The sequence below is a fragment of the Dryobates pubescens genome, chromosome 1 (genome assembly GCF_014839835.1).
Source record: "Dryobates pubescens isolate bDryPub1 chromosome 1, bDryPub1.pri, whole genome shotgun sequence".
NCBI lineage: Eukaryota > Metazoa > Chordata > Aves > Piciformes > Picidae > Dryobates > Dryobates pubescens.
In genome coordinates this window covers 47,092,283-47,236,461 of record NC_071612.1, presented here as the reverse complement: position 1 = coordinate 47,236,461, position 144,179 = coordinate 47,092,283, and the positions used below count along the sequence as shown (strand labels likewise).

At 40.3% G+C, this 144,179-nt stretch overlaps 2 protein-coding genes across 2 annotated transcripts; one reads left to right on the top strand and one right to left on the bottom strand.

Moving 5' to 3' along the window:
• Nucleotides 1–44,703: 44,703 nt before the first annotated feature.
• On the top strand, nucleotides 44,704–85,808 carry GATB (glutamyl-tRNA amidotransferase subunit B). The gene is made up of 13 exons (XM_054165198.1): nucleotides 44,704–44,861; nucleotides 46,874–47,024; nucleotides 57,396–57,509; nucleotides 60,364–60,562; nucleotides 61,507–61,629; nucleotides 64,748–64,861; nucleotides 65,889–65,973; nucleotides 66,346–66,390; nucleotides 68,028–68,217; nucleotides 75,848–75,981; nucleotides 76,464–76,542; nucleotides 82,683–82,817; nucleotides 85,339–85,808. The coding sequence occupies exons 1-13, from the start codon at nucleotides 44,716–44,718 to the stop codon at nucleotides 85,465–85,467; spliced, it is 1,644 nt and encodes a 547-aa protein (XP_054021173.1). The 5' UTR covers nucleotides 44,704–44,715; the 3' UTR covers nucleotides 85,468–85,808.
• An 11,046-nt stretch (nucleotides 85,809–96,854) lies between these two features.
• Nucleotides 96,855–134,610, bottom strand: FHIP1A (FHF complex subunit HOOK interacting protein 1A). The gene is made up of 11 exons (XM_009898226.2): nucleotides 134,400–134,610; nucleotides 132,377–133,003; nucleotides 129,390–129,548; nucleotides 126,725–126,811; nucleotides 112,524–112,691; nucleotides 109,092–109,171; nucleotides 107,485–107,672; nucleotides 105,954–106,994; nucleotides 102,159–102,337; nucleotides 101,744–101,882; nucleotides 96,855–97,442 (listed from the first exon to the last, which is right to left on the bottom strand). The coding sequence occupies exons 1-11, from the start codon at nucleotides 134,499–134,501 to the stop codon at nucleotides 97,192–97,194; spliced, it is 3,021 nt and encodes a 1,006-aa protein (XP_009896528.2). The 5' UTR covers nucleotides 134,502–134,610; the 3' UTR covers nucleotides 96,855–97,191.
• Nucleotides 134,611–144,179: the final 9,569 nt, after the last annotated feature.

Sequence of the window (144,179 nt, the reverse complement as noted above, 5' to 3'; positions counted from 1 at the left end):
ACACAAGCAGTGATGTAATCATTTAGTTTAAAAAACCCATATTCCTAAATCAGTTGAACTTTAAACTCCTTCCTCATTTCAGGTCTTTCAGCACCCTGTGTAGTAGGGGTAGAGAGATGAAAAGGTAAAAAAAAAAAAAAAATCCAACCAAAAAAAACCCCATCCCAACCAACCCAGGAAGAAAAGAATTTGTTCTAGAGATAACTGCACTGACAATCAAACTTAAATAGCTCTTTAATCTGCCAATTACTTCACAGAATAACAAAAAAAAAAAAAAAAAGCAGAATTAATTTAATTTTTTACAAGTTATGAAGAAAGTCACATTTGCTTTCAAATACATGTATTAGCTTAAAAGTGGTCTACACATTAAGGAATATAAAAAGTTGAGAATGAAGCCTTTAAACATAATAAGCTCCATTCAATTATTTGGAAAAAAAAATCTGCATTAAAAGTGTTGGAGTTTTTTTCAAATATTTTTATAATCCTGACAGGCAGGCATAACTCTGTTATGAGTGTATAGCATACACTATGCCCAGGTATCACTTTTCCCAGCTCCTTTTCAATAGTAGCAAACTTGCAAACTTTATCTCACCTATACAAACCAAGTCTGACACACCTTGACTTGCCATAAATGCACTCTTAGTTCTGCAGAATAAGTGAGAGATTCAAACCACATCTGGCAAAATCACTTAACAATGCTTCTCCCATTTAAGGTAGCTGGTGGTGATACCATAGATGAGAATACATTTGGAGGACAAAGAGTCATCTGTCCAGCTAGCGAAGCCGCACAATTAGTGGCTAGCAAAATTCAGTTTGTGTGAAATGAAGTCAAAACAAATAATGCTGGGGAACAGTTTACTGCTGGACTTAATATCTGATAGCTATTCTGCCTAAAATTCTCAATAGTATGAAATACTTCCTTCTTTTCGTCAGAATAAAGCTTTTTTCCCTTTTGCAGTTTATTTGATTTGTAAGTGACAGGCTTGGGTGTATATGCTTGTCCTTTTATTTCCATTGCAGCAGTTTATAAAAGCCCCACTTTACAAGACCAACTTTGTTCTATACCAGCACTATATTTGTATTAAGCTTCACTGTGCAATTATTTCTGTAATCTACTCTTAGTACTGTCATCATGCCTGGGGCAGCTATAATATATAAACTTTCATATAAAGAGATTCAAAGCACCATGAAATAAGCAGAAGAGTTTCCTTATTGGACAGTACAGCATGATCAAGCAAGAGTAATGGAAAACAGTCTGCAGTTCAAGAGTTATGCAGCATGTTACATACTGCCTTTGACTAAGTTATACTTAATTTCATGCAAAAATCATTACTTTCCTAAAAAAACAGTTGTCATTTTAAGCTAAAATTCAAACTTCACCTGTCTGCACTCTAACTCCTCTGTATTAAATAGGAAGCACGACTCCCAGTCAGATTATTTGAAGTTCTGAATACAAAGAGTGTGAAAGTTATAAGCACTGTCTTCAAACATATGTAAACCCAGTCATAAACCTCCTGAAATCAGCAGTGTTATTTACAGAGAAGCTTACCCCAAGAATCCCTCTCTTAACAGCACATATGCCTCTGCCTGTTGTCTCCCTCTCCCTGCAAATAATTCCCTTAGCTCTTCCAGAATCACTCTTTGCTCCAATAGTCTCTCTGCCCAATACTTTCTTTAGAAAGTGACAATGGAGTACTTACAAGAAGCATTCTTAAGCATAGCTCTCATTTAGTAACAGCATCAAAGCTCTCATTAAACAGAAATCTTTTTCATTATAAGGTGGACAGGATAAAACACAAGCCCATTCCTGAAATGCAAAGTAAAACCAAGAAATTATAAATCCCCAGACATTAATACACATCTGAAACTAGAAAAACTGGAAGCTGTCCAATCTAGAAGAGACTCCCACTGAATGGTTTTACTTTTTATAGACATTACATGACTAAACCACACTGGTAGCCTAGACTGCTGCTCTTCCTTGTCAAAATCTCTGCATACTTCACAAAGAAAGAAAGAATGTCAGAACCTTTTGCAATACTGTTATGATTATAGGACACGCCTCAACTATCCTACTTCTTTTTTTTTTGGTAGCATTTCTAAGACAAATTACGGAGTCAAAATTCTTATATTAAAATTAAGATAAATGTATGGAAATTTGCAGGTCCTCTCTGCTGTGATATGCAATTGATCCTCAGGAAGAGGATGAGACTCTCTTACTTACAAAAGCATACTTTGGCAGTGAATAAAACATTCCCTTCTTCCCACATATGCACATAGACAACTGGACATGAACTTTGAAAATCAGGAACATTCTCTGCAACAAGGATCAAAGGAAACAAGAAGAAAAATGCAGAAGATGGAATGGAAGGTATTCTTCTTGGATTTCAGAGAGAAATGAGTGTTCCATCACCCTTTTTTTGAAAGCACTTGGGCACTCAGAACAAACCACTCTCACCTCTCTAGGATGAAAGGAAATGGCCTCAAGCTGCACCAGGTGAAGTTTGGATATTAGAAGAAATTTCTTCACTGAAAAGATTATCAGGAGCTGGAATAGGCTCCCCAAGGCGATGGTTGAACCCGCATCACTGGAGGTGTTTAAAAGATGCAAAGATGTGGCACTAAGTGAAATGGTTTAGTACTAGCCTTATTAGTTATATAATAGTTGGACTTGATGACCTTAAAGGTCTTTTCCAATTAAATGATTCTATGGTTTGAACAGTAATTGTTTTTGAAAGACACCTGAACTAGCTTGAAGTCATCACTAGCTGTCTGACCTTCCTTAAACAGTAGTCACCACACACCCACTATTGATATCTACATCATCTGAAATGGAGACGAACAAGGGTACTGGCCCACAGATCCAGTCTCACAGCCAGAGCAGCTAGCATAATAGAGCATTCCCAAGAAGATGTACCAACATCACCTTCAAGAAGTATTTGGAAAGGCTATATCAAAGGCAGAAAATCCTTAACAAAATTTGAAAATCAGAAATGAAATCAAGTGGTGCTGAGAGTTCTAGTAACATATGCTTAACCTGATTAATCAGGTTTCCAACTTATACCTTTCTTCTGTTTTGTCTTGCATTGCAGAATCGCAAAGTACACAGCTGGTTTAAAACAGACAAATAATTAAACTACTAATCCATTGTTTATTTCTGCCTTCCAAAACCTGAAAAATGACTTAATTGTACAGCCTAACAAGCTCCATGACTTACTTGCTGGGCAGCTCATTATTTCATGCAGAAGTCTTTTCTGGTTTATTCAGAGTACATAAAAGCTGCATAAGCCCTTGGTACCTATATGCATTCATTAGATAACATAATACTAATCAGCTTTCTCATGAGCAACTAGAAACCTAGCTGCATTTCCAGGTTGAAAACCCAACACAGCTAAATGAGAAATCAATAGAGCTCAATAGCATATTTTGCAAGGTAAGTGCTGCTTCCACTCCAGCCCCATGCACCTAGCCTAACATAAAGACAGCCTGAGTGGAGAGTGTCTCACCTAGAGCTGCAGCAGAGAATATGCTGTACAAGCAAGCTAAAACGTCAGCCCAGTCAGACATTTGATTGCATGTACTTTATAGAAAGACAGAGTTCAATTTCCTATGCAGCAAACAAGATATTTTTGACCCTTAAAAGCATATCTGGGTTTCTCAATTAGCAAAGATATCATTGTTTATTAAAATAAATAACAGTTCTACAATTTAAAATAGGAATATGCATAATTGCAAAGCCAAAAGCAGTATTGTATGGTATAGTTCTTGAAGAAATACTTTTGGGAAATATCACATCTAGAAATAGAACTATATACATTATGTGTATAAGGATGACACTGACCTAAGTCTGTTTCTGCACAAAAGTGTTTAGTTAGTTTGCCTTTAGAGAAAGTACTTTTCTTTAGTCTATACTATTAATATGATGAGCTTTTCTTGAGATTCAGTGTGCAATGCACCTCCAGTCTGTGATGAAAGGCCTTTCTCACTGTTTCCAGAACTTCATCATAGGCAGTTCACTCTTGCTTCTCTATGCTGAGTCAGAGTGTCTCAGGCTAGAGCAATGAAGAAAACACTCATCTTTGTACGGAACACACAGCATGCAGATTAGGAAGTTTCCCTACCTTAACAGAGGACAGTGTGAAGGGAAGAGACTGGTTTTATTATGAGCCATATTTTCTCCAAACTTAGAAGACTGTTACAAAATAGAAGATGTTTTTAAGGCCTCTTTTATTTGTGGTTTTCCTAAAGTTATTTTTAATGCCCCCTCCTCATCCATAGCAAGTGTTACATTAGGGTACTGAAACTCTCACACCTATAAACTGAGCCGTGCAATTTTTGACCTCTGTTGAAGCTATCTTTATATTAATCCCCACAGAGATGATAGCACATGCATTTCTATGAAGTGTATATATCCATTCATAGTTTTTCCCCAAAAATCTTAACTGCAGCCTCTCTGTCATAATTTAATAATACAAGTGTTGGTCCCAGTTCAACAGTAACATATGCTTATGCTAAACCCATGTAAATGCTGCACTCATAAGGTTTTGTATCCTCAGATACCATCTCCACTTCAGACAGCCAGGCAACACCAACAGCACCACTTTCCCTGCTTTTCAGTGCTCCTGGTGTGAACTCATGCTTCCCCCTTGTGTTGTGCCCCATAAAGGCTTCTCATACAGTTTTCACACATTCACATTACTTTCCTAAGTTTGACAAAAGTCAATTTCAGAGGATTTCTCCTGGGGTTTTCATGAAGGGACCTGCATTAAGGTATTTTTCTTTTAGATACATGATAGTAACCTCTGAGAAGGAAAGTCTGGGAAAGAGTGAGGATCTGAGGGATAGGCCTGATTTTCACCCAGGAAGGACAGGGAGAGGAGAACTTAACTTTTCAGACTTGCTAAACTGTTTGCTGTAGTATGACAGAACTTTCAAAGAAGAATGTCAAAGAACAGTGCTGTCCTTCTTCCTCTTAAGAGGTGGCAGAGACATTTTTTGAAGAAATACTATGCTTGTTCCCCTAGCCAGTGGCTCCCATCTCAATTCACTGCTTTCCTCCTGTCCTTTCCAGGATCAAAACAACACTATTTCAGATCTGAGTTCTTATTACCAAAAGATATGTATATCCTTCTTTTGATCTCTTTGGATTTCAGCTTTCAGTTCCTGTCCTCCCACACATCCCATTTCTGCATGGTGAAACCATGCCAGTTCCACTGCAGAAGAACTTTTGCACTCCTACAGACCAGAAACTAGACATGCACTTCATAGAGGTTAAAATACTTGAGCTAAATTGATCTCACTAACACAAAAACAGTATTCCAAACCAGATTCACTAAAATTTTCGAGTTGAAGAAAACCCAGTTCCATCCCACTACTGAAAATGAGAATTAATGCTCTGGAAGAAAACCCAGAAAGGGCACCCTTCTAAATGAATGGTGTTACACTACAATATATTAGAAGAGTAGAACAAGAGAGCTAAATAGTCTAACACAACTGAAACATATGCAAAATATTCTGACTAAATTTGTTTCAGTGTTTAAAGATCAAAGATAATATTATTTCAGGCAGAATGTATCTTTTCCAAACAACATGCTTAAGACTGGGGGGAGGGGGGCAGGGGGTGTGGGGAAAGCCTATTTCAATTAAGATTTTGACACTGGCTTGTGAACATCACTAGTTTGTTAATTTTATGTAAAATAAAATAAAACTATATTCTCAATGGGCTTCAGTAAATTAAATGAAAATACTTCCAGCAGCTAACTTGAAAAGGGACATTATTAAAGTGCTGCATTCAATTTTATCTCTAGTTACCACTTAAACTTCTAGTCACGACACATTCATTCAAAACAAGATAGCAGATTGTAATGTGGGCTGATATCTGAAGGCATTTCATGAGCACACTCATGCTGAAGTCAAAGTCTTACATGATCACTAGAGAGATTACCTTTGAACTAGTTACAAAAATGTTTTAATTTCTTTCTTCTGTCTCTAAATGAGCATGCGTCATTGGAAAATCTAATATGTCTTTCCATTTACTTCCCTTGACTAGTCTGCTAAAATAAGAAGCAACACAAAACTGGAGATAATTTTACCTTCTAATAATAGGTGTGGGGGCAGAGGCAGAAAAAGAGGTCATTCAGCTATTCAGATTACATAGGTTTCAAATTTACTGTCCAAAAATCCCAGGTTATGGACATGACAATTACAGCCATTCTGGTTTTTTGTTGTTTTTGCATTAGGACTCTGCTTTTCCACTGTAACCAGGAGCATTGATGCTTCAATACGTTGTTAAATGCAAAAAAAAAAAAATGCTTTTACACTTGTCAGTACATCTTAAGCTAGAAAATGAGTGCAGTTCTTAATCAGAACAGACAATGGTACTGTACTGTTTGATGAAAATTACAATTTCCAACTGGCTCTATGTAAACCATTCTAACCTAATGCCAAGTCCTTGATGATAAGTGCTGCTAGGAAACATTACTGGGCAGCTCTGTGCATACAGACAGTTAATTATGACTTCAGTTCATGAGATTATGTACATTTACAATGCAACTAAGTCTTGTTTGTAATTTCATACATATCTGCAATGTTAGTGTATGCATGGACAATAGATGCTTTGCATATTATTTTAACTTTTCTGTTCAGAGGGGTCCAAATCTATAAGGACTTGTATGCCTTTTCTTTTTAATAGGAAAAAAAAAAAAGAGAGACAAAATCACAATCAGTTTACAACCAAGCTTTGTCTCTGTTGCTTGCTTCTAAGATGCCATACATAAAAATTTGCTGGATCTGTGTCTACTATAGCCACCTGCTGAAGTTTCAACACCAAAATAAGACCTATAATTGGATATACTAAAACAGCACAACAGGCTCAAAATTTGCAGCAGGGATAGGGGAACTCTGCAGTATTGTTTATATGTGGCTGTCAGCAGTTGTACACCCACAGAATCTACTATTAGCAGTAAAAAAAGGCCAAGAGGAAAAAAAAAAAAATCCCTTGTACACAACCTCCTACTTTTAGTGGCTCTAACTGCCTTTGCAGGAGCTTTTCTCTGTTTCCTCCCCTGCTCCAAAAGGAACGTATGGGCTCCGTGCTGTACAGAGGAAATGCGTAGGTCACTGCCATGGTTTCCCATAGCATATTTAGGGGTCCAGATAAAGAAAAAATAAGAACATTTAATTCTTTAAGGTTTCCTCAAAATAGGGCTGAAAAACACAGTCTTAGGGTAAAACCAGAATTTTTAGTTCATTTATTCTTCAAATGGAATACACTTACATTTATCAGCATCTCATACTTCTGGGATTATTACAATCAATGATCCCGAAGGTCTCTTCCAACCTGGTCTATTCTATTCTAAATCCATGCATAGGCAGAAAATATTCTAGTCTTTTATTCATGCTTAACCTTAATTTGCAGTTTATTTACAACTTAATACCTCAGTATTAGGGTTTTTTTAATTTATTTTAAAAATCTCCTACTTCTGTACTAACCCCACCAAAGCTCCTTATACAGAAATATTGGCAGAAGCGAAGGACAGCGTTACAGGACTTTAGCCACTGCACAGCCTAGATTCAACTAAATCTCTGCTGTGGGTTGCAATGTTAACAGTTACTTTGCTTAGCAGTGGCTGGTTGCTACAACACACACGAGTTTAAAACCCACTGGGAAATAATAAAATAAAATACTTCTATTATCAAGGCATCCCCTAGTATGGCACTGGTATGTCAGGGGAATACTGCATTTGATACTGGAGATACTTCCAGAGCTCAAGTATATTTTAGAAATTCCCTAGTGCTGTTCCAGATGGCCTCAAAAGTACAAAACCTAACTTCATTTTTTCATCTGATTTTGGACCTCACTAGACTCATTCCATGTGTCAGAGGAATAATCAGCATTACTTACTATGCACAGCTTATTGATGGTGGTAAATTTGCTACCACCACATTTTCCACTTCACACGTTTCCATCTCTGGCCCACCTCTTCTTATTCTCCTTCCATCCTCCAAACTCAAAACAGCCTTGTCTCATTCCCCACCAGCCTGCCCAATGTGACATTCATGCTTCCCGGACCCTCTTAGTAGTACTCCTTTCAGTGGCACAACTGTTCAATTTCCCCAGCTTGTTCCAGCTGCCTCATTTGCCTCTCCCCTGTTGAATCAGACCGTTTAGACCAGGATTCTGGCCCTGAGAGCAATGGGAAGGGATACAGCTTAGAAAACAAACAAACAAGTAAACTGATTCTGCCTTCCTCTAACATTTCCCTCATCATCAGAAAAGTTGCATTAGAGATGCTAGTGGACACATCCCTGCCTAGTCCTTTAGTATGCATTTATTGACCTGTTGTACGTGATTTAATCTAATCCCTTTCAAACCTACTGAAATTGTCTACTTCTACAAGCTCCTTACAGCACATTCCAGAAGCTCACTGCCTGCTGTATAAAATACCAGGGCTTCACACAGTGCCAAGATTCTGCATTCTGTCTTGTTATAATGTCCTCCATTTTGCTGGTTCTTTTGGCTGCTGCTACTGCACATTCAGCCAACAATTTCAGAAATCTCTCAACTGACTCTGAGATATCCCTTGTGTTGCAATGGCTTGCTCCGAGCTTGGCATTGTGCAGCTATGGTTTAGATGATTTTTATTTAGCTACATTACATCATTTTAATCTGTTCTTAAGCTTGATATGCCACCTTCCCCTCCTGCCCCCAGAAAGACCTTCATAAGATCCTGCTGGAATTCCTCACTATTAACACACTATACTTGACTTCTGAAACAGCTCTCAAGGTTTATCTTCTTCTTCGACTCATTGATGGTGATTCTTGAAGATCCCTCTTGACTCTTTCTCAACCCAAGAAGTGATGGACTGCTATTACATTTAGACTCCACCATTTGTTTAATCATAGAATCATAGAATGTTCTTACTCAAACGCACCTTATAAGTCATCTAGTCCAGCCTCCCTAGAGTAGGCAGGGGCATCTTCAACTAGATAAGGTTGCTCAAAGCCCTGTCCAATATGACCTTAAATGTTTGCAGGAATGGGGTTTCTTCTACCTCTCCAGGAAATCTGCTCCAGTGTTTCACTTCTTGTACTGTAGAAAAATTCTTCCTTATACTTACTCTAAATCTACTCTCTTTAAGTTTAATGCTTTGTTCTATCAGAATAGGCCCTACTAAAAATATTGGGCCCCTCCTTTCTAATAGGCCTCTTCTAAGTACAAACAGGTTGCAGTAAGGTCTCTCCTGAAGCCTTCTCTACTCTAGGCTGAACCACCACAGCATTTTTAGCCTTTATTCGTGGAAGCAGTGTTTCATCCCTCTGATCATTTTTGCAATACTCCTCTGAACCCACACTGTGACCATTTGAGGCTGTGCCTTTAAGAGAGACAGTGTCGGGGACACTCTGGCTGAATGTTTTCGGTACTAGAACAAAAACACTGATATTCTAAATGAATTTCATTGGTGGAGGGGCAGAATGCAACTTTTAAGTTGTAGAGCAGTTGGAATTTTTCTGAGTCTGGGTTTCAGCCTATCATTTGTGCCAGCCTGATCTGCTTCTCTCCCTGCCTGCTTCTCGGCAAACTAAGCAGAGCTGACCTTGAGATAAGCAAACTAATTCTGCATGTGCTTTTGAAGCTTAATAACATCTCCTTTCCTTACTAACTCCCTTTCTTTCTCTCTCTAAACCCCTTTTTGGGAAAAAAGGGAGGTAGGGGGGGAGAGAGGGGGTTACAGGAAGGGAAACCCTCCCTGAGGAGGGAATTTTGTTGTGTTATTTTCCTTTGCTGTATATTTCTGTATATATATATTGCAAATACCTGTATATATTGTGTTATATATAACCTGCTTTCCATATATGCTTATAAATATAGCTTGCTTCTCTGACTGAGTCTAGCTGTGGTTTTCTTTCTCTGTGGGGGAGGGAGAGCTAGGCCCTCTCTCAACCTACCACACACTCTAATAGGTCCATGTTTTTCTTGGGCTGAGGACTCCAGAGCTGGACACAATACTCCAGGTGGGGTCTCAACAGAGCAGAGCTGAGTAGCAGAATCCCTGCCCTCCGTGGGAGGACATGGTTGGCCTTCTGGGCTGTGAACATACATTGCCAATTCATGTCCAGTTTTTCATTCACCAGTACCCCTAAGTCTTCTGTGCAGGACTGCTCTTCATTCTTCCATCACCCAGCCTACATAGGAATGCACTTCACCAAGCCCTTGCACTTGGTCTTGCTGAACCTCATGAGGTTCTCAAGGGCCCACTTCTCAAGCTTGTCGAGGTCCCTCTGGATGGCATCCCTACTCAGCTTGGTATCATCGGAAAACTTGCTGAGGGTATACTCAATCCCTCTATGTCATTAAAGATATCAAACAACACTGGTCCCAGCATGGACCCCTGAAGGACAGCACTTGTCACTGATCTCCATCTGGACATCAAGCTATTGATCACTACTCTCTGGAATGCAATGATCCAACCTATTCCTCATCCACATATCAAATCCATCACTCTCCAATTTAGAGAGAAGGATGTTAGGGAAGACCATGACCAAGGTCTTACAGAAGTCTAAAGAGTTAACACACAGATCTTTCTCTTGCCTGCTGATGTAGGGGCTCATGAAGGCTGGTCAGGCATGACTTGCCTTAGGTGAAGCCATACTGCAGGCCACAAAACAGCCTTTTCCTCAACCCTCTAGCAATTTTTAATTTCTTTAATTGCTGTTGTGAAGCTTTCACATCAGTCTTTGCTGTTCCTTCCATCCTGGAAGGGTGGGCTGGGAAGGCAGTCTACTCTTCTAAACTGACTGTGGTACTCATGCTTCCTTTGCACATCTCTCACTCAAGTACAGAGTTGCAAAGCAACAATCTGTTGCTTCCAAACAGTGAGATTAACAAGGGCAGAAAGCCGAAACACTCAGATGCTTGCCCCTACCTGCACATGACAAAGCATTACTAGGTTGTTAGAAGGTGCACTCTTCTTTCCCCTATAGCAACTTTGACCATTGACTCCCTTTCAGACAGTACAAATGGGACAGGCACACAACCTGAAACATACATCCTCAGCATAACTGAAACCTTTTCTCTTATTAGGAAACTTGCATCATCCATCACACACAAAAAAAAGACTTGCAAGATCACACAGCACTATGTATGTGAAGAACAGCAACATGATCTTGTGAGGGTGGATATGACAGTCACACAAAGCTCAAGGAGTCCTGGCAAAAATTCCATTCAAGAAGAAATTTTTACATAGTCTAGCCATGCAGACGGAGCTCTGCACTGAATGCAATGGAACCAAATGCTGTAGCTCCTTGTAGGGGAAAGAAGATGCACAGAAACAGGACAGGAAAGCAGAAATTGGGTCAGAATGTATTTGGAACTACTAGGTAGAAATTCATTAATTTGGAGGAGCAGCAAACACTCTTGAGTTCTTTCCCCTCTACAGTCCTGTACCTATACAGTCAAATCCTAACTGACCCCTTGTCTGAAAGCAATGACCTGACTTTGTCAGGAGCAAGTGCATGTCATCAAGACAAATACATTTCTTTCTTACATGAATTCCTGTACAAGAGACTGAGACCTTTCCTTGAAGCTCAGAGAGCATTACACTGTGCCCATGTTTTTGTTTGCCTTTTAATGTGGTAAAGAAAAATGATAGGTACAATATCCATTGAAGGCATCTGAATAGTCTTGGGAGTGTAGTTAGTGAGATGATGAAATAGCAGAATTCTTTGTAAAAGCAATGCTTGAAGAAAGACAAAGGTACAAATGGATGAACAACAGTGTTGACTTCCCTAAAGAAATTGTGCCAGAGCCTTGAGAAGAGTGATTCTTTTCTTTAGTGATTGCCTCTTATGAGCTGCTTCATATGTTTGCTTTGTTTGCTAGCCTCGATTGTGATGTGCACTTGCTACTTGACTGGCTACATGACCTCAGCTACAATAGCTATGGGCAGTAAAAATAAAAGTTGGGACTTTATAATGCCTTGTCTTTTTTCCAAAATGTCAGCTTCAATTTGCCTAGAGCCAGTGGTTCAAATACATACAGCACATAATTACTCTTTAAATTAGTTAAAGTATTACAGTTGATAGGAAAGGAAAAGAATGCATTTTAAAAGGAATGGGAACCATTCCAGTGAAACCATCACTGCTTTCAGTTCCCACTGGTAACTGGCATTATTCAAAAGATACCAACATTGAGCATCTTGTACACTAAGTCATTCTTTCCTTAGGCCACAAGATATTCAAACATGTGCAGTACCCAGCTCACTTCATTACATTCAGACACTACAGTCCCTGAAACTGACTGTTCCAACACCCCACCACTCTGCTCTACCACATCTCATTTCCCTTTTTTCTTTCTTTTTTTTTTTTTTAAGTGTAATAAGGCTCATTTGGATGAGCAGTTGTTTGTACTCAAGTACTTTAATGATATTTAAGATTGTAACAAAACCCAACAATGAATCAGAGGTGGCATTCATAACAAACACTGTTTAACAGGAACATTATTATTTATGGGATAAATGGTTCTGAAAATAAACTCCTACACATTTAATGTCTTCTTTCCTTTATTTGTATTCGATGCAGCAGGAAGGATTTAGAAAAGCAATACATCCCAAACCAATGAAAGATGACTTGATGCCCTGTAATGACTAACTACATGCAAAATTGCTTAAAAAAAAAAAAAAAAAAAAACCAAACAAAAACAAACAAACAAACAAAAAACACTTACAGAGTTCTTCAATCTATTGTATACCAACAGATAAAGCATGACAAAAATGTTCATTCAAAAGAATATTAAATTAAATTTCAGTCTAATAAAGACCATTTGTCTTCTCAATTGCTCACATTCAGGAATGAAGAAAACAATGTAAATTCTCTGTAGAATGGAATAGACCAGACCAGGTTGGAAGAGACCTTTGAGATCATCATGTCCAACCTATCATCCAACACCACCTAATCAACTAAACCATGGCACCAAGCACCCCATCAAGTCTCCTCCTAAACACCTCCAGTGGCAACTCCCCCACCTCCCTGGGCAGCCCATTCCAATGGCAAATCACTCTTTCTGTGAAGAACTTCTTCCTAACATCCAGTCTAAACCTCCCCTGGTGCAGCTTGAGACTGTGTCCTCTTGTTCTGGTGCTGGTTGCCTGGGAGAAGAGACCAGCCCCCACCTGGCTACAACCTCCCTTCAGGTAGTTGTAGACAGCAATAAGGTCTTCCCTGAGCCTCCTCTTCTCCAGGCTAAGCAATCCCAGCTCCCTCAGCCTCTCCTCATAGGGCTTGTGCTCCAAACCTCTCACCAGCTTTGTTGCCCTCCTCTGGACACATTCCAGCAACTCAACATCCTTCCTAAACTCTCTCACATGCCCTTTTTCATTTCTTATTTGCTGACGTATGTCACATTATTGAATGCAAGAAAATTATGAGTAGATTTGTTGAGTGCTACACACTGCAAACTTTCATTATTTTTTCTAAATTATCACACTTGAATATGCTGATTTCAAATAAAATTGACGTATTTCATTAATTAAGATATTTTAGCTCTCAAAGTTAACTGAAACACACCTGTGCAGTCTGATCTAGCCTATGTGGGGTTTTTTTTGCCCCAAAAATATTGCAATGATGTGCCTACAGGTCACCCCAGAAACTACAAATTGTATTTTACAGAGCAAAGCAGATGCAGAGGGCTGTGGAGTACTACATGGCTTTCAAAAGGAGATGCACAGCCAGATCTTGAGCCTGGATCCCTGTTTTTCTCATACACAAATGTTCCCCTATATTTTGGTGCACAGTGGAACTGTGGAGTGTGAGGTCCCTAGATTGGAGAACAGAAATACTTTCTTTGGCTGTAAAGCAACACACAAGCCAGAATCAGCTTCAGGCACACTTTGTTATTCACAAGTCACCCACTATGGCTGAGATGCTACAACATCAGAAACTTGATGTATTAATAGGAATGCCAGGCACTTCTATTGCACATTACTGCTTTCTGTTTTCATGAGAAGCTAGGGACTCCTTTGGACAGTCTGTTTACAGTCTGCAAAACCCCACAGCCTTCCTTTTGCAACTAACATCTGGTAAGTACAGCTAACTTTTGACTTGATAGTGCTGTTACATGAGAAACTGCAATATACTGAGTAGAGATATTTAAATGATGTTTTTCATGGTAAGTAAAAGGAAAAACCCAACAACTAACATGACAGCACAAAATGCCAGGCATCATTCAATGTCCTCAAACCCATCTAGACAAGGTTTAAGGAAAAAAAAAAAAATCAATCATCTCTGCTCAGATCTATGTGACAACACTTGCCCTGTAAATCCATAATGTATTACTGCAGAGGATGGTGTGCATTTAGCCAAGGGAATTCCTCCAGTCATTAATTACCTTCCCAAAACAGGGCAGTATCAGTCAAAAGAGAACATGGGGGGGTGCATAATTTTTAGAATAGAATAGAATAGACCAGACCAGGTTGGAAGAGACCTTCAAGATCATCATGTCCAACTCATCATCCAACACCACCTAATCAACTAAACCAAGCACCCCATCAAGTCTCCTCCTAAACACCTCCAATGATGGTGACTCCACCACCTCCCCAGGCAGCACATTCCAATGGTCTCTCTCTCTCTCTCTGTAGAATTTCTTCCTAACATCCAGTCTGAACCTCTGCTGGCACAGCATCAATTCATTTTCAGTTGAATCTCACCTGTAATTTACAGCTGCTACTCTTTCTCAAAAATCTTCAAATAGTAAGTGCGACAAATGTGCTTTCCCTTCTCCATTATATAATCCGATTAAAACAAAACAGCAAAAGAAACCAAACAAAAACCAGCCCAACATTTTTTGCACAAGCGGCAAGCATTAGTAACATCTCAAAGACCCTGTCACAAAAGAAAAGCAACATATTTGTTAGAGATGTTATCATGAAGTTTGAAAATTCTTTTGTGCTACTCTTGACTTGAGTTCATTTCCACATGCCAGCATACTACACATACACCTAGCATGCCAGGTTTGAGCAGTGCACGTGGATGTTGACACACGCTCATGTGCTCGCACACACTGTACACAAGAACACCATGAGGAACTGATTGGGGAAACTTGATAGAGTCATTTGCCACATGGAAGACATATCAATGAGTCTCAGTGTGATTTCCACTCCCCACCACCACCCAAAACATTTTAACACAAAACTTCCAAAGTTATTCAGGTTTACCAGAAAAAAAAAAGTTGTGGCAGAACAGCTTAGGATCCATGAGGAATCTGGATAAGCCACAGCTCTAGGAAGTTATGTCAGTACTGCTGCGTTTCAGCAGTGATGCTAAGACAAGTAGGGAGGCAACTATTTTATGAACCGAAGTGCCAGGGTGTAAAGCATATTCAGAAAGGCTGCTGACAAGAACAATATTCAAATTCCCCATTAAATACTGTAAAAATCAAACTGAAAAAATGATAAAAGTTGAAGATTTAAAAAGTCAAAGCCCATCACATAGAAGAGTCTCAATTCAGTCTTCAGGCTATAGGGTTGGATTTTTGGTTTGTTTGGGGTTAGGAGGGGTTGAGTTTGCTGTTGTTTTGTTTGTTTGTGTGTGTGTGCAAACACAGATTTTGATTGGAAGCAAATAGTTTGGGCATATTAGGATATGAATTACTTACATTGTGATGTATCTTAATGCTATATAAGTTGCCTTCAATTAATTTAACTTGCAAAACTGACAAATCTAGTTAGGCCTATCACAAAATTAATTTTCAAAGTCAAATCAATAATGAACTATGGATAAAATTAAACATTCATCAATATGGAAGTCAACCTACTTGACATTTATTTGCCTTGAACAGATACTTGGCATGTGCCTTTGCTGTAAATATTGACAAGTCATTTAAAAAGTTACAAAATTTTATGGTTAATATTATGACAGATCAACTTCTAGATATAAGATCTACCTGGTTTGCTCCCTGCTTTCTACCCCAGACTGCATGATGTCATACCTTTCTGCCTAATGTCACCAGAAGGGAAATATTCAATCACCTCATAAAGCACTATGAAACTGAAACAGTTTATAAGCTTCATGTGATCTAGACAGAACCAATGTTAAGTGGAAGACACTCAGCACCTTGCCTTGTCTGGTAGTACCTTGCAGGATCAAACCTAACTGTACAGGTCTTCGAAGATCAAATGCATGGTGACAAAATGTCATCTATTTGAGGTCAAAATAGGGAAGTGTTAAATGTACTTACTGATATTAGTCAAATCATCACCTATGCCACTGGTTTACAGAATAGCAATCACAGTAAAATTTCCCGATTTTCAAATGACACTAAAATTAGAATCAGAACAAATAATGAAGAGTAATACAATCCGATTCTAAAGGATCATTTAGGTAATTAAGCCAGCAGATGGCAAATGCAGTGCAGTGTAGAAGAACATAAAATAATTGGTCTGGAATTATGTAGTAAATGGAACAATCATATAGCATAGTGATTAAGAAAAAACATTTTTTGTGAGGAAAAATTAACCCATTCAGAGAGGTCCAGAGGCAGGCCACAACACTATATTATCAAAACTAAAAAGAATGTAAAGGAAACTGTAAAAGGAATTCATGCTCTACTTCATAGGTTTGAATATGTGGACTAGTGATCCAGCCAGAAAGTGATTTAATCAGTTAACAGGACCAACTATCATGAAAGCGTAAGTATAAGCAGAAGCATTCAAGACCTTACAGGATATGTTTGGTATCACATAGTATCAAATGCCAATTCAGTGAAGTTCTTTGAAGATAAAGTACACTAGGATATAACTAATGCCTTTTGAAGTTTAAAGCCACAAACAAAAACAAGCCCAGATACAGCCTGCCTGATTAATAGTCAATATCTCAATGAAAAAGCAATTTAGGAAGACTTCTCAGTCTCCCCACTGGAGCAGCTTGGTTTTGTGCATGACACCAAACATGCTAGTTTCTCACCTAAACTAGGCAGATCAGGGACTAAAATCATAATTCTAATGTCTACCTTAACAGCTGTTCCAGATCAAGTCTCCCCAGTTCTGTCCTAGAGCAAAGGCCCCTTACCTAACAGAAATGTCTCTTCAAAGGTTGCAAATGTAAGTTCTGTTAAAACTTGGAAAATACACAACCCGCTGCACCAGTTATGTACATCATGAATCACCACGGAACAAAAATAGTTCACATAGAAATAAAACCTTACTTTTAAGCATTACGCTATCCAAAAAAGATAATACAACAAACAATGACAGCAACAAAGAGTAGAGTACTCAGATCTGGGATGCAGCTTTGCAGGGTTGTCAGTTCTGGTACAAAGTGGTCCTTTTTAATATAATACAAACATGAAGATGAAAGGCTAAGCTAAAAGGAAAGATTTGTGGTACAGTGACAAATAGGCACTGCTACACTTAAAGGACATTATTACATATGACCACTGACATTTTAGTACGATGAAAGCTATAAGGAAGAGTTCAGGAAAGTCATGGCCCATTTTCACTAGAAAAGATGACATGCAAATATGACAACATAGACTTTCTGTTTTGGTGTTTGGTTTCAGTTTTGCAACTATTGTCTGTTGTTACTTTTCACACTAGTAAAAGGCAAAATCTGCAATAAAAAAAACAAAAAACCACAAAACAAAACAAGTGTCAATACTGTGTGTACCATCGGAGCTATTCAAAGGTCCACCCAATTGGAGCAAGAGTCAAGTCTAAAACTTAAAAGCTACAGAATAGGAATTGTTAAAGGAAAACAGCAGAAAGGCTGTGAAAAGGAAACAGGGGGAATTAAGAAATAAATAAATATTTAAATCCACACATTCATAATTCTAAAATATCATTAGCTCTTGCAATAAAACAGCAGAGTTTCTCCCTTACACCATTAATTTCCTTTTTCATCTTAAGCTGCTAACTTTATTTTGTTCTGGAGCTATCATATGAAAGTGCTTTGAGTGCTTTTCTCTGATTGCACTGGCAGAGTTACACGAACCATTACCTATCATTACCTTTATTTCAAGCCTGTCAGTTCTTCCTCTTTGTAGCCAACAAGCTGTAAGAAGGGGGGCGAGGGGGGAAATGCGTTCTCTATCAGAGACTAAAACCATCCACAAAAAAAATGAGCTGAAAGGAGCATGTGAACAAAAGAGAAAGGAGGCTGAAGAAAGGGAGAGATAAGAAACTTGATAAATCCACTTGCTCACCCTCTGTAAAGGACATTCTGCTCTCCTGCTATTAAATAAATAAATAACCCCACAATACTAACACAGAATGTATTCTGGAGCCAGCTTTTGCCTGTGACTTTCTTCTCCCATGCCTTGTACTTAAAATACCTCAAACATTCCACAAATATTATGCAAATAAAAATAATATTGACACCACTGCCTTGTGCATGGAGAAATGTACGTAAATGGAGCTTGAATGCATGAGAGAAGACACACTTCCCTCAAAGCTGTGTGTATGTTGTGAGGTGCCTTCCAGTAAATCCTTCATGAGCCACACAATGAGCTGTGAGCAATTAATGTTAATTAAATGTCCCCCTCTAACTACAGTAGTGCCAATGACACGTTAATGACCTCAAAATGCACTTGGATTTGGAACTTCTTTCCCCCGGGTGCATGCCAAGCTGTCTTACCTCTGTAAAGCTGTGGCATGCTCCAGCTGCTACTGCACATGTATGGAATGTCACTCCCATTTGCAGTAACATGCACCATTCACTGAACACTGAAGTAACCATTATACAAGAGCATGCAGACACAGCTCAGAAACTACAGCATGCCAGTAAGCTTTGATTTGCTTACTTGATACACCCAGAGAAGCTACGTGCAATTGTAAAGTGATGGCATACTGACAGGCAGACTGTCATGAAGGCAGCCAAGTTAATGCACCAGAAATATGCCCCAGAAGTTTATTTATCACATTCAATGCCCCCAGTCAGGGCAAATCTGCCTCTCAGAAATAAATAAGAAATGGAAAAAACAACTAGGAATCCTAAGTGAAGAGTTAAATCCTCCCAAACTCCAGTATAACACCATGGAGCTAATGCTAGGAACTATGGTATCTTACGGTCTCTAATTAAGTAATCCATTAGAAGGTAAAGAGATACAAAAAAGTTGGTTATCCTTGTAATACATAGTATAATGGAAGCCGCTAGAAATGTGACTGCCATGAAGTCACAGACAGACAGCTGAATTTATAGTAATTTCTAATTTGGCCATTGTCTACAGACTCAACTGGAAACATTCATCTCTCATGAACACAAGATAAAGAAAGCAAGTAGAGGGATAGAATGACATGCAAGTATCTTCTGAAAGTCAGTTTCTCTGGAAAATAAATAAATATCCAATCAAACTGAATTAACTGACAACAAATGCTGAAGTTTAGTAGATTGTCTGACAACTTCTATCTCCAAAGCTATCCAAAAGAAGATGGAATTATTTGGGATGCCGCACCTCGAGTACTGTGTCCAGTTCCGGGCCCCTCAGTTTAGGAAGGATGTTGACTTGCTGGAATGAGTCCAGAGAAGGGCAATGAAGTTGGTGAGGGGTTTGGAACACAAGCCCTATGAGGAGAGGCTGAAGCAGCTGGGGTTGCTTAGCCTGGAGAAGAGGAGACTCAGGGGTGACCCTACAGCTACCTGAAGGGAGGTTGTAGACAGACGGATGTTGGTCTCTTCTCCCAGGCAGCCAGTACCAGAACAAGAGGACACAGTCTCAGGCTGTGCCAGGGGAGGTTTAGGCTGGATGTCAGGAAGAAGTTCTATACAGAGAGAGTGATTGCCCAATGGAATGGGTTGCCCGGGGAGGTGGTGGAGTCGCCATCATTGGAGGTGTTCAGGAGGAGACTTGATGGGGTGCTTGGTGCCATGGTTTAGTTGTTTAGGTGGGTTGGATTGGTTGATGAGTTGGACTCAATGATCCTGAAGGTCTTTTCCAACCTGGTTTATTCTATTCTATTCTGTTAAAAGAACTAAGCCAGGGCATGTGCTATGGCAAGCATATTGTTGGGCAGCTGGAAGAAACTAAATGGGCTGTCTAAAGGAAGGCATCAAAGAAATTAACAGACATAGATGGGACTTAACAACAAAGGGTGTGCAAACAAGGGTCAGAACACACACAGGGATTAGAGTCCAGATGATACTACAAAGAGCTATTTGATGGTAGAGAAAGAATTCAGATTGAGAACCAAATTTCCCATCTTGGTTTGAAAATACATATATTCCCTATAGCCCACTTATATGCTCCCTCTGGGTTTGTTGTTTTGGGTTTGTTGTTTTGGTTTTAGGGGTTTGTTTTGTTTGTTTCTTGGATTTGTGTGGGGGGGGGGGGGGGTGTGTGCGTGTTTGTTTTTCATGTAGGATCTCTTCTCTCTTTACATCTCTCTTGGATGATCTAGTGCAGTTAAAACCCACAAAACTCAAATCAGTGTGGACTTGTGATTTTCCTGGAGTTAGGGACAAGAAAAGATAGTTCCACTAATTTTCCAAGATCTATCATTTCTAAGAATGCTAAGATATGGGGAGCTTTCTGCCACTGTGAGAGAGAGAAGCTCAAAGAAAAAACCTCTTCTAAGAGCATATGTGGTGCAAGAAAACCTCTGAAGAATAAAGCAGCATCTTAAAGCAGAGAAAAGTTATGATGATGGCAGAACACATTTCTTGCAGCTAATGTGCAGCTTGTCACAGCTCCTAAAAATCACAGGTTAGTAAGTACAAGAAATGGAATACAAATAATTACATCATGCACTCCAGCTAAAACAGAATTCAAATTTTACTTGTATTTTCATTTCAATACATGACTACATTCACTGAGGGTTATAGACTGAGAACAGAAGACCCAGGTAAGTTCAGGTATTTAAAAAGATATTTTTAAAAGGGGGGTGGGGGGGTGGGCGCAAAATAACAAAAGAAAACACAAAAACATTTTGGTGCCTGGATCCTAAAGCAATCAGTGACAGATGAGAAAGACATATCCACTCAGATGCACAAAGTAAAAGGCCTTGGATAATAAAAGAGACTGAAGAAAGAGGGGAGGGAGGAAAATAAGCTATCTCAGAAGCAGGAAGAAATCTGCAAATTGTGCATCAGTGACAACATTGCAATTTGTTCATATGAAGCTCTGATACATGTGAAATTCTGAAGACAGCTACACAAAATGCAGCCTGCTACCAAAAAAATTAAAGAGAAACTTAAACTTTTCAATTTCCATATAGAAAGGTCCAGACAAAGCCAACATTTCAATATATTGTCTGCAGTATTACATACAATCAGAACAATCCAAATCCTCTTCTCATTACCATTATTTCACTTGACTTAAAACTACATCCATAGTCTAGGGGATAATTTACAGGGATCCCATCAGTGCTTCAGAGGATTCTGAATCTAGAAGTGCAAGTGGTATAAACAGGAAAAATAGGAGATAACGAAAGCATGCTCTTTCAAATAGAAATGTCAACTTCTTCCACCAGCAACCTATATAGCAACAAAATAAGACCCATCTAGTACAAGACATAACATCCCAGGCTTGGTAAAATTCTATCATCTATTAATAAATGCCCTGCTTTGAAGAACTGCATATGGGGGAAAATGAGAACTCCAATTCTAATACAGCTCTTCCTGAACAGGTTTGCACTCTCCTCATGCACGGTCACGAATTTGAGGCATCTTATAGACACATACCTAATGTTCTGAACTTAAAGGACAGCGTAAGACTAGTCAGCAACTGAAGAATATGCTTTCCTGAAGTGCTTCATTTCACAAGGTACTATTAAGTGACACCTCTGCAGCTGCAACACACACTTGCACTTTCTCTTGTAGTCTGCAAAATGGGATAACACTGACTGACAGACAGCAATCAAATTGACAAGCTGTTTCTGGCATGGGCTCATGCAGAAGCAGAGATGCCTCATAATTATAATAGAAAGCCCAAAATGTGATGGTTGAAAGTGCTTACTTCAGTGCACATCATAGGAAAAGCAGACATTAAGTTTTTCCAACAATGTGACCTGTTTGAAGAAAATGTTGTAGCAAAATTCCTAAGGAGACCACAGATCACATGTTGTGTACATGATCATCTCTGCTATATCTGTGAATTTACAGCTGAAACCCCAAGCAAACGAACACATCTGTCAGATGGTCTTAACTTCTCTTATGCAGACTCTGTGCACTGGGAGGTTTAGAAATGCAGGATACAAAGTGGCAGCTTATAGATTGGGAAAAAAACAATTGGGAAAAACACTCCACAAACAGACAAGACCAGTCATAAATACTGTCCCTTACAGTTAGTGTTACCATGGTGCTTTTGCAACTCAGGCCATTCTCTTAAGCACTGTATAAACAAAGATGAAGAAGAAAAAAGCAGTCCACCACCACAACTTTAATAAGAGACAGCATACGGCTAAAGAGGCAAATATAAAGAAGCAATGAGATAACATTGGTCAGCATGAGTAATAGTGGTCTCAGCATAACACAGATGTTTACCTGGTGGTAATCTTTTGTAGGCATCACAAACAACATTTTTAGAAGGGCTTTGAAGCAGGATAGTTTGCAGCTCTGCACTTGTTTATGAAATAAATCATAGCATAAAAAAAGAGTGTTAAAAATTTAAGTGGATTATGGTAATTGGCAGTTGAAGGTAGAAATAAATGTTAGAATGATGCAGAAGTTATGATAGGTGGGAGAGAATAAAGAGACTTGAAAACAAAAGATAAACATCTTACATTTCATTTGACAGGTTTGATGTAGCTAGTTGATGAAGTCAAGGAAAAAAGTGACAGAGGTCAAACAGAGCTAAGGAAATTATCTTTAGAGCAGCAATTACCATTGACACAAGTGGGTCAATAACACATTTCCAAGGCTAGGAGAAAGGTTGCTTGAATAATCAAAAGATACAAGAAAAAGTCATGAGGATGACTGGCAGGGAAGACTAAGGCTTCTGTTTCAGTGACATGGAGCTTCTGCAGATGAACAGAGAAGTCCAAGCAGATAAGCCAAGATTTCAGTTTCCTCAGGGAAACTGTAGAACACTTTTGTATCTTCTCAGTATCCAGAAGGTGCATGCATTTCTATTCAGAAATCAGATCTTCAAAAGATGAAATTCTGAAAGACAGATGACTAAAAGAGTAAAGCTTTTGCAGATTATGGATATGAATTAGGAAGGTTTGGGAAGAAGGACAGGATCAAGATTTTAAAAACAACAAAAATTCAGCACATTGTATGTACTACATAAAAGCGATGACAAGACACTTTGCAAGTGGAATGTCAGTTGTTGATCCCTATTGTTTCTTTGTCTGTGTAAGCCTCAACATTATCAGCATTATTATTATGTGCAGAGAGAAAGTAGAACCTCAGACCACTAACTCTTGATTGACAAGGGAATCTAGCCACCACTGCAGGGAAAGTTCAAGAGCCTCAAACTAAACCAAAGACTAGAGATAATGCACTCTGTCAATATTAAAATGGTTTCCTAAATATATTAAGAAACAACAAACAAAAAACCCACACAAAAGAACACAATATAACCAAAACCCACCAAACCAACAAAGGAACAACAACAAAAAAAAAACAGGGAAAAACTCTCAAGTATTATTTGCCAGTTTCCTACATCCTAAAACTCTTATATGGGCTTTATAGAATCAGTAAGTGGTTTCACTTGGAAGGGACCCTTAAAGGTCAACTAGTCCAACCCCCTAGAAATAAACAGTTACATGTTCAACTAGAGCAGATTTCTCTAAGCCCCATACAGCCTAAAATTGAATGTTTCCAGGGATGGGGCATCTACAGCATCTCTCGGCTAAGACAGTTTCTGGTGGATTGATTCCTCTAATCAAAAGAAATAAATCTATGCTTACCTTAAAGGACCTCACTATTATAGTTGCCGTCACCCATCATTACTTCTCACAAATCTTGAAAATTGAGGGGTTGAATGGAAATGTCAGAAGTATGCTGAGATCTTTTGATCCATACCAATCCTGACAAGCACTTCTCTCCTTCTATCTTGCTCACCTGGAGACTATCAAAGTCCACTCTTTCTTCACACCTTGTTCAAAAAACACTTTAAACCCTTCTTAAAAAAAAAAAAAAAAAAAAAAGTTTTTCATGCTAAGGACTAACAACATAATAAATCTTAAAGGTTTTGCCAACCCACAGAGAGGTTCAGTCTTTTTGACTAATTGTTTTCAGTTTTTCTAAATGTGCAGTGAAATTCATCACACAGATGATGAAAAGGGGAGAAACACAAAATACAGAAAAATGTAAAATGTTTTCTCTTTAGAAGCTCCTAAACTACCAAAGTGCATCAGCTGTCAGATAATCAAGAGCTCTCAATTTTGTGAGCTTTGCATATCAAACTCTACAGAAACTAGCAATGAACAACACAGAAAGACCCTGACAGTTTCAAGAGGTGGGACTGTGCAAACCTCATGAGGTTCCATAAGACCCAAGGTCAAGGTCCTGCACCTGGGTCAAGGCTATCCAAAATACAAACACCGATTTGGTGGAGAATGGATTGAGAGTAGCCCTGAGGAGAAGGACATAGGGGATGCTGATTGATGAGAAGCTCAACATGACCCAGCAATGTACACTTGAGCCCAGAAAGCAAACTGTATCCTGGATTGCATCAAAAGAAGCTTGACCAGCAAGTCCAGGGAGGTGATTCTCCTCCTTTGCTCTGCTCTTGTGAGATCCTACCTGGAATACGAGTGTCCAGCTCTGGTGCCCCCAAGATAAAAAAAACCAAAGAGGCTGAGGGAGTTGGGATTGTTCTGCCTGGAGAAGGAGAAACCTTTGAGGACATTTTACAGCAGAGTTCCAGTACCTAAAAGGAGCCTACAGAAAAGGTGGGGGGGGATTTTTTACAAGAGCATGTAGTGATAGGACAAAGGGTATTAGCTTCAAATCAAAAGAGGGTAGATTTTGATTGGATGTTAGAAAGAAGTTCTTCACACTGAGGGTACTTGAGTAACATGGTCTAAAAGAAGGTCTCCCTTTCTATAGCAGGATGGTTGGAACTAAATGATCTTCAAGGTCCTTTCCAACACAAACCATTCTGTGATAATACAGAATCTTCTTTAAGACATGGTATTTCCTTCATCCTTCATCTTCACAGGCTGACTTTGCTTCCAGATCTTTGCATGTATCAGAAAAGCCTTGGAAGAAGTGTAGCAAATGGTGAGAGTGACAGGTTATCACGACTTACAAGAGCATAAGACTTTTTTAAGTCCAAAGGACTCAAGCCCCTGAAGGGGCTGAAAGTTTCAGCCAATCTGATAGTGACATCATTATTAAAAATTTATGAACATTCATGGTGATCAGGTCACTGAAAAAAATAAGCATGATATGTTGGTCCTTAAGAAGAGTAAGGAGGACAAACCAAAGAACAATTTCATCTGAAGCCCAGGAAATCATGAAACACATCATCATTGAATAAACTTTGAAATACATGCAAAACAAGAATTAATCAGGAAAAGTCAGTACTGAATTAAGAGTAAGCCATACTAAGCCAGTCCTAGAGTTGCTTAATGTATTCCAGAGAATCAACAGATTCCCTGGTACATCCACCTTACACCTAAAGTGCAGACAGCTAATGCCACCAACCTTTCTCTCAATGCTGAATTTTGGCTTGTTGGATTTAAGTCAGGTAAACCATTTCCAACTGAAATACCACAACATTTAAAGAAAAAAAAAAAATCACTAACAATTGAAGTAAAAGTTCCATTTGCATAAGGCCTCCAAAATCCTGTACTGACTGTACTCTGAAAACTTAGTGTAAGAGATGACAAGAAAAAGGAGTAGAGATTGAAGTAGAGATCGTGTCTTCCTTTCTAGCTATCTAGTATCTTGTGAAGTTGTCACAAAAAGGGATTTGCAGGCTTGAGCTGTCACTGGACAATGTTTCAAAGCCACACTCTTTGTTCTGTGATTCCCTTCTAGCCTAGATCTGCAAATTTCCCTGCTACAGAAGGAAAAATCCAAGGCCCTCTATTTGTACCTACTCTGTATGCCTGTGGTAAAACTGTCAACATCTAAACACTCATGTAAACAGGTGCATATTTTAGTTCTTTCTCCCATTGGCATAATAAGTATTATTAAGAGTAGGGCAGGCAGAAGATTTTTTTAAAGGCTTTAGTTATATCAATAGTAAGTTTGAATGGATTTTTAGTCTGCTGTACTAAGGCAGTAAAATATAATAGCCTCTTAACTGACACATTGTTATCAGTCTTATTATGGCTTTCTTCATGCCTGTCAGTGGATTATGGTAATTTTTTTTAGTCACAGGTCTAATCAAAGTAGAAGACTGAACTACTGACAGCTCAGGATAGATGTAACTGCTCACATACTGTCATGAAATTCTAACACAGACAGAAACCTAAGCATCTTTCTTGCCCAACTCGCCTCCTAGTAAAATAAAGCAACTTTCGGAACAACAGGTTCCTTTGCTATGTCAAACAAAGGAACACAGAAATGCAGGTCAATGTTTGGCCCAAAATTAATACAGCATTCAGAACAAGAAGTTTTGTTCCTCTAGGCAGTTGGTGTGGTAGTTTAGAAATGGCTTTGTGATCAATTCTGTAAATTCCTCTCAGTATCTACTTAGCCAAAACACCACCTCTGCTTATATCTGAGTATCTGGTCATATTAAATCATTACACTGCATAGCAAAAAGTCCCAAGTAAGGTTCAAATACTGCTTTCTCATTCAAGCTGCATTTACTTTATTCTTCAAAGCATCAAGGAATAATAGCTTTGTGCAAGTATTATACAGTGGCTTAGAAGGGGAACAGCCGGGACTGTAAATACATGCAGGGTGTGCAGTAGGTGTATGAGCTTGCATACATTACACACAACGGATGGAGTCACACTGCAGTTGTTGGATTTTATCAAATGTGGGGGGATTTCTGTTTTCCTCAAGCTTTGTGGGTTTCTACTACACTAGATATGAATACACAGAGGATCTCAGCATTAAAAACCTTACAAAGTATAAACATTTTGCAGGGCACAGGATCAGGGTGTCCAGAGAGGCTGCATAGTTGCCATCTCTAGAGGAGTCTGGGCATGTTGCCAGCTGATTTACTCTAGGTGATCCTGATCTAACAGGGGTTTTGGACTAGATGACCTTCACAGGTCCCTTCCAAACTCCTACCATTCTGTGATTCCAGAAACAGTAGTTCCAGTATAATTTGTACTGAACTTGAACAGAATAAAGAAACATAAATGCTGAATTTATGCATAGAGTTAGGGCACAGAAAAAAAGACTGCATGAAGGCAGTTCATGTGAGTTCGACAATAAAAGTCAAAAGAAGCAGAGGAGCTGCTGTGTTCCATTTTCTACAGGCCCATCTCATGTATCTGCTGCAGTGATGGTCAGTGACTCAATATATCCATAATAAACATTACTGCAGTCAGTAATATATTTCACATTGGCTACTGAAGAATGAGATGATAGTAATGATTCACCACAGCTAATGTGAGCTTGAAACACTAAAAGGATGGACTTAAGAATATAAGCCTGAGATCCCATTTATTAGACTAGCTACTGAACACTAGTAAGTGCAAACAAAAGACAAACAAAAATCTGCAGAGAGGAGACTGGTGGCTCATTTTCTTAGACCAGCATCAGTGGTAACACTGATACTACAAGAGAAAGCATGAAAAAAACTACCCAAGGAAATAACAAGTCTTGCTGTGGAAGACAAGAGCAACAAATTCTTGCTGAAGTTAGTAGGAATGTTGCCGTAGCCTGGATTTCACTCATATGCCCTTTGCATATAAAACTAGGTTATTAGTGTCCTGAAGTTTGATCTAGCAGTGAGTGACATTCCTCCAATAAAATTATTTATTTATTTCTCATGAATGTGTGGGATTTCAGTACACTGAGGCCCAGGAACCAAGCACTACAAAAGTGTCTAAGAATCTATTCACAAAATGTAGCCTTTCCACAATATGGCAGTATCAGTCTGAAGAAAGGCCTTTCACATTTATTTGCAAATTTTCTACTTCTCCTTCTCCCACTCTTTTATTTTACTCAAGGTCTAAACTACTAAAAAGGCTACAATCAAAAAACAAGAATGGACAAGTGAGCAAAGGATTTAATCCACATTAAATAGGTAATGAAGTTTTACGTGTTGCTTGATACTACATTTGCATTATCTGCAATGGTAACCAAAGAACATCTTTATTAAGAAGGGAAAAAATGTTTTTAAAAGCCCTTTTTTTCCCTATTGTATGCAAACTGAGAGGACTTTAATTATTCAGAATCTGTTTAAATTCCTGGTGACTTGAACAACCATTGCATTATCAGTCAAGTGCAGTAATAAGAACTCTACAGAGCTTCATGAGTCATAGTATTGGATCCAAAGCTGATTAATGTAAAGGTGAAATATCTTCTCATTGACTTTAAAGGACTGTGTCTCAAGCCTATAGCAAATGACATGAAGTGAAGCATTGCAAAAACACTTGAAATAAGTTAAAACAGCTCTTAAGACTAAAATATTATACAGAATCTTCAGCACTTACTGCTTATCTTGCAGGATTTAATGCTATTTTTCATAGTTTCTATTCTGTAACGAACTAAGGTTATCTGCAATAAAGATTTCTGTAAGACATTTCACCCTGCTTTTACAAATCCTTAATCTTTCCCATCAGTTTTTGTTATAGATTTCAATCTCATCCATCCTTTTTAACAGCATACTAATGTCAGAAGTGACATTAGTATTTTGAATCAAGTTTTAGCAGAAACTAGTGAAAACAAATAAATAATATCAAACCACACCTCACCCCACCCCCCCCAAAAAAAGACAAACAAACAAAAAACCCACACCAACAATGAACAACAACCTGAGGGCAGGAAGCAGTGGAATGTGAAATATTTTTCAAAAAGAGTGATGTGTAGTTACCTTTAGTGGCCAAAGAAAGGCACTGCAAATACTACAATGGGATTCAAATCACACAAATGAAAAAGTACCTTCTGTTGCAATCCTCCTTTTTATAGGTCTCAGAATTTACTGCCCTATCTGGAGTAGTCATATGTTTATCTCATTCACCATTGTAAGGGGAAAGAATGAACTTCATTCAGTAACCAAATTCTAACTGACTTGTAGTATACAACATTCATTCTAAATGGTATTAATAAATCATCTTAAAAGTACAGTTTTCAACAGGTCAGTAATAGGCTCTGGGCAAATACTATGTGAAAGTTTGTTGTTCCTTTTAAAGGAAAAAACCTAGACAAACTGGGAGAAACCATGTAAAGCTCATTTATGTTTAATGCCATAAAATGCCATCTCACTAACATGCAATAGAAATACATTTATGTTACTGATACTACAGACTTACAAGTGAAGGGTGAGTATTGCTCTTCTAAATAAAAGCTATGGCAAATGCCAAAACTGCAAAATACCGAGATCTGGGATTACTAAGAATAAGATAGTCACGTGCCAAACTGTAAAACACACTGCTTGCAAACTCTACTTGTGCCACTCCAAGTCCCTATCATTTAATTATACTGTTCAGCCCAGGATTTCAATGCATTATTTTACATGGACTTGAAGTACAATGGAACACCAGCCTGACTGACAAGTAAGTACTGCCACTACCCAACAATGCAGTAAAGTTAACACTTTTTAACTTTGCTTTCCCTGTGAGGTATTTTGTATCTTCATAGTCATAGGCTTCCTATGAGGACACCTGCTAATATAAGTTGTTGGAGAGTTTATCCAATGGCATATTTCTTGGTGACATTTCTCTCTACCACAGCAAGGACAAATACTGATTTGCAAAGCTCATTCTAAACTGTCCCCTTTAAAGGTAACTGGTCAAATGCTAACCTGCTTTTCAAAGTTCCTGAAATAGGAACTTATTTCAGCCTCTATTCTGCTACAAAACTGCAAGGTCCTGCTTGTAACACTGGCACAGAATAGACAATATGATTTATGCCAGTTTTCACCCAATAAAGGAATAAAGGTTAACAGAAGGAACTGAGAGGTGAAAGGTATACAAATTAAATACAGATTCCTCGATATCAGCTTTGACTAATGTCTTCAGGGGATCCAGGACTTACTCTTAGGAGATTTAATATTGCATGGTTTGGTTTGTAGAATGTTGTTTTTACTCATCTGTTCTACTGCTTTTTGCATTACAATTCAGTAACACACATTGATCAGCTTTGAAGGTCACTAGATATGGACATGATGCTAGAAAGTTTTTCTTACCACTCTTTTCCCTGTACAGTGCACCTAAAAAACCATAATCATATGTTACTTAGTGGAATTGAATCAATTACATCAGATTGCTGTGTTGTGTTCAAATACATGAAGCCCAATAATGAACATTTGGTTTATTGTTTGCCCTTTACAGGAAACTCAGTCTTGTGGGAAACTGACAAACAAAATAAAACACTGTGTTACAGCCTGTGGAGGGTGCTTCTGCTCCAAAACCAATGCTAAGTACCATTGCCTTCCACTGTGGAGATATCCCCCACCTACATGTGCAACTGCTGATTAGCAGGACGACACAGAATGAGCCACCTATATGCCACACAACACATTTCTGGAAAATATGACTTCTAAAGGCCCAGAAGCATTACGCCACAGATGGTGCTATAAAAACCACCACTAAAGCAATTTATTGCAACAATATATGGAAATCAATCACAGAATTTCACAACAACTATAGTTCCTTTTCACAATATTCATGAGATCACAGCAATAATATCAATAATCTGCATCATAGCCTCATGAACCTCCATCGTAGTCACTGATCTGGGAATCAGCTGAACAGTGCAAGTTAAGATGTCACAGGTCTTGGTCCCTGTGGAGGTCTCAAAATAACAGCTTTTTAGTGACCAAGGATGCTGACAGAAATACTCAAGTTGCTGAGAAAGACAAAGGCATTTTAAATTGTGGACAGTTCCCAAGTCCTGTGACAACTGGTACCACTTCAGTCTTTCCTGTTTAGGTTATGTGGTGTTTGGTTGGGGCTTTTAAAAAGAATTCCCTGGATAAGGGATTTAAGGCATGCTACTCTTCTTTCTCTTTCTAGAGTTGATCATCTGAACAAGCCTGTGTATGCTATGATCTGGAAGAAGGTCATATTCTTACTAGGTTGCACTGTGATGCACTCAAGGACTTTGGGCAGAAGTGGCCTTACAATCTATTCATCATATGCAGTTCAAGTGTCCCAGCCAGGTGAGCCGAGCTTGCTTTCCTGCACAAACTTCTGTCATTATAAAAACAAAACGTCAGAAACATTAGCTAAAAAGACTGTCAGATCCCTAAAGTTCTACAGACTTCTGAAACTCTAACAGACAATTTTGGATCTCACATGACACATCACGTTGCAGTTGCTCTGTATTGTGGAAATTTTGCGATCACCACCTCTAACTGCAAGACCATTGTAAGTTTGTAAGTCTACTTTTCCAACTATTTCAAAGTAGGCAAAAGAAGGAAAAAATAAAATAAATTTAAAAAACAACCACCAAATAACACACTCCTCAAAAAAAGAAATATTAATGTGCTACTGGGAAGTCAAATGGATTACAAATTTTTTTCAATTGCTATCATTTCTCTTACAAGGAAAGAGAATCTGCCTTCTCTCAAGCACAGCAATTAGTCTGTTAAGAAAAACTACATAACTTCTAACAGTAATTGAAGAGTGTTCACATCATAAGTTCATGCACTTAGGCAAGAATAATTAACTGCTCAAAGTGCAGTGGAGAACAGCTTCCTGGGTTTCAGTTCTGTTGGAAGAATTAAATACTTTTGTTTGTTCATTTTAGTGTCATACAATAAGAAAAATATGTGTGCCAGTCGCAGGCATAAATGCAAGCTGAAATGTAAGTGAATTAACTATTCAGCACAAGCAATGCATCAGCTAAGCAATGGATTCACATCTGAGTATAGCATTTCAGGAAAAACACAGACCAGAGAGAGAGAGTTCAGAGAAGAGAGATCAGGGTTCTGAAAGGCAGTTCAGAGATCTAAAAATGGGATCTAAAGAGATCTAAAGAGATCTAAAAATATAAGGAAAGACAGGAAGATATCCAATACAAGGAAGGACTATTTAGCTTTAAGAGATCAAACAGAAACATACTAGTAAGAGTCTTACTGGATTATAAAGGACTGCTGCAAAGAGGAAGGGATTCATTTGTTTTGCCCATCCACTGTGGACAAGGTACAAAATAGGAGTCTTATCACAGCCAAAAAAAAAAATGTGGTAAATATTAGGCAAAGTTTCACACTAATAAAGATAGTGAAGAACTGTAATAACAGTTGCTCATAAGGTAAGAAATATCTACTGAGAAAAACACTGACCAGGAACACCACCAAGTACAGCACAAACACAGCTGACAAAATGAGTGGGGAGGTTGATGTTTCAGGAAGGAGAGCTATCCACCAGGAAGACCAGGACAGGCTGAGTGAGTGGGCTAGTAAGGACATTATGAAGTTCAACAGGGACAAATGTGGGGTCTTTCACCTGGGAATACATAACACAGGAGTGCAGTTCAGACTGGGATCCACCTGGCTGGAGAGCAGCCTATGGAAAGCCACACCTGGAGTACTTTGTGCAGTTTTGGTCCCTGCTATACAAGAGATACAGTCAGGCTGCAAAGCATCCAGAGAAGGGCCACAAGACCACCTGTCATATGAGGAAAGGCTGAGAGAAGGGTTTGTTCAGTCTTGAGAAGAGAAGGCATAGGGAAGACATTATTACAATGTGCCAATACATAAATGGCGGCTACCAGGAGGATGAAGACCCCCTTTTTACAAGGAGTCACATGAAAAAGATAAGGGGTAATGGGTACAAACGTGTGGCAAGACACAATTGCTGTATTACCTCTGTAATATTTGTAGTGGCCAGTCAGTAGATGAAACCATAAGAATCAGCCACTGCATTCACCAGTTTACTACTAAGCCCATTTGAAAAATCGTCTATCCAATGAACAGACTTTCTGTACTGGATGTCAGCCTAGATTGCATTCATTTTATATGCTTGTAATGACACTGTCCTCATTACACCACAGTTTGACTTAAATTACCATTGATGAAAACCAAGCTTCGACTGCACAATTCTGTTTACTGCCAATGATTACAGGAAAAAAAAACATTCAAACACATCTGCACTTTGCTAACATACAGGGCTGCTGACAAGCTGTTTGACTTCCACTATCACTTAGAAGAGCATCAAGTTGGTTTAAACTACATTTTAATGCAATGGTACTTAACTAGTTTCCCTGAAGTTCTGCATCACTAACCTGAAGGAACACTTAACACCATGTCTTCATCTAAAACCTTACCACCTCTTCAGCTTTCTCACATCAGTTTTGGGACAATATGCTTCATGTCACTATATGAATATGCTTTTCCACATGAAAAATCCTCATAGGTTTAGTGTTTTGTTTTTTTTTTTTCCCCAAAGGCCCTCCCCTTATATTTCTTTTGTATCATTAAAATGATCATCACTGAAATTCAGGGCACGGGAGTCCTGTTTGTTTGCTGCTTTGCTGTCCTTGGAATGGAGATTAGGGAAACCATCTTGTCTCTCCTAAGGGTAATTATAGTTAAACTGGTGTGCTGTATTATTGGTCTGCAGTTACCACACTATCTGCACAAAAACAGGTGTGCCATGGAACACTGTGTGTTTTGTAGTTATTTCTCACATGCAAGCAATGATACAAGAGGGAACAATGTGAACCTGAAACCAGACTTACTGTAACTGTGTTGGAAAAAAAAAAGAAAGAGAGAAGTGAAAGCACTGTAAAATCTGGAGGGAAGATTTATATTACTATTATGGTCTAGATAATTCTACAGTTAGATATTAAAGCAAATATATAAAGTGATTTTCAGCTCTTATAAAATTATTCTCAGAGAAATAGCCCAGCACACAAATAGTGAAGGTCAGATTTTTTGTGTTTAATAAGTAGGTAGATAAATAGCATTTGACAAGCCATGTTTAGGAAGCCTAAGTCAATGGTGCTTAAACAGCAGTGTATGGGATGGACATACACTCAGGGAAGACAGGGTTCCTTGGCATCCTCAGTCCCTTGGTAAGTTATAATGGAGGGTCTTCTCCAGAGTGCAGAGCTTCTGAAAATGTCAAACTACGCAGAGTATGAAAAGAAGAATCACTGCTGCTTACAGACTGCATTGCTGGGTGGCAAGTGATAAATCTGCTGGTTTTACATGTCAACCATGGAAATCCAGATGCCATACAAAACTTCTCTTTCCAACATGAACTCTTCCAGCCTGGCCTGCCTCTCCTCTCATATTAGTGTCTCCCAGCCATGCAATGAAAAGCTAGGCTTTTGTTGTGTTCAAACAAGTGTCAATGCAATAGTTGTACAATAGATATGAAATTAATCCAAATATGTGGGGAGGGGAGGTGTGTGTATGTGACATGGCCAAATATATAAATCCCTGTGTAAAACCTGCTGTCAGAATCCATTTATAGCTTGAGTCTTGACTGGAAGGAGTCATGTAGGAACCCAAGTCTGTGTCTGAGCACCTATGAGAATTTAAGCTGAAAGAAGAGGGAAAAGAGTGTGTAGCTAAATCAATGTCTCTCTCAAGCTGGGGTAGTATGCTCACAAGAAGGGAAAAAAAAGAAAAGTCCAAAAGCACTAGTCTAGGTTTCTGTCCTATCTGTGATGAATATGCTTCCTCTCTCCCTCCCTCTCCTCAGAGAGGTTTTTGAACAGCAACCTACTAACTTGTGTGTTAGCAGCAAAGAACCGTAGAGGTTTAGCTTTGACCTGGTCTCATTACATTATTTCTTGTGCAACTCAGAAACAGGACAGATGAAAAAGGAAACACTAGCTGCCATCACTATCATATATCTTGTTGGATTTGCTTCACTAATACCAAGGCTGGTCATGTAGATTACCTGCCCAATGCCTAGGAAGTTTGGTCCCTTGAGTTTTCAGTTTGGTATAATTGCTAAATTGATTCATTGTGTGGCAGTTCCTTAATCCTGCTCTGCTCACTCAGAGGATAAACACTGGATACTAATTTCTTTGAGTTCTCTTTCAAAAGCTCCTAGAGGCCAGTCCGTTGGTAATGCATGTTCTTAGCTTATTCCTAAAAGCTAAACCTTGACTGATTAAATGGGCTACAGATGCCCTTGAACCTTTCGTATACTCACAGCATGCTCCTGACTTGGCTTATTTTGACATCCATCAACAGCTGTGAATAAGTAGCTCCAGTTATCAACTGGAAATATGTAGTTCCATGCTGGGATCTCCAAGATTTGATACTCCACACTCTCTTCATATTTTTTCCATAACATTTATACAGGGTTAGTAGTTCTGCATCTATAGGGTTAATTCTGGTATTTGACGTTCCATTTAAAGTCACTGCTTTTGAGAGTCTCAGGGCTTGTCATGACCTGCTATCCCAAGCCAACCCAGACAGTGGGCAAGACACGAGCGAGGGCAAGACACGAGCGAGGGCAAGACGCTTCTACACTGTTTTGGTTGAAAGTGTTGAGGGGATGGGGGTGAGATTGGGAGGTCTCTCTAAATCACAGAGAGGTGTGCGCTAGGCTCCTGCAGTACAGTATCTGTTAAATGGTGCTGTTGCACATTGCCTGTCCCTGGCACCATTGCAGTGATTTTAAAATAAGGAAAGAGGGAATTCCTACCTTCACAGGAAAAATATTTGCCAGGCCAGCAGCTCTCCATGTGCATTATTAAAGGCCATCAAACCCCAGCATCCTGTGTATCTAGACCAGGTATGTCACACCTTGCTTGAGTCAATAGAGTCATTCTTGATTTAAACTGCTCTTGTGACCAGGGCGGGGGGAGGGAGAGGATTGCTCCAATTCTCAACACTAAGAACTGACCCTTCGGTGAAATCACATCAGATGGATTTGGATGCATATTTAGATGTTCAGGCTTGAATTTCTATAATTCATTTAAGTGAATACAGCCACACAGTGAAAAGATAAGCTACAAACCCATGGCTTAATTGGACACTTGCAAAATTAACTTGTCAAAAGTAATTACTCTATACGTGATCCAAGTGGAAATGTTTTATATCAACCATGATTTAAAACAGCATTTAAGCTATTTCTTGGCCTTTGAAAGATATATGCACAGTGTGCTGCTTGTTTACTATGCTACTACCATGCATTTGCAAATCTTTCAAGCACTCTTTGGTACAAAGGGACAACAAATTCATTTTGTGTTCAGCTCTGAAAAGGTTAGCAGATACACTAAGTACATTTTTCATGGAAATTTTCCTCTTTCTTTCATCTCCTTAAATTAGAGTAAAATCATCCTGACTAAATGTAGTCATTACTTCAGGTGTATAACAATAAGAATGGATTTTAAAATTAAATACCTGAAGACTGGGAGACATTTGGTGATTGGGAAAGACCAAGTAAACATGACCACAAGCAAGATTCTGTAGTCGCAAGACATCAGAATTCATACAGAAACTGCCATGGAAGGTAGTGTACCCCTTATCCAATCATAGTATAAGCTACTTTGCATTACCAAACACCACAGACACATATTTACAACCTTGTATATCTGGACCTGCATATTTCAGAACACAGCTTGTTGCACTGCTCTTGTCCTTTGTGTATTCCAACCACTGAAAGAGTGCCAGTAATAATATTTGGTTTAATTTCTGCTCATTTGTTTTGTGTGGTGTTTTTTTCCAGTTAATGCTTAATTCCACATTTCAGAACATTATGAGAAAACAAAAGACATGATTTGGGGAAGATGTCTCCAAGAGGAATTTAAATCTCTCTCTTAGGACCTAAAAGAAATAGGAAGTTCTGCATGACTCAAATAGCAGTAATAAAACTCCCCCTGAACTAGACAGTTCCTATCTAGTACCATAAGAAAGCAGATCATAATTGGAAAAATAAAAGTCTTGATACACACACATATTTCTTTTATCCCTTGCATAAAGCAGCTGTGTATCTATTCAAAACATTGTCTCACTGAATATCCATCTCAGTAATATGGGAAGCAGTAATCCAAAGTGTGCAGTTGCAGTAGGGTACCTCACATACCCTTCGAATACTCAGTCACCACTGCATGCCTGGCCTAGCAGAAAGGTTTTTCTGTGCATTCATTAAAAACATATGATCTGTCCAGTGACTTGGTAGAGTATCAATTCTCATACCTTGATTAGAAAAAGGCTTCCTACACCATCACTTACATATTGCCTTAATCTGCACATTAAGAAAAAAAGACAAGAGAGAGATTAAAAGCACTGTTAGAAAAAAAGCCAGCAATGCATTCATGTGCTATTACCACTACTTACACCACTATGGTGAACATCAGGAGAGACAAAATACCACTGGAGTAGATAGGAAGCTGTGTTACTGTACTATACATGCTAATACTACAGTATCAAAGTATACTGTATTGCTGCTGCCTTATACTGAATTCCTTGCACATAGTGCTGTAGTGGACAAGTGAAGAAGGAAATAAAAACTTAAAATATCATCCAATTTATTAAAACTTAATGAGCCATTGCTCCAATATGTGCATAGCACATAGCACTTCTTACATTCTGACTTCAGAGTGCAATTTACTAATCAGTTCCTGAAGCACCTCAGTCCCAAAGCAGTTACTGATTGATCGGTTAATGAAAGTTTCCACAGAGAGAATTTCACTTCTGTAATTGGACGTTTAAGGGGAAAATCCGAGACAATGTTAAGAAAATTAAAAGCACAAACAAAAAACCCTCTACAAAACAAATCAGACAAACACCACCACCTCCCTAAAAAACAGCACTTCACTCTTGTCTTCAAAATAAGAGAGATAGAATACTATTGTATTTTATACACTGACATACAGCTTTAACACAGCTGTTGTCCACAAGACTGCACAATTATTTGTACATTTTGAAAGAATAAATTGGAAAACAGACACCATTCCAAGACTCTTCAGTGGAGCCCAGTTATACCACAAGAAACCAGGCCACAAAGTTCAAAATAAATGATTCTGGTTAGTCAGCCGTGTATGTGAAATAGGCTGCTGGTGGGCAGCAGTTCACACCTCTTTCTCTAGGTTGTCACAATATGGCTCCGTTTACAAGCTCTCAGTTAATACCTGTGACTGTCATGCTACCTTATCCACGTTCATGGAGAAATCAAAAGCAATGAGCCTGAGTCTGCAGGAGAAAAACCCCAAACCAATCCACAAACCCACAGACAACAAACAAAAATGCCAACATCATCTTTTCATCTAACCTACTAAGCAGTGGTACTTCTTTCTGTATTTCACTCTTCACATTGGTGAGTATTTCATACAGAAAAAAAGGGATGTTTAAATTGTGAAATGCATGAATCATTTTCAAGGGCAGCACCATTCCCTTGTCATTCTGAGGAGGAAGAAACGTTTACTTTCCCTGCCCCCCCTACACCCCCAGTAAGCAAAATTACAAAACATATGGGTATGGCATAAATACAGTATGAGGGGGGAAAAACCAAACCCCAAACTGAAACAAACAAGCAAGCAAGCAAAACCAAAACCAAACCCCCCCCTCAACATCACAAATATTCTTGTCACTTATTTAAAAAAGAGAAGAACATGAATCAGATTTTGCTTCAAATGACACAGGTACTAGGGGAGGATGAGAACTGCAGTATAACTATATAAATAAATATAAATGATGTCCCAGAGTAAAGACATTATATCCATAAGGGCTTCAACCTCTGCCCAAGTGCACTTGACTGATGTATAATGCAACGTATAGGTGTACATATCTGAAGGCAAGGAATGAACAGTCTTGAAAATAAACAAACCCTTATAAATCAGTCCTAAACAAGCAAAAAGTTTGTGTTGCTGCACAGGAAAAAAAGGGAGACAAATTTGTGTCACTTCAGGATCTGGAACCTTATTCAATGCTTTTGAGCATTTATCTGCAGTATTTTTCTCATTTTCCTTCATTTGCATTTCTGCTGTGCTTTTAGTGCAGCAGTTAATCACAAAGTTCCATCTGGTCTACAGTTTTACTTCGCATCCTTATTGTCTCAAACTATCCAAAACAATCCAGTCCTTAGTGCTAAGAACAATAATCGCAGGCTCTAGAAGCACTGTGGTAAAGCTCTGGAATATAATTTTCTTTTAAAATACAGCCTCTTCAAACTGGCTTTGACCTACAGGCAATCTCATGTTTTAAAGAAATCTCTCTCAGAAAAGCAGCACCTTGACAGGATTTAACACTTGAGACTATCTTTAGATTGGTTTTGATTAAAAAATTAAATTCCAACTAAATTAATGTCATTATTATTACTGGATCACTCCAAGCATTACACTGCTTGACATGTCTTTCAAACAATTTCTTCACTATATTTGTGATAGAGAAGTCAATAATAATTGAAGGTTTTGTTGATTATGAATGCCATTGCTTAATCAGAGAAAACACTTTGCTGCATACTCCTGGATTGACTGTTCAACTGACATTTTTCTTCTTTAACAAATTTAGCATAGAACTTTGCGTCTACTTTTTTCCTGGGGTGTGGCTCTCAGTTGCAATCTTACAAACAAGTAAATGAAACCGAAGACTACACAATTTAAGAAGATACCAGAATGGACAACCTATACCTGAAGTGCAGTTTGGAAGGTACAGCTTGTCTAAAATTAACTACTTTGATTAGCAACAAGGCAATCTCAGGCTACTTTAGAAACAAAAGATCAGGATTTAGTGTACTTCGTACAACAACACTTAGTTCCTTCCCTTATCCTGGGGACAAGGGAGAGAGCTCTTGTTCAAGTACTGGTTACATGAAACCATATGCTGCTGAAATCTTATATCCCTGACTTTATTATATAAAGTCATAGATAGCTTGCAATGAGAGTTGTAACAAGAGTTCTGGCTTTTAATTTAGAAAGTATCAGCCTCAGACCTAACATAGCTCTGAAATTTCAGTTGAAAACTATAAAGAAAAGAAACAGAATACACAAAAATACAATGCAAAAAGGAACAAAACAGAAATGAATCAGTCTTGCTTCTGTGTACTTTTTCTATATATATAACCCTGACATGATTACTGAATTACAACTCAAGCATTCAGAAAACATCTTATATTATAACAGGGCCAAATCAAAGGACTGATTACCCTGGAAGTAAGTCCTACTGATTTCCAGCTAAAAGAAATTAATCCCAAAGCAGATAGAAATCATAAGAAGGGTACCATAGGCTTGTAATGTGAATTTTCTAATAACTTAGTCAGGATACAACACCTATATGGCTGTGATATACTAGGAAAACTCTTCTGTCTGTAACAGCTGAACTTCACCCCCCAAAAAATAAGAATTTAATTTATTAAATAATAGGATTAGCAGTATTACTCACCATAAGACAAGGTTAGTGACCTTAAACTCCCTCAAGCAAATCCTGCCTTTGTCTTTAAGGAACAGGTTGTAAAACTCCTCAGCTACAGTAAGACCAGTAACCACTTTGTTTACAGCTAACTTGGCGCTCTGAGACACAAGGACAGGACTCTCTACCCAGGTGCTTGTTTTCAAAATTATGAACACCTGATTCAAATCACAAGTGCAATCACTGGCTCACTGCAGCTCTCCTGGGCAAGATATGCCAGGTGAAAACCATTACAGAAGAGGCATAATATAACGGTTTCTCACAGCTAAACAAAGTTCTCTCCCTGTCTTGTATACAACACAGCCTCTAAAGAATAGTGAATTCACCTTTTGCAGCAATATTGGTTTCTACATGTTACTTTTCTCTTTCCATTACTGTTTTTAGAAATTGCTTGTGCATATGAGTTTATTGTGGTAGTCCTCTCTGGATGAGGCTGGCTCTTGTTTTTGACTCATAACACTTCTATGAAACACAATAAAACGGCACTACTTGTCTGTCAATATAAAGTGATGCCATTTTGTACATTAACACATTTTAATACAAGACTACTCAAACCAGGAGACCCTTCATATCACCCAATCTATCACTGCAGGCATGCATGCACACATGATCAGCAGATCGTACAAGGCAGCTATGTTAGCTCCCCAAATGCTGTCTCCTGTGGTCAAGAGAAATAACTTCTCACAACCTGCAAGGTAAGGTACACTTTTTTGAAGGTGCCATCTCCCATTATTGTCAGACAAACTGAATCAATAGTCCAGCCTGAAAATCATTGTGCTTATTAGTTGAAAGTCACTGAATATGTCTGTCTTTATATCTATAGAGGAAAAAAAAAATTAAAAATACTTTCAAGGTATGCTGGTGATCTTAGGCACCTAAAAGTTTGAAAAGATCCCTTACCACAGCCTGCTTCCAAATTTAACAATCCTTTTTATTACTCTTCCCTGCAGGCTCTGATTATTTGAGAGACTACAGATGTAATCTCCAAAAGCCACACCCTCAGCTTCAAAACAGACGTTGCTGTGTTTCACGTGCTGAAATAACACCCTTGCAGGCAGTCTGTGAAGTATCCAACACTCTAGTCTCAATAGCCCATTCCTTGCTATACCAAAAGGAAACAGTCCACAAAACGACTAAGTATGTCTGCTAGGCATGACTTGCAAGAAAGCAGAATTTAGAGTTCAGACCCTATCAAACTGAAATTCAGAGGGATCTTTTGAATAAGTGGGAGAGACTGCATGTTATGGATTAATCCATAACATGTTTATATTATGGTTTAATTGATATGCCATTGGGGTTTTGTCCTCTACAAAATTCCAAATTCTTCTCAGGCATTGGTTAAATTCCTACAGTAATAAGAAAGTCAGATTCAGAGCAAACTGTCCCCTGGGTCTCCCCTCTCTAATACAGAAGTCTACCTAGTTAGTATGAACTATTATTGTACAAATCTGTATGCAGTCCTGGAGATATTTTCCTATTCCAAGCCACAGCATGATCTATGAACACACTGCCAAGTAGATGCTGCTGCCCAGAGTATGTAAGAAACAAATATGTAGCCTCCTACCTCAGTGTAAGCTGCTGAGAAAAGAAATTATTCCCTGCTTGTGTGTAATTGATCAGCTTCCTGGATATGGATGTGTGAGCTTTCATTTATTACCTACTTGGTCACTAGCACAGGGCTGCAAAGAAAACGGTCTTTCTAATAGGATTTTTTCTGGGAAGGGTAGGTGCAGTAGCACTAAGACAATTTAAATCACAAACAATGGCACTTTCCAATCCTCCTCTCTATGTAAGACAACAGCTACAAGTTCATGGGGTCCGCAGAAAGTGAATTTCAACACTTATGTGCTGTCTGGTCCCTTTTAAATAATATGCACAAAGGGTAGATGTCTGTGCAATCAAGGGAGAGGAAGGCTTTAAGTAACATGATTTTAATATTCATAAGGTTTTAACTTCTTTATGATGACTTATGAAATCTTCTATTACATCAGGATAACAGGCTTGGCAGAAAGGAAAATAATCCAAAACTTGCTATTTTTACACCAGTAAAAACATTTTAGAGCTATATTCAGAAACTATCCTCATAGCTAGGTTGAAATGATCTGTCAATTCCTACAAAGTGTCAAATAATATTTAAATCCAGAGTTCATGAAGGAAGATTGTTAGAAGGATACATTTGGTGCAGAAATAACCAACATATACTAAAGCTTTAGCCTGAAACACATTGTTTATCAAAATACATTGCCTAGGAGAAAAGACAATGAGGTTTTCCTGAGATAAGAAACATCAAAATCTCTTACCATTCCATTGGCTTAAAGACCGCTGTCCAGACTTTCTATTAGGTTATCACATACACGAAGAGGGTAACAGGAGAGTAGGAAAACAATCACTCCAATGTTCTTTCATTCTCCACAACAAGTAGGACATGACCTACGGTCAGTTCTTCTTTACTGGAAAGGAATTTTGTCTTAGTCACACTTTGATGTATAAGAAAAGGAATGTGACAAACTAACTAAACTAAGATGTATTGTAGAAGTAACTGTATATCAGCATCTCTTGAAGGTATCTCTCAACTTATAAAGGTTCTTACAAAGAACCTCCTGTTAAATTAACTCATTTAAAATACAAAAATATTAGAAAAATAGTGCTATGGCACAACCATTATCAAGCATTTTCTTAGTTGGGTAAGTTATCTTCCATGTGATTCTGAACCACTCAGCATCTCATAGTTGAGTTTGGGGAAGACAAGAGGATGTAAAGCTTTGAAGATACTGTCAAGTGCTTATGTGCACCACTGTCCTCTGCTGGAATAAATCAGTCTTACATACATGTTTGTGACTGATTAGCTTCTGTCAGCAGTAGCTGACATAGAGCAAAAATGACATAAGTAACAGCTAATGTGCATTCCCATTTAAGCTCCACAGGCCTGTGGCTTAGGACAGAAGGTTGTTAATTCTACTGTCTGTGCAATGTAGCTGCGTAAACAGCATTAAAGATGTTTGCATATGCCCTGGACGGTGTTCTTTATTATCGTGTATTTGTGCAGCAATAATACCCCCAGGCTCCACAGATACTGCACCCTGCTGACCTACATATCTGGAGTTAAGATCCAAGATTTCAACGGCATAGCACTGTCTCATCTGCTGCCCAGGATTTGCAAAATGTTATCGATAAAATAGCAACTGGTTTTGTATCAGTGTGAACTCAAAGGAAAACCATATACAGCCCCTTGAGTACCCGAGCCTTAAGACATTTTAAACACAAAACAACTGAAAGAAAGACACAAATGAAATCACTGTCTCTTGCTCCAGCATTTCTAGGACAAGTGCTGCTTTTCTCAGGATAGGCAAAGAACCTGTACACCAAATTACCACTGTTAGAAAATATTCACAGATTTTTAACTAGCTTGGGGCAGCTTTTGCCATCTCAGCAATTTAATCAGATCCTTATTGCCTGTAACTAACAAAGAGTGTTTGCATCCTTATTACTAAAGCCTTGACATATATTTTTCCTTAACTAAGAGTGTCCTTCAAAACCAGCAAAACCCAAGTAATATGGTGTAGGTGATGACCTATCTTGTGACTATATAAGGAAAAGGAATTAAAACGTTCAAACCAAGTTAAAGTTTGAAAGACCATCAGAGACCTTGGAGGCTGCACCTCCTACCTGTAAGACCCCTGACCAAAATAAACCCCTTACCTTCTGAGCATGTGTAGTGAATTTAAGAGAAGCTTGACCTTTCATGCGACGCGATTAAGACACTGAGCAATGGATAGTTAGAAAGTGTTGATGCGAGGTGTAACTTTTCATTGTATAAATGTCCACTGCAAATTTCAGCTGTTGTGCTGGATTTGTGGTGCCCCAAGCACCCAAACTTGCCAAACTTTGTAATAAAGAAATGTCTCCTTGTTAAATGGTTTGATTTCCAATTTCGGTGACACCAAGACCTCTTGAAAGCTCTTAAGACTGCAGTGCAGCCAGATCCCACACCAGTATTACCACACTTTTTGGGTGTCGGGGGAAACGCCTCTTCAGCAGGAAAGTAAGAATATGTGAGGAGAAGCTACACTGCCACGAAGCCAGGAGAAGGCTTTCTACAGGAAAGGAGGACAGAAGCCCTCCCACCGACCACAGACTACCCTCAGCCTCAGCCCCCACCTCACCAGCACGCGCCCAAGGCTATCGCCGGCCCGCCCTCAGGCGGTGCACGAGGGCACGGCCCACCCCTGAGCCGAGGAGCTGGGCGGTGCGGAGAAGGCGGTGCCAAGGCGAAGGGGCTGGTGGGAGCTGCAGACTGTCCCCCGTAGTCCGCTGCTCCGCACAGCTATCCCGCGCGTCAGACTACATTTCCCAGCGGGCGCTGCGAGAGTCCCTCGGCGGCGAGCAAGGCAAAATGGCGGCGGCGGCCTCGCGGGGGTGCGGTGGGGTTTGGCGCTTTGCGTGGCAGCGCGGCGCCAGGGGTCCTGTCCCCGCCCCCCGCGGGCAGCGAGCCGTCGCCTTTAACGCGAGAGGCGGGGTAGTGCAGCCAGAGAAATGCGGGTACGGTGCTGGGACGGCATGGGGAGAGGTTTGGTAGCGGTGGTTCTCCGCCAGGACGTCCCGCCTTGAGCGTCTAGCCGCGGAGTAGGAGCCAGGCCCGCATTAGGGCCGCAAGGTTTGGGCAACGACAGCAACGACCTGCGGGAGCTGAGCGGCGATGACCCTGTGACAGCAGCAGGGCCCGCTTTAAATGTCTTCTTCTGAGCACTGTAAAGCATCTGCAGGTTGCTGGTGGTTGGCAGCACCTTCTCAGCGTGTATTTATCTCGCAGTCCTCGCCGAAACCCCCAAACCAGTATTTGGCCTAACAGTAGTACTGTCATTTTGGCATGTTTAGCTGTGAGGAGAGCCAAACGTAATGCGAGCAAATTGAAAACCTTTTGCATGTTTGAAGTATAATAAGCAAGGCCTGCGCCAATTTTCAGAACTATTTTTTTGAAGGGTTATTCCCTTCCAAAGGAAGCTTTCTCTTCTAGTGGAACATTGTGAAACCTGCCTGGAACAGACCATTTTATTTCTGCTGTAACTGAACATAAGGGCCTGTACAAGCTTGCTTGTTCACAGGTGAAATTCTGCTTTCACTGCACAGCCTGTAACCCAAGTGAAGTTGTGCAGGCACTGGCAGAATTGTTGCTGTTTCTTTGGAGGCACAAATGGAAATCTTGAAAATACATGTCAAGAAACTCTAGGTTTCTTGTCTCTATTAATAGGTCTGGAGGAGTGACTGACTGATAATGCACTTTTAAATCTTGAGTGTAGGCCAATGCACTGCTTAAGCAAAGCCTGATGTAAATTTTAGCACTATGATGCAATAGGATTGCACTTCTAAAGAGTGAATAAATTCGCCTCTCAGCTTTTTTTTTTTTTTTTTTTTTTTTAACTGCCTGGTCTTTTGTAAACCTTGATGTTTTTATGAGCAGCTGAAAATAGCAAAGAAAATACTAAGTTTCAGTGAAAGAAAGTCTGTCAGCTCCTTTCAAGGTCTGAAGCATAATTCTTTATGATGATATTCCTAAAGCAGTGATATAAGTGGCATTTGCATCACTAGTTTGGTGTTCGTAGGGATGTCCTCAGCTCTTGGACAGGCAGCAGAGAACTAAAATCAGCAATGTATTATGTTCACCTTTGGAAGGAACACTATGCTTGATACATTTGTTTGATGTTTTTCAATAGCTCACTTATCTCCTATAGTTATCTCAGTACTTGTATTGCTGAAGTACCCTGCTGTAGAAATGCGATTTCATCACTGAAATATTATTTGTGTCACTTCATTTGTACAAGGCCAGATAATTGCTTACAGAAACTGTCAAGCAATTCATATGGTAAAGGTGACCTTTTTCTCTTGTCCATATAAAGGTTATGGATGTGAGAATTGCAATTACCTTTTAGATGATATGGAGGAGCTTTATTCTGTGGAGTATGTTCAGAGAGCGGTAGCTCTCTCGTTTAAATGACGATTTCTCTATTACCACATTACGAATGTTTATGCTAATATGCTACTAACACTGCTCTGGAGAGCCACCTTTCCCAGCATGCAAGTGCCTAGCTGACAGAGAAAAAATAATTTATTCTACCACCTCCATTGAAGATTTATCAAAGTACCTGAGAAGTAATTGATATTTATGATGATTTTGTGATTTTCATGAAGTACCAAATTAGTGTTCATCCAGCATGCAAGTTTGCCTCATTAATTCCTCAAAGATTTCTCTTGTAAGGAAAAGTTAAAAGTTTCAGACCATTACATTTCTTTTTTATGGCATTCTTCCCTATACATAATGAAGATGCTTTGCTATACCATAGCCTCCATAGATACTGTCAGTCACAATTCTCCAGTACTGCAGCACAACTTTTGCCATTACATTATAGATCTATTTATAACATAGTTTATACTTCTTTTTTTTTCCAACTGCAAGTCAATTTTTGTCAAAAGACCTTAAATTTTACATTTTTAGGTGTTTGTGGTGCTTAATGAAATCTATGTTTAAATTTATTTCCCTTCTCATTGCTTTGCAGTCTTGCTCCATGGGTACCAGTTGTGGGTTTGGAAATTCATGCACAGATCAGTTCCAACTCAAAACTTTTCTCTGGTTCTCAAGTCCAGTTTGTGGCACCTCCTAACTCTTTGGTGTCTTTCTTTGATGCTTCTTTACCAGGAACTTTACCAGTAAGTTATGCTTTGATTTAATTTATATCAGGATTAATGTCAGACAACTCTTGAGTATGCTTTTGATATTTTGTTGTTCCCAAGATTTAACTGTAGAATGACATATTTTTCTGTTTTCTGCCTGTTTGATAAAATACCTACTACTGTTTCTTTTCAGTTTACTCACTCCCTAGTTATCACCACATATATTTGATATCCTCTGCAAAGGTTAAAAAATCATTTTGAATGAGTCGTATTTCTCTGAGGGTGCGTTTGGTCGTGTGCCACACAGGGAATTCCTTGGATATGAAAGACACTTAAAATCCTATCAGAGAAGAACATTTCTGTGTGGCCATTTGATGTTACTTTAACATATATTTGCTTATGTAGTTGTCATTTGCTGTTTGGAATGTCTCACTATGGAAGTACTTTGTTTCCTAAGTAGAAAGTGTCTAATTTAGGAAAGTGTCAGCCATTCCTATTTCCAGAGCAAACCAGTGGTCTGTGTGAGTCATTGTGGACTAAGTCAAAACAGCTAGCTAGCACTTAGCAATAACATTTACTAGTGGCAACATAATACATTTTTGAAGTTGCATCTTACTTGTGACTTTGCAGTTGTACAATTCTCTGGGAATGGTAACAAGTTTAACATAAAAATAATAATTTAGAAAATGTAACACAAGTTGTTACTATAGAGTGGAAATGAATAGACTTACCATTGCCTCACACAAAAAGCATGCAGAGACTGTGATGGGGTCAAATTATTTAATGCAGAAGTGTTAACTGAGTCTACTTGAGTGGAGGTTTGAATGTCAATTGCAGATTTTTTTAATTTTTAAATGGCAGCTTTTTATCATCGTATTACAGGCTTAAATAATATCCTGAAACTGAGAATTGACTTATGTCTGGATTTCTTGGGTCTCAATATATGCCATGTGTTCCTTAAAATGATAAACGAGTCGATACACTTATTCCTTATTTGCAGAGGTGTTGAAACCTAATGGAGTGGAGGTCACATTCTGATAAAATTTGGTCTTGACACTGGTCTCAGTGGTAATTCAGGGCTCAGTTTCGGATCTAATTTCATGGAATTTTGAAAACTTTTCAGAGAAAATGGGAATCCTACGCAGTCATTTGGTTTTAGAAGAATCTAGTTAGACTTAAACGTGGAAAATGAGTTCCTTTCATTTGGGAGCAGGGCTAGGCTGGGGAATTAACAGTCACTGAATTTAAAAGGGTTCAAGATTATGGATTGAGACCTACTTAATGTTCTGTTAGTGCACAGAAATCCTCATGAATTGTGTAATGTTTCTGTTCAGTCAAGTAAAAAAAAAAACTGTTCTTGAATAAACAAAAATGAGTATTAAGAGTTTAATTTTTATGTATGTTACTATTTATCTGGAAGAGCTCTTGTGCTTTTTGCTCTATTAAAATGCTTTACAATATATGTGGGCTTTGGCAGAGAACATAATTGCACCTGAGAAGCAAAAAGCACAAAGGTTTGGTCAGTTTTAAAGTAGTGATGCCATGTTAACTGCTACCAGCTGCTTTTATCTGTCCAAGGAGAAGAAAGATTTATCTGACTGTCATACTGGTGAAAAGAGAGTTGGAAAGTGAACATTACAAAGCACATGTTCTTGCATGTCAGAATGTGATACAAAATCAGTTACTAGCCATAACTTTGTTTTCCCCTTGTTCTTGTTGCACAGGACTTAATGTTGGAGACCAGTGTTTGCTCTGCATTCAAACAGTTGGGCTTGGTTTCTTGAAATAACTGTACGTGTTTGTATATGGCAGTAGAGTTGGATTTCAGTGGATTGTGAAAGACAGAAGTTAGATTTTTAAGATTTCTGAGTATTTGCAAAGCAACCCCACACAACAACATTTTGACAAATGTTACAGTTACTGCCTAATAAGTCTCTTTAGAAGGTAAATAATTGGCCTTTTCTTTTGACTCTATTCCGTTGAGGAAAACAAAGGAGCAACATTTTAATACAGTAGTTGTGCTGTCTGTAGTAAAGAATAACTGCTGTTATAAACTGAGAACTATAGAGGCAGTTTTCAGCATTTTCAGCATTACAAGGATTTAAATTTACTGTAGAATTACAAGATGGTTGTGATAGACAATGATGCTGGTATTTGCTGCTTCAGAATGAGAGCAGAGAGAATGGTGCTAAAGGGAGCTGTTCTGGTTGCTCTACATTTCTGGATCACTAATGAGTGTGGGCGTGAGCCTTTGCTGTGTCCTGCATAGGAGAGGGGAAACTACAAGAATGTGTTTAAGCCCTCCTCTGTCTTTCCTCTTTATATTTCCTTCCTGTACTGTAACACAGCTTATTTTATGCTTACTGCTGCAAGTACACTTTAGGGTGACCATCACCATGTTAGTGTCAGGGCCATTTCACTATGCTGCTTTCATAATGTGCCTTTGAGTGACAGCTACAGGCAAGAACAGCTATGCAGGTACACTCTTGTTTGGTATCAGGTAGAAAAAATGATGTGGCCAAACTTTGATTAAAAAGGCAAGTTTAGAGTTTAGACGTAGTGAGACTGGATAGCATATCCTGTTGGACTCTACACACATTTTGTGCTCTGATGGAGCCCCTCACCAGTAGTACCAGATAGCATCTTACTCAAATTACGGTGAGGATCTCTGTATGTTTTTCCTGAAATGTAATGCACATAATCACTTGAAATTACATTTCATGTGGCAATGCCCTGTTTTTTCACCTGGTGAGTGAACTTGGCAATGGTCTTAGCTTGGTGTCTTCAAAAGACCTGTTACAAAAGAATATTTATGCCATATGTGGTCGTGTATGGTGCATCATACTCACAGATTGATTTTAAATTCTTGAGAGGTTCTATAAAGGTGGCTGCACTCCCAGTCTGATTTATCTGGTTTGAAAATTATGAGAATCTTTATAGAGGTTTGTAAAGATAAGGCTGAGCTCACAGAAAGAGAATCCATGATTATCTATTCTCATGACTGAGGTGGCTGACTAAAGGTTAATTATAGCTCAGCCATGGAAATAAGATGGTAGGTCTAGTACTAAAGGCTGAAACCTTTTTGTCTATACTTACAGTCTTTGTTGCTAATCTCATGATAAGATGCACATTTTACATTAGTCTCCTGCATGACTCGATGAAAGCCTGTTCCTATTTCTTTCTAGGTAAGTGTACTAAGAACAAATCTAGGATTTTACAGTAACCAAGGTTTAAATTAGTAAGATTTGAATGACTGTTAGCCCTAGAGTCTTAAGTATTTTTAAAATCTGATGCATTTGCATTTCATTCTCTTCACAGTGTGAACAGCATCTATTTTATCTTGAGAGAATTTTCAGAAACCCATAGTAATGGTCAAACCCTCTTTCTGATAAAGAAAAGGCAAATGCTTCCTGACCTAAAGAAGGAGAGTAAGATCTCCTGTAGAATGTCATGGGAGGTGCATTTTTTTTCATCTGAATATAGATTTTTTTCCTGTTCCATTGCACATCCTTGAGGGCTTGACAACTCACTAATTACTGCTATCCTGTACTGAGGCTTTCATATCCTCTTGGCTTAAATTCCTTTCATTTTCCCTATGTAAATGGTGTTAGAAGGAAGAATTTCAGTCATACTGTTATCTTCTTTCACCTGTATAATGACAATTGGGTGACCAGATAAGCCTTTTCATGGAAGAAAAGAGGGCTAGAACAGCTGTTCTTGTTCTTTCTGCTACTGTACCACTGGCAACTTGAACTTGGGCTTCTCCAAAGCAGAGGAATGTCACTGGAACACTCCAGAAAGCGTGTATCATGCTGTTACCTTCCCCGCTCTGCAGCACTGCACTTTTGAGATGGCTGCCCAGGCCAGTGATAGGGTTCATACCCAGCTTGGGGACTTAAAGGGTGCTGTAGTTCTCCTACCTGTATTGGCACTGTCATCTTTGAGTGATAAATTCCTGAACTTTCTGATTAATTTTGGGTGTTACTAATATACAGAATTTACCTGATGCATTTGCTTTTAAAGGCACTGAGTTGTGTAAAAATTTGTTCAGGTCTTGGAAAGATGAGGAAGGCCTGCTCTGTTAGCTTGCAGGGCTGGGCTGTGGTGGGTGTTGTTCCTCATCTTTTATGGGCTCATTCAAAGCCCTGGGGTTGTCTGTGGAACTAATTTCTTTCACTGATGTCCAAGAAGTGTTACACTTCCTCAGTTACTGTGGTTGCTTAGCTAATTTTATTTTGTACTTAACTGTAAATGCCATTTTTCTGGAGACACTTCTTTTGTGCTTTGAGGATTTGGTGACATTTGTTGGTTTTCTCTCAAACTCTGAAGAAGTTCCCTGTAATGCTTATTCTCTCACTTTTGGCAATGTCTAGTTTATTTGTCAAAAGTTCTGATATTCTGTGAATTTTAATCTTTTTGTCAACAGTTCTTGTAGGGCACTGTGTCCTTAGCACCTCAGTAAGCATGTTACCCATTGAGCTCTCTTTGTTTTTGTAAATGTTCCTGCTCATCTTCAACAGGTCCCTCTGCCTGATGTAAATTTGCCAGTTAGAAGGACATTGAGTTCACAAAATGTCTTTCTATCACCTACTTCAGTAGATCTTTCGATGCATTTGCAGTGTTGTTTATGTATTTTATTTCCTTTTGTATTGGTTTTTAAATTATTTTACCTTTTCCTTTATACAGATATTTTTCTGCTTCTTGTTGAGGAGCAGGAGTTTGTACTATCTTGATTCCCTTCTTTCACAAAATTCCATTATTGTAATTATTGTGCCATCTTTGATACTTTCAGACAGTGTGACCATTACATGACAACTTGACACATTGGTGTCCCCTCTTCTCTGGATTCAGTGTAAAATTGTTGCTTTAAGACATTAGCTTTTCCAGTAGTTTTTCTTAGTGAGCTGGCAATTTAAGTTTGAACTGAGTGGATTTTTGCAGGTAAATTACTATTACTTCTGTTATCAATCACTATATACGCTCTGACACCCTTAATTGATTTAATTTTCTTTCAGTGTGTAGACAAACAGTCTGGTTCCAAGTGACTCCCTTTGAAGAAGTTCAGATTAGTGCTTAGTATATAATTGCTTAACTTTGTTAAGCAAAAGTTTCTGTAACAATCATGGTTCTTATAATTTGCTAGCATTTGAACTTTGTTAGCTGGCATCTTGCTTCTTCATTCTTCTTAATGATTTTTTTTTCCTTTTTTTTTTTTTTTTTCATTGGAAGGTTATCTAGAAAACATTATCTAACAATATCAACAGGTAATTGTAGGATGGGGCTTTGTTCTTTTCATGGTTAGCTGTTCTCTTGTGTAGTGTTGTGTAACTACCAGGTTATTTTGTTTGAAAGTTACCTATCTTGATGCAGTTAGGTTGTAATTGGTTCCTTTCTTTGTGTTCTTTCTGATTATTGGACACCTTGCCACCTTAAATAGGGCTATGTGTTTGATTTCAAGAGGATTATGTGAACTTTTGCAAATGGTGTTTATTAGTTACACGTTCAGATTTTGCCACTGCAACAACTGGATCTGGATCAGATAACATGAGCGACAGTTTACATTTCAGCTGGTGTGAGAGAGAGAGAGTGTGCATCCTTATGACATGTCAAAAAAACCATATGGCAGATGCAGAAGGCTGTGCTGTCAACAAGGAGGGTATGAATATTAGAGAGATACTGGACTTCTTTATATTTTCCCCTGAAGTTACAGACCTTCATTTTTGGAACATGGGAGGTCTTTGCAGACCAAACAAATGCCAAGACTTAGGTTAGGTTTTTTTGGTGTTTCTTTGTTTGCTTTTTAAAAAGAAATCCTGTATGCTCAAAGAGATGGAGTCTGATAGGTCTGGAGACCTATTGAAGTAAGTGGGTCTCTTGGGAAGTGGTTGTCTCTTCATTTACTGTAATGTGCGTTCTGTAGGTGCATAGCTACAGGTTGTTTACACTCTTCTGTATGTGTGTGAGGATGCCAGTGAAGAATGTTGAAATTGTCACCTGCGTTGTCAGGCTAACAATCACAATTGCATTTAGATACGAGTCGTCCATTTTGAAGTTTAACTTAGGATTGCTCTTCAAAGAACTGTATATTGCAGCTGGTTGGTACTTTTAACAAAGAATACTAAGACTGTATATACCCATTAGTGGAAGCAAATAAAATCAGAGACATATAAAATGGGAGTACTGGGAAATTAGGTATGTCTGTTGAGGTTTTTAAAGATTACTGCCTTGTCTGCAGAGAGCCGGCTAGGTATGTTGTACTACTTCCTTCTTCTAGCTGTTATTTTTAAATGGAAAGGAGATAAGATTAAATATTTCTTAGATAAACAATCCTGTAGTTAACCTGTCAAATGCCAATTTCTTCATAAGCAGGGATGAAGACATTAACATAGCCATTTAGGGTGAAATCTCCTTTATTAAAATCTGTAATCTGGAATAAAAAACTTCATAAATTTCTGGGGAATTATTTTTATTTTACTGTGTTTAATACAAGGAATTCTTTGGTCAGTAGCTTAGGGGTCCTGAGTGACACTGTTTTGGCAAAGATTACCCAAAAAAAAAAAAAAATAGCAAAGATATATAAATATTTTTTTTCTGGGAGAGGGATTTAGCTGTTCCTTCTATTCTTCCCCTCAGTTATCCTGTGTAGTACTTACTAGCAAAACAAGAAGCTGCATACCTGCTCTCTTTAAAATGTAAACATTATTATTTACTAAATATAGAAATGTATATGCTCATCAAAGAGGGAGTCAACTTTCTTTAATATGTTAACATATTAAACAACATTCCTGCTGTTAAAGGAAACAAACATTTAAAAAACAGCTTTTGGTGGGAATTTATGCTGTTGAAACTATTGTGTATGGGTTTGGATAGCTGTTGAATGGTCTTGTATTTAAAACCAAGGCCTTGACTAAACTGACCTTGCAAATAAAGATGATTTTTAAAAGAAGGCTTTCCACTTGTGAACTAGGTAGAAAGAGTAGGTGAGTATCAGAAAAAGAAAGGTCTTGCTTGGATTGTTCTTTCATTCCTTCAGCACTCAGTTACCATGGTGCTCTAGCAGGATAGCATAGCTACAAAGAAATGATGTTGTAATGCTATTGTTAATGCCTTTCATGAGTTTCCAATACAAACAATCTACATTTTCTTTTGTGATAGCTCCTTATGATTTTCTTTAAATACCTAGGAAAGATGGTCCCGTTTTGGAAGTCCAGAAATATTTAGGAAGGCTTCATAGGCTCTGGTATTTTGTGCATAACTGTTGCAGGAGCTGCATCGCCTTCTTTCAAGGCCAGCACTTTGCTAACATGCCAGACTGGCAGTTTGTCAGATCAAGCCAGTAATTTAAATCTTTGGTGCTAGTCAAAGCTGTCAACTTAATAACAGCTTACTGCATAAACAAGCTTGGGGGACTTATTCTCGGCCATTATGTGGTAATTTTAGGCTATGCCTTTAAAAATTTTTCACAGATCTTGAACAGAAAGTGGTAAAATGTAAATAAATCACTATTGGGTGTAAGAAGAAAAATAATGATAGTTCTAAACAATCCCATTGGAGAAATAAGGGACTTAAACTAGTTGTACCAAAACAGTTTCGCTTCTCTTCTCTCTTCTTCGCTCTGGGAGAGATACTATCTCGTTTCTGCTTGACGTTGGCTGCATTGTTTTGGCTAAGTCTAATGTCTCTCTGCACCTTTCTCTTGTCTCTTTTGCAGGGAGGGAGAAGCTATTAGCTTTCCCTGGTCCTTGTGTTGTTTATTAATTGTAAATACCTGTAAATGTTGTAAATACTGTATATTTTGTATGTATCTGTTGCATTCCATTGTAGATTGTAGTTTTGCTTGTAAATACAGCTTTCATTTGCTTTCAACTGAGCTGGTCTGGTAAATTTAATGTTGGAGGGGAATTTTCAACCCACCACACATAAGTATGAGAAATTTCACATACTGAATTAATGTTTATCACTGCAGATTACTTGAAAAGCTAAGCTTGTTTGAAGGAGAAGTAATAGTTTGCTTAAACACCTCCACATGCAGCCTTGATCACTGGAGTAGGTAGCAGTAGTAACTTAAGAAATGGAGTAATATTAAACATCAGCATTTTTTTTTTTTTTTTTTTAGAAAGTAGAGGGTCACCTGGTCAATTTTCTTTTAGATTCAAATAAAACAGAGAAAGCATATGGATGTAGTAGACATATCAGTATCCCATAGTGGAAAGATCTGCTTTGCGATGCCTTTTATCACCACAGAGGTTGATAAAGTAGCATGGGAGGTGGTGCTAGTGAATGAGCAATGATGCATATATAATGGTTTGGCTAGTATGACCTAGTACATGGGGGACACATACACATGATGGTCATCTAAATACTTAGTAATACTACATTTAAAATAATTGGTGCTTCTCATATTTATGGCAGATTTTCCCCAGACACACAAAAATGATTCATCAGCAGTAGTGCAAAATTTCTCATTGGTGTAAGTAGTACAAGTGTGGGAATTCCTTCCTTCACCTCAAAACAGTGTTACTCCTCAGGGCAATGAGGAAGATGTGGTCAAAGGTTACACTGCACTTCTGAAGAATGTGTGACAGGCTGTGACTTGGGAGTTAGCTTTTGTCTTACTTTTCAGTTACAATTGGTCGCAGCCCTGGCACCATCAGGAAATGCAGAAAGACACTGACATAGCAGTACCTAGACCTGACAGAGCCCTGATGGATTCTGGTGACCAGTTGTTGCAAGGCTAACTGGCACAGTCCTCCTTAATTTGTGAAGCTAAACAGGACCACACCATACAGCTTTAGAACGGGGGAAAGTTGCCTGTGTATTTAGAAATATAATGATATTTTAAACATTGAACAATTTGACTAGTACTGTTACAAGCTTCCTTAAACACTAAAAAATATGCCTGTACTGTTTGGAAGCATTTAGTTGTCAAAACCAGGAGTTTCTACCATATAATGAACTGCAGCTATTGTACTAAAATAAATTAATATTTTGTAGTTCCAAGTTTGCTTTAGATTACTGTCAGGACTAATTGTGTTCATTTTGCTGCAGATCAGTATTTCAAAGGGAAACTGGTTTTCCTTCTTTCTTGTTTAAATTTTGCTTTATGTGTCTTTTAAATTTTTTAATAAATAAAATATGCCTGAACAGATGATGTGTTCTAGTTAGCCATATATAGCTCTGCTGAAGATCTGAAAGTTCCCTTGTTAAATGTCTGTTACATAAAGAGTTTCTTATACTTATTGTTTTTTACTTGTTAAGTATTAGATGAGTAAAGCAAAGAGATTCCTTTTCCAGCTGAAGACATGGGATGATGGAAAATGTGCAGGTGCTTAATCTGTTTTCAGAAATCTGGCTGCAGAATATAAAAAATAAGTACTGTCAGAAGCATTGAAGAAAGAATTCTTTAAACCTTTTATGTTCTGGTCATGTAGATTCTTTTACATAGTGTGCCCCTTTAATGGTCCTGCTGGAAACTGACTTCTTGGCAGCTGCACAGTGCAAAGTAGCATGTATGAATTTCTATTCTATTTCAAAGTATTTTAAGTTTAAGCATGGCAGAGTTGTGCTAAGACAAATTCAGTCTTCCCTTCTTTTCATTTTAATCCAGTTGATGTTAGTTAAACCAACTGTTAAATTAATGAGAGCACATTTGAAAAGAAAAAAGGGGGGAAAAAACCATGACTTTGAAACATCGCTTGCTAATATTTCTTGAAGTAGAATTTCCTTCTGCTCTGGATTGTGACCCTAGTGAGGAGAAAGAAGGGTGTGACACTGAGAGTGATGGGTCCATGGTGAGAAACCACATTTAACTTCATGAAGACTTTTCTGGGTCTTCAGATCACATGGCATTATGCAAGAGCCTTAATCCCCTGCTTTACCTGGGTACTGGAAATGCATGTATACATGTAGTCATGAGATCAGTTGACCTCTCTTCTGTTTTAGCAAAGCATGTAAATGTGCTGGTTAAGCAAAGTATTGAAAACTATGTGTAGACACTCATTAATTCACTGTGGTTCTGTAGTTACAGGTGTTTTACTGACATGGTGCTGCAGCCCCCAGTGCACATCCCCTGTGTTTTCAGTCCCCAGTCAGAGTTTACAGCTGGTTATAAGTCAATTATTATTTCTTGATTTGTCTCTTGTACACTTCAAGATTCAGCAGTAGTAGAATGTTTGCAGAAGTGACAAGATGGAACAAGGAATCACTTGGTTTTTTGTCTTAAAGCTTTGCAAATTTGTAGCTACCGTGACTTCAATGATGAATAGGAGCTACCCACACAAGGCAAGAGAGCTAATGGTGGGTGAAGACAAGCAGGATTGAGTATATGCTCCATATATGGCAATGTGTGGGAGACACATTTGTTAGATACTGAGTATCTGAACAAAACCATGTGTCATGTTTCCTTAGGTTCTCAACAGGAGGTGTGTAGAAGCAGCAGTGATGACAGGCCTGGCACTCAACTGCAGTGTAAACAAGAAGTCCTTGTTTGACAGAAAACATTATTTCTATGCAGATCTGCCTGTAAGTATGTAAGTATAACTGGTCCTTTTACAACAGTAGGAGAGGACAAGTCACGGATGGCAATAGGGGATGAGTGAAGAGATACTTTCTCTGTTTTCAATCAGTGTTCTGCTCACTGCAACAGGATGCTGTGCTACGGCCTGATGAATAGACAGCTGTACCCTGGTGCTCACTGATTGAATATGATTGCTCTGATTGCTGACTCCTTGCTTAGCTGCATGATTCCAGTAGCTTAATGTAATTGAATTGGGAGCTGGAGCTGCTTTGCCCCTCAAGTTCTCCATTCCTGGTGTTTAGTACTAATTGTCTGTTAGGGTAAAGGCAGTCTGATAACAGTCCTTCATTTAAAGTGAATGTATAACAAGCACAGGTTCCAGTGGCATAAACATAATAGTGTCATTTTTGTGTATGCTTAGAGACCTAGAAATACTTAATTTCCCTCAAAATTTTCTCAGTCAGTAGATAAATTAATTAAAAAAATGAGAACTGAGTCTTTGCAGTATGGTTTGTTAATAGCTTTCAGATTTGGTAGAAGTTGTCAGTGGAAATCAAATGCATTTTGCTTCACTTGATATGGGTGTTTAAATCATTTAAGAACTTGGCTTCTGTCATTGAACAGGATGCAGCAGTGTTTGAGCCTTTTTTTTTTTATATTTTAACAAAATTTAATCTCCCTAATTTTGAAATTCTTTTTTCTTCTTTTTTTTTTTTTCCCCTCCTGTCAGCTTACTTGTACTGAATATTCAACTTAACACTAACCTGTCACAGGGAGGATGCTATTTTTCTTTTCACTGTTTTTGGGGTGATGATCTGATAACTGCATTAAAAGGAAAAAAAAAAAAAAAACCAAAAAAACCCCACCAAACACAACAAACAAATAAGGTGTTTCTGTTTTATCTGAAAAAGACGTGGTATGTTAGTTTACCCTCTCTTTAGGTGAGGAGTCCCAGACATAGAGAGGAGAGTGGTGATATTTCTTGGGTCCCAAATTAATGTAATGTGTATACATGGTGTATTATTAACCAAGCTACTTTCTCTTCCACTCTTTTGTTCAGGCATTAGAAATATTTTAAAGTTGCACAAAGCATCTTGGTGTGCAGCACCAAGTGGGCCTTGTCTGTGGACTGAAATTACAGGATCTTCTGGTCAGATAAGCATAGAAATTTGGTCAAGGAGATGCCGACATATTTATTAGCCCGAATTCTATTTTTTTTCTGTCTGACTCCTGCACTTCAAGCACTGACAATAAACTGCCCAACCTGCATTTCACAGTGAAACAATTTAGTCAGGAGCCCTGTAATAAGATGCAGAGTAAGATGCAGAGTTTAGGCTAATGAGCTGTATAGAACAGATAAAATAAATCCCGCTCTTAGGGTTGTTTGACAGTGGGATTATTGTTGCTCTTGGAAATGGGGCTTTGGATGGGAAATAAGATTCTTGTTATTTATTGTAACTATTTCAGACTTTTAAAAACCATTTTAATGAGAAGTTTTAGGAGATGGGAAGAGCTGTGTGATTAGCATAGGCTAATGGAGTCAGGTTGGTTTTTTTTTCTTATGGTGATTATGGTCATGCACTTTCTTGCGTATATAAATCGAGCTGTTCACAGGGCTGGACCATTGTTCTCCATTCCAATGCACTGTCTTCATCTCTGTATTTTAGAGTAAGCTCATTCTCCTTGCAAAATATGGAAATACCTTCTCCTAGTTCATTAAAATCTGGCAGGACTCTTTTTGTTCTCACCACTGGGGGCATGAGCAGGCTAGGAAGGAGGAAGAGATGAGGACTCTTCCTCAACAGGGTAGTGGATTCTCTTCTGTATGTTTATATCATTGCTGTTATTCCAGTACCTTGTCACTGGCAGCCCCTTCTCTGGCTAGCAGTTTACCCTTTGAGTGGTGTTAGGCATGAGGTGGTATGCCACGGTTTAGTTGATTAGACGGTGTTGGGTGATAAGTTGGACTTGGTGATCTCAAAGGTCTTTTCCATTCTGGTCTGGTTCTATTCTATTCTGTTTTGTTCTATTCTATTGTGTTCTATTCTAATTCTTCAACTGTGTGCCTTATATGGGTTTATAGTGTTTATCTTTTAAATTGCTATATTAATGAAATTGAGCTTTGTATTTCCTTGATTTCCACCCCTGCCTTCCCTCTCCCTCTCCTCCCCTTAAAGAAGTTCTGAACAGGCAGACAGGGATATATTCAGTCTAATGGGAGTATGAATCATAGTTCCAGCTTGGGGATAGACTAAGGGCAATGGTTTCAAACTAGAGAAGAGTAGATTTTGATTGGATGTTAGAAACAAGCTCTTTACCATGAGGGTAGTGGAACACTGGAACTGGTTGCCCAGGGAGGTGGTTGGGGCCCCATCCCTGGAAATATTCAAGGCCAGGCTCAACAGGGCTCTGGGCAGCCTGATCTAGTTGAGGATGCCCCTGCTTGCTGTAGAAGGGGGTTGGACAGTAACTGACTTCAGACAAGATTTAACATGATCACAGAACCACAGATGTGGAAGAGCTTCTAGGCCGTTTCCTGCCCCAAGGCAACTGGTTGTGCATTTGATAATTGACTTTTGCATTAGTGTAGCATCTTATACTTTTCTGTATTACAGAGTATTCTTATTTTCTTCAGACCTCCAGCTTTTCACAGTTACGGTAATTCTAGACCAGTCTTCTAGCTGATAGCAAAATAACTTTTGAACTTGCATGTCCATGTGTTTCATCCTTTTATATAGGTCACTATGGAAAATGCATCTTCAGTTTTGTTCTTAGTCTATAATATTTTTCACTTGGCCATGCTATTGCTTCCTGAAAAAGTAATGTTTTATTTGAGTACAAAACTCTTTTTGTGGACAGGCTGGCTATCAAATCACTCAGCAAAGAGTTCCTATTGCGGTGAATGGAAGTCTGTCATACAGTGTCTGCATAGACAACAAAATGAGCCAGATGGTGACCAAAACCGTGAGGATTAAACAAATCCAGTTGGAGCAAGACAGTGGAAAGAGTCTCCATGATGACACAAGGAGCCAGACTCTCATTGACTTGAATAGGGCTGGTAGGCATGGATCATTTCTCTATTTTTCTTCTTTCTGTGTCTTTCAAAGTGACAGGGAACAGGTGAAAGACAGCCCAGTGTGTCTGTCCTTGAAAATAAAAATTGGTTATCAGGGGAATACTTGATTTTTATTTAGTTTTTTTGAATGGCCAGTGGGCCATTCCCATTGCTGTCAGTTGATGACAATTGGCAATAGCAAGTTAGAAATCTGCTGGCTTTAGTTTGCACAAAACTGTATTTCTCAGTCACAGCTGCTCAGCTATTTAAGCTCCTGCCACTGTATGCATTGTTGTTTAAAGATAAAAAAATCTCAGACCTAGTGAATCAGGTTTGTGTGTATAGAAGAAGCAGGTGCTGGAATTTGTCAGTGCATGAGCCTAACATTTCCTTAATTATTAGCTTTGAAAAAGTTAGATTTTTCTCATTATACTTTGAAATTGTAAAGGGAATGAAACAAATTAGTACACAACATAGGCAGCAACCTGGATGGCCTAGCTTAACTGGTATACAAAGCTCTGGTGTCCATTAAAGTCATGGACTGTGCCTGCTCATAATCATTGAATGCTGGATCCTGAAGCTGAAAACTAGACTATATCTGTTTACAGTTCTGTCTGTTCCAAAATTAGTTAAATAAATTTTAATCTGGAAATGGATTGGCTGTAAATGGGAGTTCTCTTGGAGAAAGGATGAGGAGGAATGTGTCCTTCAAAGGCTAAAGGACTGTCTGTGGTTTGTCTGTTCCTTCACATAACCAGGAGGAAAAGTTTTTATAGCTGTCTGCAGCTAGGCCCATAGTGACAGTTACTAAATAATACATAGGAGGTTATTTATTTTATTTCATTTTCAAAAAAATCCCAAGTGCTTTCATGTGTTTAGCCAGTTGCATTCTAATATGCCAAGATCAAAAGCTATTGTTGAAAATCTCCTGTCTCTTTCTCTGATAGGAGTTGGCCTTATGGAGGTTGTCATGGAGCCTGATATGTGCTGTGGGGAAGAAGCAGCTGCTGCAGTCAGAGAGCTTCAGCTCATTCTTCAAACACTTGGGAGCAGCCAGGCAGTCATGGCAGGTATAGAAGGGGGGAAGGGCATATTCCTTTGTCATCAGTAATTCTCTGCATTTGCAGGAGTTTTGCAGCTTCTGATTGTTTTGCTCTGTAGCTGCTTATAGCACATAGCTTTTTTTAGCTGTTGTTTTTGCAGTCCTCAGAGCCTGTCCAAATGTCCACCATGCTTCAGGTGTCCTAATGGGCCTGCCTTCATCTGCAGAGCTTTGCAGTGCTAGATTTTATATTGCCTCACACAATCATTTTACAGGATAAACCTAGGCAAGAAGCAAGGGTTCTTGTAGTGTTTCTCCCTATCTGTCTTTGTCTTTCTTGCCTCTGTAGTACAGAGATCTGCAGTAAGGATTAGTTGTTGATTATGAAAGTTACAGCACGAAGTAGTGGGAGCATGGATCACTTTGTAACTTGTGTGTCAGCTAGTCATAAAATGGGTGCAGGCAGTAAACTTTTACTAGTGTCACGGGTGAATTGTCTGATGCTGCATAGCAGGCATGGATGCTGGGGTTAACTCAGGAATTAGTGAGGCTGCAGCTTTTACCCTATTTGATAATTTCACACCCTCACTATATCTTTCCCTCCATTCCAGCATTATATTCCCTTGGTCGTAATTTCTCTTCCCACTGGGAAGGCCACTGCTGGTCAGAGGAGGTGAGACAGAAAATTGTGCTGGCTTCTGCTGTAAAACACACTTGCAGATGCTGGTCTCAGGTGTTAGAAGCCAAAGTCCCTAAGAATTCCCTGACATTTCTCTTCTTTCATCTGCCTGATCTTCAGGATTCTGCCTCACCTGCAGGATCTCTCTAGCAAAGATCACTGCTATCTCTCTGAGACCACTTCATCCTTTGGGAGCCCCTGCTTTTGGTACCAGCTTTTCTTGCTGGAATCCTAAGGTTCCAATTTTCACACTAGGTGGTGTGCAGAAGCACAGTGTACAATCAGCCTCTTAACTGGTGATTCTGTCTCAAGTCTCATTAATAGGAGGATTCAGGTCATACCACTTCTGCTCAGTTTCAGTGTTATCAAAATTTTCGGCCAGACCATGGTTACAGCTAGTAAATAGGCTTCTGCTTGAGAGTTTAAAAGTAGTTTGGGTCATCCATCCTTCCCTCCACACAGACACCAAATTATCAGCTGCCTACGAGAGTTCACAACTTAACAGTTGGCCTCACTATTTTGGCAACAACTTCAGTCCATAGTATAAGTGGATGCATCTCCTAGAGAACTGAGCCAAGAGTGGTCTGTCCTGTCACCCAGTGAATGGGATCCAAAATAAATGGATAGTGATACAAATCTAATTTAATATAGGGGGGAATAATAATTGCTGGACATTATATGTATCTTTGCATTGTCTCACATTAATGTTATGTGTGTCAAATGGGACTCAGCTGTTAATATTGAGCAGCCAGTTTGAATGCTTCTTTAGACACCCATGTAAACATGTATAAGCCATTGTTTATCACTACTGAATTTGGCTCTAAGATTGCCACTGGAATTTCATTGTGGTGTCTTTTATTGCAGTGAGATTTCTTACTCTAAAGGAGATTCCAGTGTTGGCAATGTTTTTCCTCCAGTATGGTTAGCTTTAAAAGTACTTGGATTTTTTTTTTTCCAAAGTGGTGTTTTTAGATGCTTTCTGCTATGGTTTTACCTCATCATAAATACTTTATTTCAAATAAGGGCTTTACATTCTCATATTTACCTTTTATTCTACTTGTGTGTTCAGTATAAAGACAAGTGCCCACTTTTACCAGGTGTTATTTCATTGACAACAAATGCATGAAAAGATGATCTCATTGCAATGTAGAAGCAGGTCATGTCTCAAAATGAAGCAAGGGCAGGACAAGACTATTCCTCTTCTGGAAGAAGTACTCATTTCACCCGAAAAAGGGAGCACAGGCAAACCACTTCTCTTCAAAGAGATGTTGGATCATTCCAGCACCTTTGTCCTTAATTTTCACGTCTGGCAAGACTTTATGAAGACAGAGGAAATTAGTGCACTGTCACTTTTACAAAGTGTAGCAAGGCCTCTTTAGTCAATTTACATGCATTGACCAGAATAGATTCTGAAGCTGTAGACATCGTCACAGGTTTGGCTGTGAGCTATTTTATACTCTCTTTAGTAATGCTATTGTATCTAAACACTAAGTGTTTGTTTCTTGTTACTGGTATTTGAAATGTAAAAACAAACAAACAAAAATCCAACACCAAACCAACCAAATGGGAAAAAAACAAACCACCAAAACAAAGAGTAGGGCTACAGATGATCACTGTGCAATATGAGAAAAATAATGTTTCCTTTTAGTATAATCTCTCCTGATTGTTTATTGCTGCCTGTTGAATAACTGTGGTAAGCTTTTTCTTCTCAGAAGGGATGTTTTAAGAGGGACAAAACACAGAAAGATACAATTACAAGTTACTTGTGGTTGAATCTTTCAGGATCTCTAAGGATATTATTTTGGACTAAAAGTACAGGATACTTGTATATACAACTTTATATTCAGTTTCAGGTTTTGGCAGACAGGGAAATTTGGGGCAGGGGGGAGATTGCAGTTTCTTGAAGGAGAAAAAGAAAATTACACAAAAATCCAATACTTCTCACATTTTGTCCTTGAGCTGTAAATTTCCAAGAACACCTTAGTAAATCTGTTCGACATAACTGTAAGTTCTTGTGTTCTATGCTAGAGTAATATACATCCATCAAATCGTAATTTCCAAAGGTATTTTTAGGCTGTTTTCAGAGGAATGGAAGCTCACAATCCACCATTTTAAATTGCTTGTCTAATTCTGCCCTTTATTTAAGAGCTGTGCATCAGAAGCTTTTTTCACTATATGGCTTAGAGGATCTGTGCTGCACTGCACCATGTGGTTTTCTCTGAGAGGAATTATGAGCAGTAATTTTTTTTTAAAGTAGTAGTCTCAGGTAATTTTGAATGATTGGAAGAAGGGTCTTAAGATGGAATCACAAACAGAAAGCTATGATGAGGTGGTTGTTACACCTTACTGAATATATTTGAGTCTACTATTTATGCGCTGCACATAACATGGAGTTTTTCATGCATGACAAGATTTTTACTCTAGTTTACAGGGCAGACCAATCTGTTGATGAAGTTTCTTTTTACAGAGGGTCAGCTGAGAGTGGATGCCAATGTTTCTGTGCATCACCCTGGAGAGCCGTATGGAGTGAGGACTGAAGTGAAGAATATCAATAGCTTACGATTCCTAGCAAAAGCAGTAGGTAAATGATGGTTCCTTCATTACAGGAGCATTGTAGGTATTTTATGTGGTCTGACATAAAATATGTCAGTCTCCTGCATGCAGTAACTGGCCTTAATGCCCCAAGTAGCTTCAGCTGGGTGTCCCATCTCTGCACCTTACCCATGGATCCACAAGTCCCATATAAGCTCAGACTGGGTCATTCAGACTTTGCCTGAGTCCTGTTCTGTAGCACTGTTCTGAGTCCTGTCTCGGGAGTTCCCTCCTCCTGCATCTGACTGAACTCCCTGCATGGACTCTGCACTCAACTCTCCCTCTCACTTTGACCAAGACTGTCCATGGACCCTATTAACAGTGCATGCCTCTGCCCAGCTGTTCAGACCACTGAGACTGCACTGGGCGGTGAGGGTACTGCCTGAGTTGTGGTCACCCTCACCTCCTGGTCTGTCTCCCCAAGAGGATCAACCCAGCTCCTGCTGCTCCCTGACAATACAAATCTTAGTATGGTGTACTGTGGGGATAGCAGCTGTGTTAGGCTGCAGTTTTCTTGCAGAGGTAACCCTCTGCCTGCAAGAACAACAACACAGATGATTTAATGCCTGGTGTGTTTATACTGAAATAGTTAGCAGTAGCTGTGTCATCCAGTATAAATGCTTGCTTTCCACTGAGTTACAGTAGTGGTATGTATGAAGTTCAGAGGCTGTTCAAGTATGAACAAGAAAAGATGATTAGTGCATCTCCCAAAGAAAACTTAACTGTGTGATAGGAAGGTCACTAGGAATGTATGGCTTGGCTGCAGTGCCTGGGAGAAAATGTTTCTGTCTAGAGGGAATGAAAGAAGATGAGGACAACACACAGAACAGTGCTGGAGAGTGAGACAGCGACTGAAATTCTGCCTGTAACTACTGCTGTTTATTTCATTAAGGTTAAATCAACAAACTCTTCCACTATTGCATAACAGTGAAAAATGAAATAGTGGTATGTACAAAGGCTAATAGTATGTAATAATAGTATAACAAACTTACTTGTTTTTCTTTTATTTCTGTCAGACTATGAAATACAGAGACAAATTGAAGAACTTGAAAACGGAGGAACAATTCTGAATGAAACACGAGCCTTTGATTCGAAACTTGGGTGAGTTTTTATTTTGGAGGAACATTAGGAATCCCAGACCTTAGAATGCCAGGGATTCCTGGTGATGTGATCAAGAGAGGTAATGTGGAATCACTCAGCTTCTGTCTTCTAAAGCTAATGTTCACAGGTATAGTCTCATCACACGTAGCGATTTCTTCTTAAAGTTGAGGCTTTTCCGCAGCAGATTGTGTGCTACGTCAGGCAGTGTCTGTGTGAAAATGACTACCCTCTTACATACTGCTTCAGAGAATGCATGTCTAAAGAAGCTCTCCTGATCTTCACAAGGCAAAGCTTTTGGTTTGTGTTTTTGCCATAAAACTAATTTTGTGCTGTACCACTTACCTCATCTTACTTGTTTTGTTGTTATTGTAGGTGCACTGTACCAATGAGAGACAAAGAAGCAAAACAGGATTATCGGTATGTATTTATTTTAAATAAAGTTAACATTTCAAGAACTGAGAATTTATTGAATTTCTTAAGTGCAGACAGTGTAATACAAGCTCAGTACTCATAGGCAGGTTTCTGCATTAGGAAGTTTTTAGACCTAATGAAGACTTTACCTTGCTAAGTTCTTCTTGCTTTCCGCCAGTGTGAGATGACAGCCATTGAACCATAAATAGCCACCCAAGAAGGATTTAGCCAGCGGGCAAGGAATAAGTCTTGTTGGGAAGCAGTGCTGCTGGGAACAAGTACTGGGGTAATGCAAAGCAGCAGCACAGCTACTTATCACCCTAGCACATGATGTAGTGATATGGTGTCTGGATGGGATGAGGAAGAGGGATGCCATTCAGTAATTGCTGATTGCTCTGGGCACCCCTTTTCTGCTCTGTGTGTGCCTGCTTCCTCTGTTTAGGACAATCTTAGCACTGATTCTCCTAGTAGATCCTTAGCATTGCATCCCAGAGACGGTCTTCGTGTTACTCCCGGAGTTCAGTTCCCAGCTGGAGAACTGTTGTTCTGCAGGAGAACTTCCAGAACCTCTTAGCTTTGCCCAATCTGTGTTCCTGTTAGATTGACATATATTCTAGGACTGGTGTTACTGGAGCATAGAAAGGATTTCAAAAACATCCCACAAACTTTAAATCTGCTTTTTAAAATTGTTTGGTTTTACAATTGCAGCAGAAAAGGTCATGGCCACTTTGTGAATTCTTTATTGTGGTAGGGGCTGGCATGAGGTTTATTTAACAAGTCATTTCAAACAAATGCAAAAGAAAATTCATGAAAAACTAAGCAAAACCAGTGAATCTAAGATATTTCAAACAAAGGCCAGAGAGGTTATTGCTATTACTGAGATTAGCATCAGTATTAAACTGTGTTTTTCAGATTTGTTCATAATTCACTGCTGCACATTAATATATTAAACTTAAAAAAATATGTTTAGGCAGATATGAAATAGAAGTTATTATAGTAAATGTTAAGGGTGCCAGATGTCCTTTTTTTCTGAAATTTTGGAACCCCTCATTTGATCATGTAAGAGTGAGCTTTCTGCTTCAATTGCAGCTATTCCGGTGGTTTAAATTGGCCTTCTCTGTAAGGGACCCTTTTGTTCTGTGATGGCCCCCTGCTGAGCAGAATAACTTTGCTTTTAGCACAGCATGAGATTTCATCAAGATTTTTGAAGTTAGTCTGGAAAAGTTATAAGGTGCCCAGAACACTCCTGGAAGTTGGCTGTCAATCTGGGTTTTTCCCTGGCAGTCCATTCCTGGTTTTGTCCAGATCTACAATTCACGCTTGATGCCAAAAGGAGTGGATTTGTTTTTATTAGGGGGGAGGGGTGTTGTTATTGTTTTGAGCGCAGAAGTGTTCATTACTCTTTTCCTATTATCAGCTCTTTGAAAATCAGTGGCAAATGCTCAGAGAAAGGAAACAGAGGCTATGCAGCAGTCCAGCTTATCTCTTCCTACTTAACAGTAATATTCCAAGTCGTGAATTTTATTTTGTTGAATAGTAATGCAACTCCAGTTAAGTATAAACTTGTGATATAAAGTATTTCCTTGTTTAGCTTCTGACTAAAAGTAATCATAATAAAGGATTTTCTCTTTAATTTTTACTAGGTTTATGCCAGAGCCAAACCTTCCTCCGTTGATTCTGTACGATACTAAATCTTTGCCAGCTAATATGAACCATCAGCAGGTGGTAAATATTGATTGGATTCATGAAAGACTTCCTGACCTTCCCAGTGTGAAGAGAGCAAAGCTTGTTGAACAGTATGGTATTCTTCCTGAACACAGTTTCACCTTATTGGTAGGTCTATTGATAAGTGAGAAGCCCAAAAACTTCAAAGTCATGTGGTTTTTGAAAAGATTTATAGATGTCCTATTAACCAGCTGTCAGTTCTCATGGATGTTTTTTGATTTGGAACTATATCCAGTGCATACCCAGTGTGTATCTTGGAGCCATATACATGGAGTAGTGGGGAAAAGAAGCCATAGTGAGTATGCCTTAAAGGTTTTCTCATGCAAGACACAGTCAAATAATTATTTCATATTGATCTTGTTTGTCTACACATGGATGCACCCATGACTGACTGCAACAAATGTACAACTTCTTGCTGACAAACCTTTGTCTGCAAGTGCCTGATCTTCTTGTTCTTCGGCCTGGTGCAAGGCTGGGCACATTGTCAATATTTAGCAAATTAGTAGATGTATTTTTCTGACTGCAGAAGGAAAACCCAAAGTTTAAATCTTTCAGCTTCATGTGCCTGTTCATCTTGGCCTCCATATTATTTTGGAAAAAAACCCCAGACTTATTCTTAGCTAAGTACTCCAAGTGGCTGTACAGTATTAACTTTTGACCTCACAATGCAGTTTAACAAGAAAAGGTTCGGAAGGGGGAATGAAGAATCTGAGGAATCACAGAATGTTAGGGGTTGGGAGGGACCTCCGGAGATCATTGAGTTCAAGTACCCTGCCAAAGGAGGATTGTTTAGGGCAGGCCACACAGGAACACATCCAGAAGGGTTTTGAAAGTCTCTAGAGAAGGAAACTCCACAACTTCTCTGGGCAGCCTGTTCTAGTGCACTGTCATCCTCACCATAAAGTGTCTCCTCATGTTGAGGTGGAACTTCCTGTGTTCCAGCTGACACATGTTCTTCCATGTCCTGTGTCTGGACACCACTGAAGAGAGCCTGGCACCTTCATCCTGACACCCACCCCTCAGATACTTGTAGATGTTAATAATATCCCCTTTCAGCTTCTGTTCTCAAGACTAAAAGAAAAGGTAAGAGGGAAGAAAAGGATGTGTCAAAAATGGATATAAATAAGGAAGTGACAGCAAAATCTCCTGGCTTTCAAAATACAAACTGTGTCATCTCTTTGCCAGATTTAAGTGTGTGCACTTCAGTATACCTACCCAAGATTAGGCATTTCACATAGCCAGCTAAGCTAGGACAGTTACCTGCTTTATTATTTATTATTTCTGTGATTGAGACAGAAGGAAAAGAACTTCCTTAGAGTAAGATTCAGAAGGAATTGTAAAACTTTCTCATTGTCCTTTGGAGGCGTTCCAGTCCTTTACGCATGGCAGGAGAGCAGCACACAAAATTTAACTGCTTAATGTCCCTCCTTTGTAATTTAGTACAGAACCTGATTCTACAGGATAAAAAAATCCAACAACATAGTCTTTCTTCTGAAAGAAGCTATTAGGATTTGTGATGGTGTGCCATTGTAGATCCTTTACCATTTGGTGAGCAGGTGAGCCATAAGTCTCATCCAAGTCACAAGGACCCAGTGATAGCATCAAGAGGTGTCAGTAGTTCTCACCTTTCTATTTCATTGTGTAAGCTCCAAAATGTGATTTTGCCGAGCATTCCTGACCTTGCATGCATTTTTTCCACATCAGCATATTTCTCACATTAAAATAAACAGACCTCAGAAAGGTAGATAAGTTTTGAACTCTTTTTTTCTCACTTTCCTCCTCCTTCCCCTGTGTTGTGCCTTGAACTTGGCTTGCTGCTAATCACTACAACTGCTTCCTCCTTTACCCTGTTAGTGGGAAAGGAACAAAAAGAGCAAAAGCAAGAAGACTCATAATTTGAGATAAAGACACTTAAGTAAAAGAAAGAAGAAGGAAAAAACCCAAAAGTGATGCAGATGCAGTCACTCACCACCTCCTGTGAGTAGGCTAATGCACAGCCAGTGTCTGACCAATTACAATGACTGCCTCCGCCCAAATCTCCTTCCATTAGTTTTCCCTATTGAGCAGGAAGTTATATGGCATCTAATAACCCCTTGGTGAATTTGGATTAGCTGTCCAGTTTGTGTCTGCACTCAGCTTCATGCCCACCTTTGTCCTACTTTCTGTGGTGGGGCAGAGCAGGGGGGAAAAAAAGAGTACTACTCAGCAGTAGCCAAAACACCAGTGTGTTGTCAGAACTCCTTTAGTCACCAATCCAAAATACAGCACCCTATGGATTCTGTTGCAGCCAGACCCAGCACACCCACTCCTTTAACCTGGCATCAGCCCACTTTTTGCATGCTACAATTTTGCTGGTATTGATGGGTTCTGTTGTGTGGTTTCTGTCATCTATCAACTAGCCTATATATTCATCTTTCTTTCCACCTGTTCTATTGCCTTTGCTTTCCTCTCTTTAACTTTTCTCCTTCTTGCAACATACAAGACCATTAATAAGCTCCAAGCTGAAATTTGGGATTCAGCTTGTAATAAGATAATGCATCCATTTGAATGCATGAAGTGAACATGTTCTTCATCGTGGGTCGTCTTTTATTGTGCATTAGAATGTCAGCATGTATACTCTCCATAAAAGTTGCTTGCCTGTTCACTGGGAGACTAGTTAACCTTAATTCATCTGAAAATGGTCTGTCCGTTGCTGTGTTAAGCTTGCATCAGACATCGCAGAAGACTGCTGATAGGGCCAGATGCACAGATCTAATGAGCATTCTTTCAAGTTAGAGCACCCAGGAGTACTCATTAAATAAATGGCAGTGGCAGAGGGATGACTCTAAAATGCAGAATCTCTGTTGTGCACCAACTTGTTAGAGAAAACATTATGCACCAAAGTTACAATAAAACAATGCTAGACTTCAGCCTGCAAGTGAGCTTCTGAGCTTGCTTCATAAGCTTTATTCTCATGTACAATAACTGCCTGTGTGTACTCAGCAGTGAGAATCTGAGACTCCTGCTCTGCCTGATTACAAGATGTACTGAAATGGAGGGAGAACATTACCTATTAATATCATCATAGCTCAAGTATAAATGGCTACATTTGTGACAGTTTTGTCTAAATAGTGAAAATAAGTAAGGGTTCTGCTTTTCTCTGTTGCTGTGGTTTATCTCAGCCAGCAACTACACACACACAGCCATGGTGTAAGCCAGCACCATGGAAGTGGCTTAATCCTTCTCTCTCCCAGTGGGAGGGGGAGGAGAATAATAATAATGGGTAAAAAAAAGAGAAAGAGGGAAAAAAAGTTACAACTCATGGGCTGAAATGAAAGCAGTTTAATAACTAAAAAAATAGAATAGCAATAATATAATAACAATTGTAATGAAAAGGAATATAACAGAGTGTGAAATAAAATGCAAGAAAAGGACAGGTGATGCACAATGCAATTGCTCACCACCCACTGCCTGATGCCTGAGGGGTGATCTACCCTCTGGGCTGACTCCCCAGTTTATATCCTGAGCATGATGTTCTTTGGCAGGGCTCATCCCTTTGACTACATCAGGTCAGCTGTCCTGGTTTTGCTTCTTCCCAGCTCCTTGTACATCTGCTCGCTGACAGAGCAGGGGAAGTTGAGAAGTCCTTAAACTTAGTGTTACTTAAAAATAACTAAAACATCAGTGTCTTATCAACATTTTCTCACTAAATCCAAAACACAGCACTGTACCAGCTACTGGGAAGAAAATTGCCTCTGTCCCAGCTGAAACCAGGACATTACAGCACAACTATTTATATTTGTAGAAATGGAATTCTTTGACCCACACAGACTCCATAGAGTTAGGAGTCTGTATGCAGTTTCTGCTTTGCTGTGTAGGCTGGTAGGCTGGCACATATCTCAGTCAAGAAGGCTCTGGCAGCTTTGCCAGTTACGGTATTGAAGTTCCTTTGTCTTTCTTCCTATTGAGTCAAAAAATAAGATGTATTGATACAGATATTAATGTGCTGTTTTGTTTTCAAAAAGCATGCTGATGTCTGGAGAGGTCCAACTCAAAAATAGATTAGTTGTCACAGTACAGCATTAGAAAACCCTATCTGGTTGCTTCCTTTCTTAGCTGAATTCAAAGTCATCTTGTGCACTTACTGTTGTGCACTCTGTTCCTCAGATAAAAGTGGCTGTTTCTCTTGGGCTTTGGCTTATTGCTTTAGTGGAACATTTGCACAGGTGAGTCCTTTGAACAGACAAAAGTAGGATGCTGTAAAAATTGGTTTTAACCATTTTGTTCATTACACACTGTCCTCATTGTACAGGTGAATTTAGGCGTATTTTTATGACTTAAGTAATTTTGTAGTAAGCCATAGGAAAAAGCTTGAACTTTGCCTGCTCTGCTGCTCTGCTCTAATAGTGTAGATTTTCTGCTCATTGTTTTATTTGTTTGTTGTTTTTTTTTTTTCCCCTGATAGTCTTGCACATTTTTGCAGCAGTTGTTACCTCACAGCTGGTTATTGTGGGAACTGTGATGGTGAAAATGGGAATAAGAAAGCAGAAAATGACATTTTATTTCTGAACATTGATGTAGTTTTCTTAAGTTCTTTGAGAAACACTACTTTTTTTAAAAGCATAAAGTTTGCAGTGTAGACCAAATGGCTTTAAAGATTGTACCCATGGTATTCTGTAAAATAGTGTGTTGTTTTAAACTTTATAAGTATCTGAAATTCAAGCACCTAAAGCCTCTAAGCACCACTAGGGTTTTTTTGACATCACAGTACTATTACATGTTAATTTTAAATTAGAAATTTGCATCTCTTTGAAATACTGGTGTATCAGATATCCTGCCAGTGAGACTCCAGTGAGTTTGTTACAGCATATTGGGTATGTAGTGTGGGCACTGAGTGGGCCTGAATCACAAACATGGTGCTGCAATTCCAGATTTCTGGGTTTCTTTCTATGAAAGTGCCTTAAGGGGGGCCACAAGAAGGCTGGAGAGGGACTGTTTACAAAAGGGCTGTAGCCATAGGAGAAAGGGCAATGGTTTGAAGTTAGAGTTCCTAACATCCAACCTAAATCTACAACTGTTTACCATGAGAGTGGTGGAATGCTGGAACAGGCTGTCCAGGGAGGTAGTTGAGATCCCATCTCTGGGGATATTCAAGGTCAGGCTTGACAAGGCTCTGGGAAACCTGATCTATGTGGAAGATGTCCCTGCTCACCGCAGGTGGAGTGGATTAGATGCCCTTTGGAGTTCCTTTCAACCCTAACCATTCTATGATTGTAAGAGTAAAATAGGGTATTCAGAATTAAGGGAGAACAGTCACTTAGCTTGTCTGTAAACCAGCATGTTTAAGTGTGTAGTGGTTTTCAGATCTGTCACGAGGGAGAGGTGCATGGGTTGCTATTTGGGAGTAAATTTAGCATGAAGATAGTTTACCAAAATGCAAACAAATTAAAGCTCAAATAGTACAGTGTCTAGAAATTTAAGCTAATCAAGTTATGCCTGCATTTTTCTAATATGGCAAGAGAATAAGGAATATGTTTCATTTATGTCAATCATGTTGATGTTTTGACATTCTGCCTTATTTCAGTCTAGCACGGCTGTTTTTTCCATCTCTTTGGCTGCAGCGAATGACAAGATGCAAAGGAATTTGGGGGAATGTATCTGGTTTTATGTGCACAAGTAGTGAGTTATGGGGCTTAGTACCTGGCACCCTATGTAGGTTTGTCTGTATGAGTATTCCTGGGCTTTTCTCTTGCTGCTTGGAAAGCATCTGATTAAAATGTAATGGCTGGGTACAGCTGCCCTTGATTTTCAAAGATCTGGCAGCAGGGTCACAGCTGTAGCTCCAGCTAGGTTAGTGGTAACCAAAAATCTGAATGCAGCCACTGCTAGAGATGCTTTCAAGTCTATACATGATGAAAGTGTTGTGCATGCTGTGCCTGAGTTGTGTAGTTTGCATTCAGATGTGTGGCATCTGCAAACATTGTTTTCATGTGCATAATGTTGTAGGTAGACCTATTCTGCCTGAAATGTTTGTAAAACCTTCTGCAGCATGTTTAAAGAAACCAGCTTTTATACAGGCTCACTTCTTCCTACCTAAATTGGACAGGTGTTTTTGTGGAAGGGAGCCTACTGTTTAAATAATCAGTGTTTGTTTGTGCTATTGAATCCGGAGGTGAATTAGAGTACAGTATTTAGTAATGCATTTTAGTAATTCCACTTAACACTCAGTTTTTAATCAAGTTTGCTATATTTCAGTATTCAGGTTATTCTTTTACTGTATTTTATTTTAAACCAGATTTGTTCCTCTGGTCTATTTAGCATTAGATTTTACAAAATGTGATTACCAAGTAACTGCTAGTTACATTTATAAGAACACTGAAAGAGAAGGGAATTACATCTGGGTGTATTAGATAGATAGCTATAAGGAGGTCCAAGGTCTGCCTTGGTTCACAAAAGACTTCAGTGGATTAAGAACTTGGTTCCTTTGCTCACAGCCACAAGTTAGTTTCACAGCAGCTTTACAGCACATCAACCATTATCGTAAGTACATTTTGTTCTGTTTCACAGAACATAGAGCAGTAGTTTGCAGTCTTCTCAAAAGCCATACATCATTACCACTGAAAAATGTGGTATCTAGAGCTGTTGGAAGTTTGTGTTGTGAATGTTTTGAGGAGGAAAGTCTAAAATTCTGTATTGCTCTGATGATAAATTGCCTTTAAAAAACAAGGATAAATGCCACTGTTTTGATGGGATGTGTTGGAGTGGGAAAGGCACACCATGGCTTAGTGTGTACCTGCACTGAACTCTGAAGAGATCTGACTGCAGTCAGAATGTGCTTGGGAAGTGTTTTTGCTGTGATGACAGTATACTTAGAATAGCTCCTTGGCTGTCTCTAAACTGCTACCTCTTAACTTCTGAGAGCTGGCTTGGCTTCCTGTGCATTTGTGCCACACACTTCAGTAAGTCCAGTGGCACACCGGATGTCTCCTTGAAAAGGTAGGAGCTGCCACTTACTATCTGTTCAGACTTCAGTAGACCTAATGAGTTCTGTGTTGCAGTTAAAGATCCATCAATGCCTTGATGACAAACAGCACAGCATTCAACAGACTGTGCAGTGTCTGTTCCTCTACAAACAGTCTCAGGTTTTGCTTAGGCTATAAATTGAATTCCCTACTGTCATATTTTCTGAGCATTTAGGGTGCTCTGGGAAAGCTTACATAGCTTCTCTGAAAAAACTAGAAAAATAAACTCCTGCTTCTTACAGTATGACCTTTCTGTATCATTGAAGGGTGAGTGCAAACTAAACTTATTCCTTCACTCCAAAATAAAGACAGGGATTGCAAGATGGAGAGTGAAATACCTGCAGAGTTTCAGGAAAAATCTCTTCTTGGTTAAAGGTAGCATGACAGCCTGTTAGATGGCAGCCTTATATTTTCTAGTATCATATGCACTTAAAACACAGGAGAAGATGAGAGATCTTCTCATCAAATGCTCATTTTGGGGAGGAGTAAAGAGAAAACAGATCACTGATTTATTGGAAGTTCCATTGAAACAGGTGGGCAGATCAGCTGTATGTACCTCTTCTAGCCTTAACATTGTTTTACTCTCATGTTAATAAAATTTCTTCTAAGGTTTGTGAGTTTGCAGTGAATTCACAGAAACAAGTTTACTTTAGGATTGAGTATTTAGTACTCCAAATGTAATTGTATCATGTTTTCACTCCGGTATCTTTCTGATGCATTCAACTTTTCTTAAACAGAATGAAGATGGATTAACAGAATTCTTTGAAAATGTGGTGACTCAGACACAAATGAAGCCCAAGAAAGTGATCGGCTGGATTCTAAAAGACCTGCTCAGTTATTTGAAGCAACATTCCCTTACAGTAAAGGAAAGGTCAGGCTTCTTAATTACTACAGTGGTGAATCAAAAGCATAGAATCACAGAATGCTAGGGGTTGGAAGAGTCCTCCAGAGATCATTGAGTTCAACCCCCTGCCTAAGCAGGATCACCTAGGGTAGGTCACACAGGAATATAGCAGGATTGTTCTCATTGCTCACTTCTGTGCTAGTTATTATCTGTGAATTTTAGGCAGTACTACACAGGCCTTGATGCTGTCATGCTGAATGAAATTAAGCAAACACCTTGCAGAGAGAGAGGACCATGTAGTTAAGAGCAGTAATCAATCTTCCTTATTTGGAGTATGACGTTTGTGAGGCATAGTCAGGCTATCAATACCACACTTCAGTACTGTGCATGATGAGGGAAGATGCTGTCTTGTCATACAAAACTCTGTGATCTTTGGGCAAGCGACAGCAGTCTAGATACGTTACTTCACCTTATCCCCTGAGATAACTTCTGCCCCATTTTTCCCCTAGCCCAGTCAGTTCTTTTCTCCTGGCTGACCTTCTGAACCTCATAGAAAAAAAAGAAATTTCTTCTACAGCAGCAAAGCAGGTAAGTACCTTTCTGCTTTTGCTGTATTTGAATCTGTGGCTGCTTACTCCATTTGTGTAGCAATTTTACAACCAGTGCGTACCAGTACATCCGCTGCTTTAAAAGGAAATGACTATGTAGAGTGGTGAAGGATACATTTTGTATCTATATTATATACATATAACTAGATTAAAATGCCTCAGGTGTATATAATCTTACAGATAGGCCTGCATATTCAGTGTTAGAAGGGGGCACAAAGCAACAGTAGTTTCAAGCAACGCAAACTGAAATAATTTGATTAAATCCTGCTTTTGAACAAAACCACAGTTCGAGTCAGGTCTGAGTGAAAGGTCAGTGGGAGCTAATTCACAACTTGCAGTTAAGATGAGAATATCAGTTACTAGCTACTAAGGGACAGTAAGGTCTAGGTTCCCAAGCATTAGCATATAGAAAAGGATGTAATTCACCTGAGTGTAGTCTTCTGCTTTTGTGTACCACTGAGTCAAAGTGCAGAGATCTGGCCTTTCTTTTATCCTTGCTTCTTTGAGCAAATGCTATCCTGGATCTCTCAAGCAAGGACTGATAGTAAATCTAGTTTCTCCCTCTTTTTAAATGTTGTCTCACTTAAAACATTCTGAAAAATCAGCTCTTGATAATTTATATCAAAAATTGTGAGCTGCTTAGGATGGGTGCAGTGACTGTTATGTCTAAAGACAAAAATCGGGATTATTTTGGTGAGAGGGAATACTCTGTCATTCACCTTAAGTTGCTGCTGGCTCATTAATGTAGAATGCACTATCTTGTCAGATTAATTATTATCCTCTAGATAAGTACATTAGGTCACCGCTTCTTCTCAGGTGTTCCATCAGTGCAACTGTTAATGAAGATGTTTAACTTGCAGTGAAGATACTTAACTTGCCTTGCCTGCTTCCCGGCTTTTAACACTCTGAAATACACAGGGCAGGTTTCCAGCTCCCTAGCACATGTCAGTTGAATCCAAATACAATTCTGGAATAGTACTGAAGTCAGTTCACTATTTTCTGCATGACAATAAGCCAAGCATAACTGTGGCACATGTGGGTCTTTACCTTACTAGGAGACATTCAAACTTCCTGACCTGTTGTTTTGTCTTTTGGAGATGTTCTTAATTACATTCGTCTTGTTGGTGGTGTGCTCTCTGAATAGCCAGCTGCATATGACAGGGGTCATGAATAAGGACTTGAGTGCCTGGCTTCAGGCGTGTGCAATTGGAAATGTTGGATCGGAAAATCAGAAGCTTCAAAACGGAGATGAAGTATTAATAGGGAAAGCATCGGAATGCAGAGTGGCTCTGTGCCTGCGGGCATGTGGCACACCCATCAGTTCGGTGTCTGCATTTGAAAGAGGAGTTTAATTCCTCGCTCTCAGCTTCCTTGTGGAAGTAGAGACAGGGTACCCTTCCAAGGGAGTTTTCTTGCGTTGCGATATGTTTGTGTGCCAACGCTCCTGACAGGTTATGAAATGTCAAGAATTTCAGAGCTGCTTTTCTAGTTTAATTACCAACTCCTTGTAACATGCATGTCGTCCTCACTGTTCTCAAATTGGACACAGAGAAACAACAGTACTGCTTGCCATCGCTGAGTGATGCTATCAAACTGGAAAAACCTTGCCACATTTAGAAAAGTATTTTGGTTGCCTGGATGTCAGAAAAATAACAAATGTTTATAACAATTCTCAGCAGTAGGCAGAGATACTGGATGGCTTGAGGGCATGAAGGCTATATATATACACACCAGCAGATAAATTGCAGCACTTGAGGTGAGGGAGAATGAAGTGCACTGATAGAGACAGATCCAACGAGAAAGGATGGAAGGGTTTGATGGGGTGAGCAGGCAGACATGCACACACACACATGCTCGCTGCAGGAAGCTGTTAACAGTTTAAATTTTTTAAGAGATTTTGTGTTTGGTCTCTGCTGTATAAGGCACTAGAACACAGGCAGATAAAAGCTGTGTGTGCTCGTTATAGACACACAACACTGTGGTAGGATGCATATGCCAAGGAAGGGGCACTGTGTGCTTACATAATTACCACTTAGGTAATTACAGAGCTCATGCCCAACTTGCCATCAAATACAGCATGCTGCTCCAGAGGTCTCTAAAGCAGTTTCAGCCTGGCACACTTGTGCAAAGGGGAGCAGCTCCCAGCTCTGCCATTGTGCAGGGCTGTGGGGTAAGCATGTCCTGGATAAGGGCACCCGTACAGGTACATCTTATCGCCCACCTCAAAGGCACCATTTTGAAGCTTACAGTGGGAGCTGCCAGTGCTGCTCACCCAGGGCTGAGAACAGTCTGGTAGGGGATGTATGCCAAAGATGGGGATTCAATCCTCATCCACATGGCTGTCAGTGAGTACATCTCTGGCATAAGAGGACTGCCTTTGAGTATGGCATTGTGGGGGGTGGCTAGTTCCTAGGTCAGGCTGGAGAGTGGCCAGGCAGGAAGGGACCTGGGGGTACTGGTTGACAGTAGGCTGAACATGAGACAGCAGTGTGCCCAGGTGGCCAAGAAGGCAAATGGTATCCTGGCCTGTATCAGGAACAGGGTGGCCAGCAGGAACATGGAAGTCATTGTGCCCCTGTACTCAGCACTGGGTAGGCCACACCTTGAGTACTGTTTCCAGTTCTGGGCCCCTCAGTTTAGGAAAGATGCTGAGATGCTAGAACCTGTCCAGAGAAGGGCAACAAACTGGTGAGGGGTTTGGAGCACAAGCCCTGTGAGGAGAGGATGAGGGAGGTGGGGTTGTTTAGCCTGGAGAAGAGGAGGCTCAGGGGAGACCTTCTTGCTCTCTCCAGCTCCCTGAAGGGAGGTTGTAGCCAGGCGGGGGTTGGTCTCTTCTCCCAGGCAACCAGCAACAGAACAAGAGGACACAGTCTCAAGCTGCACCAAGGTAGGTTTAGGCTGGATGTTAGGAAGAAGTTCTTCACAGAAGGAGGGATTGGTCATTGGAATGGGCTGCCCAGGGAGGTGGTGGAGTCACCATCACTGGAAGTGTTTAAAAAGAGACTGGATGAGGCACTTAGTGATTTAGTGGTTTAGTTGATTAGATGGTGTTGGGTGATAGGTTGGACTCGATGATCTCAAAGGTCTTTTCCAACCTGGTTAAGTCTGTATTCTGTGGCAGAAACTTGCCCCTGCTGCTGAGAGCCATGCCGGAGCAGCTCTCTGGACACCCTTAAACTGCATTCACTGGGGATCTGTAGCAGGGTATGGAGCAGAGCAGCCCCCAGGTCTGGTTTGCTGCTGCAGTTGCATAGGTGACCTGCAGAGGAATAACTTCAGCAGACCCACTTGTCACCCCTATGGTACCCCTGCTTTAAAGTAGATAGCAGGGGAATAAGTGCAGTACACAAACCTAAACAGAACCATCTGCTTTGACAATTATGGCTATACCATCTGGAAGACTGGACCCAGCCTGTCCCTCACTTTTGTTGGAGGCTGAGGGATAACTGCCAGACATGAAGGCTTCCATCACTGGAAAAGAGAGATGCCCAGAGGACTGACTGGAGTGGTACAGCCTGCTGCTTCCCTCCCACCCCTGGCAGCAAATCATTGCAGATAGGGTTTCCAGTTGGTCTATTCTCAGGCACAGCAGTCAGCTGGCACATTCACCAGTTGTAAAATGTTTGATATGATGCCTGTGGCAGCCAGACATGTAAGTCCTGATTAATTCATCTTGACCAGTAGTTTTCTGCTATGTCTGTAGGCAGAGACCGCAGAACATCATTAAAATCTAATCACACTCAGGCAAGAATCAATAGTAGAAACTACTGAGATTTCAGTAATGGAAATGAGGCCTGAGATTCTCCTTTGGCTCTGGAGACTTCATAATTTGATCCTCCTGTTCCGGTGAAGGCAGTTTGTGTAAATTAGTTGAAATCATTTTTTAAACTGCTTTCTCTAGGTTTGTACTCCTTGCCAAGTGGAGAAGCACATTGTAAAAATGCATCTTGGACAGATCTTGGCCACATTTTTTCTGCTTTCTTTACACACCTCTAAACAAGCCAGGGCCTTGATGACAATATTGCCTTACTAGCTAAGTAGAGATGCTTGTTACCAGTTGAAGGGTGCACACGACGCAGATGTCACAGGGAAAATCTGGTGCCTTTGAGGTTTCTAATAGGTAAGATTTTCTCAGTGCCAGGAGACACTTGGTATAGTAATAGCAGTGAATCAGAGCTGGATCTCTGAGTGTCAAGCTCTCCTGCCCCTGATCAAAGTCAGCCTGATGTACGAGATGCTCCTGGGTAACTCTGCCATGGTCAGCTGCATAAGTGTTGTTTGTTGCAGATTTCCCCCTCCTGCAGCCCATGGTGTCCTGCTTGAACACATACCAGTCCTAAGTATCACATCTGCCTTTTTCCAGGAGAGTGATACGGCTTACTCGTTGTATAGCCCCTGATTTGTGCAGCACTTCACTCTCCAGGCTGTTCTGCTATGGGCTGTGCTGTGTGAAGAGGACAGGACTCCCCTCCAAGGGTGCTGTACCTTCCCAGTCCTCAGGAGGCCTCAAGGACAGAAAGCTTCCTGCCTGGTTCCTCAGGGGACGGGACTGCCTGAGGTAGCAATGGAGTGCAACCACAAAAAGAGAAGTTGGTGCAGACAAGTGAAATCTCTGTTGGGTGTATTTCTTTCTAGGGGTATTCCAGGTAGATGTTTTTAAAATACTGCACTGGAAGGAAGATTGTGTAGAAGACATCATACACTGCACTGATACATTTTAGGTATAAGCATCTGAAGGCTTTACTTACAGCAGTTGTCACTCTGGCTGCTTATCAGTAACTTTAATATTGTGATGTGCCTTTAAGCTTCTTACAGGGAAAAACCAAGATGTAGCTGCCACAATACAGCCATGTGTCATTACCCTCTCTCAAGGTCTCCAGCAGAGTGATAAGATCCTATAAAAAGCTTTGGGGTACCACTGACAAACAAATCTCCTCTGGCAGGAATTCTGTCAATGCATGGTTCTTAAATACGTGTTGTGGCTACAAAATGTTTAACTGAAGCTCTTTTGCACCAGAAAATTCTTCATGCTGAAGAAAATTGCTGGGGTAGTTAAGATACTAGCCTACGTGCTTCATTTTTTCTAAGTTGTCTTGCTGCCCTGCTAATTACTTAACATTCAGTGTGAGTGCCCCTTCTCGTCTCCCCATCCCAGCCTTTTCATCCTAGGATGAGTAGTTAATGTGGAAATTTTGACGTGACATCCATTTCCATATTGTTGCACACCGGTGGTCCAAACATGCAGTTACATTTTCAGCTCAGGATGGAGCACAAGCAGCTGTTTTAATAAGGGTTTTCTTGCTCTCCTCCCACAGCTCTGAAATACGAGCAAAGGGAATACAGAAAATGACTGCCCAAGGAAATTGGTTTTTTATAAATGTTCTCCTCTCTCAAGTTTATTCCAGGGTGATAGCCCAGCTACAGCCTAGGAAAACACAGTAGCATTAACAAGTGATTATTCTGGAGGCCTGGGTTTGCCCAGCATTACAGGGCCTGGAGGTGATGCATAGGTGGGCTGGAGCTGCAGCATTCATTCAGCTCAGCACCATTTTTCTTCTGCTCTGTTGTATGTATCCTCATTACAGCTTGCTGAAGAGGACTGGTAATGGAATGAGGTACCTGGTACAGTAGCCGGCTAATCGTCAGTTCCCAGGCAGAGACATTGCTCATGGAAATGCATTTTCTTGCTGCTCTCAGGCAGCTCTTGTGAATAATGTGAGAGGAACACAGGTACTGCCAGAGGAACAGCCTTGCAGTCAGTGACAGGGAGCAGTGGCTCAGCACAGAGAGGTGCATGGGAGCTGCGCTCAGCAGGCGTCTTGGAAGAGAGAGCTGCCATCGCTGGTAGTTTCAGGCAGTTGCCAGTACTGTGGTAAGCTGCAAACCATTAACCTGTACTCATGTATTAAGTGCAAATACTTTGTCTTATTTCAGGATGCAGTAAAGGAGGTCACAAGAGCCTTTCAGCAAGGCACAGGATGAAATCTTGGGGTTGTTCACATTTAGACAGTCTGCTCTTGCTTTAACTAAAATCTGGCTTCTTGGATCAGTACTGAAATACCAAATGTTGTTTACGTGCAGAAAGTCAAGATGGTGACCTTTGCTACTTGCGGTTTTCAGGTGCTTTCAGAACTGTGGAAAGGAGAAGGGAAAACTCCTCTTGATATTGTTAAAGAAAAGAAACTCGAACTGATACAGGATCAAAAAGAGCTTGAAGAGATCTGCCAGGCGGTGATTGATGGACAAGAAAATGAGGTGATTATGGTGGTGCTGGGACGCTTGTGCACTGTGGCAGTCTGTGGCACTAAAGAGGGAGTTGAAATGGCCTCTCGTGTCGTTTTGGGGTTTTTTTCCCCCTTTCAGTTGGCATTTGAGCTCTAGAGCCAGTGTCAGAGCATTCAAGCCTCTGCTGAGATATTACCAGGCTTTCCTTCTCCTTTTTTATTTCACTAAGTGTGTTTGTTTGGTTTGTTTTTTTTAATTGAAGCTTACACAGAATGATCAGCAGAAGAAATTACCAGTCTGGCTAATGTGCCAAGTCATTCTGAGACCATAAACATTTAATGCGGGAAAGCAAAACTGCAGGGCCCTGTCCCTCTTCAGCTGTGCTGCCAGTAACCTGACCTGGCCTCCCAGCCACATAGCTCTGATTTTTGTGCCATCTATTGTGATATTAGGGCGACATTGTTAAACTGTTCATAAGCTGGAGATTGAATTAATGCCAGCAAGGCAGGTATTATGAAATTAGAGACTGTATCAGAGCTGGCAAGGCAGATACTTTATTCACATTGGTCTCTTCACCATGTCTCTGCCTCCCTCCGCTGCCAAGAAGACAAGTCTAGCTGACTCTTCTGCCTGACAAGGTCTGTGGAGTAGGGAGGGGCCAGACCCGTATAGCAGTGTGGCATCAGTGGCTTCAGAGCTACTGTCTGCTCTGCTGCTGGGCTGTGGCAGCAGAGCAAATGCTGCAGTAGGAAAGATGAGGGTTTGGCTCTTCCCCATCTCCTTGGAAGGACATGCAGCAGCCTGCATGGCTCATTGGTCTTAAAAAGATCTGAGCTGGGAGAAAAATACCTTGTTGATCATGAAGGAGAAGAGTGGGAAGGGATCCTAGCAGTCTAAAATCCGCTTCAGAAAAAGCAGAATGGAAACAAGTACTTGTATGTTCTCTGCAATGAAAATGCAAAAGCAGAAGTGAATAGCTTACTTCTAATATAAACATTCTCTAAATACATTTGCCATTTGGAAAAAAATATTAACATCTTTTGAGAACAATACCACCCACCCCAGAGTTCACTGGGGGATGCTAACAGCTCTGCAAGAGCTTTTGATAAAAGAAAATGAGCTTGCAGTAGGTCAGCGTGACCTCCATCAGACTGACTCATTTGCAGAGCCCGATAAAAGTGCTGCTGTATTTTCAGACCGGTGGAAGCACAAGTGTGGATAGAAAGAACATTAAAGTGAACTGGGAGGTACAGAAGCTGAAGGACCATAACTACACTCCCATTTCAATAATCATGCTTTCTCTGAGAATGTAATTCTGCTCCGTTTTCCGCTGTTCTAATCAAGCCAAATGCAGGAGAGCAGCTTCACTTCCCTACTTTTTCCAGGTGATCTTTCACCAAAGGAAGAGCTGCCTTGAAGGCCTGTAATTCACTGCTTTAAATTGCTGTGGGAAAAGTGTGTGCTGATTACTTGACTGGGGGTGTGTGAAAAAAATGCATTGCCATGCTTTTTGATAGTAACTTTCTTTAAAATGAAGTAACCCACAAACAGTTGGTCAAGCCAACACCGAGCACGTCACGAAAATGCAGTACATGGATTACACTGCACTTTGCCCCATATAGGTAATGGCCAGCTGATCAGGAGTAACCAGTCCTTTCCCTACAGTGACCTTACAGAGATGATGTCAAACTGCCAATGATTCAGATATCCCGAAGAGTAGCAGGTTTTGCCTTTGTGCTTGGTATGGGCACAGTGGGTATGTTTAGAGTCCTCCCCTTAGTAACTGTAAATATGACATCCTGTTTAATAGAGGCAATTGTGTTTTGCCCGGTAACTCTGACAGCGCAGAGAACATCTGTGCCATGCAAATGTGAAGGCCAGATGCTTGTCTTTCACCAGTAGCATGTCCTCTAGGAATGCCTGAAAGTGAAATTTCCAGTGCTTTTTCTCAGTATGTTTACTTAGCTTTCAAGTGTGCTATTTTGCAGGTGATTGTGCATCAAACATTAGCTCTCTTGATAGGAGGTTGTATTTTTGATCAGTCAATTAACTGCTGTGTTACAGAGGATCCTTTGCTTCAAGGAAATAATGTGCTGTTACACAAACACCTATGTCTGCACTTGAAGGACCTCACAAGTGGTAGAAAACGGATTCCATGCAAATTACTTGTAGAACACAGTGTATTGAGCACAAATGGTAGATGGTATTAGCAAAAAGAAGTCAGTCTCACTTTTCTGTCTCTTTCCCAGAAAGTCACCATCAAGCTGCAGAGACACTTGAAGCCAGAAGTGTTTTCTGAGCTTTTCAATAAGGAGGTATTTCTATTAGTTGTAAGGCCCTGCTGCTGTAGGGACTTACTGTTGTCTCATGGGAGCGGAGCAGGAGCTTATTGCAAAGCTGAAGGCAGTTTTTATAAATAACAGCTTAGCCCAAACAGTGTGTTCTAGCACAGTGGTCCAAAACTCTTCCTAGCTTGGCTGTGAATGAGTGGAAATGCTCAGCTTTACTGTACCATGTCATCTGTTGTGTGTGTGTGTGTTTCTCTTTAAAGGTCATGGCGATAAAAGCCGGAAATCGGAAAGTCCTAAATAAGTTAATTGGCCTGGTACAAAGAGAAACACAAGGACGAGCCAATCCCGTCCTGGTGAAGCAATTACTAGAGAAGAAGCTGTCAGAGTAACCACAAGAGAAAACCACCCAAGTGTCTACAGAAGAAGATTTGCGCTTCGTTCTCTCTGGTTCACTGCAAATGAACTGTGGTGCCTCCTCCTGTAGCATCAGGATTATTGCTTATACTTCACACAGCATTAAGTCCTAGCCCTCCCTGGACGAATCAGGCAAAGGCAGATGAGCAAAGGAATAGCAGGAGATACAATCAGTTGCATATTCCTCATCCTGATGTGGTGTTTGGAAATGTGATTTCTACACAGCTATGGGAAGGAAGTTCCCAGGAGTACCTGTGAGTATGCAGAGAGCTGAAGCCTTGTTGGTTGGTTGTGTAATAAAGCAAGTGTAAACTCAGCTTTCCTGGCTGCCCTTTCCTGAGAGGGAAAAATCCACACACAGGTCATGAATGCCAAATATACTGGTGTACTCTAACACCTCCCTGTAAATTAGTCTGAGCACACTAGTAACAATGACTAAAGCCTCTTGCAGTAATTAAGACCACTACCTCTGCCTCCATGCCTAGCAGAAAGCCACTGCTGTCATTCATCCTTGTTTCTGAGAGATGGGGAAAGTATGAAGTTGGTAGCTGCTGAAGTGCATGTCTGAGGCTACTGCCACAAACAATGGTATCAAACCTTGCCTTCTCTTTACACACCTAAACATCTACCTAACCCTAACCCTCTACCTTAGCCCTCCTGAGGCTCACATCCCGTTGTGGCCTGTGAGGGGCAGCAGAGCAGATGTGCTTCTGCCAGCCCTGCACAATGTACAGAGGAACAAGTAGTGCCTTTCTCTTGCACAGTAGTTCTGGCATTTTGTCTTCCAATCTGCTGTCTCTGCCTTACACATGCTCTGAGTGCAGGGCTGCATTCTGCACTGGCAGGTGGCTTTCTGCTGTTAGCTGGAACTGCACCACTTTGTGGAAGGAACTGAAGAGGCAGTTGGCTAACCAAAAGTGAGCAGTTGCATCTGTGGGCCAGGACTGCTTGGCTGTTATGGAGTATTTTGCATTCTTTTTTGGTTGGTTTTTTTTTTTAATACCTTCTATTTTTAGGTCCTGCTTTTAAGTACCCCCTGAAATCCAGTGTCCTTGTGTCAACTTCCCTCTCCCAACCCACTTCAGCTGATCAAACCATTAGCAGGAACTTCAGCTAGATGCAGCCTATCCTATTTACGTTTATGAGGGAATGGAATCCCACTTAGTAGCAGGGGTTTGAAGTTCTTAAATGCCTTCTGGGGGCTGCTAAGCCATACATTTTAAAGATTGCATTTATCTCAAGAGATACTTCTTCAGAATTGTTCTTAAAGGGCTGCCTGCAGGGCATATACTGTCACAGGATAGGAGCAGGTGTGGCCCTGGGGCTTCAGTCACCTTTTGCAAATGCGGTGCTTGCAACAGGAGTTCAAACTATGTTAATGGCAGTTCTATCTCAAGAGTAGTAGTGCTAACCTACGTCTTGAGGAGGACTTTTCTCTAGAAGCTGGCTCGTGGTGCAAGTGTGAATGCTGAATTGGAAAGAAAGAAAGCCCTGTGGTTTTCAAATACATTTAATAAGATGTTACAGACATTATTCACATAAAAATAACTCTGCCATTCAAAAGTCATACAGCTTACAAAGAGCAGTAACATGGTAGCAATCAAAATCCCTGACCCTTCACAAAAAAACAAATAACCAAACCCAAACTCACACAACCCTCAAACCCTCCCCAAACCACCACACCCCTGTTCAGGATAACCTGACAGAGATTCTTACTGTTGTTTTTCATATCAGGAGCACACAGTCCCATTGTTACTTACAGTGGTGTGAGTTTCCAGGTAGGTGTGCAGCCAAAGGTTTCTCTTGTACAGCAAACTGTAAGTTTTGGAATTCTGTTTGTTCTTGTTTGCCATGACAGCAGGAAGCGAAAAGGCACAAGGACGTCTGCGTGAAATCTTGAATCTTAATGTAAAGCTACTTCCGCAGATTAGAACAACACAGTTGTTTCCAAAAGGTGGTTCTCCAAGGTTAATGCTTTTTCTTGCACAGCTTGCTGCTGCTGTGCTGAGTTTCCTCTCTGCCGTGGCAAGTGCCTCTTAAAAAAAGACAGCAAAACACCAAGGTATTTGAAACAGTAATAATTTAGCTGTATTTAAAAAAGGAAGGATCTCCACTCCTGCAGTGTGGCTTCTGCAGGTGTCACTAATGGCAGCTTCTCCTTAGCCGCTCTCTCCCTTCGTAATTACATATAGCTGATAAGGTACAAAACCTTAAAAATCATGAGCCAAGTTCTGACTACAATCTGTATTGAGTACAGTGTTTGGTCTTTAAACAGGTAAGGGAAGAGCAACAGATGTCATCTACCTTGATGCACAGGACACCATCCTACACAATGTCCTTGTCTCTATATTGGAGAGACATGGATTTGATGGACCACTTAGTCGACAAGGAACTTGTCTGATTGCAAAGGGTTGCAGTCAAGGTCGCAATGTTAAGTGGAGACTAGTGACAAGTGGTCAGTGTTGGGACCAAGGCTGTGTCAGCCAACATGTGTCAGCAACACCAACAGTAGTGCTGAGTGCACTCTCAGCAAGTCTGCCAATGTCACCAAGCTGAGCAATACAGTCAGCGTGGTGGAGGGAAGGGATATCGTCCAGAGGGACCTTGGCAGGCTTGAGAGCTGGGCCCATGCAAACTTGCACTACCCTTAAACAAGGGACTATTTGCAAGAGCAGGGGTAGGACAGGGGATAGTGGCTTTAAACTGAAAGGGAGTGGATTTAGATTAGAGAGAAGGAAGAAATTCTTTACTGTGAAGGTGGTGAAGCACTGGAACAGGTTGTCCAGAGATATTGTGGATGCCCCCTCCTTGGAGGGAGGAAGGGATATAGAAGGTATCCCTACCCATAGCAGGAGGGGTGGAACTAGAGGTTCCTTATGGTCCACATCATCAGATGATTTTATGATTTACTGTAAATCTCAATCCATTTTCTCCACCACCTGCCAGACACAATGGATAACAAGAAAGATTAAAAAGGGGTCCCTGTAATATTCTTTGCCTTCCAGGGAAGGGAAGGAGCAGCTGTAGTCTATAAATTTTGCACTATATTATGAAACAGTCACTGCTGAAATTTTTAAAGAAGTCTTTTGCAGACGCACACAAAATGTAAATTTCTTTCTGATGGAAAAAAGTGGTTGCCCTGAAATGAGATCAAGATGATGAATCTTTTTAACATTTCTGGAGATACCAGCTACCAACTTCAAAGCAGTGGTAGCTGGCAGTGCTAGGAGCTAGCGCTGAGCAGGCTCAGCAGGGCCAGCTCACATTGCTCCCACTATGGCAGCCTGCATTAAGGGGCTCATCAGTCACCTTACACCACAACGGAGCCCCTATTGCCTGCCAAGGACCTGATGCAGCAGCATAAACACAACCACCATCCTCCCCTGTGTCCTAAATGGAGCTGAAGGCAGACGCTAAATAGCTCACAAGTGAACTCTGCACTGGGCAGAAGCTGTGGTTTGTATTTGCAAAGCACTCATCGATGGAGGCCATGAAGAGACAGAAGGAGCAGCCTCATGGAATTTTGTATCTGCTCTTGTAAAGAGAACTGAAAAAGGCTGCCACTGGACAGGTGTGTCTGCAGGATAAAAGGCAGAGCCTGACTATGAAGTGTTCCATGTCAGAGCGTTTTGCACACCAGGAGGCTCTTCTGAGTGTGGTTGTGTTGTAGGCTAGGAACTCAGAAATTAAGACTGAGGTTTTGACCCCAACTTTCAAGTCTTACTCAGCTACAACAGTGCTCCCTGGTCTCCTGATTGCAGATGGCATCTGTGCAACAGCATTAGGCGGGGTGAGTTAAGGACAGTTTTGTGCAGATTTTCAGCATCAACTGTCCATAAACAGAGGGCCAAGGAAAATGGTCATAAATTAAAAGCTGACACCAGGCACTGTCATGACAATCTCATCTCCTCGTTGCTGGAAGTCCTTTAGGAGGTCACTCTAGAGGGTGGAAAAATGATACTTAGTGTCTCATAGAGTTGAAGTATCCCATATCCGAGGTTGCAGAAGAGAAGAAGAAACTTGTCTAAAAAGACTGGCAATGCTGAAGTAGTGAAGAAAGAATTTCTAGTGGTCAGCCTTGGCTGCAGATTTTGATGTTAACTGTGTTAAAAATAGATGTATATGACAGGAACCTGAACTAAAAAAATTCCAGCTACAGTATTTACAGTGTGATTGCTCTGTGGCCCCTTTCCACTCTGCTTTTGCAGCATGGTGTCAGTGTAATGTTCTCTGTTCTGGGCACCCCTCTATCTGCTTTCGCAACCACTGATCTCAGCAGCACCTTCTCAGGGATTTATGGCCTCGAGTGTAAGCTCAACATGTAAAGCACTTGGGTTTTCCATGTTAAAAAAACCCAAACACACACAAACTGTTTTTGCTCAGCCTATCTCTTAAACAGCAAGAAGGAGAAGGAAGAGCATGCTGCAGGGCTTTCTGCCCTTGTTGCCTGCATCTTTATTGTAGTGCCGTTTACAAAGACCGCAAAGTTTATGTCACAGCCACATAAAACTAAGTTACAGCAGATGGGAGGTCAAGATTTATTGACCCAAATACTTAGAAGCTTACCTGTTGCTAAACTCAAGACATTCCCTATCACCTCAGAAGCTGCAAACTTTCAGGTAATACACAGAAGGGACGACAATAAAATAGAAAATCCTAAGCTGTCATGTCTTGTAATTGGCTGTGCCTTTCTCTGCCCCCTGCGAGGGCAAATTTAAACTGCTTACAGGAAGAGCCCATAGGCCAAGCCAGATCAGTAATTAGGAATGACTGCAGCAGGAACAGAACATCAGGGATGCACCTTCTCTTGTCACTGTGCTCCACCACACACCCCACATGCAACCATACAGCCTCAATTTAACTGCAATAAAGCAAACCTACAGAAATGCTCAGGTACTGCCACGAGGCAGTGATGATGCAAAAGAAGGTAGAGTTCAGCGAGCTGTGCCGTTGAGCATGGTCCTAATAAGTACTGACTGAGGCTTTCCTCTAGAACTATCCTAGTCCGAAGGCCATTAAGATCTTCTGTAGGGTGTACAACATTTCACAATTGTCTGCAGCATTTGCTGATCAATTTTACATATAGATGGAGAAGAACCCCTGACCTTTGCTGTTCCTCTCCCCTTCATCTGTGTGTGAGGTCCAGCTCATGACACTACAAATGACAATCTCACCTGCTGGCTTTTCTCCCAAGAAGGACTGGGTGACAGCTGTGCTAGACCCCACATTACCCTAGCACATACAAGGGCAGCTAATAATTTGGTGCCACATCCATTGCCTTCTCATTGCAGGCTTTGGAGAAAGATCCAGAGCTGGATTCAGTACTTAGAAATGCAAAGGTGATACTACCATGAGCTAGTGCTAACAAGTGCTTGAAGGCCAACAGTTTGACTCTAGGGAATGTTCCCTCCATTCACAGGCATTTTGTGAAAGCACAAAAGTTCTCCTGACATAAGGTAGCATCAGCCACAGCTTTGATTATCTAAAACATTTACACCCACTAAGCAGACATAATCATCAGTAAGTTATCTTTTACCTTCTTGTTGCTAAAGCTGAAGAGGTCACATTTTCAAGCTGCTCTTAGAGGCTGTTAGGTTTTTCACACCAAAGCTCAAAAATAGATGCTGTGAGTTTTACGACAGATGCTGGTCAGAGTTGCCAGCATCAAGCTGCACTTGGACGCTGAGAGCCACCTCGAGAGACATGAGTCCTTGGCTCAAGCTGCAGCAAGGGATACCAAGACCCACAGCTGCTCCCTCTCCTTTTGAGGACAAGATGGCATTTTGTCTGAGCTCTGGCCAAACCGACACAGCAGCACTGAGCTGGACATAGCTTAGTCCATGATTTGGCTCAACCACATCATTTTTTGGTCTAAGTCCAAGCTAGTTATTTTTAAAAGTAGACTGCAATAAAAGACAGCTGCTGTGGAATTGGCTTTGTCAGAGATGTAAGTTTGCAGGTATTTAGCCCACAATACAGAACTGTATGTGGGCAGGCTGCTGAAGCACCAGAGAAAGTTACTTGGCTGAGAAGTGCAGCCTTTGCACAAAAGTTCCATCAGGGCTTTCAGCCCAGAGACTTCAGTCTTAATTTAATCCAGCTGCCACACAAGAACCATTACAATCAATGAACAAAAAGAAGATCTGCACACTCAGCAACAAAGCACCACTTTAAGTACCTACATATTTGAGAATCCAAGTAATGCTGCTATTCATAAATAAGAGGCTTCCAACTGAGCCTACAACAAATGAAGTACCGTGATGCTGGGCCACAGCCCATGTAGAAAAGCTGAGGGCCCCTAAAACATGAAGTAGGTTTAGTCAGAGCTGGCCTTGCCCAGCAAAGTCACTGAAATAGTGTTGCATTCTGTGGCTGGCTGTGGTGGGACAGCTGGCACCACCACCGCATTATCTGAATTCCTCTGTATGCAAGTCTGACACCACCTTCACAAGGAGTAATTTTTACGCCCCTCTTCCCAGTTCTGGCCCAGAATATTGCATAGAAATGCTAGCCACTTGGACAGTTACCATAGGATGCTGTCATACTCGTTTCCCAAGATTGCCATGAGCTTTTTCTTCCTGGCCTGTGGTAAATGAGAGCACAAATGCAAATTCTTACTGCATTTCACACAGGGGTGAGTGCCCCCCTGCTAATCTGCAGTGTTTCACCTTTGGTTTGCTCGTTACCATCAGCAGCCCCAGCGCCTTGTACCCTCTGCTTCTGCTGGTAATGCTCAAAAGGTGCAAGGAAGAACATACTGTAATTATCTCCATTGAATCTGAACACAGCCAGCAACAATACTGTACTGTGCCAGAGCTACCCAAGTTAAAAAAAAAGAAGGGGAAAATCCCAGTATTCTACTCATAACCACAGATGCAGTTCAAATGTTACAAATATAATGGGAGCTGTCATAAAAACTGCAGGCATGACATAGCAATTTCAGTAAATACAGCACAGAAAATTGCTTATTAAATCAAGCTGCCCTCAAACAGGAGCTGTGGCTACAGATTCAAACAATACAATAGCATAATTTAACTGCACCAAATCACACCACTCCCATCCTTTTATTCCCAACCCTGATCTTTTAGAGCTTCTTAGATGAGCTTAAAAAAACCTTCCCGAAGCATGAAACCTTCTGTGAAGCATAAGCAGAGTGCACAAAAGGGTAGTGAATGCATACACACTGTGCTAGATGGTAACTTCTCTTAGTAAACAGAACTTAACCTCTTGAACGTAAATCCCTGGAGTCTGCAGGATGCCGTAAGTTTGTTTGCAAATGCTTTGCTCTGAAGGAGTGAACAGACCACTTAGGCACTGTGCCCGGGGCACTGATCAATTAGAAGGGTGGCAGAAGCACTGTTCAGGCTTAATGCCTCCCCAGTCCTTTTGCTGTTCCAAAGCACAGCCCTCAGGGTCCGAGGCCCACCCCAGGCACACCCTGTCTTCTCCCCTTCCAGCAAACTTTCTGATCTTACTAGAAAGATCAAATCACATCTGACAGGCAGATGTACTGAGCAGGTATAGCAGCACGATGCCACTGAATTCAGACTTTATAAAAAGTGAAAAACCCCAATGGAAGAGGAAATGAGAATTTTACGAACTGGATGCTCTGAAGGATGTATCTGGGGGTGCTGGTGAGAAGGACAAGTCCATGCCTGCTACAGGGATGAATCTCCATGAGATTCAGCTGAGAAATAAAGCTTTCATTTCTGTTTTTCCAAACCAGAATCACCTGGGTAAAATCTTCCAGAAATCACCAGGGTAGGCACAGCAGTGCACCTTTCACATCCCAAACTGAAACAAACAAACTTGATCTCATTTGAAAGATCTTATTTTACTTTAGGGCACACCTGAAAGCATCAAATTTAAGAAAAATGCCCAGAATACAATGCTAGGAAGGCAGTAAGTAGGGCCAACAGCACAGCACACAAATTGCAATTGACTGTACCTGTCCAAAGATCAGCACGAGTTGGGGGAGGTGCTGTTATGATGGGAAGCTGCTGTGGGCATTAGCCCAGTTAATACAAACCTTTGTGTGTGCTAACACTAACCCACAGGGCATCTAAAATGGTGAAAGGTAAAAAAAGAGTAACTACAGCTGTTTCAAGACTAAGTGCTCACCTTATAGATAGATTGCAATAAACCAAAACAAACAAAACATGGCAGATGGAAATTGAGGGAAAGGTTCCTTGCTAGAGCAGAACATTTTAAAACCACGCTCAAAGGCTACATCATTGGAAGAGTGGCATTCACAGTTTGAAACATCTACCAGGAGACTGGAAATTAACTTTGGTATCACTGAGTGCCCACCTGCAGGTTTTGGAATAGATCTGCGAACTCCAAGACACTTCATTAGTGACTGATGCTGAGACAATGCGCTGAAGACTGGCTGCTCCAGTCACACAGAGGTGAGTGTGGGGAAGTCCAGACCACAGAGCACTTCCTTGCTCTTGGAAAGAGCAGCATAACTCTGTGTCCTCCAGGGACCTCCAGGCTGGACCACAGGCATGTGGGGTTTTCTGGAAGAGGATGTGTCATTGGTGAGAGGTGGGGTAACACATGCCCTGACTGGGGGAAAGTTAAACAAGCATTTGGCTGAAGAACACACACAGAGCTAAGTGCTTCATCTCAAAAGATCAACGTTTTCAAGCTAAATCACAGGTTCTGCACTTTGAGGACAGGAAGATCCATTTCCTGCCACAGGTTTTTTTGCTGAGTGACAGACATTTTGCTACTATCACAACTAAGACACATCTGCAAGGCCGATCCCATCAGGAACCAAGCAATCCAAAGTGACACATATGATCGACGTTTTTACAGTCCTGAGCCAGGGTCACTCATCCACCTCTTCCTCCTAGGGAGCTGACAGATTTCCTGTTTACCAGGGGACACAGCATACACACACGGCTCTGGCACTTCAGCAAGAATTGTTCCACGCAACTCCAGATTTCAAAGGCTGAATTTATCCTGCTGGATGTAGAGCATCATCTCTGCTACAGTTAATGAGGTAAATCCTCCCCTTCCTCAAATGTACAGATGCTTTTTTGAGTAGTCCATGTTTTAAAGTGCCTGTGTAGCTTAACAGACCTGCTGAGGTGAAACTGCTGTGACTTGGTATGTTTTTTTAAAACATCAGTTAAAATTAACAACTCTCAGAATAAATCCCTTCTACCCAAAGCTTCTTAGTTCAGAATAAAAACAAGGGAAGGCATTGTCCACATAGTAACCTTACTGCCTTGAGCACTGGTCTGCAGAATTCTTCTATTTATAAAACCCACAAAACAAAACACACCCACCCCAAAACACAACAAATTCTCTCTCATTCCCTTTAAAAAGTCTTTCAGAAAAAGGAATGGATTGCTCCTGCAATTTAGCCCTTGTTTCTGAGCCACTAAAAGTTAGCTGATTGCACTCATTTGGTACTCTGCCTTTTGCTCCCAGAGTTCCTGCCAGAAGAAGCGAGAAGCAGAGCAAGCACTGACCCTGCATCCACAATGCTAAAAGACTTTCCACACAAAACACTACCTTCAAGCCAGGCCAGCAAGTACAGCATGAAAGGCAGCACTACTGGGGGAAAGAACCCACTATATCCTAGCACAAGTTTAAACCAAGCAAACAGATTCTGAATTTGCCCCTTGCCCATTTACAACAATGCAGGGGAAAGAGAGAAAGAGCTCTCAAACCTGGATAGCTAAGATTTAAGAAAAACCCCACAGCCTTGGCTTCAGCTTCCAAGAAAGCTTGAGAAGTGAAACCGAGCCATATGGAGGTCAGTAGGTGATTTAACAGACGGTGATGCAATGGTGTTTAGACGTGAAAGCAACCAGAGAGTCACCCAGGAAGCAACATGACCCCCAGCCACCATGGAATTGAAGACTGTACAGCAAACAAGTGAAGATGGATCCAGGTAAGTTCTGAGGCGATTTTGTTAGAGGTATATTTTGGGATTTCTTTTCTTTCCCTGGAATAGCCTGCAGCAGTCTGACACGATGAATCAGTCTCACATCTTGTAAATGAAAGGTAGAACTTTTCATAAGCATCTAACAGATTTAGGACTATAAACTGCACTGCAAATTACAAAGGAATTTGACCTGTAATTAATTACAATCTTTGAAGACTCTTTGTTTTTTTTGTTTTTGAAGTGTTCTTTTCACTTGCAATCTTTGAGAAACTGTGTTTCAAAGTCAGGATGCGATTAACTGGAGCATCCCATATCACCAAATTACACCAAATCACAATAAGCATGAGCACTAATGTATGCCACTGTTAGTTCCGATTTCTGTGTCCTCAGATTTCATGGAGTGACTGTTGGTTTCTTTCTTGGACAAAGGGGTTTAAGGCTTTCTTGAACTAAGCCCAGCTCTGCAGCACACTGGAAGCACAATTATGCTACTAAGATTAGATGAAATGCAGTGGTGATGCACCAATTCATCATGTTTGGGTTCTTCTAATGAAGCCCATTACTCATAGAAGAGAATTTTCTCAAGCAGTTAGTCACCAGCAGACAGCTTTCCCTGTGACTTCTTCCTTTTCTATAGCTGGTGAATAGCCTGGTCCTCCCCTCACCATCCCTAAAGTGCAATGACTAGGGAAAGTCAACACCAACATTACAAGTAAACAAACAGCATTTAACTTTCCCTTAACCATAAAAAATAATAATAAAAAAAAAAATTAACAACCACAGCTTTCAGGAGCAAGCCAACCTTTTCCATTACAGAAAAAAGACACAAAAAGCCCAAACCAGCCTGCTGTCCTGCTAATACTACTGAAAGGTATTTTGAATACCTTTCCTTAGCTTATTAAAATAAGCATAAACCACACTACGTACTAATTACAGCTTGCATAGAAACATTTTTGTTTTGTACTTTGTGCAAATCTTACTAAATAAGGCATGCTTGAGAGTTTTAGGTAGCAATGCAATGGTTGTCAAAGAATGCTGAGAAACTGCAAGGAAAATTCCAGGCAGTCTGCGATCCACAGCCACTTACACAGTTCATTTGACTTCAAAGACCAACAGCTGATAGCTGCAGATCTGTCTGCACCATAAGGCAATATGGTATGTGTAGGGTCCAGCACCTGCTTTCAGCTACTCATGGGTTTAATGCACATAAGATCACTTGAATTCGAAAAGCCTGAGCCGTCAGTTAAAAAGAGGGCTTCAGATGTGGACTGCTAAGAGCCCGTTTCAGGGAGAAGGGAAGGAAGGGGGAAGAGGACAATGCGGTGAAGAAGCGCCGCCCTTCACGCAGAGGGGCTTTGTGCAGATCTTGCATACCCTGAACTGTCCCCATGGAGAAACATTTTTCTGAAGAAACTCTTTTCTAACAAGTTATCCAGAAGAGTATTTCTGGAAAAAGCTGAAACATTTGCCTCTTTTAGCCAACCTACAAGTGTCCATTGCAAACCTTCTACAGGAATCGGTGACACCACAGAGGAGCGGGCTGTGAAGAGGAGATGAAGTAGGAAGCCGCAGGAAGAAGCAGTATCAGAAATCTCTCAAACAAGTTATATCTCACAGAGGGAAATTATAAGGCTTAATACAAGGTAACACAGAACAACAGTTTGCCTCCTCCTCCCCCCTCCAAATCAAGTATTTTCAGGAAATATTGAAGCACAACCTTCTTTTGTAAGCAGCTTTGCATTAAAAAAAATCTGTTTAAATTCCAGAAGCTTTTTAAAAACATGTCTAAAAAACCCCACTAATAATAATCCTCAAAGTCCTCCAGTATTTTGTAACATAAAATGGAATGTTCCTGAGCAAGAGCTGCCAGCTCCTTCAGGAACTCCGGGAAAAGGGCAGCTGCGAGTACAGCATTCCTCACGTGTGCAGGAAGGCTGGGATGAGCCAGACTTTTCTTTCCTTTCTGTCCCAGGAAAGGCTGGAGTACAGCTGGATAACCTTCAAAGACGGTTCTTCCTTTCCCTGGGTTGCTGCTGTGCTGGACATTGCCTAAAGCCAGGGAGAGAGGACAGGCAAGAAAACAACTCAGCGTCTTAAGCACATACAGTACTTGTACAGTGTCCAAACCCAGTTTACAAGAGACTGTGCTCAGAGCTGGAGTCTGCAGTACCCAGAACGTGCAGAGACTCTCCACTAATCCAGCATTTAGAGTTCTACATGGACTGATTATATTGCATTTCTTATTTGCCATCCTTCCCCAGGTTATGTATTATTCAGTTCCAGCTCTGATGAGAGAAATGTGGGCAGACGAGGAGTCAAGGGAGAAAGCAATATGGATTTACTTTACAAACCAGCAGATAATACCTACCCATCCAGACCCAGCGTGGTTGTATCAGTTGAAACAAGACTGTGCTCCAGTCCTCCCCCAGAGCATAATATCACTCAGACTCTACTTCTCTCCACCCTCTCCAATAAATCATCATGTGAATGAGTTTGAAGCAAGCTATAAACTAAGGGAAAACACATTTGAAAACTTGAGTTTTCTACAGTTGTAGGCCCCACTAACCACACTGACCTTTAAGTCCCTGTAAAGCGACTGAACATTGGGAAAAAAGAAACAAGGGCAAGTGAAAGCCATCATGTGCTCTGCTATGATCTCTACTGCCTGAGTTTCAGAGGATCAGGGAGGGCTCAAGCATCAGAACACACAGAATTACAGTGACAGCAGCACTTTACATTTCAATCAATTGCTCCCTGTTTCAACCAAAAGCAGAACTGCTCTTTAATTAGATGCCAATTAAATTAGTGAAACAAAAAAGGTGTCAAGATTTAACACTGATGGAAATGAATACTTTACAAAGAAAAATTAGCCTGCAGGACTCACTGCCGGGAGATGTCATTGAGGCCAGAAGTGGAGACAGATAAAATCCTGTCTAGCTTAAAAATTCTCAGGAGCTGTACAAGTAAATCAATCATTTAAAAAAAAAAAAAAAATAGAAGGGCTGGTGCTAAGCCAAATGCTGCACTGAAGTGCTTGCAGTTATGTTACAACAGCTCAGTCCCAGGCTGCACCACCCTTTTTCTGAAACCTCTCAAAGTACCTAATGCAGAAACTACAGATGAAGGCCTCATGCGACGCAGCAGAGCCCTCCCTCTCTGCTCAACAGCTCTGCACTTCTATTCCTTTCCTCTGGCTCTCCTCAGGCACCATGGATTTACTCTACACTTCCAAACACTCAAATTTTCCTCTTAAGCGTCTAACAAAGTTGTACTTCTCTTGAGTTTCAAAAACCTTTCCAACTCCACACTTATCAATCATTCATATTGTTATTCTACACATTTTTATCTACTGGAGACAGAATACAGGAATTTCAGTTCTGTGAAAAATCCTGACTGCGGGAGGAAAAACAACTTGAATTATGAATTACAATGAAAAGATCAAGTTTTGAGCTTCCCTTGAAGAGTTTACTTATTTATTAGCTCTTTTTTCATGTAGAAATGTTTCATAATTAGCATTTTAGGGTTTAGCCAATATAACTAGAATGCTCGAATCCTGTCAAAGCTGCTTTGTTTTCAATTAAACTCTTCAATTCAGCAGGTATCAAAATTTCCCTAAAATAACTTTGATTTAGATTTCACTGATTAAAAATAAATAACTGAAATACAAGCACAGGTCTAGGGACCAGAGAGGTTTGGTTTTGCTTTTACTGTGACCAGGATCATTCACTTCTTTCCACGGTCAGCACGCAAACTGAATCATGCCACTGAGCAAATGAGTACTCTGGAGATAGTCACCAACACACTGAAAGGAGGGCAGCATTTCATATGGGATCCACATCATGACAGCCCTACGAACCTAACGGCAAGCCAAGTTACCATGTAAGGAAGCCACTGACTATTGCAAGCAGAAAATAACATATTGTCCATTTCTGCTCCAACACCTTCAGAGACCATCACTGTCAAGAGAAAGCAAATAACTGTGGAATATTTTGGTTTTATATCTGTGTTCCCCACTAAGTCTGGCTTCTGTTTTTCAGATGTAAATTATGCAGGAGGCCAGTAATGCTCTTACCTGGAGAGGAAGCTCTGGGGGTTATTTACTACTTTCACTTGCAGAAAAAGCCCTCAGAGAACAACTAATTTGCATGATGCTCAAAGGTGGTGTTCCAGCTAATGCAAAGAAATCCTATAGAAGTTGTTAATGATCCAAAGGCTGGAACACCTCTGCCATCAGGATAGGCAGAGGGAGATGGGGTTGTTCAGCCTAGAGAAGAAAAGACTCCAATGGGGAACTTATATCTGTCTTCCAATACCTGGGGATCCTACAGGAAGGCTGAAGAAGGACTTTTCATAAGGGTGTCTGGCAATAGGACAGGGGACTGGTTTCAAGCTAAGGGTTAGATGGGATCTTAGGAAGATATTCTTCAGTATGAAGGTGGTGAGACTCTGGAATAGATTGCCCAGGGAGGTTATGGATGCCTTCTCCCTGGGGGTGTTCAAGGCCACGGTGGATGAGGCCTTGAGCAGCTGAGTCTAGTTAAGAGGTGTCTGCCCCGGAGTGGGGGGAAGTTTGAGTAGATAATATCTAAAGGTCCCTTCCAACCTAAGCCACTCATTGATTCTATGATTTTTATTTACCATTAGTGTAGCACTTTCTACCTTGCACTTCTTCATCAGTATAATGGTCTGTTGTGAGTTGAAGGACTACTAAGCCAACTTGTCCCAAGAGTAAGTTTGATTCCTTGTGTAACCAAGACTGGTTGGGAACCAAGACTGCAGTTATCCAGACATCTGTTTACTCTCCACCGATTTGTCAAGAGATCTTTGCAGGATTGCCACAACACTGAAGAAAATGTACCAACAGGATGACTAAGCAGCCTTGTTTCAGATTCTTAAATAATGATCAGCATGAGTCAACCTGGCAGCTTCTGAAACCCACGAAGAAATCTGACGTAAAGAAGGAAGTATAAATAAAATGCCATAGGGATGTATTACAGAAAAGTTCTTACAGCCAGCACCTGAGAGAAAGGACTCTAAATGATGCCTCCTAATCTCATCTCCCACATGCCAGGGACAATACCACTTAATTGTAAGGCATTCTAATCTGTGGCACCCATGTGTAGAGCCTAAAATGCTACTGACATTTGCAACACAGCTCCTTCACAGCAGACATCTTCCACAGACTCATTTTTCAAGAAGCAGCCTTAGCAAGATCATAATTTCACAGACGAGATGTACCACAAACCTTAGAAACACACTCTGTGCTGACTAGAAATAGGCACATTGCTATTCAGTCTTGAAAAATTAAAACACAACTGAAATGGCACATTAAAAAGTCCTGCTCCCCACAACTCTGAAATCTAAGTATCAACACTGTCAGAGGCACAGGCAGAGTGGGTCTCAGTGATGAGTAAGCTCACACCCATAAATGCAGCCCCTCTTGAATCCTGTTGCCAGTTCACCTCTATCACCATGGTCACTGCTCTCCCCAAATCTGACACATTCCCATCACATGAGAAGTTGGCTTTTAAGGGAAACCTGCACCAAACACGGCTGGCTCAGCAACAAGCTGAGAAAAACCAAGTCCTCAGGGCAGGGCCCCAACTCTAAGAGTTGCCTGGCTGCTTCTGGAAAGTTCTTAGAACATAAGATTCTTCATTTTGCTTATTTTTAACAGCTTCCTTCACACCAGTGTGAACGCTGGTAACTCTCAAGACAGATACAGCCTGCACTGTGCTTGAGAAGCAGATGTTACACAAGTCCCTTGGAAAGCTGTTTTGTTGGGCTGATATCTGTTAGCTCCCCATTGCTCTTGAAGCATGCTGATTTTACATCTCTCTTTTGTTTTGTTTTTCATTCAGGAAAGCAATTTTGAAGTCTTCTGGCTAATATCTCTCTACTTCAGTAGCAGTCCAAACCATAACACAAAGCCTTATTCAATTGTTGCAGAAACTAATTCATTCTGTACTTCTGTCCTCCCTAACATTTATCAAAAAAGAACCAATGACTAGCTGAAGGTCAGGCTAAAAATAAAATGAAATCATGCACATATGCCACCTCACCTCATGCCTTCAAAGCAAGTTTGTTTATGGCCAAACTGACAGCAAGCCAAGAGCTGATTCTGTTACTCCTTTGAACAGACATTTTCTGTGGCAACTAAAAGCCTCTAAAGAGCAGAGAACATCCAAATAGATCCATATAGCATGGCCTACTGACCATCCTCAGTTTAAAGTCAGAAGGATACATCTGGTTAATGATATTCAAAACACACCACACCTACTTTTAATCTTTCTGTAGAAAAGTGGTGAGTCACTCTCCCCAGCGCTCCTTGGAGCATGGTTAACATTTACCTTTGGTTAGCAGTTCTTCTGCAGCATCAGACATGTCCACACGAAAAAGCAAGTACTGTTGGGCCTCCAGGAGGAGACCTGGAAAGTCTTTTTCAGTGGAAGCAAAATCTTCAATTTTATTTTTCACAGATGCCAGCACCTGTCAAAGTAACAGTAACAATTACTACTTCCTCCCTTGCTCCCAGTGCAGCCATAGCCTGAATAACCAGGCTTTCTCCAGCTGCATTAAAACAGTTACAACAGAAGTTATGGTCCTACAGCATTTCCAGGGCTTTTGTACAAATGTAATTAAAACACAGAAATGAGATGAGAGGCTCTCAGACAGATGGGAAAGCAACAGGTGGAACTGAAAAGTTTTAATGAGACACCAAATCCCCTGTTCCAGTAGGCATGACCAGTGGTTGTGGTCAAGTACCTGATAAAGTGACCTCACGCTAGGCTGAAACACCATGTTGGTGTTGAGCAGAAAGGAGCGAAGAAGGGGCTGTGGATAACTTGCCAGCTGAGTAATTATCCCAATAAGCAGCAAATTTACATGCAAGGAATTCTCCAGCATGTTCTCCAGCTTTGACAACACTACGCTGATGAACGGTCCTGCAAGAAAAGGAGAAGAAACCAATGCTTTTGTTTGCACACAAGAAAAATCCTCAGATCTAGGAAACAGGCATTTAAAAGATATTTTGATCATCATAACCAACCAAATTAGACCTCACACACACACTAATTAAAGCCACCAAGAAGGAAATCCAAACTGTAGATGAACAGACAAAATCGACCTCACAGAGGTGTTAAAAACTTTAGTGATTAGAAGCACCTTTGCTAGCCAATCAGTTCACATTAATGGTCTACCTAATGTGATAACTCCACTTTACCTGTGCCAACAAGGATTTCACCCAGTACCTTATGGCCTACTGTTCCACTCCCCTTGAAGCTCATCAAGATGGTAGCCCCCAGTTTCAATGCAAACACAATATGCACTTTGTGCTCTTGTTGTACCTCATTTCTACACAAAGCCTGGGCCAAGTACACTATAGCCAGCATGCTAGTCTTACCCAAAAGCTGTGGTGTTCTAAAGGAAATAGGAAAACACAAACCAAAAATCAAGATCTCTGATAGTTCACATCACAAGAAAAGGCATTTTCATTACTGCAAACAGACACACAGAACAGGGGAGACATTAAAATAATGGATAAGCAAAATTATTGCTAGACATAGGCTTTCTCATATAAATATCACCAATAAATGACAGCTGTAGTTTGTGTATTGGTGCTGCACGACAGCCACTGAAATACAGAAGGATTTACCATGGAAATGCATAAGCCTATAGTGCTCAAGCTTAAGAAGCTTCTGTAAGGCTGAGCCTGACGACAGAGCTGGCGAGATGCTCAAGGCTGTCTGTACCACTGAAACTCAGAAATGTGTCTTGGCCCACACCCACTCACCTCAGCTTTCTGGCTCCATAAAAGTTAAGGTGACCACACAGAAGACCCCCTGGGTGATGTGATTACAGCACTGTTAGCTTTGAATTTCCAACTAGTCCGGGGCTGCTGTAAACTACAGCAAAGGCTAAAGCAATTCTGGGCCAGTGTAACAGTAAGCATCAAACCAGAAGTGCCTACAATGCCACTTCACCTAAACAGAGCTTCACTAAAGGCTGAAGTCTATCATATTTTATAGCAACCATGAGCACGCCCTCGAGACTCATCTATCATGGCCAATGCTGGCACAACTCCACTCACAAGAGGAAAGGTAGGCAGGCCAGTGCTGACAAGGCTTTATGCAGGTGCTGCCTTTCAATCACCATGTCGATCATCAGATCCTGCAGGAATCCTCACTGCCTGGGTACCCAACAGAGCAGGCCCAAAGCCTTTTGTTGGCATAGAGTTTCTCCTGTCCTAACATAACCTACCGCTTCCCCTCTCATGTTCGTGGAGACATTTATATAGAGCACCTGAGGACCAAAGCACAGGGGGAGCTCTGCTGTATCACATGAAAAAAAGCTTACTCCCGTCTAGACTATGCACCTCTGTGTGGCCATTTGGTGGGGAGCCGGGAAAAGCACTGTTTGGGATTGGGAGGGCAAAAGTGAAGTCCTGTTCCTGAACACATTTGTCCTTGATCAGGGGGAAAAGGGATGATAATGTTTAATGCTGTTAAATTAGACATAGACAACAATAACAACAATAGGATATTTTCTTCACAGAACTACAGGCCTGAAGAGAGCATCATTGCACTGCTAACGCTGACTGCGTGTGAGAACCTCTGTGGATATTTGACTCTGCAGAGAGAAGCTCCATCACATGACAGCATCCCAATACAGTGAAAGCAACCAAAACACATGGCTGGAGAGCGGCCAGGCAGAAAGGGACCTGGGGGTACTGGTTGACAGTAGGCTGTGTGACAGCAGTGTGCCCAAGTGGCCAAGAAGGCCAATGGCATCCTGGCCTGTAACAGGAATAGTGTGGCCAGCAGGAACAGGGAGGTCATTGTGCCCTGTACTCAGCACTGGTTAGGTCACACCTTAAGTACTGTGTCCAGTTCTGGGCCCTCAGTTTAGGAAAGATGTTGTCTTGCTGGAGCGTGTCCAGAGAAGGGCAACAAAGCTGGGGAGGGGTTTGGAGCACAAGCCTGATGAGGAGAGGCTGAGGGAGCTGGGGTTGCATAGTCTGGAGAACAGAAGGCTCAGGAGCGACCCTAGTGCTCTCTACAGCTACCTGAAGGGAGGTTGTAGCCAGGTGGGGGTTGGTCTCTTCTCCCGGGCAACCAGCAGCAGAACAGGAGGACGCAGTCTCAAGCTGTGCCAGGGGAGGTTTAGGCTGGATGTTAGGAAGAAGTTTTTCATAGAAAATGATTTGCCATTGAAAGGGGCTGCCTAGGGAGGTGGTAGAGTCACCATCACTGGAAGTGTTTAGGAAGAGACTGGATGGGGCACTTGGTGCCATGGTTTAGTTGATTAGATGGTGTTGGACGATAGGTTGGTCTCTTCCAACCTCATTAATTCTATTCTATCACACACATCTACTAAGACAGCATGGCATTCCAAATTAAATGCATTGTTATATCTGAAAGACACTGAAATCTCAACCTTTCTGAGGCACTGTTACAAGCACCTCCTTACTTGGCATCACTAAGATCTCTACTAAAGTCTCAGAGTAAAACTTGTTGTGGATGAGGAGCAAACAGCAAGGATTTTTGTGTGTGTTTCATTTTGTCTTTGTTTTGCTCAGATGTGACTTTCTGGTGGAGTTTAGGGCAATAGGGGGGATTATGGTGAGAGTTCTTTGCAAATGAACAAATGGAAGGAGGGACTAGATGAAGAACAACAGGGACATTTTTGAGCCACATTTGACAGCAGGTAATGGGAAACAGAAAGGTTTGAATGTGATTAGCTTCCAATACAAGGAATTTGCCACCACAGCAAAAGTAACAAACTGATGGAAAAACAGGCTGATTTTTTTCAATTAAGAAACAGTGCTGACCAGAAGACAGAGCTGAGCAGAAACAGCTGCATTTCAATGGACATGAATGTTTTCCCTCTCCCTTCAAATGAAAAAGAAGTCATCTTATAAAGAGGTTTTGTTTTGGATAAGGAGACCTGGTGATGTTATTATTTTTTGCTATTTGCATTACTGTAATATCTAGGAGATCTAATTAAAAATCAGGAGCCTGCAGCGCAAGAAGCTGTACAAAACCAGATCAAACACCCATTCTGCCCTGTCATTCCTGAATGGCTTGGACAGTATGCAGAGACCAAGTTTAAGTTGCTGCCTGGCACAAGACAGAAAAGCCAACCAACAGTGAGGGCAGAGCTGCCAGTGGAGGATGCCAGGGCAGAGCACAGACAGGTACCCCTACAGCTGGCACTAGTGCTGCCACCTCCTGTTGAAGTGTGAAATCGCAGAGACATAGCTCTCACAAACAACATAGCCACTGCTCAAGGTGGAGAACAAATTAAAAAATACCTCAAAAACACAAACCCTGAGTAAGCACCATTTGCCACCAGCACACTCACTGCTCTTGCTTTACTCTCATTCAATCCCTCACTATCCTTGGCCAGGTCTCAGCTATTCGGGCTATACCCTCTTTAATGCCAGGACCGTTCCTTGCCCTGTGCTTGTGCTGGGAACCACGCAGTATAACCTCATTTGGCCACCTTTAATCACCACGCATTCCTACACTTGTTATGTATGTAATTAACAGGACATTCCACCTGTAAATGGAGCACTCTGGCTCCTTGAAGCATGCTGGGGAGAGACATCCTCAACTGGTCCAAAGGGAGATGAGATGCTCTCCACAGAGGGAGTGTCTGTTGAGAAATTCTCAAAGTCCTCCTCCTCTTCCACAGGAGAGGTATTGTCAGGAGTATCCAACTTCTGTTCCTCCAAGCATGCACTGCTTGGATCCAGTTCCTTAATAATTCTGTCATACTGTGCAATGAAATCCTCCCCATCTGTGCTCAGCAGTCTTACACTTAAGCTCTGATCTGTCTCCTGAGGAGACAGCTTCAGCTTCAAGTCTGGCTGTGGATCAACTTCAATCGCCTTCTGATTTGTTTGTTCTTTCATTACACTGTGAGTCAAGCTTGAATTTCTCTTACTGTGGTCATCCAGCTCCACTTCCAGCTGTCTCTTTGCAAGAGGCCCGTTGACTACAGTCTGGCTTTGGACCTCATGTTCTCCGACTGCATTTAAAGATTTCTCCTCGGAGTTACCATTGTCTTGAGTATCCTTCTGAGCACATAACCTGTAAACCATAACATCATCCTGGAAGTCTGATTCCTCTATGTAAGATCCTTTGATGAGCATGATGGCATTTTTTTTCATTTCTTGAATATGTTTTGGTGGTTCTGCAGGTGCCTGCATCTCTGTGCTTTCCAGATCATCATATGCTTGTGGTGAACTTCTATCAGAACCAGGAGAAATCCCTGTGTCATAGCTATCATCCCATTCTAGCTCCAACTGCATCCTCTCACCAGATGGAGTTACTTGAGAGGAGCTACAGGTGCTACCTGTCCTTTGCTGGAGCTGAAACATGGGGTGTTCCACATCCCTACTGTTCTCCTCCGCAAGTGTTTGGATAAAGGTGTCTGGATCAGGGTTTACTCCATCATACAAGGCAGACCAAACCTTGCAATCTTTCAGGCACTGTAGGATAGCTTCTTGAGCTTCCCCCAGGTACTGCAAGTAGCTAATGTCCAGAGTTCTTCCAGATTCCACAATGCAAGTAGATTCAGAGGAGCGTCTACCAGAATCTGAAAGTAAAGAACATTACTCATGCCAGGAGTAATATACCAGAAGTTTGCAAGCAAGGTATCTACTATGACACAGCAGGTAGAGCCTTACGCCCCAACCATGCAGTAAGGCAGGAAGGTAAGAGAATAAAGATTAAGAGATTTGCTCATAAACATCCAGGGCTTGTGCCTATCACCAAAACTGAGCTGTAACTCAAAGACTTTTGAGATCAGCCCCCATTCAAATCTTAAAACAACAACAGCCATGCTGAAGCACCAAGAGCTGCTGTTGTGTCTGTGTACATTATCTTCATGAATGTGTATTCAAGTGGATAGCTGTTAAAATAAGGTTTCAACATACCTGGACATATGGAAGTGATTAAACATGCTTTCCAGTCCAGGCTTGCCCAGTTTGTTGCCCATCAAATTTCCTCCCATTCCCATCCTTCCCCACCCAAGATAAGAAATCAAACTTAGCTCATGATCTAGTCTTCCCCTGAGTTGCAATTACCTTTAGTTTGTGCTGCTTTTGTCCACAAAATAGCATCCTTTCCTTGGCTTTCTAGTGTCAGGGTGATCCCAGTGGTGCAGCAGGCTGGGGTCAGGGCCAGAAGTTTTGCAGCAGATACAGAGTAACAGTCTGTCTCTTTCACAGCCCACCGCTGGCTCAACATCATGTGGTTACATGGGATTAGATACCTGCAACAGCAGCGAATAGCATTACTACATTGCGCTTTTGTGCTAGAGAAAGCAACACCACTTCCCACAATCCTGCTCTCTCCAAACTAAAAGAAACTGTAATAATAATCTTGACAGTGATCCATATTCTAAACTCTCGAGAGCATGAAACCCTGACTCTCTATACTGTAAAGCTATGGTTTGATGAGCAAATGTCAAGACAAACAGAGATGGGAGGTCAGTTGCATCAGAACAGAAAAGTAAACAATCCATTGCAAGACAGAGCAAGCTTGCTGTAAGAAGGCATGGAGGAAGTGTGGGACGGATAGATGTCAAAGGCCAGCAGAGTGATTTGGTCCCAATATGAGTGAGCTGTGTCTAAGAATCCTTAATTCATTTGTTTTCCTGGGAAATCCAGAGAGAGGCAGTTTATGTATGCCAGGCAAGCAGCCAGCAAAATGGATGGAAGGGTCATCAAGGTGGTTTACTGCAGTAGATCAAGACCAAGCTCTCAGGTAGAGGAAGAAATAAGCTATGGGGAGTACAAGGAATAGAGGAAGCACAGTACTTTGTTGAACTTCAGTAAAGCATTCCTTTTCGACTTTCTAAATCACTTTAAGAGCCTCAGTGCAACTGAACTATGCTTTGCCATTTAAAATGCACAAAAATTATAAAGGATTTCTTAAACAAAAAAGAAGATTAAATAGAGAACTTTACTGCTGTTAGAATGGTGACATATTTTAGGTCACAGGGGTCCTAACAGCATTCTCAGGCACAACAGCCATAGCTACAGGGGAATTTAACCTTAATTTCTGTGGGTGGAGGGACAGAAAATAACTGAAATGTTCTTGTGATATACAGTGATAAAATACCAGTATTTCCAACTTACCAATTCTCAGAACAGTCAATTACAACTGAGAATTCTGAATGCATTGAACCACCAGTTTAAAAGCAAAAATAATCAACACATTTCAGTACATTATGTAACGGTCTACCTACAGAAGGGACCTACCTGAGAAGGACTCTCAGTGAGAAAGGAATCAAAGAGGTGGAAACCAAGAAAGCAGGTGGAAGCTGCAAACAAGTATAAAGCTCTATATCACAGTGTATAATACACTAGAGAAAACATGCAGGAGAGAAGAATTATATGTTTAGGAGAAGGGAATAAGCAGTTTGGAAGTGATAAATATATTCTTAGCTTCTCTTCTCTCACTTCTATAGAAATAAATCACAAGAAAAATCTTTTGCTCCTGAAGATCACAGGGCATAAATCACACTTCAGGTCTAGAAGACGTATCTCAGGATCATAAATATTCTTATCTCTGTAGTTGCTTGGATTTCTGCTCTCTTGGAGAACTCTCCTCCAGCTCCGCATCCACAGACAGAGACTGCATGTCCCAGAATTAGAGTGAAGAGTGGAAAAAGGAGTTTGGGCTTTACCTTAAAACTAGCTGTAACATCACATCTTCACAATGCAAGCCAATGAGTGTTCTGAACAACGCCAAGGAGACCACACAGAGCTGAAAAATGATAAATGCTGTCAGTTTTTGGTCTGGAAATCAAACCTTTCCAGTCTCCCCTGCATTCAATAATGGCTCTGCCAGAACATCATGTGTTAGCAGACACTGTCAGTATGGTATTGCATTTTGTCAGTAGAGCTATACACATAACATGTCACATTGTAGCAAAACACAAACCAGAATTTTTCTTCAAATAAGGTGGGTTTTTTTGATAAACAGTAATTCTTAATTTAACCTAGCATGAACTGAACCTTGTAACTTCCAAGACTCTGTTTTCTCTCAGACACAGAAGTTGAACCAACTAAACATTTTTTCTGAAAGAAAAGTTACAAACCACCTCAAATTTCTGTTGCTTTAAGGATAAGGAATGATTACTGTTCTGCACATTAAGCAGCTGAATGCTTCTATAAATATAGCTTAATGTAGACCAGAACTAAACAAGTCTTTTTTAATCAGAATCAGCTCCATATGGAGTTTTCACAATCCCTCTACTCCAGGTCACTTGAACAGCTGGCAACTATGGCAAGACATGAAGATCCTTTCTGTGAGACCAAGGGAAAGGAAAGAAAAACAGGATTCCTCATTGGAATTGCTCACTTGCCTTTTTGGCAAAGGTCTGATTGAATGTATCTGTAACAAGGTATTTCAGTAGTCACACTCAGCAGAGACAAAAATCATACCCCTCCTGTGATGGGCACTGCACTTTCACCCTGCATTTAGGACAAACTAGAAACATGGACTTCTACATGGACTTCCTTTTTTGGTCACTAGACATAGAACACCTTTCACAACTACTGTACTCTACATTTCTACCTGCCAGGCATTTGCTAGACTGCAGTTGTGCCCAAAATGGTAGGAGCCTGAGCTGTAAGCTTTCACTGCTTTCCACAAACCACATCATCATTATCACCCTGCCTCTTACTATGTATTTTCTTGGGCATATTTTCCTGTGTTGCTTCTCGTGGAAACAGCATCTCACAGCTGGCTTAGACTCCAGGACTAGGACAACTCTTCTGAGAATTACCTAGAAAAACAGACTGTTCCCTGAAGTTTCATGGCATGGCTTCTCTTCCACACTACATAATTTCCACCTCTTCTCTGCTGTCACTTCTCTTACTCCCACTGTTAAATTGTTCTGTCCTAACAGCCTATACAACATGAAGAACCTACAACAGCACATTGCTATGTTCCTCTCTCTAGCCCATGTTTTCTCAAGAATATCAGCTTAAAGGCTGTTTCTCCATTTCCAGTTCTCTCTCTCAAATGAGTGACTCTGCTTCCCTATGGTATTAACACATTGAACTCTGTCCAGCGTGACCAAGACCATTCATACATACATGTATTTTCTCTTATTTGGTAGGTGTCTTTGTGAAACTGTTAAATAGCAAAGTTCAAATGTACCTCACTTGATAGCCCTTGAAATGCAAAAGCTTCCCTACTTTGGTCACTGAACAGAAGAACAGGGAAAAGGGAATAAGCAGAGACACGAGAAATCTCATGAACCAGCCCTGCTGTGAGGCAAAGCAGAGCTCAAACTCGCTGCCTTGCCATCACTGTCTACTGCTTGTACTAGGAGCCAACAATTTGGGCAAGACATCATGTTTACAGAAACAGACGGAGAAAGTAAAAGGGCAAGAGAGGAAGAAATAACCAGAACTGGAGTTCTTAATAGGAATGCAAGGGCAGAGCTGAAGAGCTTTTGGAAGAAGTCAGAACCCTGCATAAGAGGTGTGTTTTAGCTGGGGGACATGAGGGAAAGGAATAAAATCTACTGAGAGAGAAGCCCAACTTTTCTTCATTCTGTGAAAGTGCAGAAAAATCTGCTACTGCCTTAAATTTCCTTGTATCCAAGAAAATCCAGTTTATAGGGAAACATTACTCATTTGTCTTTGGAAACATACTGCAGCTCAGGAATCAGCTAATAAATAAAACTAGGCTATTTCTGTTTGGGGTTTGGGTTTGGGTTTGAGTTTTTTTTTTGTAAAAAGAGATGATTTAAAATACACTCAGGAGACAAAGAGGATAGTATTTTTATGGATCCTTTTGCCCACCTGTCTGCATATAAATTTAACCCTGTAAATTATTAATGAGTATTTTCATCAATAATCATGTGCTACAGAAACGCACAGAAGGCTGCAATTCTGGATTTTGTACTTGGCCAAGCTATACTGCAGAAAACTCATTTAGCACCACAGAACCACCTTGGCTGAGATCCTGAGTTGCTCAGGGCTGCAGAATTCTTTACAATTCCCATCTCGTTTGCCTGTGGAACAGTAATTAATGATTAGCAGAGACAACAGCATTTGCATTTTTGTCGACAGAAGCTGTTTTAGTGCTCGTAGTTAATCCATCTCAGAGCTGCAGTACCAGCAGCATAGATGTGTATTTGCATGCACTCACATTTCAAAGCAAATTTCACGTGAAGCTCCTGTTCCTAATACACACATTTAATGCACATGCTGGTGTTCTGGCTTCTCTTGTACCCATCCACCACATTATTATTTCATCCATGAAGCTGTGCATCATACAAGATTCAGCCAAGACTGCAGCCAAGCCAGGCTCAGACAGGTAGTTCAGTGCAACAAGTGGTCCTTTTCTCTTCCAGAAGATCCAACTGTTAGCAAAGGTAACTCTACTGTCTGTCAGGTAGCTCTCCCATCACTGTGGTGCAATGTGCCTAAACTGAGAAGGATCTAAGTGCAAATTTGAGATAAACTTTACTGCACAGGGGAATGGATGCAAGGAAAGGAAGCAGCAATCTGATCATGTGAGCAAGAATGCACTTTCTTTTAACTAAAGAAGAAAGGAGGCAACTTTACACTTCAGTAAACACGCTACAATAATAGAGTTGATTCCTGAGAAATACATTAGCAGTACTGCAATTCACAACTTGGATCAATTTGAAGACATCCTTATAGGGCTCCCATCACCTCTCAGAAGAACTATTTCAAAATGCTTGTTGCTTGGCAAAACTCCGAAGATCAGAAACACTCCTCACCATGAGTACATTTATAAGTCCCAGGGTGAGTTTTCTGTGGCAGCTGTACTTCAGCAGTGTCCAGAATGAAAGTGCTTCTAAAATTTACCTTTTATCTAACAGAATTCAGACTTCATCTCCCACTATCCCATCTCCTGTATGCATGAAACCACCTCATACACTTAACAACTTACTCTAGTGGTAGGTAATATCATCGCACATACACAAAGCGGAAGGGCTGAAGAAATCACACGTTTGGAGGGAGGGAGAAAGTTCCTGCTTTAACAGATCCTCAATAAACATATGGAATCTTCCATTTAAATATTTAAGCTACATCTATGCTGAGCACCTGGCCTTCCCTCCTGCTTGCCTTACCCGGAACGGCGTGTTGATGCGGCTGGTCAGCGTATCCAGGATGTGCACATTTTCATGTCGGTGCAGCAAAATGAAACGGAGGAAAATCTTGAGGAGGGCAGGCTCTGAAACACTGCGCAAAAAGAGATCCAGGTATGCTGTGGTAGTCATCACTTCTTCCACAGTCACCTAGAAAAAAAAATCATGTAAATGCAAATGCACACAAAATCCCCATCCCTCTTCTGTACCTGCATACCTGGCAGAAGCCCCAAGCTGCCACAGAAACATTGAGGTCTTTGCTTCTGAATGACTCGCATGCATTTTTGAACCCATTTCTTACCTGTCTAACATCCACAGGGGAGAAAAACAACTCTCCCCCAAACTGACATCCCAAATCTCACACATTCTCAGAGCTGAATCATGCTAGAAGCTCCCCATGTCAGCTCTTTTTTGCATCGCACTTCTCTCATCCTTCAGAAGCATTTTCAGATATTGTGAATACCTGCATCTACCACTTTATTAAAAATAAGTATCAGAGTACAATCAAAGCCCAGTGCAAAATCATGATTCTAGAGCTTAAAAGAAATCCCCACATCCAGAATTCTGCCACTATTTTCCCTCTTTTTATCTTCCACAGCACAATTTCTTATCTTGCTCACTTCTTCAAGGAGTAGGTATATACATACACACAACCCAAACCCCCAAATCTTTGCTATTTATAAATCAAAATACAATTAAAATATCCAGATGCCATTTGCATAGCATAACCCATGCTGCTTTGCTTATTGCAATCCTTTGGAGCTTATCTATTCACAAAGCACCGAAACCTCCAGAGGCCACCTCCACACCGTGCACTGCCCTTGCAAAGTCAGCTTTTCAAAAATAGTTACCCGGGAACCTAATAAGCTTAAGTGCACAAAGATAAACCCCAAAACACAAGAATCTGCCTCTATGAAAGGAAGTATTAAACCTCTTTTGTTTACCAAACTTAGCCGGATAAATGAAAAGACTGACTTTATTAAAAAAGAAAAGAACCAAAGCTGTCACTTCAGAGCTAAGAGGATTTAGAAAATACTCAGAAGGGCAACATTTACGTAACATGCTGTAAATACCAAATTCCCTGTTCCATTATGCTGCATGTTAGCCATGTACACAGCAATGCCATGCTGCAGACGTGGTCTTTAAAGCATTTAAGACCACAAGCTTCTTCGGGCTGGTTACACAGAACATAGGAATGCTGTATGCAGCCTGCAGACCTTAAGGAGAGGGGGCACCAATGAGGAAAGCAGATACAGGCTCTACAGTTAAGGTTATTAATTCACTCTCATTCTGAAGCTTTATTCTAGTACTCAGCTACACTGCTCTTAATACAGCTCATTTCGGCAGTAGAAACCAAGCACCAGTGAAGCAGTAACAGCTGAATTTTTCACTAGGATGGGGAAACAAATTCACCTTCTTGGTTTACTGCAGCAAGGATGGACAAAAAAAAAAGGCATTATAATACAGCAATGTAAGGAAAGGAATGAGGCATGCTTTCACAGGGTGTGTGAACAATTGCTTTCATTGCATGCTTTCACAGGGTGTGTGAACAATTGCCAGATGTATTTTCTAAATCTCTGGTTGTATGTTCAGTGCTACCAAAAATCAGACATGAGAACATAGTTCTTTCACAGAATAATATACATTAACATATACTCCAACTTCAGTAATTTGTTTCTCCTCCTTTCCCCACAAGTGTCAGGTGAAAAAAAAAATAGAAGAAAAAAATAATTATTGGGCTAAGCAACCCAAAGTTACAAATGGCCAGAATTAGCCAATCCTGTGGCTACAGTCCTAACTCAGATTCTGTATTACTGCAAACATGACAAAACAAACGTGCTTATGCACATACACACACACATGATTCCACAGGACTACTGCCACATTTCCATCTCCAAAAAAAAAACTGCTCAGGAAGTGAGCCAAGGTTGTGAAACAAAGAAAATTGTTTCTGTTTGGGGCCAAGATTCTTCCCTTTTTGGCAACAGTCAAATGGTGTGGGGACTTGTGGGCTAAAATGGAATGGCTTTCTGATGAAAGCTGTTGACTGTTGCCCTGAAAACTGTCTTGTTTGCTTGGTGTTTGTATGTTTGTTTTGTTGGGGTTTCTTTGTTCTGATGGTTTTGGTTTTGTTTGTTTTCATAGCAGCACTCTGTAAAAAGCATAGCTCAAGAAATCCATCATGTGACATCATTATGATAGCATAGAGTTCAAAGCCTTTAAACCTTCTGTCAAGGAAAGGCCAGACAGAAGTAATGCATCGTTGTCTCTGTGTCACTTCTCCTTCATCCCTCATGGAGAGAAGGAAGCACTTCCTTGGCCTGCAGGTTTCACAGATGTTTGCTGACAGCAAACTATGCATATGTACAAAATACACAAGCTGTAAGTGAAAGCAAGAAAAGCCAGCAGATTCACAAGGGCAGTGACCTTTTCCTGAAACTAATGCTCTTTGGACAACTGATCCCACATTTGTATTAGTGAAGGAAATTCATATACTTTTCAGAGTGCATCTCACAAACGAAAAAAGAGCAGCAGAAAGGCTGCCTACAGAGCCTATTTGAGAAAATAAATGTTCAATACTGAGAACATATTCAGCCCTCCTAACAGCTGGGGACTAGACAAAAAGAGAAATCATGTTTACTGTAGCCAGCGCTTCACTGATACCACTAGAAGAACCAACTAAAGAGTAATAAACCCAAACAGTTCACAAAGGAGTTACTTATAACCTTGGTAAATTTTAACTGTTTGAACTGAGGTTTTCTGTCCAGGGTGCCACATTGCAATTACTTTTTATTTCTGCTGAATCTGCTTAACTATTTTCTGAGAGAGAAGACTAAGTTTTATCAAGATTTAATGGATTTGTAATAACATTTTTTCATTTTTCAGTGAAAACACACTGCCTTATCCACAAAACTCCTTCAAATTTGCACAATAAACGAAGCTAGGATCTCCCTTTGCAGCTCACTGTACAGTGCTTTATGCAGGCAGGTTAACACTGTACAAGCAACTTTAATGCTATTGTGTTCTAGAAGTTCCAGTACTCTCTCAGCATGCCTTGTTAAGCAAGTCTGTCCATACCAACCAGCACAGAGACCATCCCTCTACATCCTCTCAAGAGAAAATCAAATAAAAACATGGCTTATTGACATGTGAAACAAAACCTACATCTGCAGCTCAGGAAAAAGATCAATTAACCTAGCAAGGAGATATCTCTGCCTTTACAATTGTATCTTATTTACCATCTTGCATTCTGGGTTTGTTTCTCCCTTTTGCCATATCTGATAGCAAATACAACTTCTGAAAATTTGAGGCACCTTCAGAAGTATTCACAAAGGCTAATTTTGGCTCCATGAGGCTAAGCTTTCATTTACTCCATGGGATACATTACCTTAATCTGAATGAGCCTCTAGAGAACTCTCTTTGGGGTTTTTTGCAATTAACTAGAGATGGATGTTGGAGAAACCAGTTACACTAGGCAAAACACACACTTGGAAAAAACTCTTCTAACTCTGTACACCTTTTCTACAGAGATGCATTACACATAATACATTGTGTACTGAAAGTAAGACCCAATTTTTGCAGGTACTACTGAAGATCTCTGGTTTCTAAGATATCAAAGTTATGCCAAAGTTATGCTACTAAGCTTCATTCAGACTACCTGCTGGTTGTCTCTTCTTGAACTAATGTCTTGTGAGACAGATTTGGAGAAAGTAAGGAAATCCTTTCTAATAAATTCAAATCATTATTCAGGTAAACAACAAAAGAACAAATGATCCCAGGGAACAAAACATTTAGAACCAAGGTCAAGCATGAGCACAACATTCAGATGCTGAAGAGGCTTACAAAAATTTTGTGTCATTCTAAATATTGATTACATTATAATTAGCCCAAGTAAACTTTTAGATGGGCCTCAGAACTGAATATTTTTGAAAGGATGATAAAAAAGAAGCCAAAATTTACACACATCCACAACTCTTGATATTTAATTTGAAAACTCTTCACCTCTGAGAATTCAAATGGCAAGAAAAACACCGTAGCAAAGGAGGGTGAACAAAGTTAAATATGGTAGTTTTCTAGAAAAGTCCTTTGTTAAGCAAGTACATTTCAAGCTGTGCTTCTGATAAGGATATCTGGGCAATATTAAAATTCACTACTGCCACAACAGCAAAAATAAAAACCCACCAGCATCGTGCCTTGCATTAGATCCTTTGTACTAATGGTAAAGACAAGCGACACCTCTGCTTGTAAGATAAAACTGTAGGGCTGAAAATACAAAAAAGAAAATCCATATCCATTGCATTAATCAGACCAGTATTCTACAATTTCTGTTTTCATTATTCACAGCTGTAACAATTAAAAGTTGCTGGAAATATTTATTTTCTTAATATACATTTGCATTGTCTATAGAACACAGCTTAAAAAATTGACCTGTTTTTCTATACAACTGTCAGTTGTTACAGATACTTTAAGATGCAATCTTCTACAAAAGGGACTTCCTTCATAGCCAGACAGATATTTGATTAGAGATTATTAAAAAAGAGAAAGCTACTTTTAGCCTTTTAATATCTTTCTCTAATTATGTAATAATTTTTAGCAAATCTTTTCTCTCCTCTGATGACTGATTAGATGGTGAGGCAGAACCCCGTAAAGAGATCCAGCTTTTACAAGACACTGTGCCAAGTAATAGCAAAGAGCCAGAAATTACTGTCATTGTGAGTTCAGTTTAATACATTAGACTCTCAGTGTTAGACCAATTGCACTGCTCCTTTATTACTGGCTGTTTTCCCTTGGGATCCACACAATATATTTTCTAATTTACAGCTTCATGCTCTCTATAGGAATATGGCTATCATGATTCCTCCTTTCCTTGTTATTGTCCATAAAGAGACCATGAATGTTCTTATTAGAACTTATCCTCTAGATCTGAGAGCAGTTTAAATCTGAATAAGCCCACCTCACTGATCAGAAAATTCACCATTCCCACCTCTCCATTAATTTTCAGCTTCTTGCCCCCTGCTTATACTAGCAGAAGGGTTCATGCTTCACTCCAACGCACAGTGAATTGGCTCAGGGGATTGATTCAGGTTAAAAGTATCCAGGAAATAAAGGTGAGTTTTTAACCTCAATCAGTTTCTCATATGAACAGCTGTCCTGGCAAAAGAGAGCAGGGACAAATGAGATCAGGGATAAAGGATGTTTGCACCCTGGGGGGAACAGAAAACCATAACTGCCTCAACTTGCCTAAGTTTACATTTATAAACTGCTTCAGTTTATACCAAGTTAAAATTCAACTCAACTGTAGTATTTGATGCATAATGTGAGAGGCACCTTTAACATATATCCACTCAGTAGCCAATAAAATCCAAGCCAATAAAATGGGCTTCTCCAAAGCATGAGACTACTCACAGTTTTCCAGTAACATTTGGTGTAGACCTTTTTACAGCAGCTGTCCATCACTTTTCAGTATGGTGCAAGACAGTATTATTTCTAAATGAGAACTGACAGTCCTGCAGGATATTTGTAAAGATGTTCCTTCTAATATGTACAGTATAATTTACAGGTCATTTCCCCCTCACTGAGCTGTGTAATCATCAGGCAAGTATTACTGAATTATCACAGTAGCATGCTGTGTTACAGGTTTTAGTTTAGATGGGCTAGTGTACAACAGAACTGAGGTCCATTGGACAGAGCTTATTTGACAGGACCATGCCAGGGCTTCCACAGAGCAGTTCTTTTCACTTGGCCAACAGCAACATCTTACACAAATTTTCCATTATTCAATGGAAAAATGAAAAATGAAACTACTAAATTAATCTTTTCTTTCACTCTGTATCTTTATGGACAAAACATTTTATTCCCTCTGTTTTTAACTAAATGTGCACAGAAATAAGGTATTTGTGACCTTGCACAAAGATAAGCCTCCCTGAAAAAAGGTCACTGAAGCAGTTTTTTCAATGTCTCAAGCAACTCAGATGTCTGAAGTTAGGGAGATAATGCTTCTGTAAATAGTACAATAAAATCCAGACAAGCAAAGGACAAGAGTGGGCTACCCAGCAGAGCCATTTAATGCACATCCCTAGCTCCATAACACATATCCAGGCCCTCCCTACCCATGCGCAGCTCCTGAGATACGATCACTGTCAATTGCTCATTACACGTGTAGGTGGGATAACCCACACAAAGAGACAAGACTAGAACAGACCAAGTATAAATTAGGCTAGAAGAATATGCTATGTTTAGAATATTTATCTTTGAGAAATGAATTTTGGAAGTCTCAAACTTCAGAACGTTTTGGTTAGTTAAGCACGTTGCAGTTAATCTGCTATGTAAGTAATCTTTATGGACCTCACTATAAAAATAGGTCCTTGAGAGCTAGCTAGCCAGCCCCATCAATTGGAAACTTCCTTAACTGGGAAAAAACCTGAACTAGCAAATTCTTTTTTCAGCTTCCTGAGATAAACCGTAAAAAAAAAAAATCACACCAAGCAAAAATATGTTTCTTCCCCCACCCCCTGACTTCATCTGGACTCTATGCTTCACCACTCCTGTGCTGTTTCATTCACACAGTGAAGTATGTGTAAGGAGACAATCTGCAAAAATTTTCAAAAGGCACAGCTTACAATGGTGTTTCATAAATGTTACAGACATTTCCACATCACATATACAGATCTCAAAGCCTTGAGCATTGTACTGAAATTCTGAACTACTTATACCGAAATGCTGCTTTTAGCAAAAGTCTTGTCTGATAATCCAACATTTTCACTTAGCAGAAGAGAAGGAAGCCAAGGAAAGGAGACATAAGCTCTGCATGGATGAACTAGGAGCTCCTAACAGAACTGAAACATGAAAACAAAGAGACAGAAGCAAGGAGAAGTGAACCAGGAGGACTATGGAAAACCTGCCCAAGTGAGCAGAGAAAGGATCAGGAAAGCTGAAAGCCAGCTGCAGCTAAAGAAAAGCTTTAACAGCAAAAGGGAGACTACAAAAAGTGTGTGACCACTGCTGAATGAGGAAAGGAACCTGGGGACAAAACTACATGAAAAAAGCCAAAGGAACTTCTTCACCTTGGTCTTTACTGGCAAGATTTGTCTTTGGCAATCCCAGGTCCCTAAGGTGAGATCAGAACTGCAGAGCAAGGAACACTTACTCTTAGAGGAGGAGGATCAGGTTAGGAAACACTTATACTGGACATATGAGTCCATGTGGCCTGGTAAGTTGCAGACCTTACTGATAAGGCCTTTTTGAAATTAAGCATATTAAGCAATTAATTTTTAAATTAAGCATATGTCACTCCAGTCTTCAAGAAGGATGATCCAGGGAACAACATGCTGGGCAGCCTCACATCAATCCCTGGGAAGGGAATGAGGTAGAACCACCTGGAGGACATTTCTAAACATATTAAGGAGGTGGTGGTGACAGGGAGTAGTCAGTATGCATTCACAAAGGGGAAATAAGCCTGACCAACCTGATAGCTTTCTACAATAAGATGACTGGCTCAACTGATAAACAGAGAAGTTACTATTTATCTTGCAAGGCCTTAGACACTCTCTCTTGTACAATGTTTTCATAGACAAAATTATAAAAAATACACTGGATAAGTGGGCAGTGAAGTGGAGCAGAAACTGCAAGGCTCAAACCATCGTGACCAGGAATGTAAAGTCCAGCTACAGGCCAGTGATATACGGTCTGTCAGTGTTGGTGGAAGGGTTTAAACAGGGGTAAACAGGAACTTCACAAAGTTCAGTAAATGTAAAGCCCCATGCCTGGGGATGAAAAACTCCAGGCACAAGTGCACACTGGGGACTGACTGGCTGGAAAGCAGCTTTGCAAGAACACACCCACAGGCTGACCACGAGCCAGCAATGCACCTTAGTGACAAAGATGACTAAGCCTCCTGGGGTACATACTTCCCCTTTACTCTCTACTGGTAAGATGCACTAAAGCACTGAGCTCCCCAGTACAAGATAAGTGGTGATATACTGGAGCAAATACAGCAACAGCCCACAAAGATGAACATCTATCATATGAGGTAAGAATGAGAGAATTTAGACTGCTCAACTTGGAGAAGAGAAGAATCTTATTCATAAACACCTCCTGGGAAGAAGCAAAGAAGATGGAGCCAAACTCTTCTCAGTGATACCCCCAATGAAAGGGCAGGAAGCAATAAGCCACAAACTGAAATCCAAGAAATTCCAGCTGGAGATTGCAGGGGCATGGAGGAAGAAAAGGAAAATAAAGAAACTTTTCTACTGTGCAGGTAGTCAAACACTGGAAGAGTGTTGCCCAGAGTGTGCACCATCTCCAACTTTGGAGATACTAACCACTCAACTGGATATGTCCCTGAACAACCTGTTCTAGCTGACCCTGCTCTGAGCAAGGAGGTTGAACAGACCATTCTCCAGAGGTGCTGCCAGGTTCAACCATTCTGTGAATAAACAAGAGAAAGAAAGAGACTGGGCAGCACCTGTCATCTCCAGGCTGAGCTTTAACTCAAAAGTGAGTAACCCTCCTTGCACCAGACATTTTGCACATATTTGAATCCACTGGCTGCAAAAGCCAACTGAAAGGGTTACTCCATGAGGGATTAAGAGCTACTAAGACTACTAGCTACAAAATTTATCTAATAGTCCTTGTGCAGCTGTTTGGCTTAGTTTATTTTATATATTTGAATCAACTAAATTTGATTTGGTGATTAGACAGGAAGTCACCTTACATGATTTGCTTATGTTGCTGCTGCTATTTCAGACAGAAATCAAATTCAATCACATCAAGAGCAAAAGATTGAAGACTTCTTTCCTAGATGTCTACATTTTTGACTGAAGCTGCAAAAGCAAAAAATTTAAGTCTGTGTCTTGCTGCAGAGCAATTTTTTCCTCAAAACATTACTCCTTGAAGAAAAACTAGAACATAATACAAGGCTAAGTGCCAAGTCCTCCATCTGGGTCACAACAACCCCATAGCAAGCTACAGACCTGAGGATGCGTGGTTGGAAAGCTGTGACTTGGAGAGGGACATGGGAGTTCTGGTTGACAATTGATTAAATATGAGTCAGCAGTGTGCCCAGGTGGCCAAGAAAGCCAGTGGCATCCTGGCTTGTAGTAGAAACACTGTGACCAGCAGGAACAGGGAGGTGATCATCCCCCTGTACTCAGCACTGGTGAGGCCACACCTTGAGTGTTGTGTTCGGTTCTCGGCCTCTCACTACAGGAAGGACATTGAGGTTCCGGAGTGTGTTCAGAGAAGAGCAACAAGGCTCATGAGGGACCTGGAGAACATGGCCTACAAGGAGCATCTGAGGGAGTGGAGGTTGTTCAGTCTGGAAAAGAGGAGGCTGAGGGGAGACTTCATCGCTTTCTACAAATACCTGAAGAAACGCTGGAGCAAGGAGGAGGCAGCCTCTTCTCCTTGGTAGAAAGCAACAGGACTAGAGGAAAGGGTTTCAAAATGCACCAGGGGAAGTTCAGGTTGGGTGCTAGGAAATACTTCTTCAGCCCAGGGCAGTAGTGTAAACACCATCCTTGGAAGTGTTTAAGCAGTGTGTGGACCTGGCACTTAGGGACATGGTTTAGCATTGACCCTTCAGTGCTTGGTCAAGGGTTGGACTGGATGATCTTTGAGGTCTCTTCCAACCAGATGTTTTCTGTGCATCTGACTTAGCATGAATGTTTTCAATGGCAACTCAAAATTACAATGTATGGAAGAGCTGTTACGCATAAATCTGTCTTACACCTGTCATAAAAGCAAAGATGTAAAATAATTATCTTCTGTTAATGTACAGCACAGCATAGAAAGACTCAAGCGGTCAAATGTGCCTCTACTTGTTTCCTTTTGCTATGAAGTGTTGGTCTTAGGTATGGAAGCCCTGTATCAGATCCACTAGATGGTGCAATCCATCTTCTCCATCAATTGTATGTGAAGTCAATACATGCAAGTAGTCCATTTTCAAAGAGGAAAAAGTCAAACTTAGCACTAATCAAGGAAAGGTTACTGTCAGAGCAAGGCACCAAACCAACTACTAGGGTTCAGGAAAGATCTAGGCCTGAATCTCACACACCTTAGCAGCTATCATCTCTATTTTCAAGAGAAATACAATTTCACTGATTTCAGAGTATATTTTCATATTTCAACATGTGAAAAAAAAGTAATCAGAACAGCATGCTTTACATGATTTAAGTAACATCAACAGAAATCTTCAACCCAATTGGAGGCTAGATGATTTACTGACTAATAAGAGTGACATTCAGCAACATGGTAGCACTTAAAACCTAAAATTTGGCTGAAGTATTTCATAGGTGAAATCAGTACCCACTAAGACTTGAAATCCACACCTCCATTCTGACACTGCCCTTGGTATCCACAACCTTGACCTAAACCTGGTTAGCTTTGTGTCTAATTCCCATCCTTGGTAAGAGATTAAATCAAGATACAGAAATAGAAAACATTACAGCCAGGTAAGGAGGTGAACAATCTCAATGACAGGCTACAGCCTTGATCCATATCACCTTGGAATTGTATTTCAGCCCTTGTCAAGTTCCCAAATGTTTGAGATCTGCTGAATGGAATTAGAGATTAAGTATGATCAAGTTGAGTGCCTGTGGGTGCAAATTAGAGGGAAGGCCAATAAGGCTGACATCCTGGTTTGAGTCTGTTACAGACCACCCAACCAGGATGAAGAGGTTGACGAATTATTCCATAGGCAGGTAGATGCTGTCTCCAGATCATCAAACCTTGTACTTAGGGACGATTTTAACCTGCCAGATGTCCGCTGGGAACTTAACACAGCAGACAGGAGACAGTCTAGAAGGTTCCTAGAGTGTATGGAGGATAGTTCTTATCACAATTGCTGTGTGAGCCTACCAGGGGTAAGGCCTTGCTTGACCTTCTTTTTTTTCAAACAGAGAAGGGCTGGTGGGAGATGTGGTGGTTGGAGGCTGCCTGGGGTCCAGTGACCATGAGATAATTGAGTTTTCAATATGCAGTCAAGCTAAGAGGGGCAGCAACAAAACCTCCACTCCGGACTTCCAGAGGGCAGACTTCAGATTACTCAAGGAACTAACTCAGAAGGTCCCCTGGGAAACAGCCCTTGAAAACAAAGGGGTCCAGGAGGGCTGGACCTACTTCAAGAAAGAAATCTTGAAGGCGCAGGAACAGGCTGTGCCAATGTGCCGGAAGATGAGCCACCAGGGCAGATGGCCGGCCTGGATGGGCAATGAGCTTCTGGGTGAATTAAGGTGGGAAAAAAGAGGGTGTATCATCTTTGGAAGGAAGGAGAGGTAACCCATGAAATGTTTGAGGATGTTCCTAGGTCATGTAGGAAAAAAATTAGAGAGGCAAAAGCCCCTTCAGAGCTTAGACTGGCCTCTGCTGTGAAGGACAAGAAGAAATGCTTTTGTAACTATATTAATGGCAAGAGGAGGGGCAAGGACAACCTCCACCCCTTAGTGGACATGGAGGGGAATATTGTAACTAAAGATGAGGGAAAGGCAGAGGTACTTAACACCTTCTTTGCCTCAATTTTTAACAGCAGGACAGATTGTCTTCCAAACAACTGGCCTCCTGAGCTGGCAGATGGAGTCAGGGAGCAGTATAGTTCCCCTGTAATCCAGGGGGAAGTAGTTAGAGACCTGCTCAGCCACTTGGATCCCCACAAGTCCATGGGACCGGATGGGATCCATCCTAGGGTACTGAGGCAGCTGGCAGATGAGCTGGCCAAGCTGCTCTCCATCATTTTCCAACAGTCCTGGCTCACTGGAGAGGTCCCAGAAGACTGGAAGCTGGCCAGTGTGGTGCCCATCCACAAGAAGGGCCAGAAGGAGGAGCCAGGGAATTCCAGACCTGTCAGCCTGACCTCAGTGCCAGGCAAGATTTTGGAACAGGTCATCTTGAGTGCAGTCACACAGCACTTACAGGATGGCCAAGGGATCAGGCCCAGCCAGCATGGATTCAGGAAGTGCAGGACCTGCCGGAACGACCTGATCTCCTTCTATGATCAGGTGACTGCCTGGTGGATGTGGGGAGGCCTGTGGATGTAGTCTACCTGGGCTTCAGCAAGGCCTTTGACACTGTCCCTCATAGCAAACTCCTGGCCAAGTGTGGTAGCTAGGGACCAGCGACCGGAAGATTTTGTGCTGTACGTGTAGATGAGGTTTTCTGTAGCCTATGGTACTCAGGCCATGATGTAAGCAGACGGATGTGACATTGTAACTCCAAGGTTATAAAAGGTGATAACAGCCAGTAATAAATGCCATTTGCCATCCACCACATTGGTGTCAGTGTGCTGATGGACCGGCAGCCTGGGTGTGGCTGCCGTACACCCCCCCCCCCCCCCCCCCGGACCAGGTCGTCTTTGCCTACCACAAGCAATCAGCTTGTAAAATAAAAGGCAACAGCCAAGCTGTCAGCATGTGGCTTGGACAGCAGCACTCTGAGCTGGGTTAGGAACTGGCTGGAGGGCCAAGCCCAGAGAGTGGTGGTGAATGGTGCCACATCCAGCTGGCAGCCAGTCAGTAGTGGTGTGCCCCAAGGATCAGTGCTGGGCCCCATACTGTTCAATTTCTTTATTGACGATCTGGATGAGGGCATTCAGTCCATCATCAGTAAATTTGCAGAGGACACCAAGCTGGGGGCAGGTGTTGATCTGTTAGAGGGTAGGAGAGCTCTGCAGAGGGACCTTGACAGGCTGGACAGGTGGGCAGAGTCCAACGGCATGAGATTTAACACATCTAAGTGCTGTGTTCTACACATTGGCCACAACAACCCCATGCAGTGCTACAGGCTGGGGTCAGTGGCTGGAGAGCAGCCAGGCAGAAAGGGACCTGGGGGTACTGGTTGACAGTAGGCTGAACGTGAGCCAGCAGTGTGCCCAGGCAGCCAAGAAAGCCAATGGCATCCTGGCCTGCATCAGGAACAGGGTGGCCAGCAGGAGCAGGGAAGTCATTCTGCCCCTGTACTCAGCACTGGTTAGGCCACACCTTGAGTACTGTGTCCAGTTCTGAGCCCCTCAGTTTAGGAAAGATGTTGAGATGCTAGAACCTGTCCAGAGAAGGGCAACAAGGCTAATGAGGGGTTTGGGGCACAAGCCCTGTGAGGAGAGGCTGAGGGAACTGGGGTTGCTTAGCCTGGAGAAGAGGAGGCTCAGAGGAGACCTTACTACTGTCTACACCTACATGAAGGGAGGTTGCAGCCAGGTGGGGGTTGGTCACCTCTCCCAGGCAACCAGCAACAGAACAAGAGGACACAGTCTCAGCTGTGCCAGGGAGGTTTAGGCTGGATGTTAGGAAGAAGTTCTTCACAGAAAGAGTGATTGGCCATTGGATTGGGCTGCCCAGGGAGGTGGTGGAGTCACCATCAAGGGAAGTGTTTAAAAAGAGACTGGATGAGTGACTTAGTGCCATGGTTTAGTTGATTAGATGGTATTGGGTGATAGGCTGGACTCGATGGATCTCAAAGGTCTTTTCCAAACTGGTTAATTCTGTATTCTGAATCACTGAAGAAGATTCTATATTGCTTATCACTTCCTTGCTAAGTGTCTATTTAACCATGAAGAATTGTGTGCACTGCCAAGACAAATTCTAGGGTACAGTGTTTCACTAGCCTCTCAGAAATGGAACAGGTGCAGGGCTTTCTGCTTGGCAGGCTCAGAAAAATTAGTAGACCTTCAGAAAGTAATTAGTCCACTTTTGGCTGACTTTAGTGGATTTTTACTCCCAGCAGTTCCTACTTTTTCTCCTCAAACTTGGGATTTTTTAAATTATTTCTTTGTTTTCCTTAGGAGAACAGCTCTACCAATTGTGACAAGGAACAATACCAACTGTTCAAAAATTGGTATAATATTTCCTGACATTTGGAAAAATATCCTCATGAAAACATGTCTGCAATGATGGAATACTGTCTAAAAGGTCACTGCTTTTTTGATGATGTATCAGCCTAGCACAACAAAAATATTTTGGTTCTCACTTCACTTAAGAATTTTAAACATTTTCAGAAATATCTATACCTTGCTTAACAATTTGTACAGTGCAAAGAGAAGGTATGGAATGAAAATACAGAATCTTAGCTCATAAACCAACTCAGTTATATGGAAGTCACTAAAGACAGTACATTTAACAGCATCTTTACACAGAGATCATCGATAATGCTTTTGCCCGTTATTATTTTGTGTCATGCTTGCACACACCACTGACCTTATGGAGTGCAGGAGCCATTACTGGCACCAAAAATCCATTGTAAATGTAATTCACAAGCTGGTTACGTATCATGGGATGCGCCACCTACGAGGACATTGGAGACAAAGACACAGAACAGTAGCAGTGAGATTTAAAACAAGACAAGGCACAGACTATAATCCAGTACCAAAATCCTTTCCCATTTAACAGAACATGTTCATTTGTTCTTCTCACTAGCATTTGCTATAAATCAAGTACTTAAAGAATTTTCCTTCTTTACAGACAAACACAAACTTTGTTTAATTAAAGTAAGCCTACCAAATGTAGAGAAGAGGGATTTTCAATCTCCCCGCATGTTGACAAAGATGAATGGATGGACAGAAAAGGGTGTATACCCATGCATCAAGGGAAGATTTGAGATTCTAAATTTAGCTCTTGCAACCTCGTCAGGGTCACCTGAAGGTGATTTGCCACTGTTAGCTTGTCATCTTTCAAGAAGAAAAAAGCAGAAAAGCTGCTTTACTGATGTTCAAGAGTAGGTAAAACAAAGTAATCTGTAGCTAGGGGTAAGAACACCGTTTACATCCCTTCTCCTAACCAGTATAAACCCAAACAGAAATTCAAACAAAACCCACATTATTAATTCAATAGGTTGGTTAAGTGCTGTATTATAGCATTGCTGTCAGAGTCACCATTTGTTGTAGTGTGGGTGTCGGTGTTAGATCACCCTGAGCACAGCTTCCAGGCCAAGGTGTTAGCAGGCAAAGATGTTTATTACATTATACAGCAAGGTTATATACTCTATCAGAAGGCACGTGTGTCATATCTTAATTGGTTATTTCCTAGTGGCATTAGTGCAATTAAGGCATACAATAGGTTAAAATAACAAAACAATATTCTAACACATCCAAACAAATTCTGCCAAGTTTCTCCCTGCAGTTACAAGTGGTTTACATTCTTTTGTAAGTCAGAGACCATACATAACCTTCTCTAATTCGAGCAAAGGCAAATCTTCCCCTACATTTCCGTCTTTCTTTCTCTCAGTTACTGATAAGGTGTGCTTTCCTAACTCAAGGGCAAAACATACCTGTTCCAAAGCTATCCAAAACCAAACATTCTCCTACAGTTAAGAGCTTTAAAAAAAACTAACTATTAGTAGAAGCCAAAAATTTACTTTCATATTGGAGCATTCATACTGTTTCATAAAGAAAAGAGATTATCTACTCATTCATTTAAGAAATTTGATTTGAAAAAGTTAACAAATTCTGACTGAAGTTCACACAGACAGAAGTATCACAGCTTACACGTGGCCAAACATTCTCCCACTTGCAATTCTTCCCAGACTTGCTTTAATTTATAGCCTCTGTTTTGGAAAGGGGAAGAAAAAGGGTTGCTCTTTCTGTGTTGTAATCCACGCAAAAAGTAATAACTAGCAAAAGGCCTTGGCTACACTGTCCCTTTTTAGCCACTAGCCAATGCTTTTGGATCAACACAGAACAAGCCACACCACAAAGAACATTCCATGCATAGAACAAAAATTCCTGCAGTAATTAAGCTTTCAAGAAGGAGAAAGACTATAAAGAAACCGCTCTTTCTGCTTGTCAGCTGAACCATTTTGAGTTTATTTGAAAAGTGGTTTTAAAATAATACACCCTTCAATTTGTCTGCAGTAAGCTTTGATTCTTCTTCAATTTTCAAGTAAAGGTCTTGGCTACGACCTGCAAAAACAGATCTGTAGATAAACACTGCTTAGACACCAAGATGAATACTGTCTCCTCTTCATGTTTAAACATGCATGTTAAAACTCTTGTGTATTGCATTTAAGTAATGAAGCTACCACTGGTTTTGCTTGTTCAATGCTTTAATAGTCAACCAGTTGCTTTACTGTATTTCATACATCTCACTAAAACATACCTTTCAATTTACCAATAAATGTGACTACATTTCTTCAAGTAACCTAGAAATCTACAGTTTCTGTAGCATTTAATGTTTTACTAAAATACTGGACAGGGGTTCTACAGAGTTTTCTAGCCTTAAAAATATCATGTACACTTAAATCAGAGGGAAAAAAAAAATTAAGGGATCAAGGCCAAAAAAAACACAACAAAAGTGTAATAAAGAAATAATGATTAAGACCCAAGAGTGGATGCAAAACAGGCCAGTCTAAAATGAATTTATGTTTCTCGGAAGACACTTATCTTCTGCTTGGAAAGCTTTCTTTTTGCAGTACTCACCAAGAGGCAAACCAAACTATTTTCTTTTGTCCACTAGTAAGACAGCTTAGGCAAACACAGAATGTTTTTCATCTCTTAAATATATGAAGTCTGTTTTCCCACATGTAAAGGCATTCCATTTATTTTAGTATGAACAGTGGTACTAAAATGCAATTATTATTTAAAACAGAAAATCCTTCCATTTGCATAACAGAATAAAGCCACCACACAAATCTACTATCTTCATCTGAAACCGTTATGACCTGAAAGCCAAAACCATATGAATTCATCCTTATAACCAGGACAAGCAGCACAAAACTTTCATTTCATGAGCAACTAATATTGGTGTAAATTTAAAATTCCATGCCAGCAATAGAAGTATATGAACTCTACAATTTACAAACACCTACAGAATATATATAAAAACACCTCTTCTACTTCAGAAGGACAGGCCAACCCTTCTCCATTACCTGTATCACAGCATTGCAAAATTCAAGGGAATTCATGAATTGTACAAGAGCTGGTGACAAGAGCCAATCATCTTTCAGAAGACAGTGCCACTCTTCTCCTTTTTCTTCCAGCTTTGTAGGCAAAGATGAATAGAGGCCACTTAGTCCTGTTGCGAGCACCTGTATTTCAGTAACAGAAGAGAAATAAATTAACTGCCCAACTGCTTGAATGGCAATGCCACAAATGGTTTCTCTTACTAGTTTTAGTGACGCAAGAGAGTGTTGAGATTAATTTTATTTCCTTTCAGAAGGGTCCTGTGGCAGAAAGACATGAATATTTTAAGGAGCCTTCCATATAATTTCCTTCTTTCAAGAGCTGGTATTGAGGAGAAAGTCATGGAGAAAACTGGATTGTCTTATATTTTTTTAATCTGAAGCTATATCAGTCCCTTCCAGAAGAAGCCATCACTGTCATGTATCTACAGCTTGTCTTTCAGTTGATTTTAATCTTACGGCTTACACAGGTCTATATGAAATTACTTCACTCAGAAATATTAAATATTAGAAACAAAGCAGGAAGTGCCTTCACCAACAAAACTGAAACAGCCTCACAAAGACCATGGACCTAGGTTCAATCCTACAGACTTGAACTCAGCTGAATATGAAAAAAAACACAACAGCAACACTAAACCAAAACAAAATCTCCAAACTGTTTATAATTTCTGATTATCCTCTCTTATTTGAAGGGAGGGAAAAGAAGAAATTATAAAGACTGAGGTATGTTCCTCAATAGGCATTGTTTCCAGTGATACTAAGGCTTATATATGATTTATGTAGAATATCAGTGAAGTACAAGATTTTATTTTTATTTACAATTTAAAAAGCACATTTCCTAAAAGGTTTTTTAAATTTTAGTGACCATATCTAGAATATTTGTCATTTCAGTCCAAGTTTTTAGTTATTGAAGTTATTTGAAGCTAGAAACATTCTAAATATTATTTACAGCTCATCCTTCTTATGCGATTTTATACAGCATTAGGATAATTTTGAAGATGATCCTTATTTTAATGGGAACACTAAGACCAGCCTGATGGAAATCTTTTTCGTTTCCATTCAAAAGACTCTTTAAAGAATTTTCCCTTTTTTCACAAAGGGCTACTTGGAATCTACAGGGCTAGACAATCAAAGCTCAGATGAAATACAACTGTTTCATCTATCAGAAAAAAACCAGCTGACAATATGCAAGTCAAAGACCAAAAGTTCACAGAAAGGGATTCAAGTTTTGATCACTCACAAGCATAACCAGTTATAATTGTTAACTCATCCAGTCAGACAAACACTGTCTTTCAGAACACCTTCGGTTCCTAAATCACATAGTCTTGAAGACAGATCCCTTCTGGCATATAAAGATATTAAGATAAATATTAAGGGAGGGAGTGGAAAATTCCATGGAAAAATCACTATTTTTGCACTTTGTGCTACTTTTTATACACACATATATCTGCATAGATATATAAAGAAAGATGCAAGTGTTTAAAAACTAAGACGCTAAAGCCATTGAGCAATGCTCTATTTGTACAATCACATTTTTCTAACACCAGAATGTTTTGCTGCTTCTCTCTCTCATGGTAGAGGAGCACAAGGCCTACAGAACTACCCAAGTAACCTGCACAAACTTACACTCAAACCCAGGCTTCAGACAGTTCCAGGAAGGAAGACATTTTGAAGGAACAACCCGAATTTCTTTTGTGTTACAACCTGTTAATTAACAGACACTTCATTTTCCATTGTCTGCCTACAGTTAATTGCTATTCATAAGCACATACTTACTCTCACAGCCAGAAGTAGAGTTTCAGTGCTGTGTACAATTCTTATTTCTCCTTAGAAAGTTAGTCCTTAAGAACAAGAAGCTATCCTCGAACAAAACATACTACCCTCCACCAAAAGGAGCAGTTAATTCACAATCCACGTCTCGAAGTGAAGAGTTCTTTAGCTTGTCTGAATTATGGTATAAATAGGATTACCATTTGAAATTACTAACAGAACTACTCACATTCTATAAGCAGTCACATAGAACAATGCATGCATACATATATATATATGCACACTACATTATGGAGTTTTAATCAGTAAGATGATAAATGTAAATGAAAATCAGAAATAAATCCAAAAGGGAAGGAAATAAATAAGTTCATGTCCTGGAAGGACAAGATTGGTTTTATTTCTTGTTTTACTCAGAGCAGTGGCCTTTTAAACTTCTAGTAACATTTATCATGTCAGTTGTACAAGCTCATCCACTTTTATAGGTCCATTCTGCTTTAGATTTGTGGTGGGTAAGGTGCAGTAAGGTAACTTTGTTTATTACATTTGGTCATTTAATTGTTTAACATCAAAAGTTTTCTACTAAGACTAGTTTGCCAGGTATAACAATGCAACTCTACTACCAAGTTTTGTTACAGAGTACAACATAGCAAGATGGTGTTCAGCCATAGAAATCTTCAATTCCATAATGAAGAGCAAGTCTCCTTTTTATCTTGCAAAAATATTACATTTCTATATAACACTCATACTACTTCCACACTAGTTTTTGAACTGATGTTATAGTGGGACAAATACATTTCACTTCAGCTAGCACTGCCACCAGAAACAATAGTCTCAGAGGACCTTGTTCTCATTTCTTACTTCCTTCACCCTTAAAATACCATAGGGCCACAGAGCGGGTTCCCCTACCACCAAATACTGCTATAATTTCCACCCGTTTCCCAATTTAATTCACTGTGCAACCGCAAAAATACTTGGGCTGTCCCAAAAGCACAAGACACTGGTATGGAAACAAAGAGCAAGACTGCATTTGCAGTAAGGCTGTCTTAAACATGACAAATTGTAAAAGAGTTGTTAGAAAGAACAAACGTGTTGCAATACATCTTTAATCAAAAGTGACAGAAAAAGATGAGAAGAATCCAAGGGAGACAGATTAGTTTTGAAGATCAAGCAAAACAACAACTTACTGGGCAAAAATAGGTGTTTTCTGCTATGTGGTTTGCAACAACATTGTTTTCTGCGGACAGAGACATTATGAAAAGCAGTGCATCACGGGCCTGTTGGCCTACTGTTCCTTCTCGATGGATGAAGGGAATCAACAGGGAAAATATGAGGAAATTGGCAGCTCCTTGGTCCTCACTGGTGTGGAAAAACAGCTCTAAAATGGAAGGATCTTTGGCTATTATAGAACATAACTGGTTCAAGAGGATGACCAACTCCGTTTCCACTGTTGGAGTGGCTGTTCCTGAACAGGAACTCAGCAACATCATCAAAGGCTTCAAGATGGGTTTATGATGCAGCAAAGGTTGATGAGACTGGGTTACTAGCATTTCATACATTTTGAGTTGCTCCATTTTTGTCTCATCAGTGAACTCTCGCCGCAGGCTCCAGAGAAAAAGCTTCTCCATGATGTTTTCTGAAACCACAAACTCCAGAATAGGCCCCATTGAGGCATCCTTTGCTTGCTCCTCAATTAATAAGAAAAGCATGTGCTCCACGTAGTTCTGAACAGTGCTGGCCTCATCAGGGGAAATTGCCCCATACTTTGCCTGAATGTTTTTCAAAGGATCATGCCTCTCTAAGATTTTCAGTACCTAAAGACAAACACACACAGTCAGTTATTTCAATGATTTTTTAAAACTATGCACTTACCCCTCCAAGGAAGAAAAAAAATAAAGATCAAAATTCTTAACACAAAAAATTGCAAACTTGTTTCAGGCTTTTAAGTTTTTGTCTGTCCAGCTTTCTGAAATTATTTGTCACGTTTGGCATGTACAAGGCCAAAATGCAGTGCTTTTGCTCACTTTGGGGGGAAAAAAAATAATTTTCTTTTATAAGCACTTAAATTTGCCACTTGTCCTGTTGCTGAAAACTTGGGGTACGCTGCAGTATGTATAAACTACATTCCCTTAGACTTCAGAAATTGTGTTTCAGCAATGTTTGAGATAAATTTGTCACAGAGGGATTAAATGAAAGGGCCTGCTCTCCAACCAGAGTAACTGTGCTCAGCAGTATCAATATCGTAAGATGATTCACAGCAGTAAGAGCTGTGGAAGACCACAGAGCTGATGTTTCCTTGCCCTCACATCTTATATGGTACCAAATGGCCACTGATGTTCATATAATCCTGCAACGTTAAATATAGATTTAGGGCTGAGCAACAATTGCCATCCTAGTATCCCTGAATTAAATTCTGTTTTGCACATAATCAGTGAAGCTCATTGTCTCAGAAACAATCGCTGCCTTTAGCCTTTTCATGGAGGATAATTGCCACCAAAAACCAAGAGAAACAGTGGCTCCCATAACAAAACATAACAGCATCACTACAGCTAAATGAGAAAAGGCAACTCTTGAACGATGGTTCCTCTGACCCTGGAAATACCACCAGTGCTTCTCAAAATAGCCAGAAACAGCAAATGTAGCAGCACAGAAATCAGTTTTACATAAACAGTTATTCATATTACTGCAGCAAATAAGGCCTTTTATTGGGGTGCTCAGAGCAAAACATCTTTGCCTACAAGTAATCATAATCCTGATGACACACACAGAATTTTCAGAATAGGATAAAGGTCAGAATCTACAACTATCTATCCATAATAAACAACAATGCACACAGCAGCATACTTTACAGAAGTCAGGCAAGCCTTACCCAGCACAAGGAAAGGAAGCACAGAGGTTTGCAACAGGGTACAAGACAGAGTGAATGACCAGGAAAGCCAATAAGAAGATCTAGACCTTCCTTAAGGTATTACCATGTCCTACCCCTATGCATTTAGATGAAAATCTGCAGTTCAGTGTGTGATTAGAAAAGCCTAACCACATTGTGAAGGTGAATTACCTTTGCATTTTGAAAACATTTCAGTGTCATCTTCTACATTCTTCATGAAAGAAATCTGTTTCTGAGCAATTGAGGATTATCCCAAAACAGAGAATGTAGCGAATTCCTATTAACACAGCCTACTTCAAATCAATAAAACTAATTAACATTACCTGTGCCCAGTGTGTTCTAAACACTATCATGCATGTTTCTGGGTCAACACCCTCCAGGCTCGGAGCCCGACGATTTTTGCTGATACTGGTTCCAGAGGACATTATAGATTTTCCAAGAGTCAAGCAAATTGGGCCATACTGGATTCCTTTTCAAAATCTTGTCATTAGCTTCAGATTTTCAAGTATCATGATGAGACTGATACTGTGTTTTGAGCTTCGGTGTCCACAGAAATCTGTTTAAAAAAACAAAACAAAACACCAAACCCACACAACACACATAAACCTGTGCACATCAAACTATAGTGTATTACAAAACAGAAGATACTTAAAGAGAACACTAAAACCTTTTTTCTTTCCATTTGAGAATACATTTTTTAAAGGAAGTTATATGGAACCACACTCTCATGATAACAGTTTCTAATGCTCAAACTTTTGAGATCAGTGACTGAATTATGGCACTACTGAAAAAATAATCATAACAGAAGCTCATGCAGTAAACATTTTATGCAACTATCCCTACATTTCTAGTTCTTCATTACCACATTTTTGCTAACTGACCATGTGTCATCTTAGAGCCACTTAGTAACACACAGGTTAAAAAATCCCGAAGTATAGGTTATTTCTCTCTTTAAAACAATATTCTCATAAACAGATATCAATTACAAATACTTAAAATTTTCTGCCAGAAAGCTTATCATAAACTGTTGAAAATACCTGTAGAACATCATAGGCAAGTAAAAGAATACATCTGTATCCCTATTGAAGCAACCAAACCCAAATAGCATGAAAAATATAAAACCTTCATATATCCAAAGTCAAATAAATTGAGATGTCATATTAGATGATTATGTGAATGACACCAAAAATTTAATATCCTAGATATCTGAGTATCAAAATAGTCACATACCTGCAGGGGAAAGTTAAAATAAAAGACAGATATCTTCCAGATATTTGATAAGCTTACGAGAAGATATTATTCTCTCAAGCACCAGTATCAAAGTCACACAGTTGTGTCCCCCCATTTTTTCCCCCTTCATAAGCTTTACATGTTTATTCTGCTTTTTATAGACCAATTAGGCTTTTGATTTAATTCACTTTGGGGTCACACAAAAGCAAACATACCCATACAAACAAAAAGCAAAATCAAAATATGCTAAAAAACAAAACAGAAAACAAAACCACCAAACCCCATCACCAAAAAACATCCTCAATGCCAGCATACAATGATTTTTAGGAAGGAAGACAACAAATGCACTACAAGTTCCTACAGCTCATGTAAACCATAGCAGATTTTTGGTTTTATTAGAGACTGCATTTTAAAATACTTTCTGTTTCTCCAGTAGCAACCCTTTGCCAGTATAGTAGGTATTTCTTTGCATATCTATTAAAAAAAACCCAACAACCCACTGTACAAGGTTCACCCCTAAACCATATGCCCAGGCACCACATCCAAACTACCCTTGAACACTTCCAGGGTTGGTGACTCAACCACCTCCCTGGGCAGCACATTCCAGTGCCTGACCACTCTTGCCATGAAGAATTTTTTTCTAACGTCCAGTCTAAACCTACCCAGTGGTAACTTGAGGCTGTTCCCTCTTGTTCTATCACTAATTACCTGGGAGAAGAGACCAGCACCAACCCCTCTACAATGTCCTTTCAGGTAGTTGTAGAGAGCAATGAGGTCTTCCCTCAGCCTCCTCCTTTTCCCCATCTCCTTCAGTTGCTCTTCATAGGATTTATTCTCCAGGCCCTTCACCAGCTTTGTTGCCCTCCTCTGCACTTGCTCCAGCACCCCAGCATCTCTCCTATACTGAGGTGCTCAAAACTGAACACAATACTCGAGGTGTGGCCTCACCAGTGCCAAGTACAGGGGGAAGATCACCTCCCTGCTCCTGTGGACACATCATTTCTAATACAAGACAGGACTGGCTTTTTTGGCCACCTGGGCACGCTGCTGGCTCATATTCAGCTGCTTGTCAGAATCCTGAGGTCCCTTTCTGCCAGACTTCCCCAAGCCTGTAGCATTGCTTGGGGTTGTGACCCAAGTGCAGGACCTGGCACCTGGCCTTGTTGAAGCTCATGCCATTAATGTTGGCCCATTGATCCAATCTATCCAAGTCCCTCTGTAAAGCCTCCCTATCCCTGTGCACATCAACATTTTTTCCTTGTGATGGACCTCTGCCCTGGTGGGCGGGAAGAATAGGTGCTATTTACCTGGCCCCAGGGGAAGGGGAAGGCAATTTTGCACCTTGGAAGGCAGTTTCGTGCCTTTGTCTTTCCCCATTCAAACCTCCACTGATGGAGATGGGGGAACAACTGCGAGCATTTTGATTCAAATTGGATCCTTTTCAGTTAGACTACACTAGACCAGAACAGCAAGGGCTGTATTGCAAACTCTAGAAATGTCTGTGCTACCAACTAGAAAAAACTTTTAGGAAGGTTTCCTTGAGCTGATGTTGTGTATATTCCGCGTGGGCCATTTACTATGTATCTACAAGCACAAATATTACTCCACTGCTTTATAAAGATCTTCAGAAATATGTGATTGATAAACTGTAAAACAGCAAATTCCTCCCCAGCATTTATGTACTCTTAACACCTGCACCTACCAGTTTGCTGCACACATGTATTATATGAATGCACATACAAACAAACACAAGATTAAAGCCACTTAACATCTTTAAGTAAGAAAGAATCACACTCAAAATATCATTTGCTACTTGGTGACAAAAATATTTTAGCAATATTCAGTCTAATAGTTCATTCTGAATGTTCACTTCTACTACACAAGTCATCAATAGACCATACAAAGCATTAAATGCAGAACAAAATATACTGAATTTAAATTATTAACTGAAAAGAACTTGCTTGCAGTGAATAATAACTTGACAAGTTCACTTGCATCTAGCCCAGCTATTGAATCAGAAACTTAAGAGTAGTGAAAGAACACAGACATTATCCTCACAGCAGCCAATACTATGACTTTTTAATCATCTCTAAATTAAAAGCAATAAGACAGCAACACACAGACTGCTATGCACAGTAATATTCCTAAGATCAAATCAATTCCCTTAAGGAAGGAAATATTTCAAGTCTGGAAAGCATTTTGGGATGCTGGGATCTCCTTAGTAATACAAAACACTAATAGATTGTGTAGACTTCAAAGACTTCAAACTCCTGTAATAGTGTTTCAAAAAGCATTCAAAGCTTTTGACAACTTAATTGGTCACAGAGTAAATCCTAAAAACAACAAACTTGTTTTAAAAAGGAAAGTAATTGAATTGAAAGAGATACTATCTTTTAAAATATATACCAATCTAAAATTAGCATGAAAGAAACACACAAAGAATGTATTTAATATAAGCAGACTTTGTTACTAGATTAGTAGGTTTTCTTGACTATTTTGCAAGATTAAATGTGCCATAACTGCAACATTATGTGAAGTAAAATTTCCAATTAAACAAAACAAATGACATCACCATATTGAGTCCAAAGGCAAGAAAATAATTTCTACAACATTTAATGGAGGAAGCAGTAGAAGCGACCTTGAGCGCCACTAAGAATAGAAGTAACCATTTATCTTAAGCGGTTGCTGGTTAAAATTTTACAGTAATTTAGCCTTTCCTCTCTGCTAAATCTTGATCAAGATGTTATCCCACTATTTGATAGGCCTCACATAAAAAATACACCTCTGCTGCAGTCCATTAAAAAATCTGCTTCTGAACACCACAGCTCAGTTTAGCACTTTGACCCAGCCACACAATAACAGAACCTTCTTAGCAGGTAAATCTTTCCACAATTCAACCATATCTTATCTATCAGACATTTAACCCTATTACAAGGTCAAGTCCACTTATACATGCCTTCTAGAGCTATTTCAACTGCCTGTGCTGACATCACTTAAGTCTCTAATCCCTTCTCTACTGCACAAGGTACCTGCTCCTACTGCCAAGGGTTTGTATACCTAACAATCTTCATGCGGATCAAGAAGCACCAGCATATACATCACACACATGTGGAACTAAGGTTCAAATGCTGAACAAGTCATCATCTCTCCTAAAATTTTCCCATATTCTCTGTGTAGCTGGACAACAGCTTTTGCTATTTGGCAACTAATTTGCACCCCCATAAACTTCTTGGTTTCATGTTAAATACTGCTCAGTGTGGACTTGGTTAGTCAGTTGTGGGTTGTTTGGGGGGTTTTCCTGCAAATCTGGTCACCTCTCTCTAAGCAAAGTTACACAGTCACATACACAAGTGTAAAACCATGTCTGCACAGTCTCTTGTTCAACTAAGATGATGGGAGGAAGATAGTAGAAACCTTCAGTACGACTGAGGCTATATCCAATTACAAAAAAAAAGGCAGTCCACAGCTGTGTTGAGTAGCTTGAGATTAATGCTGAGATCAAGACAGCCACTGGACTTGTGGAGGATACTTGCTTTCAGTTTTCCATCAGAAGTCTGTACATCATCAACCTTTTTTTTTTTTTTTACACAGCTAATTACAGGGCTGAACTCCCCAGGCAACAGAAGGACTTATTTTACTGCAAAGTGCACTGGAAGAACAGCCTAGCAGAGAATTCCTTATAAAGCTGATTCCCACTGGAGTGTCTCTCTTTAAAAGTTTCACTTCTGAATTTAAAACAATGGCACAGAAGTTTGCAGGACTTGGGATTCCCAGATAATGCACAACATACAGACACAAGGTACACTGCCTAATCCCATAAGGTAGAGAAAATAAGCTGCAAGGCTCTGCAATCTAATTTTCAAGGTTGCCTTCTGCTGAAAGGTTGAGATGCTGTGTTATCACACACTTCTCAAATACAAGTGTACACCTGTTACCAGATACAGGATGCTTTTGCTCTACTGGCCAAAGCTTTCCACCCCGTCAGTCCAGGCACACAAGAGACAATAGAGGGCTGGATAAGAAGCCTTGACAGCAGTGAACAAAACAGCATATATCAAAACATTGCCATGGACCAGTGTAGCATAAAGGGGCTTGAAATTAGACAAATTCAAAGAAGCAGAGGGAAATTCTATGGTCTTATGCACAGCTATGCAATCACTTGTCTGCAGTCTCTGATAAGTGGATGAGAGAGGGTAGGAGAAAAATGAGTAGCAAATTTTAGCATGCCTCAACTTAGTTCTAGCTTAAAAGGGACCTTGTTCAGGGATGGTTAATTTTTGATTGAAAAGAAAGCCTTCTGCATAAATTTGTTAGCTTTTCTTTAGGGACTATTATCAGGGAGAGGGTTTAAATTTTATTAACAAGAGTGTTTCAAAAGAAGACATCAGTCCTTTCAAAGGAAAGGATTCATCCCACTCACAGTAATTTTTGCTACAAAAGCAAAGCATATGAAGAATAGTCACATCCCCACCCTTAATGATCCTATAAACCCACCACCAGAATGTAGAAGGATTACACTTTGCTCACTGGAGGTCTGTGGTAGGGAACAGAGAATATGTCAGCGGCTAAAAGCCACTGCATCAGAGAATCCGCTTTTTGGTTTAGTATTACTTACCTTCAGAAGCTCTAATAGCAATAAAGCTGCAGTAGATTACTAGAGGAACAGTTCAAACTACATGAACAATTATCTCCTTCATCATTTGTTCTTTCATGTTTGAACACTGCAGTCTGTCAGCTGCCCTGTCCTTTGCCTATCTCAAGCGAACATTGCACATCTAACCAGCTTCTTTCAATCTATCTTTCCTACCAAGTATCTGCAATGACACTATGCCTTCCATGTGTGGGTAGGAGAAGGTATGTTTTACACTGATAAAACTATCTGCCTAAAGGCCTAACAGAGAACACCACCACAAATTGTAAAGCAATGGAGTTAATCAAAGTATCAATCTGTTCTCATCAAGCACAATTTAATCCAACCTAACATGAAAGCATGACAGTCTTGCGACTTGCCCCCACAGAGACTGCCTAACAAGATCTTTCTCATGAGAGAAACTACACACAGTATGTTTTATAATGAGACAAAAAAATCTTACTGTCCCATCTATGGTTAGTCTGCTGCAGTTAAAAACTGCAATTGATCTTTTCTCCAGTCTCCAGGGAGCTACATTACTCACATGTTTACTGCAGATTCACATTAGCGCTCACAACTAATTGGGGTACGACTAACCTCTTCATGTGACCTATGCAATCCTAGTATTATATGTTAGAGGATCCAGGTAATGGCATTAAATACACACATGGTTCTCCAAACATAGGAATGGGGGACTGCCCCACCCAGTAAGAACAGCAACAGTGACAGGCAAGAGGCTCACCTGATGGCCCCAGTTCAGCAGTGCTGCAAAGGCAAATAACAGGATCAGCTCACACTGGCAGCCTATACACAGGAACACAGACTAAGCCAAATCCTAAGGCTTCAGAGGCTTTGCTGCATGGATCAGACAAAATGAAAGGCCAGCTATGTAGTATGGTCCAAAATACATTGATGGGTTAGATTAAAATTATACACAGTGGGTCTGAGAAGGTATAGAGCTAATCAGCAAAGATGAGTCAATAAAGGGCACATTACCAAGGATGGAAAATGGCAATGACTGCTCAAGAAAAAAAACACTTGACAGACCTTGACCTCCTCAAGGAGGGCTCTATTTATCAGATACACCACAGGGCATGTTCATCTACCACATGCATTTGCACATAGGCAATTTCACTGGAACTCAAAGGCATTCAACCACCAAAATTACTCTTGCCGGAGTCTCAAGAGGAATGAACTACACATTCATATGTTTAGGTCATAAATCTTTGCAAATCTAGTGGTATGACTTGTTACTAGAGAGAGATAAGCTATATAATAAACCTGTTTCTCTGTTGTATTTATCTCCTCACATTTGGCCTACCAAAGACAGGCAACAATTCAGTATCAATTAGTGGTTGAAAACAGATTACGCCGGTTAAAAACTTACGAATAAAATAGCAGCTAGGGTTCTTAAAATCCAAGATGGATCTATATCTATTCTTGGTAGCACTAAGGCTCAGCATGACTGAAGTATCTTGTCTGCTCCTAGCAGATTACTGCTGCAAAAAATATTAACATCTTCAAACAAACAAACAATATCATTAAAAATAGTAGCTCAATAAATTTAATTCCTACCTATATATGGAAGAAGCAACATGTCATCAAGCTGAAATCAGCTCAAAAGTTTTAGCTTTGCTGGCTCGTTCCCAACCAACTACCAAACCCAAGAAAAACAAGTCCACACAGAAACCCAAGTCATTGAAGTGTCTGAGGCCCACAGACCAAAACACTCAGTCTTACACTGTATGAGATTGGCATTACAAGCAAAACAAAACTCAGTTTAAAAGTTTATACTGTGGATACACTTTCACACCAAGCTTCAAAGAGAACGAGGATAACACCCAAGGGCAGAGCACACATCGCTGAATGAAAGCTGCCCAACATTCCATGATTTATGGGTGAAACATAGGTTTCAGTAGCTATGCCTGTATTAGTAATTTTGTTTGGTCAATTGAAGTGAATTATGAGGGAAAATTTGTTGTTGCAAACCTCCCCATGTCTACTGAAAATCAGTCAGAGGGTTTATTTAAAAATTCATTACAATCCAGGAATGGGAAGGAGCAACACAACAGAAAGCAGACATAAACCCAAATTTGTTGTGGTTATGCTACTGGAAGAAATCAAAATTATTCCATGCAACCTTCAACATCTGTTTTGCTTTCCAAGATAGTTCTGACATCTGTGTGGTGTACAACCTTGGAACAAACACACTCATAATTTAGGAAAACTACAGGCTTCTTTAAAACTGTGGTGCTGAGGTGAATGGAACTTCCAAGGAGACCTTATTGTGGCCTTCCAGTATCTTAAGGGGGCCTATAAGAAAGCTAGTGAGGGACTTTTTAGGATGTCAGGTAGTGATAGGACCAAGGGAAATGGAGCAAAACTAGAAGCAGGTAGATACAGATTGGATGTTTGGAAGAAGTTCTTCACCATGAGGGTGGTGAGACACTGAAACAGAGTGCCCAGGAAGGTGGTAGAAGCCAAATCCCAGGAGGTTTTTAAGGCCAGGCTGGATGTGGCTCCGTGAGGTGTCCCTGCCCATGGCAGGGGAGTTGGAACTAGATGGTCCTTGTGATCCCTTCCAACCCTGACAATTCTATGATTCTGTAATATTTTTTACAATTTTCTGGAATTTTATTTGTGTGTGTGTGCATGGTTTGTGGGGGTTTTGGTCGTTTGTTTTGGGGGTTGTTTTTTTAGAAACTGAAACCAGTGTCTATAGCTAGAAACATATAATAAATTCATAGGAAATTCAGTTGCCCATCTAGAAAACCTTCTCAACAGGAAAATGAGTAAGACCAACAAAACTGTAGAAAATTCTGTATTCTGAAGATTTAGAACTATATTCAGAACACTAGCATACAGAATAAGAAATGCTACCTTCCCAAGAGAACTAGGCAAAAAGTTATCAATATACCTGTAATTATCATATGTAGATGACCAAAACCAAGATCAAATTATATATTGTATGGCTACAGTGGTAACATGTAAGACAATTTTTCAAGGGATTTGTATAATGTCAAGCTGCTCATTATAATAAACATAAGATGTCAAAGAATAACATTATCAATTCCACAAAGTGACATTAAAAAAAGATATGTATGCTTTCTGCACTTATCAACAATGAAATGCAAATACACTTACATATTAAACATTCCACATTTCATTATAAAGAAGCCATAAAGTTGTTTTTGAATTTATTTCCCAACTCTCAGATGATTCTGCAGTTCTAAATACAGTTGAAGCACAAGAATCAACAGTAAAACACCATTAAGATTATGCTGATTATTTGATCAATAAACTAACCAGCAAGGTTCCCTACGGGGCTATCATCAAGTTTTCACTGAGAAAAGAACTTCCACTTTGCAGGAGGAATTCTTCACTCTTGTCCACAAAACAAAAAAAAAAAAAAAGAAAAAAAAAAAGAGGAGGGCAAGAAAAACCAAACCAAATCAAAAAACCCCCCACGTAGAATCATAAAATGTTGGGTGTTGGAAGGGACCTCTGAAAATCATCAAGTCTAACCTCTCTGACAAAGCAGGATCACCTGGGGCAGGTCACACAGGAATGCATCCAGACAAGTCTTGAAAGTCTCTAGAAAGGGAGACTCTACAACTTCTCTGGGCAGCCTGTTCCAGCGTTCTGTTACCTTTACACTAAAGATGATTTTCCTCAATGTTGGGGTGGAACTTCCTGTGTTCTATGCACACGTTCTATTTATCTGTCTCTTTCAAACTAAGAGCTCCAGAAAAGGACAGAATATGCCATAAAATCAAAACTATTAGGCATAGAATGGATATTGTGTAGCAGTAAACATAATGTTTATTCTAGAAGCACATTTATTTACCCTACCAAAGGTTTATTCACAATACAAAGTTCTTTTTTTTTTCCCCCTGGGGAAAAAAACCAAAACACCACAACAGTTTTATAACTGTATCTAAATTTATGTAGCTACTATCACACAACAAAACCCTCCCATACTTCCAACTATGTTCATTATAGTACACGGCTATAGGAGCTGACAAGTTGACTTGAATCTGTCATTTATCTTTCAGCATACAGTTAACTGAAACTACTACAGAGAATTACCACCCCCAAAATACTTGTCCACCAATTCAACATTATTTCCTACATTCTAAAATGACAACCTGTTAGTGACATGATGAACTGAAGAACAAATAGAATCAGAAAAAGCATATCTTCACACAACTGATCCATCGCACCGTAGGGTAGCAGAAGCCCA

What these genes read in the sequence shown, in the direction of transcription:
- GATB (XM_054165198.1), top strand. Translation starts at nt 44,716, where the DNA reads ATGGCGGCGGCGGCCTCGCGGGGGTGCGGTGGGGTTTGGCGCTTTGCG. An exon ending in ATTTCTATGCAGATCTGCCT is followed by an intron (nt 57,510 to 60,363) that starts GTAAGTATGTAA and finishes TTTTGTGGACAG; the next exon opens with GCTGGCTATCAAATCACTCA. An exon ending in CAGCCAGGCAGTCATGGCAG is followed by an intron (nt 61,630 to 64,747) that starts GTATAGAAGGGG and finishes TTCTTTTTACAG; the next exon opens with AGGGTCAGCTGAGAGTGGAT.
- FHIP1A (XM_009898226.2), bottom strand. Translation starts at nt 134,501, where the DNA reads ATGTCCTCTGGAACCAGTATCAGCAAAAATCGTCGGGCTCCGAGCCTG. An exon ending in TTTGCAATGCTGTGATACAG is followed by an intron (nt 126,812 to 129,389) that starts GTAATGGAGAAG and finishes ATGTCCTCGTAG; the next exon opens with GTGGCGCATCCCATGATACG. An exon ending in ATGTTACAGCTAGTTTTAAG is followed by an intron (nt 107,673 to 109,091) that starts GTAAAGCCCAAA and finishes CTGCTGTTGCAG; the next exon opens with GTATCTAATCCCATGTAACC.